Source organism: Malus domestica, chromosome 12, assembly GCF_042453785.1.
Source record: "Malus domestica chromosome 12, GDT2T_hap1".
Lineage (NCBI taxonomy): Eukaryota > Viridiplantae > Streptophyta > Magnoliopsida > Rosales > Rosaceae > Malus > Malus domestica.
The window spans coordinates 21,463,971-21,608,149 of NC_091672.1; the positions used below are offsets into that span (position 1 = coordinate 21,463,971).

Consider the following 144,179-nt stretch of genomic DNA (forward strand, 5'->3'; position numbering starts at 1 on the left):
CCTCCATTTAAGCTTGTACAGGGCCCACGACATGGAGTTGATCCTTGAATGGAAGGTGATACTTGACGTGATCCGGCAATGGTTTAAATTCTAGTGTAGATGCCTGAATCATCAAAATCAGCAAGTTAGTATATAATAAAATCGAAGTTGGAGAAGATGGCTTACTTGCTTGCTCCAACACAAACTCAATTACGAACACCACATCTTTGAAGGTTGCAGGGATATGGGACTTGGCCAGATTTGGTGTTTTGAGAGTTATGACTTGTCCCGTGTCATAAAATCCAACTTCTTTGGGAATTTTAGTCTTAAGTGTATCTTGTTTGATGAATTCTAGACATTCCCCATCCACTTTTTGCTCTTGATTCATTGGAAAGGTTTCAAAGATGCCTTTCTCACCCTCTTCTTTCTTGGATTGCATGATCCTGCAAAGAATAAGGACATTTGGTGAAACGGGGTCAGGACAAATTGAATTTAGGCTTACCTTGGTTGTAGTGAACGGCATAGATGGCATATGGGGCTACGGAAAATGTGGTTCTTCCCTTGCCGTGGCCTTGTTATTCTCCTCTTCTTCGAGCAGCAGCTGTTCATCCATGTTTTGGCTTGGTTTGGATGTCTTGGGTTCACCTCCAACCTCCATAGCACTTCCCAAAGTGATAGCATCATGGATTTCAAAATCTTCCTTCAAATTTTCAACAGTTGAGTTGGAGAATTCACTTTGCTCTTGAATTTGTAACGTGAACTCCATAATCTGCCCAAATTGCTTTTCCAATTTGCCTGTCTTCTTAGCTTGATTTTGCACCTCTTTGTTTCGGTTTTCTACATCCTGGTTTAAAGAGGTGAGTAACTTATTAAACGTATCATTATCCAAAGATGTACCTGAATTGAATTGGGCAGATTGTTGTAGTGGCTGTGATGGTTCATATGGCCAGTGACAGAACTCATCTTCTTGCTGCCAATATCCATCTTGTTGGAATTGTTGCGGTTCTCCACACATGTAATCTGAATAATCTCTCCAATCCGAATTGTAAGCGTTTGAAAACATGTTGTCCCATGATTGGCTATAGCTTTGATAACCCCAAGCATCTTCATTCGCAGTGAATTAACATTGATGAGTTGGATATCCTTGTCCATAGGACACACCACATGTATGGACACTTTGCATTGTGGTCCTTTCGGCATATTGTGACAATTGAGAAGTAAGTTTCGCCAATTGAGCTTGAATGGTAGCAAAATCCATGTCTTACTTCTCTAGTCCCTAAAATCAAGGAAACAAAACTAAATCAAATATCACAAGTAAAAATAAAAGACACAAATAGAAACAAAGTCAGTAACTAAAACAAAAAAACATGAAAAAGAAACAACGGGGGATTAGCAAAGTTGTTAATCCCCGGCAACGGCGCCAAAATTTGATGCGAATGAAAGTTAAGCACTCAAATTAAACCATCTTTTGACAATTGTAGTATATGTATAAGTAGGGATCGTTCTGGACCAAGGATTATGAGGGATTGCTGATCTAAACTAAACTGACTTACAAAAAGAAATTTAAAAACACTTAACTAGACTCTATAGACTCAAAACACTTAAAAACACAAACTAAAACAGATTTTAACTAATTAGACACACTAAAGTAAAGGGGGATTAGGTTTTGGACGAAAATAAAGTAAAACAAAACAGAAACTAGAACTAAACAGATTTGCACGAAATTGGTTGTTTTGGATGGATGATGGGCTAGCTAGAAGGTCTTTCTCCACACATGACACACTTGCATACAAATCAATCTCCAATTGCTTTTCAATAAACTATGATGCTCAACACCCCAGATTAACCGTGATGCACAAATTAACCCTCAGATTTTCCTTTACTCATTGAATTGGATGAATGCATGCGACAACCCAAATCATTCTCTAAAAGTCCCCTATATGAATGCATAATAGAGGTACAATCAGAGATCATTACGTTCAATGAAAATCATAAGTGTTGACGAGGCAATTATAACTATGAATGCATGATACAATTGCCAAGAATTCAATTAACGCGATTGTGATAAACAACCTTCACTACTCATGAATATAAACTTGTAACGATTAGGTGAAACTCATTTATATTCTAGCATCTAATTCATGCATGAAAACTAAGTATGCATCCTTCATAAACATACAAGAATCGGTTATGAATAAAATAGATAATTGAATTGCAATCACAACTTATCAAATCACAATTGGAAGAAATCAATTCAAATTTCAAGCATGTTCATGGCTTCAAACTTCCCCCTAACTAAATAGGGGTTTAGCCACTCATAATTGCAACAAAATTAGAAAATAACAAAGTAGACATTGAAAGCAAGAACGAAGTACACCTAAAATGCTCCAAAATTCCAAGCTTGAAACGCCAAGGACCTTTGTTTTCATCACCTTGTTGTAGCACAAGTGTCTAGGATGTGTATGGATATATGGATAGAATGGATTTGCACGGCTAGGAAATTGTGTTTGTGAATGAAGTTGTGAGATGTGAAATGTAGTGTCTTTGGATGATGGCCCCCAAATTATGGTGAAGGGTGGATGTATTTATAGGCTAAGGAGAGGAGTGTATGGAGTTGTAATGAGTGGATGTAATAGGTGTAGTGGGTGAGTGTTGTGGTAATGAGTGGATGTAACGGGTGTAATGGATGAGTGTTTGGTAATGAGTGGATGTAATGGGTGTAGTGGATGGATGTTTGGAGTTGTAGGTCAACACACTTGCACACACACATGTTGATTTCTAGCCTTCAAATCTTCAAAAACGTCCATCCTCATGTCTCCATGCTTGCACTATCCAATCTTGGCTAAAGAATGCTCTAAAATGCTCCAAAATGCACTTTCTTGCCAACTTTGTTATTATGACCTACAAACACACGAAAATAGCTTAAAATACATAATTAACTAAGAAATAACAACACAAATACAAAAGAACAAGCTAACTAAGTCGCATAAATATGTTCCTATCAAAGTAGTATTTTGCCTGGTTTTCCCCCATGCATGTGTGGCATATTCTCCTGTAGTATTTGCCCTCTGATGCAGGAGTGGAATGCAACCTTTACATTTGGATGGTTCATCACTTCTTGGTGACTGGAGACCCAGCTCCAACAATAGTTGAAGATGACTACTCGAGAGCAATGCTAGGTAAGCAATCAGGAAATGTTCCAAGCAGTCAGTTCCTTACCGGGAGTTTGAGTGGAGGTTCCGACATATTGCTTTCTTTATCCTTGTCTTTGCAAGTAAGAACAAGGACAAAGGAAATGACAGAGAGATTGCATGATATGAGTTACTTTTACTCTCATCCTTGATGATATGAGATATTCTTGTTCTGGTGTGACTTATTTGAAGATGTATTCTTAGAGAGGAAGAAAACTGAGTATTTCGAGATGCTTTGTTGAAGATGCATTCTTGGAGATGAGGAAGAGTTAGGTATTCTTGCAGGTCTGCCTTGTTATAGAGAACAAAGGTCGACATATATAGATATTTCCCTAATAGCAGGAAGTGGAATGGATGTGGCTTTGTCATCCACGCTTGTCGGCAACAATGTTGTAGTTGGAATAGTAAGATTTACGCGTTTTCAACTTTGTTAGAGATCTTTGACAAAGTTGCACGCGATATCAGAAAAAGCTGAGATTGCATCTGAAAAATGCCAACAAACTTTATTCAGGAAAATCTGGCTTTTGAAATTCGGAGAGTGGTGCCTCTTCGGTCTCTGAATAAGTGGCTTTGTTGTCTCTTCTTTTATATAGACATCAATTGTGTTCAAGAGTATGCTCAGAAAGTTGATGCCTATAGAATTTTTCCCCTTCTTGCACTTTTGAAATTTTATTTGACCTTATTTTTCCTTCATCATTTCTGAAAATGGCTTGCCCATCTAACATTTACTTAGATTTGAGTCTTAGGAGTGATACAGACGAGTATCGTCAGGATAATATATGGCGCCCGTCCTTTTTATCTTCTAATGGTCCTCTTACAGTTGGGGACTCTAGGATGAAGAATAACATAACCGCTACTATGGTAGCTAGGAATCTTCTCACTCCAAAGGATAACAGAATCATTTCAAAACGGTTTAATGAGTCGGCCGTTCAAGACTCATTGGCTCTCAGTGTTCAGTGTGCAGGCTCTGTATCCAATATGGGTCAACGCCTACTTACTCAAACTCGCCAAGTTGAATCATTGATGACTAAGGTAGCAAGTCTTAAACAAAAGATTAGAGGGCTTAAGTACGAAAATAGAGTGTTACACATGCTTGCAAATAATTACTTTACGTGCATGAAAAGAAAGCTTGACCAGCTACAGGAATCTGAAAGTCAGATTCAAAGTGATCACCAGAGGTTCGTTGCTAGATTCCAAAAGCAACTGATGCCTTCCCCTTTTGGTGTTTTACCATATGATCAATCTCCAGTACCTCTCCATTTTGGGGTACTGCCGAGTACTGAAGTTTCACATGAGCAATCTTTGTGAAGGTTTCATCCTATTTGTTTGTTTTAATTCATGTGTATGCACATATCTGTAATTTCTCGGAGATATTAATAGATAAACTTTATTTCATTCAATGTATTGTGCCAAATACAATAAAGCATATACTTCACTAAGATGTGGTACTTCTGGACCAAACATTAATTTATCTTTACCCTCACGAAGATAAATGATCATTCTTAGTGTCGACATTATTTGAGTATTTAACTCATAATCTTCAATCCATATGGTTCTTTAATATTATAAACATCATGGATAAGATTCGTGTTGGCATATTGTTCGATCTGCAGCTCGAGATAATATTTCTCTCAACACTTTATAATCTTTCTTGACTCTTCAGGAGTCTCAATTTATTATCATCAACTCTGCAGGACTTCTAATTTAATGTCATTGACTCTTGCAAGAGATTTTAGTATGTTGCAACAATATCATAATGATAGTACTCACTAAGGCAATTTATATCATTCATTGGTATTGAGTACATAATTTATGTTTTACCCTTCCGGGGCTTACTTCAAGCAATTTGAATCCTTTAGGGATTTTCTACACTTCATGACACATTTTTCTTTGGAATTTATACAGAGCAACTTACTCCCATGTATAATTGAGGGATTTACTTATGGAGATATGATGTGGACGACTCACAACCCTTTGTATATAATTCTCCATTCATATGAACTTGTTTACAAGAGTATAATTTCAGGTTTCAATTAGTAACCTTATGTCATATCATGTGAGTGTATTTCACTGTATTACAAATGTCCAATGTAACCTCCTTGGTTCAACATCTTTTAACTATTTGTATTGTATTCAAGTATATAGGTCCATTTTTCCACGTTCTTACAAAATTGTAATGGAATTGCATTTTTCCATTTTGGCCAATAATTCTTGTTGACGGAAAAAGAACGGGGCTCAATATCAACATAGCTCATTGACGAATTTAGTAGCTACTTGTAAAAACCAAAATTACTATTGGTTATCATCAATTTGAGATCCCATATTCTCATGTGCAAGCGCATGCATAAAAGCTTTTCATTTCTTTTGGATATCCATTGCCTCTTCAAGGGCATTACATTATCTCTTCCAAGATAGTCATAATTTAGAAAATGCAGATCATAACCTCCTCTTGAGCGTTATAGAGCTTGAATTTTAATCTCTACTTCTGGGAGTTGAGTCATTGGAACCTATAAGTCTATCATGCTCCATGCATGAGACATCAACATTCTCATGTCCGCGAATTATCCTTTCTGGGACGTATATCCATACAGCGATTGTCATGTAACAATTATGCTTTGGGAATGCAATAGTTCAGTAGTGCCATATTCTTTTCTTTTTTCCGAATGAATGAACCTTTTGAGTCTAAAGGTCTGCCACACTTCAGACGTGCAATAGATAAATCATTTACTGTATCATAATTTTGTCCAACAGGGACATCAATTCTTGTAGGTACATTTGCTTCAAGTGTATATGATTTCATCACTTTCGTTGCATCATTCGATTATTCTTACTACATTTTTTCATTGATTGCTTTGTAAATCAAAATACGACAAATTCTCTTTGTTCTTCTGGAATGGTCTTTTCTCATCATTCTTCTGGAATGATATTTTCTCATCGTTGTTCTGGAACAATGTTATTTTCTCCCTCTAACGGCGGGAAAATTGTCTTATCAAAATGACAATCTGCAAACCACGCGATAAGCATATCCCTAGTCAAGGGTTCTAAATATTGAATGATAGATGGTGGATCAAATTCAACATAAATTCCTAGTTTGTATTGATGCCTTATTTTAGTACGTTATGACAGTGCAATAGGCACATAGATAACATAACCAAAAACTCGTAAATGTGTAATGTTTAGCTGATGCCTAAACACGAGTTGTACTGAGAAATATCGATGGTTGGTAACTGGTCTCAACCAAACTTAATAGTGAATTATGTAAAATGGCATGTCCACATGTAGAAAACTTGCAATTTCGTTTTCATGATCAGAGAGCGAGTAATCAATTTCATCTGCTTAATAAATACTTTTGCTAAATCATTTTGAGTATGAACATGAGGAACATGGTGTTCAACATCAATGCCCAATGGCATGCAATAATCATCAAAACTTCTAGATGTAAACTCTCTATCGAATATGCATTATATCATCATTTACATACCTTAAGGAACTTCTGATCCTTATTTAATAGCATATGGATTGGGATTCTCATGGCCTTTATTACAATTAAACTGAGGCACTGCGGCACTTCAAACTTAAGGTGCTTATCAAGAAACTTCATGTCTGATCTTGAGGATCTAGGGATTTCATGCCTGATCTTTTTACATGATGGAACTTCGGGTCCAATCATTTTATGTGATGAAGATCAAGAAACTTCAGGTTTTGATTTGATCAAGGAATTTCAGGTCCAATATGTACTCATTGTAACAAAAAGAAATACAATAAATAAATTAAAGCAATAGGCGGTAATTTCGGCTATGATAAATAAATTGCTTTTAAGTAAATAAAGCTTATGACAAGGGCTTTGATTCAGCACCATTCACATAAATATCAAAGCTTTAAAGCAAAAGGTAATAATTCTACCCACTGTAAATAAATAGCTTTAAATAAATGGAACTTGTGACATAGGCTTTAAACCAACACCATGCACATAAATATGTCAAAACAGAAAATGCAATGATTAAGTCCTCATCTTTTGCTTTTTCATTTTCTTTTTCTTGGTCTGCCACTTCTTTTGTTTGATTCCTTTTATTTTTATTTTTATTTCACAGTTCTGAAGTAATTTTGGTTACTTAGTAAATAATAGTAACAATAAGCTCCAATTGGTGTTCTTCCTCTGATGAGTTTCGAAAAAGTCGAAACGGTTCCCATAAGCTTTGTAGTCAAGAGTGTCTACAACTTATGAGAAGATCAAACCGTTAGATTTAGTTCAAATTTTAGTATGATATGGATAAGCGGATACCAAACAACTTTTGTGAAGAAACAATTTCGATTTGAGCTACAAAAATGGAGTTGCGGTACTCATAAGGTGGATGTCCAGTTTTCTGCGGAAATTGGAAACTGGTTTGGTATTTCAGACATCTAGGACGATCGCACTGTTAAAGTTTTCTGAAATTTTGATATGTTGTAGATACTGAGCGAACAAACAACTTTCAAGAAGAAAGTATTTTAATCTGAGGTCCGCAAGTTAGAGTTCCGAGGTTGTTTACATGGTTGTCAAATTCTTTACGAATTTTGAGTATGTACTCTTTTGCTTTTGCAAAAGATGATATAGTCATACAACAATATATATAGTTGCTTCAAGAAAATCAATTGAACTGATATTTGAAGATGAAATGAAAAGATTTTCTTATCTGTGAGATTCCAGTTGAATGAGGTGCACAAGATTTGTGGTGTTGTGCTTTCCACTGACATGAGAGCTTCTCGTGCTGATAACGTGTTGAAAAATCGACAGTATGTGCAGTGGAATAAACAAATAAGACACAAAATCTATGAGGTTCCTCTACAGTCAGTGTGACTGGAGTACATCCTCGAGGCAACAGCAGTGGTTTTATTTATAATTTGAAGTAATAAGATTACAAAGATAACTCTCTTTTCTCTTTTCTCCCTCTCTGTCGTGAGCCTTGTGGCTTCTCACTTCTTCCTCTTTTCTTCCTTTTAGCATCACATTTTTAACACTTATAATGCTCTATTTATAGAGCAAACATTTTGAAAAGCAAACAAAACATTATTAAACTTATGAAAAGGTTTATTATATGCATGTGGGCATACATACCCACTATTTACAACAGAAGCTAATACTTTAATTTTTTTTTATTTATCAAAAGTGAATTCATTAACAACCCAACAACGATACAATAGGAGGCTCAATTACAAGTCAAGCACAAAATAAAAATGAGGCCTCCAAGCAAAACAAAGCCCAAACAGATAATTGGGTCCAAATAGAAAAACAAAAAAGACAAGAAGCCGAAGCAGCCTTAGGGATAGCAACTCAAATCGTGGACAACCACCCGAATGTAGCGGATTTGGGTATGAAAATTTTGGGTATATAATAGATATGGGGAAAAACCATGAACTTTAATCGGTTATGGTTTTGGATATGGATATAGGGGTATACAATATATATATATATATATATATATATATATATATATATAACGTTTATGGGAGATATCAACATAATGCTTATGCATCAAACCCTATATTATATTCATTATGCACAAACATAATGTTAATGGGAGATATCAACAACTCACATTATTCAATACTCTACAAAATTCATTCATTGTTATGTTTTTTATTATTAGACGTGTCTGTTTAATGATGAAATTAGTATCTACTAAATTATTGTGCACCAATTAGATGAATATAATTTTTTTGTTTTTGACGAAGATGGATATAACCGTTAACAGATGAAAAATCCGTTACCCGGTGGGTATGGTTATGGATAATCCCTGATGGTTAATTTGCGGTTATGGATATGGTTAATTTTTGCAGTTATAGGGATGGATGTAACATTTTCGTCTCCAAACCGAACCGTTGTCATCCCTAAGCAACCTGCACCACAACCACCATCGACCGGAATCCACCATCGTGCACCTCCATCCCTGACAAATACCAGAGATCCAGCCAACCAATGTCCTATAAGTGGTGGAAAAGAGAGCTCTAACCTCCGACCTTCCTCCATCAAGCACTAAATAGATCTGAGCCACATATTTAATGAAACCAGAAGGAAAGAGATCCCACCAGTAACAATGCCAATAAAGGCATACATATGGAAAGTGGTGGTGTTTCCACCGAAGCTAGAGCTGTACGCACGTTCCGAGAGGTTTGCGACAAGTCGCGTGAAGAAAAATGGCTTGTAGATCCAAAATTGAGTGAGACAGAGGAAGGACAGAGCAAGGTGTGATGGATAGGATGGTGAATGAATAGAAATAAGGATGTGAATGGGAAACTGAGATTGGAAGAAGAAGGGATCAGAGTTAGGAGTGTAGGTAAATTGGGTCGAAACAACGGGGACAAAACGCAGGCCAATGAGCACGCAAAAAAGAAAAAGAGAAATGGGAGACAGCCACCGACCCTGGACACAACCAGGGCCAACGACGGAAAAGGGAGGAAGTAGTTAAAAGCAAACTCTCACAAGAGGAGAAGGAACTCTCACGAAGGGAGAGAAGAAACTGTCACGAAGAGGAGAGACAAGGATCAAAATTATGCATCCAAAATTCCAAATTCTTAAAAAATTTGAGTGCCGGGTTTGTAGAAGATGTTTTTAGTCGAATTAGAAGGAATCGAACTCATAACAAATTTTAATCTTAACTTATTATCACATTCTTTCAGTACTTGGGCTAATTTGAAGGGCAGCTTTCTTAAAACATAGCAATTATGAACATGTTAACAACTAGAAAAAAAAACAAAAGAAAAAGAAAAAAGAAAACAAATGGTCCTTTAACTTAGTAGTGGAATGATGTCCAATTCTTACATGACGGCTTTTTAACATATAATTTAACAAAATTTATTAAAAAAAACAAATTGATTTTTAATTTTTTGTCCAAAGGGTAAATGAAAGTATGTAATATCTTTCAAATATAATTAAATTGCAGGGACTAACTTCTAAAATTAAAAAAAAAAATATTATAAAGTTTCAATTTTTCCCAGTCAGGTCCCTTCGGATAATCCAATTGAGGAAGAGAGAAATCACATCTCCCAAAATGATTCGCACCGCAGTTAATCTATCACTATCTGCTGCCACCGTCAATCGAACCGCCAAGCTCGGGTTCTCCATCCTTCATCGATCACCGCCGTCCAGACTTGTCCACGACGGGATCAACGGCTTGAACGTCAACCCCGTTGCTCTTCAGATGATCAACTACGCTCTCTCTCACGCTAGGTCTCAGAAATCAGGTCCTTTTACAATCCGGTCATCTGAATTTTTGAATTTGTTCATAAAATTTTGAAATTAAATTGTTTTAATTTGAAATTTGGATTGTGGGAAATGTAGATGAATCGTATGCGCAAGGTGTGCTTGTACTGGAACAGTGCCTTTCGACTCAGCCGAGCGAAGGGCAAGACCCTGCTGGTGATAATTCAAGGGGAATGGTGTTGTTGGCCATGTCCACTTTATCATCTGAAAGGTTTCTTTTTTATCCCTTTGGTGTTTTTCTTTTAATCTTGGACTCGCGATATTCTACTTTAAACTAATCTAAATAGCGGAGAGGGGGATTAGAACTCGGGTGCGTAGGGGAACATCCGTTCTAGCCAAGTTTGTTTGTTTTGGGTGATTAGATAACCCAATTAAGTTCTGTGTTTGATGGATTAAGAAACTTATATTACTTGAATTTCAAATTTTTAGAGGAAATTTCGGTGAAGCAATGGAGAAGCTGCAAAAGGTCCCTTTGGTGTTTTTCTTTTAATCTCGTACTTGCGATATTCTACTTTAAACTAATCTAAATAGCGGAGAGGGGGATTAGAACTTGGGTGCTTATGGGAACATCCGTTCTAGTCAAGTTTGTTTGTTTTGGGTGATTAGATAACCCAATTAAGTTCTGTGTTTGATGGATTAAGAAACTTATATTACTTGAATTTCAAATTTTTAGAGGAAATTTCGGTGAAGCAATGGAGAAGCTGCAAAAGGTTCAAGATTTAACCAACTCTTCAGTTGGTGTTAGACGTAAGATTATTATTTTACATTTTTTTTTTCATATATTTGTGAAGTTTTGCCTTAGTACAATGATCTGTTGACTAATAAACCATTCTGGGTTTTGTTAAAGTTGCCGCTTTGGACGCTCTTGTCGGACTTCACTTAGAGTTAGAGCAGGTAAGTCGACACTAAAACGATTAAAAATATGTATTTGTATTCTTTTATAGTTAAATATGTAAATGGTTCTCCCTATATAGGATGATACTTCATCAGTGCTCGCAGATAAATGCTTAGAACTGTTGGAGAACAATGAGCCTGGATCTAATGGTGGAGATTTTATAAATGCTCGTGCTAAAGCAGTAAAAGGGCTTGTTGAACTTGTCCATGGTAATACTGCATCAGGTACAGTTGCAGGCTAGCCTTTGTCTATTTATATACATTTGCTTCAACTAGTACACTGCTGAGAGTCAGGAAAGAAGGAAAATTCTGAATTTGGTTTCTCTGCAGCTGAATCGTTCTTTCAAGGACTTAAGGACAATCCGGCAATCACTGGTGAGGTTCATTTTGTAGGTGATGATTGTCATTGCCTCTAATACAAGGCATCATTCAACATGAGATGATTAATTGAAAGCTATGTAGGTAGTACTGCTTTATCCTATGGAGAATTCTTGCATGCAACGCAGAACTTTTCATTGGCAAAGGATGTCTACCAGAATGTTATTCAAGGGGTGTCCAAGAATGAAGAGTATAGTAATCCGAATGCATTAGCAGCCAGTAATATGTCTGCTGAGGAAGTTTCCCTAGCCGCCACATGTGCTTTGGGACAACTTGAGGCTCACTTGGGGTAAGTTCTTGACTACTGTTGACCCTATCATTTTTCTGTTTAGAATGGTGGAGAGATTAATCTTTGATCTTTTAGGAACTTTGCCGATGCCGAGGAGATATTGACTAAGGCTTTAACTATAACCGAGGAACGTTTTGGTGTGTTTCTTTGGCATTACTTTCGTTATGACTGGTATGGAATTTTTCAGAATTTTTATGTAATGATAAGTTGGTATCGTTTTGGTTCCTTGATTTTTGTGTAGGCTCTCATCACCCCAAGGTTGGTGTTGTTTTAACCTGCATAGCTCTCATGTTTCGACGCAAAGCAATGCTAGAGCATTCTAGTGCTCTTTTGATTCAAGAGGTTAGAACTTATACTGTATACTTATAGTTCTCAACTTAGGAATCTTGCATGTTCTTGCTCCTATATTTCTATGGCCTTATTCTTAACTCTTCCACCCCAAAAAATAAAAATGACAGGGACTTTATAGAAGGGCAATAGAGTTGCTGAAACCCCCACCATTGGACTCAGAAGGTATGCGTTAACTGTGCCATAAATTTCTCCATATGAGAGCCGGTAATAATTGCTCATTGCTCTTTATTGGGTTGTGTAGGTACAGAAGCAAAGGTAGATAGAAGTGATATAGTGGCCCTTGCAAGAGGTAATGGCTGAACATCCGAATGTTTCCTCAACATGAGCATATTAGAAATTATACCCAAGCAATGACCATTTTTAGAAAATCAGCCTTGATTTCTTACAATTGGATTTTATTCCATAATGTTATTGTTTACCAGTTTCCGGTCGATCAAATCTAAGCATTGTTTCCTGCACCTGATTGGTGTGGCTTATACTGTAAAATGAGAATACATTCAAGTAGAATAGGTCTCTGTCTGGATATTTGGAAACCTGAATGGCCTTTATCGCCGCAGATGTTTGACGTGCTGACCTTTTAATCTAAAGATTATAACCAGGTTATCTGCATTGATATGGTTAATTGATTGTGTAGGTGGGTATGCTGAAGTGCTTTGTATCCAACAGAACCGAAAGGATCAAGGTGAAAAAGCAAAGAGTTGGGCGGAGGCTGTATGGAGGAACCGCCGGCTGTCATTGGCCGAAGCACTGGACGTATCTAATACTAGTTCAGCAGTTCCAATTATCGATGCTCGAATCAGCAGGGTCCTGTAATGTCGTCAGTCCCAATACTTGCAGTCGCAGTTGGAGGTTCTCTGGTGATATACATCACAAGGAATGAGAAGACGTGCACCCATTTCGTCATATGCCCTTTGCACTCGTTAACGGTGCAGCAAATATGTGAGGATTTGAACCAAGCATATCTTTACACCATGTGACATCTTGGCATGAATGTAAACGTTATGTACCTATTTTCGGATAATGTAAGAGGTAGCTACGGTGGCCACTATTTATAGGTGAGATGAGCAATCCCTCGGAAATAAATATGCTATCAAGTGTGAGTTTCGATTGACCTAAACCAGGAGCATTACAGATTCTATGACGTGCATTGGCCGGAGATCAGGAAGAAAGCGTCGTCGGGTTGGACATAAAAAGTTGGGAATATCGGAAGTGTCCTATATTAGAAGGGACAGATCTTCACGCATTAATTGAGGTACAAAACAGAGTTGTACCCACTTAAGATGAAGCACAAACTGCAGTTTAGGCACTGTTCTAAAAATTCTCGCGTAGTGCCATCTAGGTTCCGTTTAGGTGCTGCCTAGACGTTTGAAAATTAAGAAATGGCGCTGTTGAGGCGTCCACCTAGCCCGTCCAGACCAGTTTAGGCACCCGTCTAAGTTGCAACTCACTTAGATAGAAAATAGATAACTTTCATTTTACATTTTATTTTTCTCAATAAATTGTAAAAGACTTGTTGAATACTTAAATAAATACATATTATATGCTTGTTCCTCATATTTTTATTATGTTCCAATACTTCATAACATATATGTCATTCTATTTTGTAATTTATGATAAAATTATATATATTTAAAATATAAACAGACATTTATTTACACAAAATATATTAGATTCACTTAAATCCGCCTAGGCACCCGCTTAAGCCCCGCCTAAGCACCCGCCTAAGCCCCGCCTAGGCGTTAGGCTATAGCCCTCTGCCCGATTAGCGGCCTATCATTTTTTAGAACCTTGAGTTTAGGTCTTGTTGCAAAAAAGACCGCATCTTACTTTTTAAGTAAATACCCAAATTGAACGATCACAGAGGAATATCTAGTCCTTTTCCAATCTCCACTCCAATCAACTGCAGTATTCCCTTGTTCAATATCTGAAAATCATGAAAGCAATATTAACCATATCAGCAAAAACTAATCGTTCTACAGTGCGGTTCACTGCACTTTCTCGACAGCTGTAACGACGAAGTATCAATACTAAACCATAAAAACGCAAAAGAAGAATAATTTTACCAGTTCCACTATGAAGGTTCCAATAAGTCCGATCATACATGCTCTAGAATTCCATATTTCTGCAGTCCTGGTGAATCCAGCAAAAGGGGCCTTAAACTTTGGCTCTACTTTTGGCACCACCACCTGCAAATTTTGATTCACATTAATCTACCTTCTCACAATTATACTTGAGCAAGAAGTTCTAAAATTTCATTCGGATTACAACACCTTGAGAAAAAAAATGAACAAATGGATGGCCTGTTTGGAAATCGCTTTTAAACTTTCAGATCACCAAAAACGCTTTTCACAATAATTAAACAGAAAATAAACTTCTCAACGTGCTTGTAATGAACAGGAAGTGTTTTTTAAAGAAGCATTTGCAAACCGGCCCTAAGAACGTACCCCAGCAGGAAGCTTGGCAGCTTGAACTGTGAAGGAGCTGGCACGCCTCCTGGGAGCTGGGCAGAGTTGCTGGGTTTGACGATTTGCTGTTAGAACCCTAGTGTGGAGGAGAGAAGATGAGAGTATGGTAGATGAAGTTGCCATGGTTGTTTTTTATTTAATTTTTCTTTTGGTTGTTGTGATATATGGCATGCTCTCAAGCTATGGCTTCTTTGCCATCCTTATCTACCTCACCCCACACAGAACAATTGGCAAACAACTTTCCACGTCCACATGATTTATATTTTGCGGGCGTATGAATTGACATCGATTTTTGCCAGAAGTTATTTAACATATGTATTGGGCCCTGTACTTTAATTTTTGGATAAAAATGAAAACTAATTGTAAGGTTCACTTCACGGCGAATTTTACTGATTTAAATTGTTGTTGTTTTATTTCTCCAAAATCATTGTTTTTTTTTCAGTTGTATTTCATAGGTCATTTTTGTAAAATATTAGGTAAATCGAAATATTTGATACATCTAAATGAGTTTAAAGAAATTGACGAATACTTCATTATCTAAGAAACAAGGAAATTTCAACGTGATAATTAAATAAGCAAATATTTGAGACATCTAATTGAGTTCAAAAAAATTGACGAACATCTTTTTACTGAGATGTATTATGTTGAATTAATATACCTAAATGTCTGTACTAAAACGGATATACTAAAATATACTAAATGAATTAATGCACCTAAATGAAGAACACAACATGCATCGAAATATTATATGAAACATTAGTTTACCTAAATGTCTACAAAAAAAATATATTGTGACTAATGAAATGAAAATTAGGATTAAATGTAATTAATACATTAAAATTGGGAAGAAAAAAAGAACTAAAATGACAGAGTAGTTCGCTAATGTGCTTGTATTGATGGTGGTTTTGATGGTCAGAATGGCGGCGATGACCATGAAAATGCAATGATCTTAGAGGCAAAACTGATGGTGAAGATGGTGGTGATGGCAAAACTGGTATTGGTGGGTTTGGTGACAACGATTAAAATGGTGAGCGTGGCGGCAATGCCTATAAAATGTGGTGGTCATTGAGGTTGCGGCAACGATGACTATGGTGAAGATCATAAGAATATGGTGATTGTGACGGCGGTGGTGATAGGAATGGTTAGTTGGTGGTGGAAGTGTAATAATGGTGATGGTGGTGGAAGTGTAAGAGTGGTGGAAGTGTAAGAGTGGTGGTGGTGAATCTGGCGATGTTGGCAACTTGGCACATATGGTTGAGTTTTTTACTTTTTTTTTTTTAGTTTCAAATTTATTTTCCTCATTCATACAAAAGTTAAGTTTCAAACATTTCTTCAAAATAAAAAATATATTTCGAGCTTCCCAAAGTAGCATGTGCAAATTGAGGCGATAATGTGCAAAGCAAAGAGTCGAAATTTTAAAACTCTATTAGGAAGACAAAATTTCAACTTGATGCTTAGGTTTAGAAGTTAAATAATTTAATTTCAACTTGTCACTTGATGCTCAGGTTTAGAAGTTAGCTAATTTAAGTACAATATAGTAGTATTCATCTTCATTTGTAAGTTAAAAATCTTAGGTTTTACTCTTGTCGATTATAAGTTTGATGCCAAATTATATGGCATACTCATTGTGTAACTTAGCTCAAAGAGAACTGCTAAGCGGATTCTCCCAAAAGTGAGATAAGTCTCACACTCAGCCAGCTATAATAATGCGATTCAACTTTGTCTTTGTTGAGAATCAAATATAAGACCTTTCACTTACAAATAAATAAAAATACTACTAAATCATATTACTAAGCTGTTAGTTTTTCATTCCTTTGATTGTTATTTAATAAAAAAAAACAAACGGTATTATTTAAATTAGGAAGAGGAAGTGGGCTTATCCTCACAATGAGTTAGTAATAATGTGATTTAAATTCTTCTTTTACGAGAATCAAACTTAAAACTTCTCACTTACCCTTTGGTTGTTATTAAAAATGAACAAGAATGATTTGTATGTAAGCACGCCTTTTAAGAATTCGTCTATATTTTATGCTAGCTATGTGGGACTTCATTGCCAGAAAACAAAATTGCACGGCTGAAATCGTCAAAAATAAAAATAACGAGGGACAATAGTGAAAATAGGTCAGAGTATTCAGCCTTACTTGTTTCTCCGCCTAGGTTCATCCTCCCCGAACCAATTAATTGAATTACACAACGATTCGCAACTTTTTTTTCGCCACTTCATTTCCATATATACACAAAAGCTCCTCTCTCTCTCTCGGAACTTGCTTGCCATTCTCTCACAAGGTTTTAGGGTTTGTGCATGGAAACCTCTGCTTCTTCATCAGCGACGACTGCCCAATCATCGACGATTCGTATCTGTCGCTGTAGCTTCTTCAGACGCTGCTGTCGATGCTACTGTTGCTGCTTCTGCACCTAATTTCGATAGTATCAATACCATCTCGACACTCCTTAGCAATTTTTTGTTCCAATTTTGATCCGGAAATTTGAGAATTTTGGGGATTTTTCGGTGGTCATGGGGTTAGCGGAGGCTCAGCCGGGCCTATCTCTAGGGTTTAGCTCGCATCAGAGTACGAGCTCGTCGAATTCAATCCAATCCATTCCGCTGCAATTGCTAGACCAGAAAGAAGATAAAATTAGGGTTGAGAATGGGGATGATCGTGACGAGGACGAGAAATTCAACCTCTTAGGGCACTCAATCTGTCTGAAAAGGCAGCGGGATGGGTTCACTATGAACCCGAACCCGTCAAAGTGCTTGGCGGTGGAATCGGCGGGGCTGGAGGCGAGGCGGGCCGTGGTTCGGTCTTGGGGGAATCAGCCCCTTTCGGTTGCGGACCCGGAGGTCCATGAAATTATGGAGAAGGAGAAGCATCGGCAGTTCAAAGGTATTGAATTGGTTGCTTCTGAGAATTTCGTGTGCAGAGCTGTGATGGAAGCTCTGGGCAGTCACTTGACGAATAAGTACTCGGAGGGTATGCCCGGGGCGAGATACTACACGGGCAATCAGCATATTGATCAGATTGAATTGCTTTGTCATGAACGCGCATTGGCAGCTTTTGGTCTTGATCCAGAGAAATGGGGCGTCAATGTCCAGCCTTATTCTTGTACCTCTGCGAATTTCGCAGTCTACACCGGTCTTTTGCTCCCAAATGATAGGATTATGGGATTGGATTCGCCTTCGGGAGGGCATATGAGTCATGGGTATTATATTCCTGGTGGGAAGAATGTATCGGCTGCCTCAATATTCTTTGATAGTTTCCCTTATAAGGTGAACCCACAAACAGGGTACATTGATTATGATAAGCTTGAGGAGAGGGCGGTTGATTATCGACCCAAGATACTTATTTGCGGTGGGAGTTCATACCCCCGGGAGTGGGATTATGCCAGGTTTAGGCATGTTGCGGATAAATGCGGAGCTGTGTTGATGTGTGACATGGCTCATATCAGTGGTCTTGTGGCAGCTAAGGTTTGAAATTTGACATCTGAACTCTAGCTCCGTTATTTAGTTTGTGAAGTTTCTGAATTCGTTAGCTATTACTGTTATTATTGCTTCATAGCATACTTCTCACGAACTTGTGGGCAGAAGGAGAAAGCAAATATTTTGACTGATCTACTAAGATATCATACCATGCTTTCTTATTTGGTGTTCAGTGTGGACAAATTAGCGAGTTTCTGAATTGGTTTCCTGTTTCTGTACACGTGTTCTGCTATTATTATTGTGTGGTATCAATTTCTTCACAAAGTTATAGACTGGCTGAATGGCTGTTGTAGGAGACAGCAGTTTCAGAGTCCTATCTCTTACTTGGCAATATTATGGACCATCATTTTAATGCTTATAAATTGGGCTGCAAAATAACAACGCTAGTCACTGTGGCTGAACCATTTTACATTCTTTTTGACAAAAAGAAAGAGAGATTGAATTGATTTATCAAGATAGCATATCACGATCTCTTGGTTAGAAACTGGTATAAATGGTATTTTATCATTAAGTATAACGGTTGAGCTGTTTATTCATAAACAGTAGTATAATAAGTTAATAACATGCCAGTAGTTCTTTTGGTGGCTATAGGACGGTCTAGTGGACTTTATGTTGACTTTCTAATATATTAGATAACTGCTGGTTTTCTTTATGGGTGTCAAATTTCCGTTTCAAAGGACATAAATTTCTTGAAGGTGCCTGCTCCACAGTATTTCGTGCCTTAGGTTAGAAACTGGTTTCTTGTTTTTCCTAATGCCGTGTGTTCCATGCTTCTTCTGTCTCATTTTGTGTACTCTTGTGCATTCTTCAATGTGATGTTTTTTATGCATGGCTACTGTTCTTCATTTGAGAAAATGTCCGAATTATATCATGTTATGAAATGCCATGAATGCTCTAGTGCTGTGATCTGATTTATTGAGAAAGTATAATACAACAACAACAACAACAAAGCCTTTTCCCACTAAGTGGGGTCGGCTATATGAATCCTAGAACGCCATTGCGCTCGGTTTTGTGTCATGTCCTCCGTTAGATCCAAGTACTCTAAGTCTTTTCTTAGGGTCTCTTCCAAAGTTTTCCTAGGTCTTCCTCTACCCCTTCGGCCCCGAACCTCTGTTCCGTAGTCACATCTTCGAACCGGAGCGTCAGTAGGCCTTCTTTGCACATGTCCAAACCACCGTAACCGATTTTCTCTCATCTTTCCTTCAACTTCGGCTACTCCTACTTTACCTCGGATATCCTCATTCACAATCTTTTCCTTTCTCGTGTGCCCACACATCCCACGAAGCATCCCACGAAGCATCCTTATCTCCGCTACACCCATTTTGTGTACGTGTTGATGCTTCACCGCCCAACATTCTGTGCCATACAACATCGCTGGCCTTATTGCCGTCCTATAAAATTTTCCCTTGAGCTTCAGTGACATACGACGATCACACAACACGCCGGATGCACTCTTACACTTCAGCCATCCAGCTTGTATTCTATTGTTGAGATCTCCATCTACTTCTCCGTTCTCTTGCAAGATAGATCCTAGGTAGCGAAAACTGTCGCTTTTTGTGATCGTCGCTAGATTGCTCCGGTCATTAGTGTGGATAAGTATATAAATGGATAGAGATAGTAAAGCAAACACCAGATGTACGTGGTTCACCCATATTGGCTACGTCCACGAAATAGAGGAGTTCTCATTAATTGTGAAGGGTTTACACAAGTACATAGGTTCAAGCGACGATCTCGTAATCACGCTTGACCAAGCCTGATACCACCCCTGAATGATTTAGTACAAATGACATTAGGAAATATTGTGGGAGAATGATCTCGTAATCACGAAACTTCTAAGTTCCGGAGTGTGGTATCGTCTTGACTTGCCTTATCTGTCTCGTAGGTAGATGTGGCATCTTCTCTGGAAGTACTCTTCCTCCATCCAGGGGTGGTATCTTTAACTGGTGGAGATGCACAAGGTAATGTATCAATTTCACTTGAAGCTTACTTGTAGTTTCAGGCTTGGTCAAGCGCGATACAAACCATGTAGTAGGAGTCATCCAAGTCGCCGAGCTAGGGGATCTGCTGAAAGAGGTGACAGACAAGGTAAGCAATCAGAGCTACAAGCAATCAGTCCCAGATCAGAACTTTGATTTCGAGTTCCGGCTGATTGTTCACATTCTCCCTATCTTGCAGGCAGCATGAAGGATAAAGAGAAGAAAAATGAGAAGAGATGATATGGGATACTTTTGCTTTTGAAGAAGTAAATTTCCACAGGCTTATTCTTGAACTGGGCTGGAGGGTTTTCTGGTTTCCTCCAGAGTATAAGGCCGACTGAAGAATTTGAGGGTCAAAACAAGTCCATCAAATCTATAGTACGTTCGACCCTGCTGATATGGGATACTTTTGCTTTTGACAGAGTAGTGGATGTATCGGCACGTGTGCTGTTACGCTTGTCTCCACATGCTTCCTTGTATCCTTCTCACTTGCCCTATATGTTCCTCAGGCAGATGCGGTATCTTCCCTGGAAGCATAAGATGTTGAAGATGAGTACTCGAGAGCAATGCAAGGTAAGTAATCAAGTAAGGGATTTCAGGCAGTCAGTTCCTGACTGGAAGCTTGATTCCAAGTGCTGACTGATTGCTCTCTTTCTCCTTGTCTTGTAGGTAAGAACAAGGCCAAAGGAAAAGACAGGGAAAAAACATGATATGGGATACTCTTGCTTTTAACCCTGATGATATGAGATATTCTTGCTCTAGTATAGCTTGTTTGCAGAGGTATTATCGGGGGGAAAGAAAGCTGAATATTTCGAAAGGCTTCTTTGGGAGTGCCCTCTCAGATATGAGGAAGGGTTGAGCATTTTTGCAGGTCTGCCTGTCTGTTGGGGATGGAGGTCAACATATATAGGAGTCTCCCTAACAACAAGTAGTAATGCTATTCCTTTACCCTGCTTGGTCATAACACGGTAGTGGGAGCTGCCAGCTTCACATGTTTTAACTTTGTCAGAGCACTTTGAAAAAGTGGTCTATGGTATCTGGAAAGCTGATGTTGCGTGTAAAGATTACAGACAAGCTTTATCCAAGGAGATCCGGCTCTTGAAGTTGGGAAAGTGGTGCCTCTTCGGTTTTCGAACAAGCAATCCTGTCGGAGATCTGGCTCTCGAGGTTCGAAGAACGATGCCTTTTCGATTTTTGAGAAAGCCATCCTGCTAGGGGTCTGGCTCTCGAGATTCGGAGAGCGGTGTCTCTTCGATTTTTGAGAAAGTAATCATGTTGGGAGTCTGGCTCTCGAGATTCGGAGGGCGGTGCCTCTTCGATTTTGGAGCAAGCAATCTTGTTGGGAGTGTTTTCTCGAATGTGAGAAAAGGTTGGGCATGTTTGCTAGTCTATCTTGCCACGAAGCACAGAGGTTGACACACAGGGACTTTCCAATTATCCAGCAGTGGTACTGTTCCTTTACCCTTGTGGGTAATAATATGGTAGCTAGACCTTCAAAATTTATGTGTCTAAACTTTGTTAGTGCTGTTTCTTTGCTATTCTTTTACCCTTCTTGGTTAGAGCGGTGTAGTGGGAGTTGCAAGCTTCACGTGTCTCAACTTTGTCAGAGAACTTTGGCAAAGTTATCTGTGGTACCCATGAGCTAATGTTGCGTGTGGGAAGTGGGTGATTGAACAGTAAGATTCATGTGCTTTCTACTTCACCAGAAATCTTCGACATAATGCCCATAATTTCCGCAAAGCTGACAGGTGCTGACAAGGCTGGAAAAGTAGGTGCCTCTTCAATTTCTGAGATCGGCCCTCGTGGTCTCTGAGCAGCCCAGCTTTTGAGAAAGCAAGCGCCTCTTCGATTTCTGAGATCGGCCTTCGTGGTCTTTGAGCAGCCCAACTTTTGAGAAAGCGAACGTCTCGTGGTCTCTGAGCAGCCCAGCTTTTGAGAAAGCAAACGCCTCTTCGATTTCTGAAGCTCCGTCGAGTGCAGATTTTTATAGAGGCTGGCATTAAGTTCCAAAGCACACTTGAATCTCCACCAGTAGAAGCTCCATTCTTGCACTTCTAAGATCTTGATTTGTCCGACCTCTTCTCTCTTCAACACCTTTGAAAATGTCTGGCCCCTCCGACCGTCGTTTTGACTTGAACCTTGTTGAAGAGGCAGCCACGCCTTCTCCAGACAACATATGGCGCCCATCCTTCGTCTCCCCTACTGGTCCTCTTACTGTTGGGGATTCCGTGATGAAGAATGATATGACCGCTGCGGTAGTGGCTAGGAACCTTCTCACTCCCAAAGATAACATACTACTTTCCAAACGGTCTGATGAGTTGGCTGTTAAGGATTCTCTGGCTCTCAGTGTTCAGTGTGCAGGTTCTGTGTCTAACATGGCCCAACGTCTATTTGCTCGAACCCGCCAAGTTGAATCATTGGCGGCTGAAGTGATGAGTCTCAAACAGGAGATTAGAGGGCTTAAGCATGAGAATAAACAGTTGCACCGGCTCGCACATGACTATGCTACAAACATGAAGAGGAAGCTTGACCAGATGAAGGAATCTGATGGTCAGGTTTTACTTGATCATCAGAGATTTGTGGGTTTGTTCCAAAGGCATTTATTGCATTCGTCTTCTGGGGCTGTACCGCGTAATGAAGCTCCAAATGATCAACCTCTGCTGCCTCCTCCTTCTAGGGTGCTGTCTAGTACTGAGGCTCCAAATGATCCCCCTCCCGTGCCTGCTCTTTCTGGGGCTCTACCGACTGCTGAGACTTCTCCTAAGCAACCTTTGTGAAGGCTCCCTCTTGTTTGTTTATTTTGACTCATGTATATGTACATATTTGTGACTTATCGGGGATATCAATAAATAGCTTTCCTTCATTTCAACGTATTGTGTTGAATACACCAAAGCCTTCTTCGCTAAGTTCTCTGAATTTTCTTTTGTTGAAGCTTGTATGCTGAAGCTTTGTGAGTGGAGCATGTAGGTTGAGGTAGTATTCCCTTAATTTCCCGAGTGAGGAAAACTTCTCGGTTGGAGACTTGGAAAATCCAAGTCACTGAGTGGGATCGGCTATATGAATCTTTGAACGCCATTGTGCTTGGTCCTGTGTCATGTCCTCCGTTAGATCCAAGTACTCTAAGTCTTTTCTTAGAGTCTCTTCCAAAGTTTTCCTAGGTCTTCCTCTACCCCTTCGGCCCTGAACCTCTATCCCATAGTCGCATCTTCTAATCGGAGCGTCAGTAGGCCTTCTTTGCACATGTCCAAACCACCGTAACCGATTTTCTCTCATCTTTCCTTCAATTTCGGCTACTCCTACTTTACCCCGGATATCCTCATTCCTAATCTTATCCTTTCTTGTGTGCCCACACATCCAACGAAGCATCCTCATCTCCGCTACACCTATTTTGTGTACGTGTTGATGCTTCACCGCCCAACATTCTGTGCCATACAGCATCGCCGGCCTTATTGCCGTCCTATAAAATTTTCCCTTGAGCTTCAGTGGCATACGGCGGTCACACAACACGCCGGATGCACTCTTCCACTTCATCCATCCAGCTTGTATTCTATGGTTGAGATCTCCATCTAATTCTCCGTTCTTTTGCAAGATAGATCCTAGGTAACGAAAACGATCGCTCTTTGGTATTTCTTGATCTCCGATCCTCACCCCTAACTCGTTTTGGCCTCCATTTGCACTGAACTTGCACTCCATATATTCTGTCTTTGATTGGCTTAGGCGAAGACCTTTAGATTCCAACACTTCTCTCCAAAGGTTAAGCTTTGCATTTACCCCTTCCTGAGTTTCATCTATCAACACTATATCGTCTGCGAAAAGCATACACCAAGGAATATCATCTTGAATATGTCCTGTTAACTCATCCATTACCAACGCAAAAAGGTAAGGACTTAAGGATGAGCCTTGATGTAATCCTACAGTTATGGGAAAGCTTTCGGTTTGTCCTTCATGAGTTCTTACGGCAATCTTTGCTCCTTCATACATATCCTTTATAGCTTGGATATATGTTACTCGTACTCCTTTCTTCTCTAAAATCCTCCAAAGAATGTCTCTTGGGACCCTATCATACGCTTTTTCCAAATCTATAAAGACCATGTGTAAATCCTTTTTCCCATCTCTATATCTTTCCATCAATCTTCGTAAGAGATAGATTGCCTCCATGGTTGAGCGCCCTGGCATGAACCCGAATTGGTTGTCCGAAACCCGTGTCTCTTGCCTCAATCTATGCTCAATGACTCTCTCCCAGAGCTTCATTGTATGACTCATTAGCTTAATACCCCTATAGTTCATGCAATTTTGTACGTCGCCCTTATTCTTGTAGATAGGCACCAAAGTGCTCGTTCGCCACTCATTTGGCATCTTCTTCGTTTTCAAAATCCTATTGAAAAGGTCAGTGAGCCATGTTATACCTGTCCCTCCCAAAACTTTCCACACTTCGATTGGTATATCGTCTGGGCCTACTGCTTTTCTATGCTTCATCTTCTTCAAAGCTACAACCACTTCTTCCTTCCGGATTCGACGATAAAAAGAGTAGTTTCTACACTCTTCTGAGTTACTCAACTCCCCTAAAGAAGCACTCCTTTCATGTCCTTCATTGAAAAGATTATGAAAATAACCTCTCCATCTATCTTTAACCGCATTCTCTGTAGCAAAAACCTTTCCATCCTCATCCTTGATGCACCTCACTTGGTTTAGGTCCCTCGTCTTCTTTTCCCTTGCTCTAGCTAGTTTATAGATATCCAACTCTCCTTCTTTGGTATCTAGTCGCTTATACATATCGTCATAAGCCGCTAACTTAGCTTCTCTCACAGCTTTCTTCGCCTCTTGCTTCGCTTTTCTATACCTTTCACCATTTTCATCGGTCATATCCTTGTATAAGGCTTTACAACATTCCTTCTTAGCCTTCACCTTTGTTTGTACCTCCTCATTCCACCACCAAGATTCCTTTTGGTGTAGGGCAAAGCCCTTGGACTCTCCTAACACCTCTTTTGCTACTTTTCGGATACAATTAGCCATGGAATCCCACATTTGGCTAGCTTCCCCCTCTCTATCCCACACACACTGGGTGATTACTTTATCTTTGAAAATGACTTGTTTTTCTTCTTTTAGATTCCACCATCTAGTCCTTGGGCACTTCCAAGTCTTGTTCTTTTTTCTCACTCTTTTGATATGTACATCCATCACCAACAAGCGATGTTGATTAGCCACGCTCTCTCCTGGTATAACTTTGCAATCCTTACAAGTTATACGATCCCCTTTCCTCATTAGAAGAAAATCTATTTGTGTTTTTGACGACCCACTCTTGTAGGTGATCACATGTTCTTCTCTCTTCTAGAAGATGTTGGCTAAGAAGAGATCATATGCCATTGCAAAATCCAAGATAGCTTCCCCATCCTCGTTTCTCTCCCCAAAACCATGGCCACCATGAAAACCTCCATAGTTGCCTGTCTCCCTGCCCACGTGTCCATTTAAATCTCCTCCTATAAATAACTTCTCCGTCTGAGCAATTCCTTGCACCAAGTCTCCAAGGTCTTCCCAAAATTTCTCCTTCGAACTCATATCCAACCCTACTTGAGGTGCGTACGCACTAATCACATTGATAAGTTCTTGTCCTATTACAATCTTGATTGCCATGATTCTATCTCCTACCCTCTTGACATCTACAACATATTGTGTCAAGGTCTTGTCCACGATGATGCCAACACCGTTTCTCGTTCTATTTGTGCCCGAGTACCAAAGTTTAAACCCTGAGTTTTCTAGATCCTTTGCCTTAAGACCAACCCACTTAGTTTCTTGTAGGCACATAATATTTATCCTTCTCCTCACCATAACTTCCACTACTTCCATAGATTTTCCCGTTAAGGTTCCTATATTCCACGTTCCTAAACGCATTCTACTCTCCTGAACTCTACCCTTCTGTCCTAGCTTCTTCACCCTCCCTCGTCTAATGGAATCAAAGTACTTCTTTTGTGTGTCCCGTGTAAAGTTGATAGGTGCATATGCTCCCAAACAACTTTGAGTGGAGTCGTTCGAAAAGAAGTTTCTATGGCCCCCTTGCTCATTTAACACTGCATCCGGGTGCCTATGGAGATACAGCGACCCTTGCTCACTTATCACTGTGCTCGGGCCACACAGCGCGCCACTTACGGGTGACGCCCTAGCTTTAGCGCGATTTCGTTCTGAATTCATTTTCATAAGGATTCGACGTAACTGTGGAGTGCCGGCTGTCGACTACCTGACGCCCTCCCCCTCCTCCTTTACCCGGACTTGGGACCGGCCATGTAAGATAAACTTACATAGGCGGAGTTATTGAGAAAGTATAATACTTAGTAAATTTTTTAATCTCTTAGGATAGATGAGGACGCCGTTAATGCTGTTTGTGAAACTCATTTCTTTGTTTTGTGTTAGCCTTCCAATATTGATTTGTAATACTTGTTTAGAATGACTTACCTTCCACTGTTCACCTCTTGTATGGATTATCTGTATGTAACTTAAGGTGGGATTTAGCTATTTAAAAGGCCATACTCATATTGGTTGAAAAAGGAGTATCTGCTATCTGTTTCTTACATACCCGCTACTGTTCATTACAGGAATGTGCAAGCCCATTTGATTATTGTGATATTGTTACGTCAACAACGCACAAAAGTCTCCGGGGTCCTAGGGGAGGTATTATTTTTTACAGGAAAGGCACAAAATTAAGGAAGCAAGGTGTACATCATACTAATGATGGTGATAACAATTATGATTTCGAGGAAAAGATAAACTTCGCTGTTTTCCCCTCCCTACAAGGAGGTCCTCACAACAATTATATTGCTGCTCTTGCCATTGCCTTAAAACAAGTAGCCACTCCAGAGTATAAAGCATACATGAACCAGGTGAAGAGAAATGCACAAGCCTTGGCTAATGCTTTGTTAAGAAGAAAATGCAGATTGGTTACTGGGGGTACTGATAATCACTTGCTGCTTTGGGATCTGACTAGTCTTGGTATAACAGGTATTATAGTGTATTATAGTGTTAGCCAAGGCCAATTTGCAACTAGGATTATGAATATTTCCATGTAGAGAACATCTACCGTTTACTTTCCAGTTTTGTTATCATTTTAATCCGATTGGTATTTTATAGTTAGGTCAAAATTCAAGTTTATATACCTGTTCTTGTTGGCATTACATGATTGCTTTTATAAGCAAAAACATGCCCGAGGCCGGGCGCTTCTCTCTTAAGGAAGAGGCAGCGTGGTATTCCACGGGAGAGGTTTATTCGTGGCGCACGTTAGTGCGTTGGGCTCACATTAACAACCCGACTTCTTTCCTTAGAAGGGGGTTGCGTTGGGGGCTCCAAGGCCGCTCTGCTGCTCAAGTTTTTTGCAGCATGTGTGGTCTGTATGCCCTACATCTTTTCCCTTTTTATTACATGATTGCTTTTGTAAGCCAAACAGAAGGTGAGTTGCCTTAAGAACATAAATATGTTTTCTGCGAACATTAATAGTGAACTTCTAGTCATTGATTATTTTAACATAGAGAGAGGAAATGTCGGCAGAGCTGCTAGTTAGGGGAAGCTACATTTGATCGATCACCATTTTGAATGTTTATGCTTTGGGATCCTCTAAATATTTTAAATTTTTGTGGGTACATGATACTCCGCCCACTTTCTGTACTAGTCTATTTATTAGCTAGTTTATTCCCCAATGTGGATGATAGTGGGAGGTCTTATCTTTTCAATAGTTTAAGAAACATCTTTCATATAATCTTCTTTCTAACTGTTCCAATTTTAAAGCATTTGCATACATTTTCGCATCCAATCTCCCCTCTTTTTCTTTCTCTCACTTTGCTTAAACTTGCAATGTTATGTAATTTTAAGGTCTAATTTTGTACTTTGCTATCTTACCCCATTCCTATTTACAATTTAAATGATATAGGTAAGAACTTCGAAAAGGTCTGCGAGTTGTGTGACATCACTCTCAATAAAACTGCTATATTTGGTGATAATGGTGCTCCTTCTCGTCGGGGAGTGAGAATTGGTAAGTAGCCTTAGTCATTTGAATTTGATCTATTTCTGAAAGCTGCAGACTATGCCATTTGGCCGCTTGAGTTTTTATCATGTGGACATCAGGATCAAACCATCTCCCCTTTTTTTTTTAAAGTCGGTGTATCCTTGTCTGTTTTTCCTCCTGTCTCTTTGTGATGTGATGAATTTAATTACTCAGCCTGCTTGCCTCGCAGCTTGTTTTTCTTTTTATTATTCTGTGGCGTAATTTCGTTTTGTCAGGTACTCCTGCTATGACTACAAGAGGTTGTGTGGAGGCCGATTTTGAAACAATTGCAGACTTTCTTCTAAGGGCTGCGAAGATCACTGCTTCTGTCCAGCTGGAACGTGGAACATATCATAAAGATTTTATCCAAGGTCTCCAGAACAACAAAGATATTGTTGAGCTCAGAAATCGGGTCGAAACATTTGCGTACCAGTTTGAAATGCCAGGATATGATTGATGTCCAAACGCGTGACAGCTTTCATGCATGTGCAGCTTGTTATCTTTGCTTCTGTGGCTTACACCTTGCTTTCGTGGTAACCTTACACGATCCTTACTTTTTGACCGCCTGTTCTGTTTTCCGATAATCTCGTGTAAATTACAGAGGAATACCAGAAAATATGTTGCCGATTTTCGTAAGTAGACCTTGTTCCCACATCCCTGCATGGCAATTTCTTTGTGATTTTTTGTATAAATTATAGCAAAGCAATTGTTAATAATCTGCATCTATGTGAAGGTGTAACTGAAAAGTATCGAGTTTGGTCTCTTTTGTTAGCTATTGTTCTTCGTCTAGTTGGCAATGCCGAACCTCTATGGGTCCGTTCAGTTTTTGTTCCCGAGCAGCGTATTACGCGAACCGGGGGCCTCTGGTTAGTGCAGCAGTTCATGTAACAAAAGTTTGTGTGCAACATTTTTCTCTTTTATGTACACTACATTTGTCCGATCAGAGTCGACATTCTGCTGATTTTTTTTATTTTCTTTTGGTCATGCCTTCTGTGAAAGAAGCTGAAACCTCAAGCTGCACTTTTCTTTCAAGTGACAACCTTTTTTCTCCTGCCAAATGATCATAATAATTGAATATGTGGGTTTAGGCTGATTGAGGAGGACAGTATGGCCGTTTCTTTGCAGTCGAAGTTATAATCTCTCTCACTTGTCATCTCAGAAAAGAAAAGGGTTCATTGTAATGGATGGTGTGTTTTTTTTGTTGATTTTAGTTGTTTGCTTTCACCAATATTTAATTGATTTTGCTTGCCATGGACTCCTTCAAGGGAGGCAAGACATGAATTTCTTTTCCGGCAAGGGACAAAAAGCATGGGATGCGGTTGAGAAACAAAGAAAGTGACCCATAATTTTCTGCCCTTTATTTCTAAGGAAAACTAATGAAAAGGGCTTGAAAACTTTGAGTTTTAATGATAAGGACAAAATAAAGAGTAAAGTGAATAGTACCAGGATTGATTTTTTAGTGTAAAAATGTGGTTTTTCGTTAAAGTGAACAGTACCGGGTGCTTTTCGTTAAAGTTCCCTTATTTCTAATGTTTCTCCAAATTCCCAAAGGTGGAACAAAGAAAATCATCTGTGTGAAAAAAAATCCTATATGCTGGTTGTATACAACTATGTCTTTATCTTCACTTATTACGAGATTAACTGGTGAAGTGTTTCTCGTGAGATAGTTGTGACATCAAAAATCTAAATCTAAAGACTCAAAGAATTGCATGAAAATACGTGATTGGTTTTACACAATTATATATTTGTTGACTAATTCATGAAATGTAAGTTTTTCTCGTCAGGTGATGGGGTAGAGAGGTTAAGAAGAGACGTGGAGGAAGAAGATGATGTGGTGAGAAGGTTGCATCATGAACACCATTGCTTTCGAAGTGAACCGAGTCAGACAAAAGCTTGTAAGGATCAAAACAAGGTGCTTTTTTTGACATTAAAGCAACCAAAGAATCAGACTACAGTCCCAAGCCGCCCCTTTTCATCAGTCTTTCACAACTAACCACCAACTCTTTCGCAGTTCATGAAAGCGATTTTTCTTGAGCATCTACAGGCACTGAGTGCTGATATTTTTTAACTATTAGATAAGTTCAACTGTCACCGATCATTAACTTTAAGTTGCTAGATTAACTCCAACAAATAATTGTGAAAGGACACTCAGTGTTTGTAGGTACCGAAAAAAGTGAATTGCCAAACAAGACCCCAACAAGGGAGATATTTTCAAAAGAATTTTTTTTTAAATTTTTTAATTTTATTTTCAGAACAGACCAAAAGAATCATATGCTCTGATAAATTAATGGGATATTATCAAATAAAAAGTTTGAATAAATGGGATTTTGATTGTGCCCTTAAGTCTAAAAGATAATATGACAGAAGCTTCCATTCCTTCTTTTTCCTCTATTGTTTTGTTCACCCAATCCGTTTTTACTTTCACTTTTTGTTCTTTAAAATTAATTCTTTGCAACTGCATGAAATATAGTCCAAAATTGGATTTAGCACTAGGTCTTCTCAACCCATAATTGCATTTCTTGTTTTCCTTTTAAAAAAAAAAAAGTATTAAATGATAGCTTTGTAATGACAGTTCCCTCTCAGGAGATCAGAAAAACTCATAGAGGCATTTCAGTCTCTCCTTAGCTACCATCGTGTAATTCACACACGTTAGTGATCGAATCCAGAACGTGCCCCTATTTTAATTCACATTATAGAAAAAAGGGAGGTAGGAGTTTGAAATTGAAATGCAGTAAGTTGAAGAAAAATTCTTACTAGGCAGTCCCAACACTTGCCAAAAATAAAATATAATAATAATTAATAATGAATTCTATTTTACAAGACGGAGTTGAAAGTTTCTCCAAATACTTTAAATCTAGTGAAAGAGGATGACGTTCAAGTACACATTGACCTAATGACTTGACGCACATCCGGAACTGGTAACTTTTTATCCTCTTTCGATATGAGAATATTCGATCATAATCTAGTTTAAATTACAGAACGAGCCATTCGAACTTGAGTTTTAAGAAAAAGCACACCATTACACAACAAACTTAGCAACCTCTATATCAACTGCTAAAAACATGAGGCGCCAAAAACAAGAGGACATATACTACGTAAATTTTTTTTTTTTTTTTTTTTTTCCAACTACTCTTTTTTTTGTGTTTTTACCTGTGACTGCAAAAGTCCAACAGCTTCTTCCTCCCCTCAACAATTTCATCAAACAAATCATCAAGTTGGCTCACAATATTCTCAGAACCAGAAGTCAACCCCCCAAAACACTCTCTCAGATGCTCCACTCTCTCTCTAATCCCACTCTCCCAATCCATCACTCCTCCCTGTGAGCCCCTCCTCTCCTCCAGTTCACCTCTCAGCTCCTCCATCGCTGCCTTCGACCTCCTGAACTCCCACACCAGAATCCCAGGCCTCTCGCTCATCTGCCCGATCTCCGCCGCCACCCTCTGCTGCAGTCTGGCCGTCGATATCATGAACGGTGATCCGAAGATCATGCAGCCCTCGTAGTCGTCGTCTCCTTCCCTGCAAAAGGTTGAGTCCTCCGGCGAGCAGAAGACCAGTCCGTACAGCAAGATCATCAGAAGCAGAGAGCTCACGTTTCTCATTGCGTACAGGACTCCCCTGAACCCGCTGAACCCATTAAGCTTCGATTCGACGGCGACCCTTTCGTCGAATTTCAGTGAGAGTGGTTGGATTCTCGTTCCCATCAGCGCTCTGTTCTCTTCCTCCAATCCAAACGCTTCCCGCCGCCACCGAGAAATCGCGCGCACCACCTGCTGACATGACAGAACGCATGAGTCTTTAAAAAATGAATATGAATTTTGAGAGAAGTTTGAAGATGGTGATCAGAATTGAAGACCCACCTGGCGGGAGAGCTGAGGAGTGAGATGGTGAGAGTCGAGGAGGGTGGAGGTGATGGCGTGGCCGGAGGTGTAGAAATTCTCCATGGCAGAGACGGCGGATTTGAGGACATGGCAGGCTTCCCAAAGCTTGGAGCTTTCGTCCATGTACTCGTCAAGCCACTTGTCCCCAACAGGCAGATGGAGCTTTTGGACAAGAAGGTTCAGCTGGGAGTGGAAAGATCGAAGAAGGGTAAGAACCCTTTGAAGGAATTGGATTGACATGAAGTTGCTGGAAAGATAGACCCTTTCGAGATCGTCCACCCCACGAGCCAGGAAGGAAAAGAAGCCATTGACAGAGTTGGTGGAGGAAGGATCATCCATGTTTCAGCTTGTTTTCCTTTTCTTTTGGTGCGTGGAGTAAAAAGAGAGGGTGGTATTTGAATTTAAATGATGGGAGGATTGGAAGGAGTTGAGGGATGGAAAGGAAAGGGAATGGAATGGGATTGTGGGAAGGGGGGAGAATCTTACAAGGAGAGGAAGCTCAGGTTTCCAAGGTTGAAAACGATTGTTGTTGGGAGCAATGATGGGTGTTTCCTATGGAGGGGAAAAGGATGCCGTTTTCATCGTTTTAATGGGATGATTGTTTCTAGGGCTGGAAAAAACATTCCAAAATTTCCCGATCCCGGCCGAAAAATTCCCAACCGACAAATCCCGAACAGATCGGTTACCCATATCGAACCAGAACCGAAAGTTTTGGTACGGATTTTGGTATTCAACCTGCCTTCGTTCGAAAATTCCGAACCGAACCGAACAATTTTTATATATAATTAAATATATAATTTTAATTATTATAAGCCGTTGAATTTGGTTGAGATTAATCTCAACCTTTCATTTATAATTAACCCTAACCTTTCTTGACCTCTCTCTCGACTGCTCTCTCTCTCTTCTCTCGACTCCTCCCTAATTCTTCGTCTGTCAGTCCTCGTTTCTAATTCTCCTTCGCTCGATCTCAAGCCCAGCCACCAGCACCACTCTGTCGGTGGATCTCGAACCTAGCCACCACCACTCCGTTAGTGGATCTCGAACCTAGCCACCACCACCTCCGCCGAGTCTCGACTCCGACCACCTCACCATACCCTCTCATCTCGCTCCAGCCACCATACAAACAACAAGCAAATCAGGTTCAGCGTATCCAGCAAGCAGGAAGGAGTAGGAAAGAGATGGCCCTAATCACAAACTCATTAGTATCAGAATCGAAAGCAGCACCGGATTGGTTCGAACTAATTTTCTCTGGTTGATGCAATTTTGTTTGAATTAAAATTAGATTTCTAGGGTGTGTGAAAATTGGGTTCTAGGATTTGAATTTGGATTTGTATTTTGGTTCAGTTTCGATTTTGAGATCCCGTCCAGAAATGAATTGGTTTGAGATTTGGGTTATCAGTTTCGGTACGGGATCCTAACCCGAACCAAGGGATGTGTGAAAAATTAAAACTTAGCCTCAAAATACCCAAAAAAAGAAAATATTGTGCATTTGTGAATTGAGAGAGACAGAGAGACGTACAACAAAAGGAGCAAAGAAATTTTCATGAGCTCAATTGCTCATTATCATCAATTTTTGACGCATGAGAGGAGGCAATATGAGAAATTTTTTGGTAGGACACTCTAATTACGTCATATCGTACCCTCTAATGACGTCATATGTATGTTAGCTACGACAAATAAGTAAGATCCATTTTAGGATTCTTTCTCCTTCTAATCTTTTTCTCATTTTATTCATTTTTGTTTGAACGGTTATGGTTTAGTTACGTCAACCTCTTATACTAATTTTTTTATAGGGACAATAAAACAAAAAACAATATGAGAGGAGGGAAGAGAAAATAATGAGAATAGGAGGAGCGAGAATCTTATTCCCCATTCTATTTGGATTCTACTCAGCCCCATCTTGGCCCCAAATGTTGTTGTACAAAGATTCCGGATCCTCTTTGTGAGGGTTTTAAGAATCTGTGAATCGTGTCATTTCATCGTACATTGTACAGTAAGAAAATATTTTAAATATTTTTATTTAAAAATAAATATAAACAGTACTTGACAAAAATTGACCGCATGATGTACGATGAACGGATATGATTCATGGAGCCCCAGAATTTTCATAAAAAAGATCCGAAGAGGATCGTGTTGGTTGTACAAAATAAAGTGTGTGAAGTGGAGTTGCAGCAGGTTCAGTGGTACCATGGTGCCGATTCTTATAATGAAATGCTGCGTGAAGAGAAAATTATGGGATACTTTAGATTCGGTCTCTAATTATTAACATTCTTTGAATAAAACCTTAATGATATTCAAGGTTTGATCAAAGTCCCTTGACTTTGTACACCTCATTATATTACTATTAATATGTATAGTTTTATAGTTTTGACATTAATTGTTTGATATTTTATGAGATTTATAATCCTATAAATTTAAAATCCCTCATTATAATACTATTAGAAACGGTTACAATAAAAGAATTCAAACATTTTGATTGAATAAATGGATAGAAACTATGTAAAAATAAGAAATAATAAATGGCAAAAGAATGTATCCATAGTGTTAAAAAAATTGGTACATTTTACAAAAAAATTGGTACATTTCACATATGTATATTAATAAAGAAGAATGGGTACATTATAAATAAATTAGGGTACATATAAAAGATTAAAAAATTATGAGTACAAATGAATTTTTAAAAAATATAGGCCCTAAAAGAAATAAATACATGGGTACAAAATAAAACTAAAAAGAAAATACTACAAATTTAAAAAAAAAAATGTTGCAAATTAAAAGTGGGTACAAACTAAAAATATAAATATATGATACAAAGTTTAGGCATAAAACATAAATATATCATATGTAATTTTTCTATCATTGATTAAATATACAATGTCACGTGACGGTATACACATGGGTACAAACACAAATAAAACTTTAAAAAATATGGGCACAAAAAGAAACTAATATATGGGTACAAATTAAAAATGAAAAGAAAATTGGTACAAATTAAAAAATATTTGCAAATTAAAAATAGGTACAAACTAAAAATAAAAATATATGATAAAAAATTTAGCTATAAATATAAATATACTAATTGTAACATTTTTAACACTAAAGGAATATATTTAAAAATAAAAATATTTTATTATTCAAATAATTAATGATGTTATTAATACTCAAGGACCTTGATAAAAAATTAAAAATAAATAAGATTTTAATTAATGGAGTAACAAAAAGAATGATGTGAACCTAATTTCTCCGAAAATTATACATGATAATGTATTATTAGTTCAGAACGTTACGTAACAATAAATTTGTTTCGTGTAAGTTCTTTAAATAATCTTTTGATTTTTTTGAACAATCTTTTGATTTGAGTGTTGTTTGGCTTCTTCCTTCCTCCTTTTCATCCTCGAGCTACTGACTTGGCTCCTTAATCCACCTCTAATCTATTGAAATTTGTGGGGTTTGTTTTTCCTAGATATTTCCTGTTTTGTTGATTTTTTTGAAAGAGGAGGGGGACTTGGAAATGGAATGATGAGATTCCTTGCATATGTAATGTGTCTTGTAATTTGTAAACCCTTCTGACCATGCATAAATAATTAGTCTTTTTAGGCCACATTTTCCTTTAGTGTATAGTTTTTGCTAATCATTCTTTTCCCTTGGGGACAAAAATTGATGATGCTTCTTCATAAATCATGCCCCTTTAATTTAATCCCAGCCGTTTATTTGGTACTCCTTAAGGACCCATCCAACGGCTAAGAAAGTAAATCTTAGTTTGAAATGATCAAACTGCATGGGTGTTGCAATCCACTCGAGAGATTGTTTAGTGTATTTGAAATATAAATCGGTACATTACGTGTTTGATCATCTTTATCATTTACATTTATAATAATATATAGTGTTTTTTTTGAGGTCCGAGTACACATAAAAATTTCTTCATCCAACCTACAGCTATAAATATGTTTAAAGTTGTGAGGTATATGTTTGTTTATTGCTTACAAAGCACTATACGAATAAGTTCCTTTAAATTTAATATTAATTTCATCTTTAATTATTTATTTATTTATTTATAATGGGGTTCTTCTTTCTTGATGTGGGGTTTTTTTTTGGGGGGGGGACCAGGAAATCTAATATTATGTTGGGGTATGTGACATTTTACTTTGTTTTTATATTTTTCGGGTGCTCGTATGTTTTTGGAAACAAAAATACGACATCTTAGGAGGATGTTTGGTCTTTTGAGATTTCATTGGAAAGTGAAGTAGAAGCTTAGGACCAGTGTTTTAGGGAATTGACATGGCTGTACGTACCTCGCTGGATTTTGGTCTAGGGTAAAAGTGATGACATATGATATACATTGCTTATCCATCCAATTTTTAGTAATTTTATGGTGTACTATGATATTCTATTGAAGTTAAAATATTCGTATATATCTTTTATTATATCACGTACAAATAAAATATATCAATCATGTAACGTTGTTGGCATATAATATAACACATGGAATAAATACAACATGTGGCGCTACTACCATACTTGAGAATTGCTAAGAAAACTCGCTCAGAGTGAGACTCTTCATGTACTCTCCGTCACATTACAATTTAGAGAGTTCATAGAGAGTTTCATTTTTAAGAGAGTTTTCTTACTACGGTCTAGTGGTATTCTTCTTTACTTGTAAGTGAGAGGTCTTATGTTCAATTCTCGCCAAAGCAAATTTAAACCACATTATTGCTAGTCCATTATAAGGCTAAACCCATCCCCTCCTCTTTAATGTATAAATAATATCGTTTGTTAAAAAAAATATATATATTTGAGAGTGTTCGGATTTTCTTTTCTTTTCTTATTATCCTTCAATTAGTGCTGCGATTGTTTGACTCGCTTTTATTTTATTCTACTTTATTCTTCATTTATTTTCAAAAATAATTCTCATGTAATCTCTAGTTGTGTTTAAAAAATTTAATTTCTTTTAGTACAGAGGCAAAATTTTATTGTTTGATGTTATTGTCGCCCCCCTTTAATATCTTATTTTCAACATATTTTGTTGAGGAATCACAGTATGAACTTTAAGTTTGGCATAAAAAATTCAACAAGCTTAATTAAACTAAACTTTATGGGTTACCAATTTGAATTGTGCTAGTACAAATTTTGATTTTAAATTCAAAATTATTTTTCTTGAGACACTTTCAGTTTGACAGTGAATACCATGAGATTGGAATGTATTTTTTTCCTGGTCAAGTCAATAGTAATTAATAATTGAACTGTTCACTTACTGAATCGCATCCCATGGATGTTGTACCCATACTCGCCGTTATAGCAACGCCTGCATTGCCAACTGAACGAGTTGTTATATAGTAGGAGGAAGAACATATATAGCTCTCTTTCTTTCGATCAAGTTTCGGGAGAGACTCTTTAACTAATTATGAAGAGTGATTTCTGCACATTATTTTTCACGCTATGCAAACTCATGCAACACTCATCATATCTCATAATTATAAGAAAAAAAATAAAAGGACAACAACAAAAACGCAGCTCCACCAGATGTATGTATAGGAAGTTCCTATTCTTGCCAACCAAACAAAAGGACTTCCAAGAATCCAGATATTGCCAAGTAAAATAAGGGCAGGTATTGGATTTAGGTTATGGTGTGTAGGTTGAGGGGTTTGCTTGATTATTAATGGTTAAACATGAACTTTTCCTTATAAAGTAGATGAAAAAGAATCACAAAAAATAAGTAGAAAATATATGATAGAGAAATACCTGCAGCTGGAAAAAAAAATTAGGGTTTTGGATTGAGGTGAAAGTAAACGCACTTGATGGCTAGCTAGATTGGTCAAGCAGCATCCCTTCCATCCCCATCATGCTAATACCAATAAAAGTCGATCTCTATAGAAGAATGTTTCATTTTCCCCTTAATGAGCTTAATTAGATGGATGCAACTGGATGGCCCATGACCCCCTCAACCATGAAAATGATACAAAGGAATGACTTTTAATTCAAATTCAAAGGATATGGTACAAGGCTTTTGGGTTGTCTTGGCATTAGGGTTTTGAGAGTTGGAGACGTTATCTGAGGAAAGTTGAGGTTCTACTATAAAGTCAACTAACAAAATAGGTAGTAACCTAACTCCTTTTAAAGTTTATTCTTTTTCTAAAGTTTCATACTCTCAACACTATCATCCTGGAGCCTTTACTCTAGAATTTTGGACCTCCATGCCTCATGTTTTAAATTTAGGTTTTTATTAAATGGAAAAGGAAGGATCCTTTTTCCTAGCTATCCGGGAGATCCCGTGATGATGATCGTTCATCATACATTGATGCGGTCAATTTTTCGTTAGGTACTATTTATATTTAATTTTAAAATTTAAATTTCAAATGATTTTTGACCGCGCGATATACAATGTATTAAATGGCGGCGAGGATCATTTTCCTTATTAAATGTCAACCCTAATCCACCATTCCCGCCATTTAATAATACGGTATAGTTGTATTCCTCTTCACTTGTAAGTGAGAGGTCTTAGGTTCGATTCTCGCTAAAGACGAATTTAAACCACATTATTGGTAGTCCATTATGAGGCTTAGCCCACTCCTAATATCATTTGTTAAAAAAAAAAAAATTCCACCATTCCCACATTTTTTGTATTTTACTCCTCTTTTCGGTCTCCTCTATCCCATCTTCTGTTTCGTTCTTGATCCCGAATTAGATATCTTATGAAGGATATTGGATGAGAGTGAAGAAAAAAATATATTTGGAATTGAGATTAAATTTTAAGTAAATCAGTTGAAAGAAAATAAAGTTGGGAAGACCATTATGGTCTTTCAGCAGAAAAGATGCTCCACTTATCCAGACATGGGCAAGTCACTTCCAATTTGGTAAAAAGGTAAACCAAATATAGGTTAAAGTATCTCTCTAAGCATACTAGGACATGTGGCAGCGCTAAATCAAAACAACTGGATGATAATCATATTCTTAAGCTTCTACTTTCTTTTGTTATGGGCCAACCTGATGAACTTTACCATCAAATGGTCAAAGACGTAATTAGATTCGGAGATTTTTTTTTTAGTACATTGATATTTTTATATTAAGAAAAGAGAGGGTTTGGTCAAACTACATAATTGGTAGCCTAATTTAGTATCAAATTTGTCATCCATGAGATTCGAATCTAAGACATATCACTTCCAAATGAAGATGAATACTATTAGATTCAGAATTTTTTTAATAAATTAGAAGAAAGAACAATATAAATTTATCCACTCAACATGCAGAATCATGGGGCCTTCTATTCAATGGAACCGGATCCCCTCCAGATCCCTTTTGGACCCAATAAAACTGAGTCTGCTATGCAAGGGATCCGGGCTGTTGAAATTTGATCTAACAGGTACAAACATGAGACACTCTAAAAGTTATAATAATTGTAACTGTTGTATCAAATTTTAACGGTCCGGATCCATTGCTCAGCATGCTTAGACCTAGTTTGGGAGTGAGGTGCTTAAAAAAAAAGCACCTATGAAAAAAAGCTGTGAGGGTTTTAGGTGTTTGGTAAACTGAAAAAAAAGGGCTTATTTTGGAAGCTGCTGTGAGAATAAGCTGAAATCAAAGGAAAAAGCTGAAGCTGCTATTTGCAGCTTTGGAAAACTGGTTTTTTTTTCAAAGCACATGGAGCTACAGTGCTCCTTTAATGAAAAGACCCACTATCAGACTGCTTTTTTTTCCAAAAGCACTTTTACAAAAAAGTTTACCAAACGCTCTGCTGCTTTATTTCACAGCCGCTTATTCTCACAGCACAGCCGCTTATTCTCACAGCAGCTTTTTTTCAAAGCACAGCAATACCAAACCAGCCCTTAGTCTATTTGGGTCCAAAGAGGATCTGGTTCCCTATTCAATGCCACATAGACAAAATATATAAATCTTATTCTATTATTTTCATCATTAACATCCTAAATTTTTTTTATATCGAACATTAATATATCTTAAGCCATAGTTTATATGCTAGAATTTGCACAAGGTCACCCAATTTGGGATTCCACGAGGACCTGCATATGTGACGCCACACGAAGCTAAAAAGGATTATAAGCGTAAATCCTTGAAGAACGATAATCTGGAATCTAGCTATCAGGTTTGGAGAGTAATCCCAAAGGATGATTGATTAATTGATAATTGATTGATGGATCCAACGACTTAAATAAAGGATTACAACTGCTTTGAACAACTCAAATGACTTTAGTAATTAAAACAACATTAATTGGCATTTACGGAAATTAAAACGCTTTTTTTGGAAGCCTAAACAGTCATTTTTGGCCCTAAACACAACGAGGTCATGGTTTAACCTGATCGACAATTAAAATGCTTATTCTACTCACGATTCTATTCAAAATCGACATATTATATGCTCAATTCTGACACAAGAATATTGTTTGCTGCAGTTTCTGATATATATTTGTATCCAATAGAATGTATTATTGTTAGTGTGGTTGGACTATACAAAGATTATTGGTTACTCTGTTAATTAGTTAGGTTGTTATTACTATCTGGAGTGCTAAGCTGTCACTCAATATAAATGCGCTCTCTATTGGTCTTCACATATGACTTCTCTCCTCTGTATTTGTTAAGATTTCTTTGTGCTCGAGTGCACACCTCAGAGAGAGAGAGAGAGAGAGAGAGAGAGAGAGAGAGAGAGGGTTGATACCCTTTTTATAGAAACAAAGCAGTAGGAATCAGCTCGGTTAAGGACAGATAAACCATTGCACCGAAATTACTTGTATAAAAAAAGTAGTAGGGGTTCTTTAAAATGATGAAGGATACTGAAGAACGGGGCCAAGTAAAAAAAAAAGTTAAAATCCTGCCCTTCATCTCACTTTAGATTTATAGACATTTTTCTTTACCAACATTGCTGGTGAGGGTGTCACATCCTTGCTCGGGCCCCCACTATATCTTTGGGCTCGACTCCACCGTAGCGCAATATTGTCCGCTTTAGGTCCCCATCACGCCCTCACGGGTTTGTTTTTGGGAACTCACACGAGAACTTCTCAATGGGTCATCCATCCTGGAATTGCTTTCGTGCGAACTCGCTTAACTTCGGAGTTCCTACGAAACCTGAAGCCAGTGAGCTCCCAAAAGGCCTCGTGCTATGTAGAGATGATAACATACATATAAGGCTTACATGATCCTCACCCCCAGGCGATGTGGGATCCTACAATCCACCCCTCCTTAGGCGTAGCACAATATTGTCCGCTTTGGGCCCCCACCATGCCCTCATGGTTTTGTTTCTGAGAATTTACACGAGAACTTTCCAATAGGTCGCCCATCCTGGGATTGCTCTCGCATGAACTCGCTTAACTTCGGAGTTCCTATGAAATCCGAAGCCAGTGAGCTCCCAAAATGCTTCGTGCTAGGTAGAGATAAGAATATACATATAAGACTTACATGATCCTCACTCCTAGGCAATGTGGGATCTTATAGGGGGTGTTGCAACAGGCTAATCTTTCTTTTCCTTTTGGTTCAAGTAGGGCAAAACCCACTTCAAGAGATTATGCCTTTTAATTCGTCCCTTTACCCTCAAAGGAGGAATCTTCCAAAAAATCAACATAATTCTGCAACCAAGGTGAATATGTGTTAAGGATCAACTAGCTTAGCTAGAACATTTAAAAATAGTGCTTATTTTATAGGCTTTATATCCCAAGGATCTAAAAGAGGAGAAATTCTCCTTTGCAAATGATGATACCACGTAACAACTATCTAACGAATGATTAATGTATTATTTAATTACTTGACTATCATCTATGTCATAAGTCATCGGTAATGACACTAAAACAAGATTAATTTTAAAATAGTTTCTCTCCTAAAAGAGAGCTCCTAGGTGACTCTTTTTCCATGAAGGCTTCTATCACTATAAGGTCCTACACCATGATGCATGCCACATGGAGCCAATTTAATGGTTTGCAACCTCAATGGTTCTTAGCATTACGCTTGTAGAGATATCAAGCATATATGTTTTGATAGCCGACGTGCTTGTTATTCTGACCATGAGTGCCTTACCCAACTCATTATAGTCTTGCAATAATTAAGTCAAAGACGTTCGTTTCGTCATTAGATGATAAAAAAATACATGACTTTTAGATTTGATATTAAAGGTGGCAAATAAATTGATGCACTTTTAATGTTTTAATCTCAATTCATAATATTAAATTTAATAATAGATAACCGCAAATTTTTTATCACTAGATGACTAAGAGAACAAAACTAATATTTAGCAATTTTACATTGTTGAATAATTTAATTGATCATGATGGTAGTGAATGTAAGTAACATCAAAGGCCATAGAAGGAAATAACACCAAAAGTTCTTAGCCAACTGTATGTGGAACATTTAGTAACTACCCTTTCAATCATAATCATATTTCTTCTACATATGAGACTCACTTGCATAATAGTGAATTCACATTCATGCATAAGAGACGTGATCAACAATGTTATCAATAATACAAGATATATATATATATATATATATATATATATATATATATCTTTGATTATAGCTAGTTTTAGGTCATTGGTTTAAAACCTCCAGTCCCAATCCAATGCATTTCAATAATTTCCAGCAGGGTGGGGTTGAATTTGTTTGTCTCTTTCGTACGTGCAGGTTTAAACCACATAATGCAAATTTAGATTAACCTTTCAGATCATGAACCTTATATGGTAACCTTATTAATCTTTGATGCTATTGTTCACTTTTAAAGGAAAGTCTTGCATGTCATCAGAAATGAACATCATGTTTCTTTGTAACATTATTATATGACGAGACATGATGAGTGATAAAAGAATATAGAGATATATCTACGAAAACTGTATGCAAATTCTTAATCATCTTAAAGCCACGTGTCATTTGTGCAATAGAGTCACCTATACATGTTTCTTTAATCAAAGTATATTTGAAATTTACTTTACAAAATATCTCTTTAAATATAATTATTGGCAAAGACTAGGTGGCAATTGATTACACAAGGAGAGACTAGTATAGTATTCTTGTAGTTTCTTTGTGTGCTAAGGCTGCCACAGGCAAATTATAGTGCATGCTTGTCAATTGCCAATGCATATTCCTTTACTTACCACTTTACTCCTCCGAAAGAACTTTTAGTACACGAGTACATAAACATTATAACATTTTGTATAAATCATACAATATCGTATAGACAAAAAACTTATACATGACGTTGTTTTATTAGTACGAGACACTACAATGAGTCAATAATGATGTACGGATGCTTCGAAGTTGCTCTCCTACTTGAGAATCCAATCGAATAATCAGATGCAATAATTGTTCAAAGCCGATAATTATTTTGAACAAGGACATTGGTTTAGACATTGCTTATACTTCTATGCTTGATAGAGCAATTGAGTAAATTTCTATGGTTACCTAAAAGTCATTGAGTAAATTTACCTTTAAATCATTGTTGGCAGCCTGGAACTATAAAAGGCTGTAAATTACTGTAATTAAGGTCGGCCAATGTGGAAAGGGATCCTCTCCTCATAATCTACCAAGTCTGAAGATCCAGACTATTGAAAAATGATCAAACGGCTAAAGTTATTATAACTTTTAAAGTGGAACCTTGTTTGTAGCCGTTGAATCATTTTTCAATGGTTCGGATCTTCAAACTTGATGAATTAGGAGGAAAGCTCCGGATCCCTTTCAGGCCAATGTGTTTGCAGACCTAGAACTAGAGCCGTAAAAGGAGTCGCATCACATCTATGAAAAAAAAGAAAAAAAAAGATGGTTTTGATTTTGGATTTGGTCTGTCAGGATCTCAGGAGTAGAGCTGCCTTGCCTCTGGAGGAGGGAGAGGACTCATATTATTGGACTAATTTAATAGATGTCATGAGATTTTTTACTATGAAATTGTACACGTCTTCCTCAGAGATCAGCATCTTAATGTATTTTTTTTTCTAAAGTACAAAAATGAAATCAAATAGTTGTTTTCAGTTGATGTGAGTGATTCAATATTTGATCAGAGATGAAATGAAAAAATTGGTATACCATTTTTTCAACCAAAAACAATTTTGATAATTTGGTAGCTATGATAGTAATAAAGAAGGGTGTATAGGAGAAGAACAAATCGTGTGTGGTTATCGTTTTCAATAACAACTGGCATGTGTTTATTTTTAATTAATTTTTTAACAAACGTTAAGATATGTATAATACGAGATATTATCTCTTGTAATCGGTGACACCATATAAGACCTATTTATCGGATGACTGGTGTGCTATCTGAATACATGACATCATCTACGTTATTAATGGTGCTATTGGGACAACATATTAATTGCAAGAGAGTTTTTCTAGTACAGTGCGCCATAGCCAGTGGGGATCCATGACTCAAGGCTCGAGGGGTACTAGTGCAAAAATTGTACAACTTTTCGTTGAGTCATATGGACCTGGCTTCTCTGCCCTCCTACTTCTCATACACTTTCATCCTTTTTTATTTGTGCGGTCACGGTTAAGCTACGTTAACATTTTATATTACTATTGTTTTTTGTCTTATTATCTTTATAAAAAAAATCAATATAAAATGTTGATGTGATTTAAGCGTGATCGTACAAAATAAGAGAGAATGGGAGTGTATGGAAAGTGGAAGAGAGAAGCCGGGTCCGAGTCATATAGTCGATCGCGAGGGTGGGCTTGTTTGTTAATTGCCATGATCTGTTGACAACTTTCAAAGTCTATCTCAAGGTGTGTCGAGCATCACTTGTCAAGATCTACTAAATTATGCCCGAAAGATATTCTATCAAACAATCTGTGAGTATTCAAGTCCCATACCAGATGGGCATAAGGTCATCTGAGGATCTTTCTCCCCATATTTCCAAACTTCTGTAGGATCTAGGGACCCTTGGATCCGGTACCCACAATTAAGTGTCGAACTCATGACAGCTAGATATCATCCTCAACATTATGTAAGCTAAACCTGATATCTCATTCAACTAACTAAAAGACTGTCGACAACTTTCAAAGCCTATCTCAAAGCCCGTCGAGCATCACTTGTCAAGGTCACTTGAATTATGCCTAAAAGATATTTTTTCGAACAACTTGTGAGTATTTTCAAGTCTCATACGACATGACCATAAGGTCCTCAGATCCTTCCTCCCCATAATTCCAAATTTCTGTAGAATCTCGCAACCTTAGGATCTGCCGTTGTCTATAATAATGGGACCTACAATTAGGTGTCTAACTAATAAAAACTATATATCATCCTCTGTTAGAATATGAGTATGAAACATGACTTAGAATTGGCCGTAATATTGGATGAATCCTTGAATGGAAAAGTCTTGTTAATATGCTCAAAGGAATTCTATTCCTTATAGATTTATTGGTGCTTATAGTAGTCCTTGGTTGTGGGACTTGGTTTTGCGCAACCTTCTACACTCATAGTATGATAAGGTATACTTTGTTGACTTCTGAACTAATTCTACTAGGAGAATAAGTTGGAATAATTCTATATATAACCTCAATCACTAATCTTGCAAATATCGCTGTTTGTTTTGAATTTATCTGAATACCTATTATTTGGCGAGCACTTTTAGCTTTGCAAAAGAGGAGAAGGTTGTTTGGTTGAGAAGATGCTATGGCTTCTTCGAGTTTCAATTCTGCAGGTAAGCTTCTCCGCAACTCTTTGATTTCAGTTTATAGCCTTATTACTTAATATTGTTCTTGAAGTTTTGGTTATTCAATTGGTAAATCATTGATCTGTGGATATAGTTCTTACATCCTCATCATTATTGTAAGTTGAACTTGAGATCTCATTCATCTAAGTGAAGATTGAAAATAAAATACTAGTAAAAGACTAGTTTGTATTAAATGAATATAAGTGTTTGTACCACACCTGACCAATCCTAAAACTACTAAGCACCGGTCAACGTCATACCTTTAAGGACCCACTGAGGGGTTCATGTTGAGGCACCCATGCCGAAGCACAAGTGTTTCCCTCCAACCAGGAGGCCAATCACAGCATGATACATGTCAACGTTAGAATAAAGCTCATAGAGTCCTACAATTAGGAAAAGGATCCGGCAAGGATCCTTTTCCTAGGGATCCCGTGATCGTGACCATTCATCGTACATCGTGCGGTTAGAAATCATTTCAAAATTTAAAATTTAAAATTAAATATAAATAGTACCTAACGAAAACTGACCGCATGATGTATGATGAACGGTCACGATCACGGGATCCCTAGGATTCCCAGGAAAAGGATTCGGCGAAGATCATTTTCCATACAATTAATCCCTAATGTCATTATTGTACTTAACTAGTCATTAGAACCCACTAATGATAATTATGCTTAAACTTATGTATTTGTGCAAACCCTTCACTATTATTGAGAACTCTTGTAATTATTAATGAGTACTCCTCTACTTCGTGGACGTAGCGAGACTTAGGATGAACTATGTACATCTTGTGTTGGCTTCCCTATCTCTATCTCTTTACATATTAATCATCACTAGGTGACCAAAACAACCGAGCGAAGGTCACAAACTTGACACTTTACGTTGTTCCAAAGTCTCACAGATTTTGTGTATCAACAAAAGGTAACATGTATGTATTTCGAAAACACATAAAAATTAACTTCTTCATGCTCTTCATAATTAATCTCATTCATTTAACCTTTGAATCACGGGGGCTTTTCTTTCTTTCTTTCTTATACACAAACTTGAAGCCCTTTCTGTCTTTCAGTTAAAAGGTATGTTCTCAGATGCTGCGAAGAGAAGAAAGCACGCCCGGTGGGAGTCAGATGCCTTATACATTAGGCCACGGGCGCCAGATGATCGTATTTACCAAGTTAAAAGTTTTAAGCACGAAGCTAAAAGTAGTAATAAATTGAAGGAAAAATTTAAGTTCTTCTTTCTATCAGCTCAAGAAAACAGACGCAAATGCTAGTGCACAGAAAGGAAAAACCATAAGTTTTATGAGCTGTTTTAATTTCAGACTGCACACTATTTCATAGGTTCGGAATTATTTCACAGAGTCGGAAGAACTGAAAGTTTTTATAAAGATATATCGCACTGACTGCACAACTCATTCATCTGAACTCGAGATATCGATGTTTGTTGAATGGAATGAAATTTCTTGGAGAATACGACTCTATGTCTGAGGTTTCAGGCTCAAGCTACAGTTTGGTCTTGGCGGGATGTCTCTTTCAAGTTTGAACCGTTTTGGCTATGAGCTATATAGAGTGAAAGCATTGAGCAGCAACCAAACCGAAGTCGCTGTGAGAATAAAAAACAACTTATTCGATTGGATATATAATAATATGTAACATCGTTAACAACCGGATCCGTGGCGCAATGGTAGCGCGTCTGACTCCAGATCAGAAGGTTGCGTGTTCGATTCACGTCGGGTTCAATACCCTCTCCGGTTTTTTAATTTTTTGCTTTCCGCCAAACTTATTCTGATAAGAAAATTTCAGTATATTCTAAACATATATATATATATATATATATATATATATATATATTTATATATTTATATATATATATATTTATTTATATATTTATATTCTTATTGTGTGCAACTTTTAATCAATTGTTTACATTGTTATTGGTTGTGTTCATTGACAGTTTTGACAATGTTTTATTTATTATTTATTATATTTAATCATGCAATTATATACTAAAAATAAGTAGTACAATAATATTAGTTAACATTTTTTTGTTCTTATTTTCTCTTCGTTTGATTTGTTAACATGATATTAGAGCAGGTTCCATCTCTCTGACTTCAATCCCCTCTTGTTTGGTATATCAATTTTTATCATTTCTATTGTCTTTTCTTTTTTAACTTCACCTTCAGTTTGTTTTCTCTAGTTCAGATCTTGGGAGTTTGTCAATTTTCATCGTGGGTTTGTTTTGGTTTTTATTTCGATTTAGCTTCTCTTCTTGTTTTTTTGGGTATCCGCTTTTGTTCGCACCTTGTTCTTGTTTTCATGTGTCCAATCTCGGAAAAATGTGGTCCTTGAGCATATAATGCGGTATTGACAATTTATAATCTTCTCCTTTATTTTATAATCAATGGAATAAGAATCAAAGTTTGTAATAACATTTTTCTTCTTTTATTACCCTTTGGTTGTAGGTGGACTAGGGTTAGCTTTTAAATGTTATGTCCTTTATTGTCTTTTGAAACTGTGATAAAATTTAAACAAACAATAATTTAAGAATGTGCGTAAACTCAGATGAGTGCGGTGTTTAACCAGAAAAATTCTAACAAAATTTGATGAGGACGGGGTATTATATATTCAATCAGAAATATCTTTTCGTGACCCAACTGTCATTACATAAAAAAAAGGGCAAATCCAGAGGTGGGTAGCAGTCCAGCAGAAGTTCTAATAAGCATGCAGGAGGTAGAGAAAAACTGCTTTGCTTAATTATTTTAGAAAACTTCATTTTAATCCTTGGCAAAAATGATTTTTTGATTAAAACCATGAGTAAGATCAAAATCTAATTTTAATCCCTTAATACATTAATAGCCTCATTTATTAATTATATTTTGATTTTTAATTATTTATCTTTTTCTTTCTAATTTTTAATGTATTAATTTTATTTCATTATAATTTTTATTTTCATTTCATTCATCGTAATATATTTTGTTGTGAACATTTAGATAAACTAATTTTTGTTATACAATATATTTCGATGTACTTTATCTTCTTCATTTAGGTATATTAAATTCATTATAATACATTTCGGTGCATACATTTAGGTACACACATTTCGGTACCTACATTTCGATACAAACATTTAGGTACATTAATTCAATATAATACATTTTCGGTACTAACATTTCGGTGCATACATTTCGGTACACACATTTAGGTACATTAATTTAATATTAAAACATTTCGTTGCATATATTTATGTACATACATTTTGGTACTAACATTTAGGTACATTAATTGAGTCTTTTAAATTTGAAGAATGTTAAATAAAATTAATAAATTAAAAAACTCTTTTTTGGTCAAAAAATAAATTAAAATTTTTGTATTAATAAATTTAAATATTTAATGGGAGACATTAAATAAAATGCACATTAATTATTTTGAATTAAGAACACATTAGGGACTAAAATCAATATTTAATCTAACACCAGGTTTTTTTAAAATTTTAATCTTCTTGAAGGATTAAAGTTCAAAAACCCCTTAATTATTTCTTCTCTCAACGATATATATCACACGTTCTGTCAAACTCTATCTCAAGATTTAACTTTTCTTGACGTACAATCTATGGGGAATTTATAAATAAATAGAAGATATGTTCTTAATTAGGGTAGTGATCTTCTCGCTTTCTCTTGTTAATCCCGGTGATCATTGTTTGATCTCTCATCTTAAAGAGAGAGAAATCAACATGAAAATCATAAAAATTAATACGATTCTTCAACAGCACGGTCGTGGGACTTGAAGGGCAGTAATGAAAATCCCGGTGAGCTCTTAAGTTGTCCAAACAATCAACTGATGAATATTGCTCCTCCATCATCATATGGCACTTCACCAACTCACACTATAATATACAGGTAGTGGACAAACCAGTCAATAAAATGTTAGATATTAATTAGCAAAAGAAAAGGGCAAATTAAAAAGGGAGTTTGATACTGAAGATTGAAATTAATTAATTGACCTTTTGGTCATGATCCAATAGACTTGTAAGACACGTGAGGTAGGCGTTATCAGATATGGCTTCTGAAAGTTGTATCTTATCCAGACTGCACCTTAGAGCAGATATTGCAACCACACTTGGCCTAAAATCCAGAAGCTTGGAATCTGGAATTTTCATAATAATTTTTGTTTCATTAATTATGAGTACTATCAGCAAATAATAATACAAGTGTTTTATTATAATCGATATTAGTACTGTAAGCTTGATTAAAGAGAGTGGGGGGAGTTTGAACCCAAAACGCAGTGAGTTAAAAAGAAGAACTCTATTCAATAGGAGTATATGCTACAACTGTACAAGTTACAACATACATCGAATAATTACGAATAAAAAATGTGCATGCATATACATATATACCTGAAATAGCTCCAAGAAGCAATTTGTTAAGTCGGCCTATGAGCTTTTCATGAAGTTGGGGCTTCAAAGAGTCCAGAATCCATTCCAACAGTTCTAGGTAAGAGTAAGCTGTTGTAGACGCAAGGCGCCATCCTAATGCATTTAGCACCATCATTTCCATTCGTTGGATTGTGCTTGGCTCAAATGAATGGTCCAGATCTTCCATCTGCGATCAATATGAATTAGCACAGTAGTTAAACCAATGCAGAAACATATGATGGTTACATTCTTCATTAATAACAGCAGCTCATACACTTAATTAATGAATAGTTATCACCTGAAGTTCAAGCAGGGAAGGATTGCAGGTATCACTGAACTTGTTGGCAATAGATAAGCAGGCAACAGACACCAATTCAACCATCCAATATTTCCATCCCTGAAAATACATACACCTTTATACATATTAGTTTCATATATCCTTTCAATGTTGTCGAAACAAATAACTAGGAAATTGGAAAATTAGAAAATTTAAAAAAGAATATGAAAGGTAACCATAGAATTGAATTAAATAAATTCATTCAGTGATATACATACATACACACACATATATATATATATATATATATGTGGCCTTTCCCAAATTAGACCAATTGAATTCTGTCTCTCTCGCTCTATACATATATCACAGAATGATTTTAAATTATTACTATATAACATATAGTCCTTACAGTGCAATGGTTCATGGATATGAACCGATCAAGGTAATTTGCAGCATAGAAAACGGTTCCAAGGGAGAGGTTCAACCGACCTGCAGACTGAAAACACAAACAAAGAATTAAAATGTTATATTGTATTACCGTAGTAATCATCTTCTAATTAATACAAGGTATATGGTGGTTCTTACTCAACTAATTAAAAAGCGTAGTTTGATAAATATTAACATACACACACACACGCACATATGTTATTGAACTGACCTTGATGAACCACTGAATGCATTTTAACCTAGCAATGACCAAATTATTGGAAGATAGGTTCTCTAGATAATTAGGTTCAGGCATGTAGCTGATCTCCTTCTCCATGCATATGGTAAGAGCCTGCTCATAGTCTTCCTTAGTTGTATACATTGAGGATCCAAAGTTACTGTGACCGAAAGGCTCAGTAGTCACTGCAGGGGGGCTTGAAGGGCATACCTCATCACAAAGCAAACTTTCCATGCAAACCATGTTTTGAATAATATAAAAGATGCTATGGCCAGTCTAAAAAAAGTACATATGTTTCTTCTTCCCCAATAATAGGGTACTCGAGTTAGAGATGAACAGTTTGAGAAAACGAAAGGAAAATATGGAAGATGGTGAAATGATCAGGAAAGTTGAGGGGAAGTTATATAACAGTTGGTGGGTGGTTACAAACTTACAACTTACGGATAGAGAAATAAACAGAGGGACACGTCCCTCATGAAATGGGGTAAATGCAGTGTTTTTCTGGTAGTAGGCTAGTAGTAGTGGGTTAAGATTTTTATTTTAATTATTTATTGTGTTGTATTTTGTGTATTATTTAAATTACGGTTTTTTATATTTTGACCTGGGTTACCAATTGCGTGAGTCCATGCACGAGGATGTTTCTGTGGGCAACTTAGTGGAATAAATGTTCTCTCTCCCTCTCTCTCTCATCTTATCGTCGTCCCCCTTCAATGCAGGAAACGAGGGCAAATGCTAAGGTTTGTGAATGTGTTGGTGCTGTGGTGGTTTGGTTTGGTTGGCACTGAACTTGAGAATAATATTAGGGGCTCAAATGTGGGCCCCATTTTCAATGTTGATTTTACAAGTTGTGTGTATTTGGGGTGGGCCCCACTTCGTGATCGTCTTCAACGCTTGATCATGAGGGACTTGGTGGTGAATGGCCAATTCTCAGCTCATCTCATCTCATCAGTTCTCTATTGGGACAATCTGCTACTGCAAGATAGATGATCTGTAATTGAATTGAATTGAATTGAATCTCTCCACAGTCTCCACCAACAAAAGCTGCTAATTGATTGGGGACCACAAGGTCCACAACACATATTCTCTACCAGCAGCATTGAGGCTTGTAAACCAGCCGAACCTGGCTTGTTTAATTTTTTATAAAGCTCAAAATAGGTTTGGCTTACTTCTTATACGAACTCTCGAGTGAGCTTAAAAACTTCAACTCGATACCAAGCTTAAACTGTATCCAGTTATTTATTGCAATAAGTTGGTTTGCTCTAATAACAAAAATTCACAACTTAACAACACATTTTAATAAATAAAAAATATAGAACATAAACAACACAACAACAAAAATTCAAAAGTAATACTTTAAGAGATAGACGCCTCATACTTGTTAATGCTTGTTGTTTGTTTAGAAACAGAAGAGGATGGGAACATAAACAACACAACAACAAAAATTCGAAAGTAATACTTTTAAGAGATAGACGTCTCATACTTATTAATGCTTGTTATTTGTTTAGAAACAAAAGAAGATTGGAACATAATATCAAATTCATCTTAAAAGTAACCATATTATCCGAAAGAAAAATCTCAAACATAATATTTCATTCCAAACAAACTACTTGAATAGAGCCTAATTCAAGTTATCTCGTGAAAACTATTCATTGCTCCTGTTCTTGACAAGTCAAACATACTAATATTCAAACTTAACTTGTTTCTTAACGAGTCGAACCTAATGTAAGTTTGAACTGTTTCAAGCCAATTCACAACCCTAAGAAGCCGTAGCTAAGCTGAGCTTTTTTTTCATTCCACTTAGGCCTGTAAACTATCAATTTCATTTTAAGCCCCCTCCCCCCAAAAATTATTCATGCCAATGCACCCGAACAATACTCGGTTCTTTATATATAAGTGGTCATTTTTCCTTCAATGACAACGTGACATCATTTAACCATACAAACTTCATAATTATACTAGTCACTCTCTTTATCATCAACTGAAGACCATCACTAGAAAAATTCATTCACTTTAAGACTGTTTAATCATCCTTATGTGTCGAACTAATCCACAATTACAATGACATTAACATCCTCACAATAAACCTTCAATCTTTTTTTATTCCCATGACATTAACATCCTCACAATAAACCTTCAATTTTTTTATATTCCCATGGATGACTAAACGCTCTCTAAATCGAATGAATGTTTCTAGAAATAACCTTTAAGCAATAATAAAGAGAATGAAGATTTTCGATTTGTATGGTAAAATGATGTCATGCTGTCGTCATTAAAAAAGAAATGATTCCTTACATGTAAGTAGCGAGAAGTGCCCAATCCTCTCCCATTCCCATAAGTTCACTTATTCTGTCAACTCAATTCATTTGTCACTTATTTCGTGGAGGCCTTTGATTTAAGGGAACTTTAACGAAAAGCTCCCGGTACTGTTTATTTTAACGAAAAACCACATTTTAACACTAAAAAGTCAATCATGGTACTATTCACTTTACCCTTTATTTTGTCCTTATCGTTAAAATTCAAAATTTTGAAGCCTTTTTCATTAGTTTTCATTTGATTTAATGCAAAAAATTTTAAGTTTCAATTGTCCAATGTTCTCCCCTTCCTGTTAGTTTTGTCACTTATTCTGTCGTATTAAATGTATTTTCGTCCATTTTGTATCGTAGAAGCATTTGATTTAATGCATAAGCACTAAGTTTCATTTCTTTCACTCTCTTTTTTTTTCCTTTCTCATAGCTCAATTAAGAATTCCAAAATATTTACTATTTTTTCTTGTGAATGTTGCATTTTGATGACATATATGCTCCTAAAAGTTGGTTATATATTGCATGTTATGAAATTAACGGAAAATTGTGACACTATCGACTGTCTCCGAGATACCGGTAGGAATGAAAAGTTAGGGGGCTCAACCAAATTAAAAAAATTCATAGGGCAAAGTGGAACAAGGTACAAAGTTCAGGGCGTTGCTAAGCTTCCCTTAAATCATAATACCAAGAATCATAAAGAAGTAAACTTGACTGGACCTATTTTTGCTTGTATTCACAATCATAAATTCAGATTTGAGCTGAAGGTTTGGCCACATATGCAAGATCTCATATCACCCCAAAGTAACTCGCAATCGGCAATTACAATACACAAGAACACCAAACAGCTCCGCAACATACTTTAACAAACACAGACAAATGTACATCTTCACAACTTGTACGTTATCCTTGCATTACAAATGGAGACGCGTGTTCTTGAAAATTGACCAAAAGTTGTACAATTCCTAGCAGGCATATCCCTAGACATATATTTTCTCATCTATCGCAGTTCATATGATGAAAAGCTGAAACCTGATCGTTCCTCGTTAGTGGATTTCAGCTCAAGCTTCTGAAAAGGGCTGCACGTTGGTTCAAGTAATACTTATCAGTCACTTTGCTGCAATGTGATTAAAATGCTAAACCAGAAAGACTGCGCATAATAATGAAAGTGGCAATATACTTTGTAAGCATACGCACATCCCATGAAAAAAATGAGGGAAATACTCTGGCCAGTATACCTGCTGTTAGGATCATAATAGAAGCCATTGATGGAGCCATCGCTACAAGAAAAACACACATAGTAAAAGCCAGCTATAGTCAGCCCACAGTCTGTGCCAACATTCACAAAGTATTGCTCTTTCCATCTCTGCACCACCACAATGTCAAAGAATTCATCAACGTTTCATCTGATGGTTAAGTAGTAATTATATGGGGAATAATAAAGCAATTAGATCAGTTACCATGAATATGTATGGATAATTACTCAGATCTAATGATTTGCCACCATCAACTTCCACTTGGCTCTGTAAACAATAGAATTAATCAGACGATAAAAGAAGTTTTCCATATGATTGAGAAGATATAGACTCCATACCAGAAGAGAGGAAAAAGAAGGAAACTTGGTCCAGTGCCTTATATCATCCTCTGGCCTGTAAAGGGTTCACAAATAAGCACTAGATCGTTATTCCACAACCATTGCTAATTAGGGTCTACGATGGACTACAGGTTAAAAGAACAAAAGAAACATACGTTGCTTCCCATTTTCCAGTGAAGAAAGTATAATTCTTGGTGTCAACGATCTCTCCTTCCCAAAAGGTAACTACCTAACATACATTTAGGAAAACAAAATAGATACCCAATGAAGGTTATGAAAATATCAGAATACGGGAGTGTGGGGGATTACGGTAACTAGATTTCCATATCCACAAAAAAGTAGATACGGTGTCAAATCTAATGTACACGTCTTGCATGAAAGTGGCAGGCTAGAATCAGCCAAATTAATAGATTCTATGAGACACACGATAAGCAGTGAATATCGTACTGATATCTTATGAAAGGAAGATTGAAAATCAGGCAAATCAAGTTTCTCGCTGCCACCTAATGAACCCAAAGAATGCTTGATTTAAGATTTAACTATGAGGTTTGCCATCTAGATATAACCATATTACAAGACGTGGACTCTAGACAACCACAGCACTGACAGCAGTATGAAAATCAAAGGGACCTACAATGCTATAAGGGAATGAAACTCCTTAACTAAAGAACAGTCCGATAAAAACTCAGAAGTTCGTTCACTCTTTTGTTGTTCTTAAATCATTTCGCGGAAATACTTAATATCAATACCAATACACAAACAAACATTTCACGGTGACAGGTAATCAACAGGCAGAAAGAAACTTCTTACCGGTGTGTCTGCCATAGGAACGTTAAGAGCTTCCATGGTTCCACATAGATAACCATACTCAAGGTCACACCCCTGTATCCGAACATTCACTCTCCACGCTTCATCTTTCTGCGGACTAGAAACGTTCTGCGTACCGGAGAAGGCCTGCCACAGAACCATGAACTTACTTCTACAATGTGGCACACATTTATGCTTCCGAATTTCGGTGCTTGTGCTCAAAGCCAATATTGATCAGGCGATACTCCGCAATTCTAACCATTTTCAAGAAAAAGGAAAGAAATTTAAGAATTACAAAGGCACAGGGACAAAGAGAAACCTGTCCAACGCTTAAAAGTGTGCAAGCTGGAGGAGCTGTCTGTCCACAATTTGAACCTGCACAGAGATACATCCACAAACATATACATAAATATACATAAATATACATATGTGTGTGAAAAATTGGAAGAAGAATTACAGAAAAGTAGTGTCTTTGAGAATTCAATCCTACAAAATGTACCAAATAGTGCAGATTTCGGCAAGAAACCTAACTTTAGGAAATGGGCAAACCGCTGTTTGCGGTGGCCGTCGGTTTCGAGAGAGAAGAGGGGGGAGAGGAGTACCTGAAAGTTGAGAAGGCGCGGACGTCTCCGCCACTCTCACCGGCATTTCTTTGATTAATTCAATCGGAACGGAGTAAGGCGACTCAGATGCTACCTCCAATCCAATACGCCATCCAGAGTTAGGGATGGGCAAAATACCCGCGGTCATGGATAACCGTCGTTACCGCCTATTTAAATTTCACGGTTACGGTTATGGGTAACTGTTTAGATAATTAAACGGTTATGGGTATAACCGTTTACCCGTGAAATTTAAATGGGTGGTTATGGGTATTAACCGTGGTTATAAATGGGTAATCATTTACCCATTTATTTTATATATGTAATGTTGAATATTTAAAATAAATAAATAAATAAATATATATATATATATAGATATATATAGACACACACATACGGGGCTGTTTGACAGGGGATGAGAATATATATATATATATATATATATACACACACAAACACATACGGGGCTGTTTGACAGGGATGGAAAGTTGGGTTATTAACCCAACAATCATCTCTCTTCAATTTGAATACTGCAACTTTCTACTTTTTTTTTTTTTTTTTTTTTTTTGAAAACTAGAACAACAGAACCTGGGAAGAAGCCAACCAAACAGAAAGCCAACACAAGGCAAACAACAAGCAGAAGCTAGAAAATCCTTGGAGGGATTAATATTATGACAATTTTTTTTTTTAAATTTTTAAGTTGTTAAAAAGCATGTAGACGGATGAAAAATGGGTTATGGTAAAAAAAAAAAAGGATAAATGGGTTAAAAAGGGTAAATGGGTAAACGGATATTAAACGGTTACGGTTAAATGGGTATGCGGTTATGGGTATGGTTAACCGTTTATAAATGGTTATGGGTATGGATATAACCGTTTAGGCAATTACCCAACGGGTAAACGGTTATGCGGGTATGAGCATAAACGATTATGGGTAAATTAACTGCGGTTACCCGCCCGCATAACCATTGCCCATCCCTATCCAGAGTCCACGCCTGTCTAATGAACCCGACCCGTAACCGCCAACTATTTTAGTTTCTCTCCTTTTCTTGCTTCATTATTTTTCATCGAATATTGTGAATAGTGAGGTTGAAATCAATTTATTCTTCAACTTGGCGTAAACGTATTCTTGTATTTAAAAAAAAATGCCATGTCCAAATCAGGGTTATAGGCCACTTTCAATTCGAAATGGGCAAAATTCGTTTCTAACAAGAGAACAATATCATAGTCTACAGACAGGGTTGACTACACATAATTTTAAACGGACACATTCTAACATAACATCTTGTGGAACTTCCGTAGTCTCTCTCTCGCTCTCTCTCAATATAGTAAACTATAGTTATGCACGTGTACTCCATTATCACTTTTGCTACAAACATACTTTTATTGTTATTTTTGTAAAGAACATACTTTGATTTTGGTTCTTAAGGTTTCCGAATTTTAGTTTTATAGAAACTTAGTGTATAATTAATACACGTTTACTTACAATGCATGAATTTTCAAGAAATGCTTATCGTTCTTATTTGTGCTTACCGAGTTGGGATCAAAGGCATGCATGCCATTTGGGTGAAATTTGGGAGCCTCAAAGTATCATTGGATGTCACTCCTGCAATACCATCTAGGCATCTAGGCTAGGGAGAGATTTTTCATTGTGACCGTCACATGAGATGGTACATTACTTTTGTTGTTGTATAAATGGTGGGATATGTGTGTTAAAAGTTAATAACTTAAAAAATAAAATTTCTTACTACTTACATGAAAACACGTGATGTACTATCCGTATTCTCGTCACAACTAAAAATTTCTCATGAGAAAAAAAACGATGCGAGTCATCTTTCGCATATGCTAGGCTTACTAGTATGAGTACCACAAGCTAATACAAACATCCGATAAAAAGCGGAGATAGAGTTGGAACAATATGCAGTATGCACACAGAAGTTGCTAGAGATTCCGGTTTCGTTAAGTCCTTCACCTCACCTTCTTCTCTAGTCTAGCATCGAGATATTCGAGCAATGGACTAATCATCGTTTACGTACCACACAGATTGAAATTTGAAACACATCGGAGCACGTTAGAACAAATAGAGATAATCACATGTTTGACGAAGACACAGAGAACCTGTTACATTGACAAGCTAAAATAAGCACTTAGATACAAAACAACAGATTGTTCTGATTCCCGATTGTGGATTTTATGTTGTACTTTATAAAAATATTTACTAGAGAATGCTATGTGCTTGGTGTCAACGACCACCTGAGAGGCTGAGAGGAGTGATGACTCTGCAGCATATGAATGGGAAAACCCCGCGCCCATTGCAATTTCGTCAAAGCCTTCTTTGTGAGGAAACGCTAAGCCCAAGAGACATACTAAATTTTGATGACGAACACGAGTGAACAAGAACAATGACTGTATGACTATATTGCTCTGTGCAATGCACAAAATCCGTATTGCTCCGTGCAGACTGCAGATAGAATAGCAAAGAACAAAAGAACAAACTTGTGTATGATAGTATGATTGGCCTTGAATGGATTGAAATTTACAAAAATCGTAAGTATTAGGAGTGCCACTCATTTTTATATGCTATGAATACCAGATACACAGAAGATCTTGTTGCTTTTGGATTCATCGACCACTGTAGAGGAATGACGAATCTGCAGCATATGATGATGGTGAAGACCCCCAGGCCATTGTAGACTCATCAAAACCTTCATTCTGAGAAATGGCTAGGCCACTTGCAGAGGCACTGAGAAGTGACAACTCTGCAGGCAAAGGAATATCACCCTCCAAATGCTGCACAACTTGGCGCATCCTTGGCCTTGCTGTAGGCTCTGATTGGCAGCACAACAGCCCAAGCTTCAACACCAACTCCACCTCCTCCGCTACAAAATCATTACCTAACTTTGGGTCTTTCGCCTCAAGAATATTACTTCCTTTCCAACAAGAAAAGACCCAATCAACCAAAATCACATCCTCAGAGCCATGATACTCTATTGGCCTTCTTCCACTTGCAACTTCAAGCAAAAATACACCGAAAGCAAACACATCACTGCTTGTTGTGGCCCGACCTGATCTTGCATGCTCAGGAGCTAGATACCCAAATGTTCCAGCTATATGAGTAGTTTGAGGGTCTGAGCCGTGGTCATATAATCTTGCAAGCCCAAAATCTCCTAGTCTTCCATTCCATTCCCCATCTAGTAATACATTGCTGGCCTTGACATCTCTGTGAACCACAACCTGATCCCATTCTTCATGCAAATAAAGCAACCCTGATGCTACACCTCTTATGACTCTAACTCTTTGCCTCCAATCGAGAGTAACCGCCGGTTGGCCAAAGAGGTACTTGTCCAGGCTTCCATTAGGCATGTACTCATAAACCAACAATAGCTCTCCTTTTCTCCTGCAGTAGCCCAATAATGGGACTAAATTTCGGTGACGAAGACGTCCATTGCTGACAATTTCTGCCACAAACTCCTTCATCCCCTGTCTTGATTCGTGTGAGACCCTCTTCACAGCAATCTCAATCCCAGAGGTGGGCAATATACCTTTATAAACCTTACCGAATCCACCCTTTCCCAAAAGTTCCTCTTCTCGAAACCCTTTTGTGGCAATATATAACTCTTTGTATTTAAACCTTTGAGGCCCATATTCAAGCTCCCAATCCTCAAGCAGTTCTGCAAACTTCTTCTTTCTTCTTAAGGCATGGTTGACACAAAAAAGAAATGCTAGCAAAGCGACACTCACCAAGATCACAGGAAGACCAATGGTCAAAAGTTTAGATATTTTTTTAGGTCCTAGCCGAGGCATCTTGGGAAGTTGTGAGAGAACAAGTTCTTCAGCCTGACCATTCATCTTAAAGCTCCACCCCAACAAGTAAGCAGAAGCAGTAAGCTGGCCAGTGGACGAGGAGAAGCCCACGTACATGGTTCTGTGAAGAACTGGGGAAAGGTCGCGTGTCAAAGACAAAAGTGGAATATAGGGCTTACCATTACTAACTAGAGCCAAAGAGACATTGATTTGCTTCTTGCTACCATCATAGTCCACCCAAACTTGTACCGGTTGGCCACTGGTGATCAATCTTTCTCCGACATAATATCCGGCAGGAGAAGCCACCTCAGAGGCCAAACCATTAATATCAATCCCGACATGGTTATCATTGATGTCCTTGAACTCATCGTTCCGAAAAGTGTCAAGCTCAACAGCAAAAATATGATTTGTTGGATTGCCATCGTTTGTAAAGTTGAAAAGGCCTAGGTGTTGGGCTGGAGCAGCGTGGGGCAGCCCTCTTGTTGGAGCGATGACAAAGGCTATTCCGTGGCCATAGAGACCTGTATATCTCATAGCAAAGATGAAAGTGGTAGAGAAGGAGAGAACTGTACCGTTAGATGAGTTCTTGAAAATTACTGGGTTGGGATAGAAGGCATGACCAATCTTGAATCTAGTGTAATTTGTAAGCCTCAGAAGACCATTGGGTGTCACTCTTGCTATGCCGTCTAGGCTAAGATTTGCAGACCCGAAACCATGGTAGGCGAAATTGAGATCTTCAGCAGCTGCTATGCTGACTAGTACAAGTAGTATTATAAGCTTGAAACACATGAATGCTTCTGCATAAAGAAATGGAGAGGGGACAGGGAAATGGAGGAGGCGGATGAAAGAGGACTAATTACTCGTTCTTCTTTCCAGAATTTTCCTGGAAATGAATTGCGTAAAGAAATTTGTGTTGTCACACCTTAAAGATAAGTTTGATTAATATGAATTATTGATGGTGATTTGACCGAAGACTTTTTATTCAACGTAATAGTTAATGTGTATCCTTTGCTGGCTTGGTGAATGTTTCTGCCACGTAGCTGTTAGAATTGCAAGTGTACAGTATCCCTAAGGAGTATACATCCATAATTATCGGATTAACCTAAATTTATTATTGTGATAATTGCAAAATAAAAATAAGGAGGGTGTAGTTAATTTGGATTTCATAGGATTTTAATGAACTATTTTAAGTGGCAGATTTTAAAGGATTTTAATGGACTTTATAATTCTGTATGGATTTTGGAAGATTTGTCTGGATTTATAATATAGATTTCTATGGATTTGTGTGAACTTTTTTCATGGATTTCTTAGGATTTTTATTTGACTTCTACAACATAAAATGAATTTTTTCTCAGTACACAATCTAAAACATATATGATATCAAAATACAAACCAATACAATATATTTTTAATTTTCTCATTTGAATTATAATTTTTTTATGAAATTTTTAACAAACCAAAACATAGATCATTGATGGTTTCAGATGACATCTAGATCAAGCCAAATTCCAACTAATTGAACCCAACCCAAGCATACAAAATTAGATCTTTGCTCCAGTAGCTAATAACTCCAAGTACAAGGCAAAAATACTATTGAATCCTAAAGCTCATCTTTTTGTTGTTGTAGCTTCCAAAACTGAAAAACTCGCAACTCAATTCACCATTTTTCACTTCAGCACCCAAGTTACTCAAAACCCCAACATCCCATACTCCAATCCCTCCAACCCCTCCATTTTCCCATAGTTTCCAACATTTTCTAGGCTACCAAACAGAGTTAAAACACACAACTAAACAAATAGAGAAAAAAAAAGGTAGAGAAGTAATATACACATAGCAGAATAGGGAATGAAGACTTTGTGGTGACATTTCGGATTTGGTGGATACATTTTTAAGAAATAAAGGAATTTTGTATGTCGTCTTCTTTTCTTGAGAGATGCTTCATCCTCTTATTTTTCTGAGAGATATTTCGTCTTCCTCTCCAGAGAGAAGAAAAGAAATCCTAGGGGTGGAGGTTGGATTGTTTAAGGTGTTTGGTATTTATACAACCCACTCTCAAATCCATCAAAATCCTAGTTCATTAAAATCCTAGAAAATCTTTGATATTTTCACTACACTTAGATTCTTATGGACTTTTTAAAATCCCACTTAGATTCTTATGGACTTTTTAAAATCCTAATCGACTTCCCATGAATTTGGATGTATTCTTTAAAATCCTTTAAAATCCTAATTTGATTATGTTTATACCATATTTAGGGCCTCGTATTTAGACATCGTATAAATACTCGGAGGACTTAAGTGTAATTATGTGATAAAGGAAGGGGCGAATATGTAATAAGTGAAAAATCCTTATTCTATAAAAGGACCTCTCACCCTCACAATTAAAAAAGGCCAATTCCTAGGCCTGACATCCCCTCTCTCACCCTCAGAAGCTCTCAGAAGCTCTCACCCTCTCCCTCTCTATTCCCTCAAATAAATATAATCAGTGTGGACGTAGCCCAAACCTTAGGGTGAACCACGATACAGCTTGTGTTATTTACATTTCATGCAGATTTACGGCCGGATTTACGTTGTTCCAAGACCTCACTGATTTTGTGCATCAACATTTGGCGCCGTCTGTCGGAATGACACTTATTCCCACTCTTTTCAGCTTTGTCAAGCTGGTTTCCACCATTCGTACACTCTCTTTTGACCAGGCATCCCTCTCCAACATGAGGAGCAAAGGAAGCCACAACACACAGAATGACACAACACACAGAATGACACCCCTCACCTAGTGCGAAGCAACGAATTTCGGTGCTTGTGCTCAAAGCCAATATTGATCAGGCGATACTCCGCAATTCTAACCATTTTCAAGAAAAAGGAAAGAAATTTAAGAATTACAAAGGCACAGGGACAAAGAGAAACCTGTCCAACGCTTAAAAGTGTGCAAGCTGGAGGAGTTGTCTGTCCACAATTTGAACCTGCACAGAGATACATCCACAAACATATACATAAATATACATACATATACATATGTGTGTGAAAAATTGGAAGAAAAATGACAGAAAAGTAGTGTCCTTGAGAATTCAATCCTACAAAATGTACCAAATAGTGCAGATTTCGGCAAGAAACCTAACTTTAGGAAATGGGCAAACCGCTGTTTGCGGTGGCCTTCGGTTTCGAGAGAGAAGAGGGGGGAGAGGAGTACCTGAAAGTTGAGAAGGCGCGGAGGTCTCCACCACTCTCACCGGCATTTCTTTGATTAATTCAATCGTAACGGAGTAAGGCGACTCAGATGCTACCTCCAATCCAATACGCCATCCAGAGTCCGCGTCTGTCTAATGAACCCGACCCGTAACCGCCTACTATTTTAGTTCCTCTCCTTTTCTTACCTCATTATTCTTCAACTTGGCGTTAACGTATTCTTGTATTTAAAAAAAAAAATGCCATGTCCAAATCAGGATTATTGGCCACTTTCAATTCGAAATGGGCAAAATTCGCCTCTAACTAGAGGACAATAGCATAGTCTACATACAGGGTTGACTACACGTAGCCTTAAGCAGACACATTCTAACAAAGCATCTTGTGGAACCTCTGTAGTCTCTCTCTCGCTCTCTCTCAATACAGTAAACTATAGTGATGTACGTGTGCTCCATTATCACTTCTGCTACAAACGTACTTTTATTTTTATTTTGTAAAGAACATACTTTGATTTTGGTTCTTGAGGTTTCCGAATTTTAGTTTTATAGACTTAGTGTATAGTTAATACACGTTTACTTACAATGAATGAATTTTCAAGAAATGAGTATCTTTCTTATTTGTGCTTACCGAGTTGGGATCAAAGGCATGCTTGCCATTGGGGTGAAATTTGGAAGCCTCAAAGTATCATTGGATGACACTCCTGCAATACCATTTAGGTTAGGGAGAGGTTTTTCAATGTGACTGTCACATGAGGTGGTACACCACGTGTCGCTATATAAATGGTGGGATATGTGTGTTAAAAAGTTAATAACTTAAAAAATAAAATTTCCCATCACTTACATAAAAACACGAGATGTACCATCCATGTTACTGTCACAACTAAAAATTTCTCCTAGGCTAAGAGAAAAAACGATGCGAGTCATCTCATATGCTAGGCTTACCAGTATGAGTACTACAAGCTAATACAAACATCCGATAAAAAGCAGAGATGGAGTTGGAATTGTTTGGGTTAATATTTGAACATTGGGCTGCAAGTATAAGAAAGCCCAGAGATGCCAATTAAGAGAAGACTTGCTCGAAACCCAACATCAAGCCTTGAGACAAATTGCCGCCTTCCCATTAATGTATAGGCCATGTGCCTATGATTTAAATGTCAAGTGATGGAGACTAACTCACAATCAGCCAAAAAACACTTTTCAGTGGCAATACAAGTAAAAAATTGATGACTCACTACCCTCCAAATGCTTTCGGGCAAGAGCAAAGTCATTACAGTCGGGCTAATTTGCCTATAAAAGGAGGAAGAGGCCTCAAAGACAAGGACACTCAACCAACCAAACAAACAAACATACAAACTTTGCTCTCAAGCCAGATTTGCATCCAAAAGCTGTAATTAGTCTAGATCTCAGTTCTTTTTAAGATATCTCTCTCACAACGCTATCTTTTGTCTTGTTTAGAAGCTATGCTATCACCCCTAGTGGCGTAGTATCGATTCCCTTGTGTAAACTAGTTTACCATCCATTCCTTTCTAGCATACAAACCCCTGTAATCATAAAGAGAAGTGACTACAAGAAGTTCAACCTTGACAGACAAGGTGAAATCTTGCTCAAAGCTCTTTGTTTATTCTCTAAACTTGTTGGTCTATTACGTAATGCATTCTTCATAATGTATTCAAGTCATTTCCGCATGTTTTCCTACTTTAAGAGTCTTATTTGAGTTTGGATCTGGTCAGTTTAATGGATATGCTTTCATTTAAAACCAATCAAGAACTAAACAAATAACTTAAGGGATCTGGACTCCCCTCATTCGAATATACAAGACTATGAACTGAAAATCCTTGATCACAAGGCAAGAAAAAGAACTTAATATGGACTTAACCCATCCACGACAATCCTTTGATAACAAGAAGTCCAAGTAACTTGGGGCTCAAGTAATCGACTAAACACAAACTTGTTCTACATCTGTTATATTGATATAGCAGTGGCACGCCTAGCACTTGGTTAGTTTTAATTGCGAGCCTCAAGGCCTACACATAAGGCCTCACAAAGACACATTTCAAAACTAACTCTGTCCTCTTCTTGCAGCACATCAGAAGGCAAGAGCTCGACTATACATCCAAAGTGCCAATCCTTTAGGGAGCTATGTTGAGAGCCGAGGAGTCCTCTCCAAGAAATCTTCACCCGAACAAGAACAATATGCAGTATGCACACAGAAGTTGCTAGAGATTCCGGTTTCGTTAAGCCCTTCACCTCACCTTCTTCTTTAGTCTAGCATCGAGATATTCGAGCAATGGACTAATCATCTTTTACGTACCATACATATTGAAATTTGAAACACATCAGAACACGTTAGAACAAATAGAGATAATCACATGTTTGACAGAGAGAACCTGTTACATTGACAAGCTAATAAGCACTTGGATACAAGACAACAGATTGTTCTGATTCTCGATTGTGGATTTTATGTTGTACTTCATAAAAATATTTACTAGAGAATGCTATGTGCTAGGTGTCAGCGACCCTTTGAGAGGAGTGATGACTCTGCAGCATATGAATAGGAAAACCCACCCGCGCCCATTGCAATTTCGTCAAAACCTTCTTTGTGAGGAAACGCTAAGCCCAAGAGACATACTAAATTTTGATGACGAACACAAGTGAACAAGAACAATCACTGTATGACTATATTGCTCTGTGCAATGCACAAAATCCATATTGCTCCGTGCAGACTACAGATAGAATAGCAAAGAACAAAAGAACAAACTTGTGTATGATAATATGATTGGCCATGAATGGATTGAAATTTACATAAATCATAAGTACTAGAAGTGCCACTCAGTTTTATACGTTATGAATACCAGATACATAGAAGATCATATTGCTTTTGGATTCATCGACCGCTGTAGAGGAATGACGAATCTGCAGCATATGATGACGGTGAAGACCCCCAGGCCATTGTATACTCGTCAAAACCTTCATTCTGAGAAATGGATAAGCCACTTACAGAAACACTAAGAAGTGATAACTCTGCAGGCAAAGGAATATCACCCTCCAAATGCTGCACAACTTGGCGCATCCTTGGCTTTACTGTAGGCTCTGATTGGTAGCACAACAGCCCAAGCTTCAATACCAACTCCACCTCCTCCACTACAAAATCATTACCTAACTTTGGGTCTTTCGCCTCAAGAATATTATTTCCTTTCCAACAAGAAAAGACCAAATCAACCAAAAGCACATCCTCAGAGCCGTGATACTTTATTGGCCTTTTTCCACTTGCAACGTCAAGCAAAAATACACCGAAAGCAAACACATCACTTCTTGTTGTGGCCTGGCCTGATCTTGTATGCTTAGGAGCTAGATACCCAAAGGTACCAGCTATATGAGTAGTTTGAGGGTCTGAACCGTGGTCATATAATCTTGTAAGACCAAAATCTCCTAGTCTTCCGTTCCATTCCCCATCCAGTAATACATTGCTGGCCTTGACATCTCTGTGAACCACAACCTGATCCCATTCTTCGTGCAAATAAAGCAACCCTGATGCTACACCTCTTATGACTCTAAATCTTTGCCTCCAATTGAGAGTGACCGCCGGTTGGCCAAAAAGGTACTTGTCCTGGCTTCCATTAGGCATGTACTCATAGACCAACAATAGCTCACCTTTTCTCCTGCAGTAGCCCAATAATGGGACTAAATTTTGGTGACGAAGATGTCCATTGCTGACAATTTCTGCAACAAACTCCTTCATCCCCTGTCTTGATTCGTGTGAGACCCTCTTTACAGCAATCTCAATCCCAGAGGTGGGCAATATATAACTCTTTTGTGGCAATATATAACTCTTTGTATTTAAACCTTTGAGGCCCATATTCAAGCTCCTAATCCTCAAGCAGTTCTGCAAACTTCTTCTTTCTTCTTAAGGCATAAAAAGAAATGCTAACACAGCGACACTCACCAAGATCACAGGCAGACCAATGGTCTAAAGTTTAGATATTTTTTTAGGTCCTAGCCGAGACATCTTGGGAAGTTGTGAGAGAGCAAGTTCTTCAGCCTGACCATTTATCTTAAAGCTCCACCCCACGAGGTAAGCAGAAGTAGTAAGCTGGGCAGTGGACGAGGAGAAGCCCACGTACATGGTTCTGTGAAGAACTAGGGAAAAGTCTCGTGTCAAAGACAAAAGTGGACTATATAGCTTACCATTACTAACAGGAGCCAAAGAGGCATTGATTTGCTTCTTGCTACCATCATAGTCCACCCAAACTTGTACCAGTTGGCCACTGGTGATCAATCTTTCTCCGACATAATATCCGGCAGGAGAAGCCACCTCAGAGGCCATACCATTAATATCAATCCCAACATGGTTATCGTTGATGTCATTGAACTTTTGGTTTTGAAAAGTGTCAAGCTCTACAGCAAAAATATGATTTGTTGGGCTGCCATCATTTGTGCGGTTGAAAAGGCCTAGGTATTGGGCTGAAGCAGCATGGGGCAACCCTCCTGTTGGAGTGATGACAAAGGCTATTCCATGGCCATAGAGACCTGTATATCTCATAGCAAAGATGAAAGTGGTAGAGAATGAGAGAACTGAAGCGTTGGATGAGTTCTTGAAAATTACTGTGTTGGGATGGAAGGCATGACCAATCATGAATCTAGTGTCATTTATAAGCCTCAGAAGACCATTGGGTGTCACTCTTGCTATGCCGTCTAGGCTAAGATTTGCAGACCGGAAACCATGGTAGGCGAAAGTGAGATCTTCAGCAGCTGCTATGCTGACTAGTACAAGTAGTATTAGAAGCGTGAAACACATCAATACTTCTGCATAAAGAAATGGAGAGGGACAGGGAAATGGAGGAAGCAGATGAAAGAGGACTAATTACTCGTTCTGCTTTCCGGAATTTTCCTGGAAATGAATTGCGTAAAGAAATTTGTGTTGTCACACCTTAAAGATAAGTTTGATTAATATGAATTATTGAAGGTGATTTGACTGAAGAATTTTTATTCAACGTAATAGTTAATGTGTATCCTTTGCTGGCTTGGTGAATGTTTCTGCCACGTAGCTGATAGAATTGCAAGTGTACAGTATCCCTAAGGGAGTATATATAATGATAAGTTGAGTGTTGTTCCGATCATATAATCTAAATTTATTATTGTGATAATTGAAAAATAAAAATAAGTATAACAAGGTTTATGATGACAAAATTGGATATGCCAAGAAACTACGCAAGTAAATATGAAAGATGAACGAATATATAAAGTGCTAGGACACCAACTTCACCTAATCAATTCCATCCGAAATCTATAGCATATTAACCCTAATTACTACGCATGTTGACCATTGATTTTCCCTAAATTATTTGATGTTCCCTTCCAGACTCAACCAAAAAAATTTGTGACTAACAACCCATTATTTTCCAAGCAAAAAATTCAGAAAACCAATAACTCATTACTCACTATAGGAAATCCGTAAAATAAACTGCATAAACCATGTTATTCCATTTCTGGCACTTATTACTAGAAGCTATTTATTAGATATCTCTTTTCGGTCTCAACCTGGTCGCCAATTAAATCCAAGCATTAAGAATAGATTCGAACACTCAATGTTAAATAATAATAAAAAATTAATATAACTATAAACTTCGATGGCTATGCTACATCTTAGACCTAGCAAAGAAAATTTAGTTCATATTATTAAAGTACAAATAATTGAATTCAAAAGAATAGAAAGAAATAACCGAAATTCCATCTTGGCTCACTTCCATGGCAAAGCTTGAATCTCCAATCTTCCTCCTTGCTCTTGGCTTTTCTCTCCCTCTCTGTATGTGCGTGTAGGTAGTGGCGAAGCCAGGAATTCTCGGGGGGAGGGGCGAAATTTAAAAAATTTAGGGTCCTAAAAAATGTGAACATTCATTCGAGGTGTAAGTCCTGCATTTGCAAGAAGATTATTTGAACCACCCGTAATATTCATAGGAGAATTTGCACTAACCGAAATATTCAAAAGAGGATTTGGACTACTCAAAATAGTCGAAGGAGGGTTTGAAAAACAATATTATTTGAAGGATGATTTAGCACCGTTTCTCGTTGTATCGTCCTATTACTTAACTGTATAATTAGCAAAGTTTTAAAAGATGCTAAGCTCTAGTCAGACGATGGACATGACTTTACACTTCGGCAAGGACCTAGGCAAATTTGAATAAATTTATTATACACCGTATAAATAATTGTCTATTTATTATATAGTTTGTAATATCCAAAAAACATTGATTATAAAACATATAATATATAAAAATATTGACAAATTTTCTTCATTACTTTGTTGAATTTGATGGTAAGAGAAGAAAAAACAAATAATTACAAGTTTTTAATATTTTACAAATTATTTTTTGAAGCTCGTATAAATTATAGTGAATTTTAAGATAAATAACAATATCAAACAAGTGGTTTAATAAATATTGAAAGATTGGTCAAATTAATTGGACAATAATTAAAAAATAAAATAAATTCCAATATAAGTCAGCAAAAGCAGGTTAGGGGGCGCAAATTGATTGGCCAATATTTACAAAAAAAAAAAAAAACAAATTGTAAAGGTCACGTGGGGTGGGATGGGAGAGAGAGAGTCTCTCTCTTCTTCCTTTCTCCTCTTCTTCGTTAGAACCAAACCAGAACATTTCCAATATCCAGAAGCTGTTAAATGCAGATCTTCATTCCTCATTTCTTTGGCCTAGGTTTTTTTTTTTTGGAAAAAAAAGAGAGCCCGTGATCAGCCTGTGCTGTGATAGAACAGGGAAACCCAAAAGGCCAGAAAACCAGACGGAATTTCATCACTTCCGACGAGACCGGAAGGGCGGAATCGCCGCTCCTGTGCTTGATTTCCGGCGAGGGGAGGGGCGGCTACCACTCCTCGCCCTCACGTAGCTTCGCCACTGCGTGTAGGTGCTGAGAGAGTCTCTCAATCTTTATGCCGTGACTTGAGTCTTGATTTATACATGCTTCTTCTCTCTCTTTTCCTTATTCCTCACATAAATCTTATGAATACACCAACTTTTTCGAATTCTCGTTGAACTTCCTCTTTTACCCTTACTTAAATTTGAAAAAAAAAAGGAAAGAAATAAACCCAACCCCCAACGATGTACAAGTGACCATTGATCACAGTGGTGGAATGGTGTTGGCCCTTGCATAATAGCGTGAGTTCGAACCTCGTCGGTGGTTAATCTAACACTTAATTTAACTAAATATATTGTTTGACCAAAAAAAACAAAAAAAAAAAAAAAACACCCACCAAAGCACCACCATATTCCCCCCAGATAGCCAAACATGCACTACCATTAACGAAATTTCATTGATTTCAATAATCCAATTGTTACAAGACTAGCACTTTTCCATATGTTTTTCCTACCCATAGCTATCAAGTAGACAACCTTGATTCTAGCGTTTGAAATTGCAGTTTTTACAAGTTATAAAGGTGTCTTGGGGGAAGAGGTGGGTGGTGTAGGTTTTTTTTTTTGGAGGGGGGGTTGGTAGCGAAGTGGCGGAGGGTGAGTGGGGTGTCAGTTAGGTGAAATAGTATTTGAGGTTAAAATTGAAATTTAAAGTGGGGTGCCAATAAAACAACCATTATAAGAAACATAATCAATGTTGAAAATAGTGGGTATGTATGCCCACATGCATACAGTAAACTTTTCACAAGCGTATAATTTGTTTGCTTTCAAAGTATTTGCTCTATAAATGGAGCATTACGAGTATTAAAAAAGATAGAGTGAGAAAGAAAGAAAAGTTAGAATATTTTCAGTATCCTCTTATTTCTTTCTTATCTGCAATCATTTTGTGTTACTGTAATATATTGCAACAATCTTGCACCTGTCCCTAGCAAAGGTTATCTCTCTAACTTTTGCCTATTTATAACACGTTATTAGCATGACTCTCTAATCATTTCTCATTTCCCTTCACCGAAAAAAGAAAAAAATGTTTCCTTTAAGGTTTTTACTATTCTTCTTCTTCCTCTGCCTCAATTGCTAGATATACTCTCGCAAAGAACTATTTGCACCATGTTTACTTCTAGTTCTCAACCTAACAGTTACTTATATCTTTGATTTCTTGTTTGGTGTAACTCTTGACTACTAACCCATTGTTTATTTATGCAATCCAAGATGGTGCATTATCATCGCCTATCTTGGACTGCAAATCTAATTTTACTGCAAATTTTAAGTGGAGCGGTATAATCGCCCACCCGATCCTGCATATTTAAATTTGCCTGCTATTTAATTTTATTGCAATTTTAGGTGGTGTGGAATAATCACCCACCCTGCTTTGCATATTTAAATTTATTGCAATTTTAGATGGTGTGGAATAATCACCCACCCTGCTCTGTATATTTAAATTTTATCGCAATTTTAGGTGGTGCGGTATAATCGTCCACCTTACTCTGTATATATAAATTTTCCTACTGTTTAAAGTGGTGCGGAATAATCGCCCATCCTATACTTGTTTCGATGAGAATGGTGCGGTACAATCGCCCTTCTCATTAATCATGTAAATCTTGAGCTTGAAGTTTCGAGTACTTATCATTTTGGCCTGAAGATCAAAATTTGTAAGAACCAGAAGTTCTAACAATATATTCCTCCATAATACATATTATTGCAAGTTCTTACACACTTCATTTTTCCTTCAGAAAAGAAAATGGCGAACTTGGCAAAGCTTGATTTTGTTGCCCTGGATATTACTGGAAAAAACTACCTTACCTGTGTAATGGAAACCAAGATCCATATGGAGGCAGGAAATCTTGGGGAGACCATCAAGGAGGATAACAGTGCATCCTCTCAAGATTAGGTGAAGGCCATGATCTTTATCCGTCGCCACCTTGATGAGGGAATGAAGAGTGAGTACCTCACGGTTGAAGATCCATTAACCACCTGGAAGGCATTGAAAAATAGATATAATCACCAGAAGACGGTGATTCTTCCAAGGGCCCGTTATGAGTGGACTCACCTAAAGATCCAGGATTTCAAGATGGTGGCTGAATACAATTATGTGATGTTCAGAATTAGCTCCCAGTTGAAACTTTGTGGAGAAACAATCACTGAGGAAGATATGCAGGAAATTACTTTCAGCACCTTTCATGCCTCCAACGTGCTCCTGCAGCATCATTATAGAGAAAAAGGCTTTACTGAGTACAACCAGTTGGTATATGTACTCCTTGTAGCTGAGCAAAACAATGAGCTTCTGATGAAGAATCATCAATCCCGACCTACTGGATCAGCACTATTCCTAGAAGTGAATGCTGCTTCCCTTGAAGGAAATACCACATCCTCTCGTGGAAATAATTACAAATGAGGAAATGGCCATAAGCAAGGCCGGTGGAATGGGAAAGGCAAGAACCATGGTGTCCTGTTTCATAATCAGGTTCCAAGGCATAATCCAGGCCCGAGCTTTAAAATTGCAAATCGCCAGAAAGGCAAAGCTCATATGAACACTCCTAGAAATCCTGAAGGAGTTTGCTATAGGTGTGGTGGTAATGGACATTGGGCGCGTACTTGTCGCACCCCAAAGCATCTGGTGGATATGTATCAAGCCTCCCTCAAGGAGAAGGGTGTCGAGACCAATTTCCTTGACCAGGCTCAACCAATGGAAACACCTGATCTAGTGTCCAATTTATCAGGATAGCTGAACACAACCCTCCTGGATGTTTCAGACTTTATTATTGAAAGAATGAATGAAGTTTATAGGTCCGATTGAATCATTTATGTTTAATGTACTCTTGTTATTTGTACTTGTGGTTTAATGCTCGCATTTTCAATTCAATAAAAGTAGTATTCCAGTATGAATAAACTACTTTTTAACTGTAATTTCTTTACTCAGAGAACATGGATAAAAATTATGATTATTCTCAAAACAAGAGCAATGGCGGAGACTTTTGTCTTGCAGACAGCGCAACCACGCATTTAATACTTCGAGATCAAAAGTATTTCGTGAACTTGGTACTTGCAAAAGTAAAGGTAACAACAATATCAGGGCAATCAGATGTAATTGAAGGTTCAGGAAAAGCCCAAATTATGTTACCAAATGGAACAATATTGTCCATACAGAATGCATCATACGCTATTCGATCCATTCAAAATTTGTTGAGTTTTAAAGACATACGTCTAAATGGATACCACATTGAAATGAAAAGTGTAGAAAATGTGGAATATTTATGCATTACCTTCAATGATACCCCGAATCGTATATTGGAGAAGTTGCATGGTTTATCGAGTGGATTGTATTATACTTACATAAAGACAATTGAGGAACATGCTGTCATGAACAAGAAGTTCATGGATTCAAAAGTTTACATGCTTTGGCATGACCATCTAGGTCATCCAGGATCTACCATGATGCGTAGAATCATTACCAACTTTAATAAACATCCATTATTGAGCAGACACATTGTTGTCTCAAATGATAACCCTTGCAAGGCTTGTTCCCAAGGGAAGTTGGTAATTAGACCATCACAACTAAAGGTTGATGATGAATCCCCATCATTTTTGCAAAGAATTCAAGGGGATATTTGTTGACTTATTCAACCACCTTGTGGACTATTTTGATATTTTATGGTTTTGGTTGATGCATCTACCCGATGATCACATGTTTGCCTATTGTTTACACGAAATGTAGCTTTTGCTAGATTTCTTGTTCAGATAATTAAGTTGCGAGCACAGTTCCCAGATCATCCCATTAAGTCAATTCGACTTGATAATGTTGGTGAATTTACGTCTCAAACCTTTGATGATTACTACATGGCACTGGACATTGATGTTGAACATCCTGTTCCTTATGTCTTTACTCAAAATGGTTTAGCAAAGGCATTTATCAAGCGGCTTCAATTAATAGCCCGCACTCTACTCATGAAAACGAAATTGCTAGTCTATGCATAGGGACATGTTATCTTACATGCAGCATCATTGGTTCGACTGAGACCCATAGCCAACCACCAATACTCATCAATACAACTCGTGTTTAGACATCAACCAAACATTTCACATTTATAAGTTTTTGGTTATGCTGTTTATGTGCCTATTCCACTGCCACAACAAACTAAAATGGGACCTCAGCGCAGACTGGGAATTTATGTGGGTTTTGATTCACCATCTATCATTAGATATTTGGAACCTTTGACTGGTGATATGTTTACAGCTCGTTTTGTTGATTGTCATTTTGATGAGACAATCTTCCCGTCGTTAGGGGGAGAAAAGACCGTTCCAGAAGAACGACAAGAGCTGACACAGGTTGTTCCCACCTTATCTCATTTTGATCCACGAAGCACTCAATGTGAAAATGAAGTGAAAATGATCATTCATCTTCAATGTATTGTTAATCAAATGCCAGATGCATTTAATGATGTTTCGAAAGTGGCAAAATCACATATACCAGCTGCAAATGCACCTGCAAGAATTGATGTCCTTGTTGGACAAAATAAAGTGGCCATGAATGATTCATCCAGTGCATGCCTGAAGCGTGGTAGACCCCCAGGTTCAAAAGATTCAGCCCCTCGAAAGAAAAAGATGAGGGCACAGTTGAACCCAAATGAAATCATTCAGGAAAAGAAAATGAATAATAAATCCACAATTTATGATTCTGTACTTCCAGAAAAAGAAAATGTCCTTGATGAGACACATGTCCTTGAAGAGACAGAAGTACATGAAAGCAAAGAAATATCCATAAATTATGCATGTGCTAATGAATTGTCGAATCGAAATGAAATAATCATCGGTGACATGTTTGCATTTGCAATAGCCACTGAAATTATATTAAGCGATGACATTGAGCCCCGCTCTGTTGATGAATGCAAGCAGAGACATGATTGGCCTAAGTGGAAAGATGCAATACAGGCAGAATTAAATTCCTTGGAAAGACGAAGTGTTTTTGAACCAGTAGTCCAAACCCCACCTGGTGTGAACCCCGTAGGTTACAAATGGGTATTCACAAGGAAACGCAACGAGAAAAACGGGATTGCAAGATATAAAGCATGACTCGTTGCACAAGGTTTTTCACAAAGACCTGAAATTGATTATGAAGAGACTTACTCTCCTGTAATGGACGCAATTACATTCCGTTACTTAATAAGTTTGGTGATTTCAGAAAAACTTGACATGCGACTTATGGATGTCATCATCACGTATCTATATGGAGAATTAGATACTGATATATATATGAAAGTCCCAGAAGGACTTAAGTTGCCTGAAGCAATTAACAAACCACGAGGTATGTTCTCAATCAAATTAAGGTGACCACTATATGGGCTAAAACAATCTGGACGAATATGGTATAATCGTCTTAATGAGTATTTGATCAAAGAATGATATATCAACAATGTCATCTACCCTTGTGTGTTCATTAAGAAATCAAATATTGGATTTGCTATAGTGGCAGTATATGTCGATGATATGAACCTAGTTGGAACCCCTGAAGAGCTCAATAAAACTGCTGAATATCTGAAAAGCGAATTTGAAATGAAAGACTTTAGGAAAAAAAAATATTGTCTCGGCCTGCAGATCGAGCATTGTGCTAATGAAATTTTGGTTCATCAATCAGCTTACATTGAAAAAATACTGAAGCGATTTGGCATGGACAAGGCTTATCCAGTTATCACCCCAATGGTCGTTCGTTCTTTGGATATTAAGAAAGATCCATTTCATTCAAAAGAAGATGATGAACTGGTCCTTGGTCCAGAAGTACCATATTTGAGCGCAATAGGATAGGTGCTTTATTGTATTTAGCACAATGTACTAGACCATATATAGCTTTTTCAGTTAACTTGTTAGCCAGTTATAGCTCTGCTCCAACAATTCGTCATTGAAAGGGAGTCAAAGATGTTCTACGATACCTTCGTGGGACAACAGATATAGGTCTCTTCTACTCAGACAAGCCCACAAATGACCAGATCCTTGTTGGATACGCAGATGTTGGTTTTCTCTCCGATCCAAATAAAGCCTGCTCACAAAATGGATATGTGTTCACTAATGGCGATACTGCAATTTCATGGCAATCAACGAAGCAAACGTTAGTTGCTACATCTTCCAATCACTCGGAAATAATTGTTTTACATGAAGCAAGTCGTGAATGTTCTTGGTTAAGATCAATGATCCATCACATCTGGAATTCATGTGGTCTACCTTCAAAGACAGACACTCCAACTGTCATCTATGAAGATAATGCAGCTTGTATCGCCCAGATGAATGAAGGATTCATCAAGGGTGATAAGACTAAACACATATCTCCAATATTTTTCAATGCACATGAGCTTCAGAAGACTAAAGTTATTGAAGTAAGACAAATCCGTTTCAATGAAAATTTAGCAGACTTGTTCACCAAATCTCTACCAAAGTGCACATTTCAAAAGTTAGTGCAGGGAATCGGATTACGTCGACTTACAAGTTTGAAGAATGCGAAATCAGGGGGGATACAATTCAAGGGGAGCATCCATGATACATGCATGTTGTACTCTTTTTCATTCGATTAGGATTTTTCCCACTGGGTTTTTCCTATCAAGGTTTTAACAAGGTAGCATAAGCATGCTTAACACCATATCAACAATCCGGGTAAAGTTGTACTCTTTTTCCTTCGCTATGGTTTTTTCCTACTGGGTTTTTCCAAGCAAGGTTTTAACGAGGCAACTGATGTTGATATGTGGGCATTCAAGGGGGAGTTTTGTAAATAGTGGGTATGTATGCCCACATGCATACAGTAAACTTTTCACAAGCTTATTAGTATAATTTGTTTGCTTTCAAAGTATTTGCTCTATAAATAGAGCATTACGAGTGTTCAAAGAGATAGAGTGAGAAAGAAAGAAAAGTTAGAGTATTTTCAGTATACTCCTATTTCTCTCTTATCTTCAATCACTTTGTGTTAGTGTAATATATTGCAACAACCTCGCACATGTCCCTAGTAAAGGTTATCTCTCTAACTTTTGCCTATTTATAACAATAAAGGTCTTTTGGGGGAAGAGGTGGGTGGTGTGGATGTTTTTTTGGGGGGGGGGGGTGGTAGCGAAGAGGCAGAGGGTGAGCGAGATGTCAGTTAGGTGAAAATAGTATTTGAGGTTAAAATTGGAATTTAAAGGGGGTGCCAATAAAACAACCATTCTAAGAAACATAATAAACATACTTTCTAATAATCTCCACCGTACATTCTAATTACATTAGGAAACATAAGGCTTTTTAGTTAAATTGGTTCTAGAGATTGGCTCCTCATCGATAGAAGTAGTCATTAGTGTTTGTTCTATTAGACAACAAGATTGCATTTTTTTTCACTTCGTTCAAATAAGAGTTCTACCCGCACTGAATTTGTCCTTTCTCTCCTTGAGTTTGTCCTCCGTAATTCATTTTGCTCTTTTCGTGAAATATCTGTCAATATCTTCGTTAAGTGGATGAGTTGGTTTTACAAAACTACCCTTAAAAAGGTAGTCACGTGGTCCTTCATCTCGTGACTATTTAATGAGGATATTGACAGATTTTTTACGGAATGATCAAAATAATTTATAATGGACAAACTCAAAATCACTTGTATCAATTTTTATTGTCAAAAACTAAAGTGATGAATTATGCGAAAAAGGAAAACATAATCATCACCAACTAGGCTTAATTGACTGGTCCACTTTATTAGGCCAATTATCTAAATCTTGTACTAGTCCAACAAAAGCTCATGCGGGTCCAACTCGGTAATTCTTCAAGCTTCCTCGTAATTTAACCACATAAATTTCATGTTTTGTTTTTAAATATTTTTTATGAAACTCACACAAAACAAATTAAACTCAACAATTTATGTAAAATAATAACTAAATAATAGATAAAAGAGGTATAAATATGCGTAAAATATCAACCTAACAGTAGGGTGTTGGCTCTTCTGGTTGGTTATTGATCTTTCTTTTTTAAGACGGTAGCACTAGCAGCGCATCTATTTAAATATGGGAACTTTCATGAAAATGATTTGGATTAAATTTATTTTAATATAAAAATCATGTTATAACTTTATTTAATTAAAAAGACTTAAATTTTAAGGAAAATTAATGAAAAGGGCTTCAAATCTTTACATTTTAATAAAAAATTATCCACTAACTTTATTTAATGACAAGGACAAAAGAATTAAAAAAAATCATAAAGAACCCAACTTGCGTTGGGCGCATCCCTCCATATAAACTGATATAACAAATCATTCATGTTTTGCTTATTGTAGGCACCTTGGAAACTCAAATTCCAATTACTTTGGAGTTTGTCAAAACGAAAGCACAATCTTTCGAGAAACCTCACTGCCCAAAACAAAAGCAAGTAGGGAAGTGCGAGAATACTCCATTATAATCCAATACACAACTCCATCAAAGAAGGTACATCTAGATTGCCAAGAAATCACAGTATTTGAAAAAGAAGGAATCACAGTTATTCTTCTCCAAGCATCTGACCTAAGGCAGTAAACCTCAACTTCAAGGACGACATTCTCGCGTGGAAGCAAAACCCTAACAAGCCTCACAACCTTATAGTCGTTTTTTTCCCATTGAAGGACTTGAAGCGGAGATATGATTTGGACTCATATCCATGGGTGAATTCGATTTTAGTGATTTCATTTGTGTTATTTTTTTATTTTGCAGGGAGAGAAGGTGAGATTGTAGGTGGAGGAGAAGAGGAAGCCGTAGATGGGTGGACAATAGAAGAAAATTAAGTAATTGGTGTAGAAAGTTCAGAAATTGAAGACATATAGAGAAAATTTGATGAGTATTGAAGAAAATTAGAAGAAGAAAATGTGTTTGGAAGGTGAGAATGTGCTAAGAAAATTCAAGAAGAGGACAGAAGAATGTAGTACTGTCAAGTTTCATAAATAGTGTAGTACGTTTCATAAACAGTGTTGTAAGTTTCATAAACAGTGTAGAGATTTCATAAACAGTGTGAGGATGCGAGGGTCCGCGCGTCAAATTTTTTTTTATATCAAAATTATGTCTTTTTCATTAAAATTTAAGTTATTTTGTCATTTTTATTAAAATTTAATGGTTTTTCATTAAAATTTAAGTCTTTTTAATTAAATAAAGTTATAGCATGGTTTTTTATTAAAATAAACTTAGTTCAAGCCCTTTTCATGAAAGTTCCTTAAATTTTAATAAAAAAATCCTTAAATTTTAATAAAATGGACAAAAAAACTTAAAATTTAATGAAAATGACATAATTTTAATATTAAAAAAAAAATCTGACGTGCGGACCCATGCGTCCTCACACTGTTTATGAAATTTACGACACTATTTACGAAAACTTATTGTACTATTTATGAAAACTTACGACATTGTTTATGAAACTTAATACATTTTTTTTATGAAACTTAACGGTACTACATTATTCTCTCCTCTCTCGAACTTAATCTCTCTAGCACCGAGAGAAGAAAGCTCTCTATCCCACTTACCTTCACAAATCAACCCCAAACTTAGCATATTCGAAGTCTCTGGGATGCAAAGATCACAATGGTGGTCTTACATGTGGGATCGGTGCAGTGTGGACTTTGGCACCATTAATGCCCGAGAGCTTGAAGGTATCAAACTCAAACCCAGGTGAGGTCTCTACTTACTTTTAAATTCTTGGGTTTTAATCTCACTATGTTGCACTATGTGATGCGAATTTTACGTTGCAACTCAAGGGTTTCAACCTTTGCAACTTCTGCGTATACGAACCCCAGCCCCGACGACAAATTCCAACAAATGTTGTCGAGTTTGAAGTCGGCTGGTGTTGGTAATGCATCCATTCTCTCTCTCTCTCTCTCTCTCTCTCTCTCTCTCTCTCTCTCTTGTTTCTGGGATGTTTGGATGAAGGATTTGTTGTATCAATTTATATGGGGGATGCGCGCAGCTCATTATATTACGAACTTTGAATGCTTACGGAGACTTCAAGCCTTAACTTTTGAGTGGAGCAAAACCTACCAATCCCACAAAGTATGAATCATGACTGACGTAGAATATACAGATCAACATATGAATCTTAAAGAGCCTAGTGCAAGTTGGGTTCTTTATGGAATTTTTTTTTATTCTTTTGTCCTTATCATTAAATAAGGTTAGTGGATGGTTTTTTTTTATTAAAATGTAAAGATTTGAAGTCATTTTCATTAGTTTTCCTTTTAAATATAGGACCAAGACTAAATTCTATATAACGTCACAGTCGATAGTTGGAAATACTAAGTCAATCATCTTTACTAATTAATAAAACACTCATTGTTAACTAAAATCCTATGAAATTTCCAGTTTAACCATCTAATTAAAACATAACGTAAATAAGAAACATGGGGTAGAAATGTAATTTCACATAACCAAATATTGTTTTTTTTTTCAAAACCTCACCTACATGTAATCCTAACATATCTCTAATTGAAAAAAAAAAAACTTCCCACTCCCACATTCTCTCTCACTTTCTTCCTCTCTCCTTCTATTTAAAAAACAAGAATAAAAAATCTTCTCACACACTTTGTGTGTGCCCATATGCTAGTATATAAAAAAAATGTATCTTTTCACATATTATGAATATTAAAAATTAATATATACATTTTTCTTGTATTTACCTAATTAATTTAAAAGAAACTAACTAAAAGTACTTAAAAACTTTAGTTTTAATGAAAAAGAACAAATAAATGTGTAAGTGAATAGTATCAGAAAAGGTAAAAATGTGATTTTTCGTTAAAAGTGAACAGTACCAGTAGTGTTTAATTAATACTCTTTTTATTTAGTGTAACTGGATTCAAAAAGCTCATAATACACAACCATTTGTACTTCCTTCTTCCTATGTATGGAAAGGATTATTTTAACTGTCTGCTTGAATTTGCCTCTAGAACAAGGTCAATAATGAGAAGCTCGAAGATAAAATTATTGAGGAACCAACAATCATGATGGAATAGCTTTATTGTCCTTGTTTCAGAGGCAACTTCAAGAAGAAAATACACTAATCTTGTATGATCGGCTGGGTGCTAGATATCTAAATGTTCCAAGATCTCATACTAATTAGCAATTAAAAGAGCATTTTAAACGGAAACATAGTGATCAAACTATCCAGTGACTTCAAAATAATCTGACATATATTAATTTTGAGCAGGATCATTTTCGATCATTTCTGCTAAAGCGTACAATGCACTAATTTTTTAATTGTGTGTATAAAACATTAAAGAAGATTGACAAGCTAACAAGCAAATAGCTAGGTATATATTGCAAATCAGTAGATGAACATATATTACATTGACATGCTAACAAGAAAAAGCATTACATACATATTGTTTGCACCCCTTATTTTATGTGAATACCAGTTTGCAACAGAATCCTAATTGCTCAGAGTAGTCAGCGACCGCTTGAGAGAACTGTCGACTCAACAGAAGAAAACCTCGTCCTCGAAGAAGACGGATATGACTTTGCAGAATCATCAAAACCTTCATGGGGCGCAAATAGTAAGCCACTCGAAGAATGCGCAAGAACTGACAACTCCGGCAATGGAATGTCACGATCTAAATACTGCACAACTTGGCGCATGCTTGGCCTATCTGAAGAATTTGAATGAGAGCATAACAACCCAAGCTTCAACACCAGTTCCACTTCTTCAGCTACGAATTCCGTGCTTAACTTTCGATCTCTTGCCTCAAGAATATTGTTTTTCTTCCAACAAGAAAACACCCAGTCGACCAAAATCACTTCATGAGCTGGACCTTTTAGCTCTATTGGCCTTCTTCCACAGGCAACTTCAAGCAAGAATGCCCCGAAAGCAAACACATCGGTGTGTGTTGTGGCCCGACCTAATCTTGTATGCTCTGGAGCTAGATACCCAAGTGTTCCTACAATATGAGTAGTTTGAGGGTCTGTTCCGTGGTCATATAATCTTGCAAGGCCAAAATCTCCTAGCCTAGCATTCAGTTCCCCATCTAGTAATACATTACTCGCCTTGATGTCTCTATGAACCACAACTTGCTCCCATTCTTCATGAAGATATAATAACCCTGAAGCCACACCTCTGATGACTTTAAACCTTTGGCTCCAATTAAGAGTGGCCGTTGGTTGGCCGTAGAGGTACTTGTCTAGGCTTCCGTTAGGCATGTAGTCATAGACTAAAAGAAGCTCTCCTTTTCTTCTACAATATCCTAAAAGTTGTACTAAATTTCTGTGACGGAGGCGGCCAATGCTCACAACTTCTGCCACAAACTCCTTCATCCCTTGCCTTGATTCACGTGAGACCTTCTTCACTGCGACCTCAGTTTTAGAGGCAGGTAATATGCCTCTATAAACCTTACCAAATCCCCCTCTCCCAAAAGTTCCTTTTCCTTGAACCCTTTTGTAGCAACATATAATTCTTTATATTTAAACCTTTGAGGTCCATACTCAAGCTCCCAATCTTCAAGCAGCTCTGCAAACTTCCTCTTCCGTCTTATGGCATAAATGATGCCAACAATTGCAAGCAAAACCAAACTCACAGACATCACAGGCACACCGATGATTAAAAGTTTAGATTTTTTCTTACATTCTATCCGAGGCAGGTGGGGAAGATGTGAGTGAACAAGTTCTTGAGCTTGCCCATTCATTTTAAAGCTCCAGCCCAAAACATAATGAGACGTAGGAAAAGAACTGGTGGAGGATGAGAAGCCAACGTACATGGTTTTGTGTAGGATTGGGGAAAGGTCATGCTTCAGAGATAAAAGTGGAGCATGGGGCTTACCAGCACTGACTGGAGCCAACGTGACATTGATTTGCTTATTGATACCATCATATTCCACCCAAACTTGCATTGCTTGACCACAGGAGAGAGACAATTTCCGAAACCCACGATTGTTTTCAGCATAGTATCCTGCGGTAGAAGATTTCACAGAGTTCAAACTATTAATGTCAATTCCTACATGGTTGTTATCGATGTCATTGAACTTGATCTCCTGGGTAGTGTCTAGCTCTACAGAAAAAATATGATTGGTGACATTGCCATTGTTGGTTGAATTGAAAAGGCCTAGGAAATGGCCGTGTCCAGCTTGGGGAATCCCTCTTTTTGGAGCAATGACGAAGGCCATTCCATGACCAGTTGCAAGCACCGATCTGATAGCGAACACAAATGTTGTGGAAAATGAGAAAGCATTGCTATCAGAATATGAATTCTTGAAGGTGACTGGGTTAGGGTAGAAGGCATGGCCATTCATCCCTTGAGAGTCATTTGTAATCATCAAAAGACCGTTGGGTGTGAACTGGGCTACACCGTCTAAGGTAAGATTTTCTGACCTGAAACCTTTGTAGATGAAGCTAACATTTTGAGTTGCTGCTAGGGTTGCTTGTATGAGTATTACAAGCTTGAAAAACATGGCTGCCATTCTTAGTTCTCTCCAAAACCTCTGGGAACTTTGTTATAAGCAATGCAGCTTAGCTGAGCTGGCCTTTCATTGTCTCACTAATTAAATGTTTTGTCTTTGTGTAGCAGAATAAACAGTAATCCAGACTAGTCAGTGACTGCCACGTTGGCAACTTCTTGTTGAAATATCTCACATTGATATCTCTGAGAAATTAGGAGTTTAAATATTCCAACCTCACATTAACTAATACCGAGATCTTTTGTGATAAAATCTCATACCTGACAAATTGTGCATGTGGTAATTATTAAGTTAGAGACAATATCGGTGTTGTTGGAAGTGGGCATGTTGAAATATCCCACATCGACCGTATCTCTGGGAAAAGAAGAGTTTAAATATCCTTACCCAATTCCAACTAATATTGAAGCATTTTGTGATAAAACCCCACACTTGACGATTTGTGCATGTGGTAATTATTAAATTGCGGACAATATCGGTGCTGTTAGAAGTGGGTCTTTGGCCCCTCTTTTTGATAATTCTACACTTCTCAGCTCAAATTCATTTTAGACTTTATATGTGATTGTGATGGTGCAACAACCAACAATGACAGAGTTAGTTCTTCACCATACAACGTAGGAACAAGACCCCCATTATGTGATAAAACCTCACACCTGACAATTTGTACATGTGATAATTATTATGTTGGGAACAATATCGATGTTGTTGGAAATGGACCATTGACTCGTCTCTTTGATAATTCTACACTTCTCAACTCAAATTAATTTTAGACTTTATATGTGATTGTGATGGTGCAACCTCCAACGATGACAAAGTTAGTTCTTCACCATACAATGTAGGAACAAGACCCCATTTATCATAAAAAGAAAGGGAAATGACGCAGAAAGAGCCAAGGGGTCTAGGGAAGACGATGGAGATAGATACTTGGGAATCACTCAACCAGGAGCAATGGATTCGCTCAATGTCTGTAATCGAGGATTCACTCAACACAACTAAGTCTAACACTTAATTTAAGAGTAAAAACTCACTCTCTTCTTAGATTGATTATAATTCACTAAATTGACTTCCTTTTGAGTACATAAGGATAGGGAGATCAAAATAATTGATAGGATAAATATTGATACTAAAAATTATGGTTTCTAGACATCCAGTTAAAACATGGCTTTGAAAGATAAAAAGCCACCAACAACATGTATAAGACATAGACCATATTAGTTGTTGTGGGCTGCATCATACTCCTTTTCTCAGAAAGATTTTCGGCCAATTGTCATCAAGAGATTTTCGGCCAATTGTCAAAGATCATCCAATTCTGTTGAAGTTTGCCTTCAAATAGTTTTTCCCCATCCCCCTACACAACATTAGTAACAGTCAATAATTTGATGATAAGAGAGCAATGTAAAACAAGATAATCTTAATACATACGAAAAGATACCTCCAACATGCAGTTGAAATAAAAGTTTTTCTACTATAAGGATATCACCGTACATTAAAATTGTGGACATTCTATAGTCAAGTGAAGTACTTTGAAATACGATAAAGAGAGGTAAGATTTACAAATCTGAGAATACATAAAAAATGGCAGGACAAAATTGCACTATCCCCATTGAAACCTACATGACATTCAAGGGTAACGTTTGGATTAAAGACAAAATTCAACACCTTCTGGAGTTTAACTAATTTAAAGGGACAAATATATGTAATTCCTTACAAATTTCAAGACTACATTCAAAGTTCAATCAAACATAATAATACTATTGCTTTGGCATTTTATTCCAACTAATTTAAGGGAATGAAAGCATATCACCTTGCAAATGCCGAGAAATTATTAGGTCTGTATTATTTTTATACAGTTGAAAATTAATATTATTTTTAATTTTTACATAAATTTAAAAAAGAAAAAAAATGAAAAAAACGTAGGAGATCGATCTCCTTCCCCTTCCTGCGTTTGGATGGAGGGATGGTGCTGGTGATAATCATAAGTGGGTGAACATGATTTCGATCTCTTTCTCTCCTCTGGGTCGAATCTCAGTTTCTCCCGCGCCTCCTTCCACGGCAAAACCCCGCAAAACCTAAATCTTAATTGTCGAATGTTCAAATCAAACCCAGTTCCTTCTTTACCAACTCGCCAAAAAACTTTTCGACCAGAAACGCGTTGAAATTATAATTTGGGGGGCTGTTTTGGATTTTCCTTTTTACCATTTTTAGATTTTGTTTTTACCGTAACCTTAAACATCGAAATACACCGCGTGATCTACGCTCTGTTCTTGAATTTCAGTGAGGAGGTGAAAAAATCCTGGTTTTTTTTTTTTTTTTCAACCGAATATGGGCAAGTACAGAGGTCAGGGGAAGCCCAGAGGAGGATGATTGTTTCGCAGAAAAACACAACCTTTGAGAGACCCAGAGGGGGAAAAGAGAGAGATCGAAATCATGGGTTGCTTTGTTGCATGTTTTGGTTCTTCCAAAGACAAAAAAAAAACAGGTGTAATCAGGAAAGCAGGGTGGTGTGCGGAAAGGATTACCGGATGGAGATCGTCCGATCTCTTCTGTTCTCTCTTTTTTTGTTTTTTTTTTAAATTTATTTAAGAGGTTAAAATGACATTAAATTCCAGCTGTTTAAAAATAATGACAGATAGATAGCCAAATTTGAATGGAAGAATCACGGCTGACGTGGTACTACAATACCACCTAATAATTTATCCAGAGAAGTTGTGAGAGAACAATTTCTTGTGCCTGGCCGCCATTCTAGAACACAATGACTAGTGAGGAGTGAGCATGTGGATGAGGAGATGCCAACATACATAATCTTGTTATGGACCATGGAAAGGTCGCGCTTCAAAGATAAGAGTGGAATGTGGGGTTTATAAACAACGATCGGAGCCAAAGTGACATCGATGTTCTTCTTGGCGCCATCATATCCCACCCAAACTTGCATTGATTGATTGCTAATGAGGGTCAAGAGAAGAGAATGCTTTGAATCCTTATATTATTCTTCCCAATTTGAGGTATAATATACAATTCTAGAGCTGTCATGATAAGGAAAGGATAATTACGATAATTACAATCCCAAATTACAATGGATTAATCGTAACTAGGAAATCTTAAATTGTACGAAACTATATACAAGTCAACATTCTAGCCCAAGTTGGTGTATTTGATAGGATTTTTAGTATCTGCATAAAGAGGGTTAAACTCACACAAAATACTTGTAAGAGAACAAAGTAATTGTAGTAAAAATGCTTATGCAAGGTCGTTCCCACATGAGTTATCTAAAACAATTTATGCAAAACCAAAATCTTAGTTAATTATTTGAAAACAAGGATTAGAAAGGGTTGATTTTGAATTTACATATAATAAAAACAAATTTAATAAAAGCAATTTAGGAAAAACAACTAGTAACCAATTAAGAAGAAATCAGATAAAAAAGAAAAGGTTTTGAGAAATAAGTTTGGAAAAGCATTAGGATTCTGCTGTCATCTTAACAATCCTATGTAGATTTACTAATTATTTATGAATTACCCATGCAACTTTGAATGTCACATCCTGGCCCGGGCCCCTACCACATCCCGGGCTCGACTCTACCGTAGCACGATATTGTCCGCTTTGGGCCCCGACCACGCCCTCACGGTTTTGTTTCTAGGAACTCATACGAGAACTTCCCAGTGGGTCACCTATCCTGGGATTGCTCTCACGCGAACTCGCTTAACTTCGGAGTTCTGATGGAACCCGAAGCCAGTAAGCTCCCAAAAGGCCTCGTGCTAAATAGAGATATGAATATACATATAAGGCTTACAAGATTTACTCCTCTGGACGATGTGGGATGTTACAAGCCTTAAATAATGGAAGAAGTACTTTTCATCGGGGGGATGGACCAGTTACTAGTGGTGAGAGCATTGGACACAAAAACGACATGTGTAATTAGAGCGACAACGAAGGTCTATCTGTCTACTGTCATCTCAGATGCTTCGATTTTTCTTTTATATACCTGTGGTAAGTCTTAAAACTAAAGTATATATGTACTGAAAGTTTAGAGGACTTGACAAAGAATTAAGAATGGTAGCCGTGTTTTTCAGGCTTGTAATATTTAGATGAGGATCCCAATGGTAGGGATCCTAGGAATGCTCACATTTTAGCCGTTCATCGTATATCATGCGGTAAAAAATCATTTGAATTTTATTATTTAAAAGTAAACACAAATAGTACCTGACGAAAATTGACCGCACGATATACGATGAACGGCTAGGATATAAGGATCCCTAGAATCCCCACCATTTGGATCCGAATGGGATCCTTATCCATAATATTTCTACTAGTAAACCTAGCAGTAGCTGAAAATGTTAGTTTCACCTACAATGGCTTCCGGTCCGCTAATCTAAGGCTAGATTGTGGATGCAAACTTTGCCGTCTCTTTCTTTGACAAAAATGCACATGCAAAATAATAACATTTTCGATTGAGGCCAAAAACCTCACGCTCCCACGATGAATAGGGGGCTTTGGCGGAAGAATCTCTAATGCAAAAGTTAGAATTTTGAAAATAATGTATTTAGGAGTTTACGGGTAGCCAATGACTTAGCATTTTAGTGGGATAATAGATGTATTTATAGGAGAGTGGGCCCTTTGGATGGAGAGTGACTGACCATATTTGGGGGTAATGGGTGAATAATTGCAAGATATTATGTGAAATAATATCTTGCAATTAACATGACAATTATTCCTGGTTTAAATAGGAAGTTTTGGGAGTTACCTTTTGAATAAAATCATTAAGGGATAGATGATGAGTGTGAGAGGAATATGAAATAAATTTCATATTGGTCAAATTTGACTCTTCCTTGATTGAGCAGTTATTGTCTGTTGTATGTGCGTGGGAATTCCCGTATGCTTCAAGGGTAATCTCGTCTTTTCACCAAAAAATCCATGTGTCACCTCCATGATTTTTCGGATTATTTTTTGCTCCATAAATGCTCCCACACCTGTTGGGCTGCTCGCAGGAAAGGGAAGTGGTTGTAGAGAGCTCCAATTGCTTAAGGAAACATAAGATTGTTTTCTATTTTGATGTAGATTCCCGCTTTGATTGGAAATTAGATTCTTCTAGGAAAGGGAATAAATTACCTCCAAAGTCTATTTAAGTCTACTTTAAGTATAACATTAAATCTTTGAAGAGCAATTATTTAACCCTACAAGAAAGAGAGAAAGCTAGAGGATATTTGTTCCTCGTCTCCTAGCAATCTTCTTTGCTTGCCTGTGCAAAGAACCGTCTTTTGTTGTTTTCTTTGTCTTCACGCCATACTAAGGTAAGAAAAAATTAATTTCCTTGTCTTCTTATTTTTTGGAGCCTCATGGCTTGAAATTTGGCTCAATGGGGATTAAGGATGTGACCAAAGTGGCTAGGAAAGCCATGGAGTTGCTGTAGCGTTATGGTTGCTGCTGTCGACTCGACATGGCTAGAGGGTTGGCTGCAGTGGCGTGGGTCGCGAAGGTGAGTTGGGGCTCGGCTTAGATCACCAATGAGATGCGCTAGGCTTGGCTAGCGTAGGCCAAGGTTGTGAAGTGCTAGGCTTCAGCTTGTGCGGGATAGATGAAGGAGGTGCCGGGGCAATTGTCCCCTCATGTTGGCTTTGGGTTGTGGGCCATTGGGTCGAGAAGAGAGAGATAGGGAGGCAGCATAGGCTGGGCTCCCTTGGCTATTCTTTCTTGCATCTTTGTAGAATTTCTTCGAGCATGTCTTCTTTAAGCCATAAGAGCATGATGATGTGTCGTCGTTGTATCGTCAAGGCAGGTCTTTGAGTAAAGTGGTCTACTTTAAGGCTGCTCACGTCAAAATCAATTCTGATGACTCGTTTAGAGACTTCCTCAAAGCATATAGGCATTCCACTCCGTTTGGGGTGCATGTGAAACATGTCAAGGAGGGGAGCAGCCGTGGGCCATGTACTGGGGCGGAACGCTATCAAGTTTCACCCTTACTACTTTGTGTTGGGATTACTTTTCCTATCCCAAGTTTCTTCCAAGAAGTACTTTTCTTCATGAAGTGTGCCCCCGCTCAGTGTTCTCCAAATGCGGTCCACGTGATGGTAAGATTCATCAATCTGAGCCAATTCTTTGACTTAGATCTAATAATCAATGAATTCTGGTTCTTCTTTGACATAGGTCGTATTGGTTGAGTTAGGTAGTTGCGATTTTGCCATAGGCTCTTTAATCATTTGAGCAAATAAGATCATGATTGGGCCAAGGAAACTTTGCAGATAAGTGGAAAGTGGGAGTCTGATTCTTTTCCTGAGTTGGGCGTTCCGACAATTTTCATCACCGGTAAGTAAACTGCTTAGTTTTTAGGTTGCTTTGTGATTCTAGTGAGCTGTTCTCTGGTTTACTAATTATCCTCTTTTGTCTATGTAGATTCGGAATTTCGCTAGCTCCCAAAAGTTCTAAAGATATGAAGAAGGTGCACATTGCTTTAGGTATCCCTGCTGAGTACATTGAATGGCGTTGGCTGCTTAGTCCTTTTCATTGGAAGACATGTGGGCTGCCCCTAAGAGAGGAGATAAATCGAAGTTATTTGCTCGTCCGATCACTGTCGTCGACCCTTTTGCAAATGAAAGTGGAAAAAAGAGACATTCCACGCATGCTCAAAAGATATTGGTTGAGAAAAAACTGAAGACTTCCTCCACTGCTCATAAGGGTCTGCCTACTGCCGAGAAATTTGTAATTGACTTGACTTTTTCTAAGGGAAAGAAAGAAAATGCTGCTAGATATGAGCATGTGACGTCTGCCATGCTGAAAATGGCTAGTACGATTGCTGATAGGATTGCTCAGCGTAGAGATTCCATTGTGCCCCCAATGCCAAAGTCTATACCAAGACGTCCATTAAGAGTTAAGTTCGATTCACATTTGGAGATTCTTGCTATTATAAAGAGCAATAAGGTAAACTCTGTTACTAAAGTGGTGCATGGGCCTATTCCTCTTGCTACTGAGATTGGTTCGCATGATGAGAAAGATGAGTCTACTAGCATGGGCAGTTGTGAGAAATCTACCAAGCCTATTTCTGAAGAGTATACAGACATCTGTGAGCTTTTAAAGCTTGATTTTCTTGAAGACATGAAAGTGTGTGCCAAACTTGTTGCTGGCGTCATTTAGGTTGTTTGCTCAATTTCTTTTGCGAAGCATATGACCCAATATAAAAAGACAGCTTTGTTTGCTATGATGCAGAAAATGGTGATTCTGGCAGCCGAGTTTATGCTCCTTCACTAAGAAAATACCAAGGGTACCAAGGAGATGACAACAACTATGGAAACTTAGGCTTATACTTCTACTGAGAATATAAAAAAGTTGGAACATGAGCTCGTTACTTTGAAGGGGTTCAATATATCTACCCCCACTTCTTTGCAACTTGAGACAACTCGCCAGAAGATCGATGACTTGATGGCTAGGTTTGATGCGATACAAGTTAAGTATGAAAGTTCAGATAAGGAGATTAGTCATTATATACCTCAGATTCAAGATCTTGCATACCATTTCAGAGCTTCATTTTGCTACCTATGCAAAGGATGAAGAGTTGATTGCTGCTTGTAATCAAGTAATCCACTTCCGGAAGATCATGATAAGCTTGAACTTCAAGTGTTGGAACTCCAATGTGTGCTAAAGATCAACAAAAGTCTGAAGAAGGAAGTGGATGATTTGTAGTGCATCTGTGTTTGTCTACTCGAGGAGAACGACCAGTTGAAGAGTGAAAAGGTTGGATCACCTTTTCGGTAGGCTGTCTAACTTTGAGTTTGCTGGAAAAGACTTCGAGACCTTCTCTATTTGTTTGAAAAATTTTCTTGCCTTTACTTTCGAGGCTTTCATTGGTGAGGTAGTCGGAAAGGTCGGTGCTTAGGCTGGGGCAGCCGAGGGTGAAGTTCTAGATAATTCTGAAAATGTGGCGTGCTGAAGGTGTAGCAGCCGAGTAGTAGTGGGATGTCCAAGATGCTGAAGAGTAGTTTCCTAGGTAGCCTTTAGGATTTTCTTTATTTTCCTTGTTGTTTTTTCTTTTGCTCGAACTTTATAGGCCTTTGTTCTTGGTTTATCAATTTTGCTAGAAAATTTAATAAACTTGTTTCCTTTGCTTTTCTTCATCTTTGCCTCTTTTGTTTACGCCTAACCTTTAACCTTTAGATTAGCGACAGACGTGCTACTTTTCCATAAACAGACAAGCCTGCGTAGCCTATATAGTCATAGGTTTCGGTGTAGATCTTTTACAAAGCTGTTAACCATACGGTCGGTAGCCAGACGCCTTACTTACAGAAGCAAATGAGTTTGCATGACCACTTGGCTATTAGCTTCGGTTTTCTTCGATCCTTTGAGCTATATGGCCTGCATCACAACATAAGAAAGATTTCTAGGGCATGAAATTCGCTAACCTTTTGTGGCAAAAGTACATGGTTGTATGGAATTTCGTGGGCAAAGGTCCGAAAGAACACTTTGCATTTTATGTAACCAATTATGTAGGCTGCAAAGCAAGTATCACAACACTTTAGGAATCAGTGTAGATCTGAATGATCATTTCACGTTTGGCAGAGATGAAGCTTATCAACTGCATAAAGCTTATCAACTACGTACCATGTTAGCACTACATAAAGTTTTGTATGTGCACACTAACTGTTAACCTTTCAAAAAAATGTGTAGTTGTATAAGTTTAGCTTGGCTAACTACTCGAAGGGCAAGCCGTAGGCTGTATTTTGTAAACCGTAAGCTACCTTGGCGTACTCAGTAGCAACTTTGGGGTTCCAGGGCTGCCGTCCATAAGGTGTACTGTGTAATGTGCCTCATCTGTCTTTGAGGCTTGGTTTCCCGCTGATTAGGCCAAAGACCAAAAATCTTTCAGTTATCTAAGCCTTGAAAAGTACCATTGTGGCTAATTCTAGGGATCTTAGCGCATGTCATCGTGCACCTAGTTACACCAGGGCAGCCCGACCCATCTATGTCTGGATATTTGAAGTGTATAGTTTACCATATCACATTGGAGAGCATGGTTGGTCTTTAGGGGGTACAATTCCTACGATAAATCCCCAAAAAGGCGCGATCTTCATTGAAGTGCAGGAGTGATAAGTTGTTGTAAGCATGCAGCCGAGCCAAGTTGCGAATAACTTCTGAATTCCTTATTGAAAAATGAGTGAAATGAATGAAAACTTAGCCGTAAGGTAAGAATTGCATAACAATTGGATAATCCTCAGTTTACGAGGTGGTGCCCGTCGAACTGCTTAAGTCTTTAAGCTTTAATGTAGCAGGAGGTCATGCGTGGTACATCCTCAGATTATAGGCGTTCCATTACTTTTTGATCTCTTTGTTGCTCATGGTGGCAAGGGTGTAGCTACCCGTACCGCCTACTCTACTAATCTTGTACAGACCTTTCTAGATGAGATCCATCTCTTTGAAGCCTTCATTACGGGCAGTGATGAAGACTTTTCTCAGGACTAGATCTCCAAGCTAGAACTGTCGAATCTTTACCTTTTAGTTATAACTGGAGATAAACTGCTGCTGGCAGGATGCGATGTGGGTAATGACCTGCTCGCGTTCCTCCTCTGCTAGATCTAAGTTTGTGGCAATCTCTTTTTTGTTATGATCGATGTTTGGCAGTAAAGTGCTAATACTTGGCATAATGACATTAGGAGGATGATTGCTTCTTAACCAAATGCCAAAGAGAAATGAGTCACACCGGTTGCATATCATTTGATGGTGCACTAAGTCCAAAGACATCCTGGAAGTTTGTCTGGCCACTTTCCCTTTTTGTCTGAAAGGGATTTTTTAAGGCAATCGAGGATTGTCTTGTTGGATGCCTCGACTTGCCCATTGCCTTAGGGATACCTTGGCTTGGACATGTACTGCTTAATGCCATATTTCTAGAAGAACTTCACCAAATCTTTGCCTACGAATTACGGGCCATTTTCTGTGATGATGGATAGAGGGATGCTGAACTGACAAATGATGTTCCTTTTTATAAAGTGCTCTATGTCCATTTGAGTTGTGGTTGTCATGGCCTTTGCTTTCACCCATTTAGTGAAGTAGTCAGTTGCCACAATCATCATGCATCTGCCCCCAGTAGCGGGCGACATTGGCTCTACCAGGTCGATTGCACACTGTATGAATGGCCAATGACTTGTCTTCGAGTGTAGTTTGCTAGCATACAGTGTTAGTATTGTCTTGTAGCGTTGGTAGTTGTCGTACTTTTGTACTAACTGCTTAGCATCATAATGCATAGTAGGCCAGTAGTTGCTTATGTTAAAATAACTATGTGCTAAATATCAGCCTCCAAAATGATTTCCACAAATGCCTTCGTAGATTGAACTTAGAATCTTCAGGTCATCAAGAGGCGGTAAGTAGTGAAGATATGGTTCGGTGTAGGATCTTCGAACAAGAATATCATTCCACATGTAATAACGTGCTTCATTCGTTTGGAGCTTTCTTGACTCCAATCTTTTTATGTGGAATGTGTCATTGACTAGGTAGTCTTTGATGAGACTTTGCCAGTTCAGAGTTGTACTAACCTATGACACCTCGGCTGTTATGCTTGGTTTTTCCAGATACTCCACCGGAATAGAGCGTTTGAGTTGATGGTCGAGGACGGAGACTAGACCAGCTGGCGCATCCATCTGAGCGTTGTCTACCCTTGAAACTTAAGTGAATGTGTAAGTATGAAATGCCTCAAGCTGCTTTTGTACCTTCTCTAGGTATTGCACCATTCTTGGATGCTTTGTTGTGTACTCTCCGGTAGTCTGGTTGGTGATTAGCTGGGAATCAGAATGAATTGCGAGCTTTTTCACCGCCAAGTCTTTTGTCATTCCGAGGCTTGCTAGTAAGGCTTCATACTCTGTTTCGGTGTTGGATGCTTTAAAGCCTAGAGTGACCGTTTTCTCGAGCATCAAACCATCTGGGTGATAAGGACCATGCTTGCTCATGAGCCCTTGTAGTTGGATGCACCGTTAACATGCAAATGCCAGAAGTCTCCATTGGGTAAGGCATGTATAGCTATAGCATATTCGGTTGCCTCAAGGGTGTCGTTGGGCTACGCTAATGCGTCACCTAGGCTAGGTGGGAATTCTGCTATGAAATCTACCAAGGCTTGGGCCTTTATTGCATTACAAGGTCGGTAAACTAAGCCGTACTAGCCAAGTTCCAATGTCCATTTTAGTAATCCTTAAGAAGTGTTTGGACCATGTAAGATTGATCGTAGAGGATACAGGGTCATAACGATGACTGTATAATTTTGAAAATATGGTCTGAGCTTCCCAGCCTCAACAACTAATGAGAAAATTAATTTCTAGATCTCAGATATTTGATTTCCAAATCGAAAAGAGCTTTGAAAGTGTAGAATACCGATAGCTGGGCCCCCAGCTCTTCTTGTATAAGAGCAAAGCTCACTGCTACTTTTGAAACTGCCAAGTAGATGTATAAGTCTTTCTCTGCTTTTGGCTTAAATACTAAGGAAGGTGATGTAAGATACTTCTTTAAATCTTGGAAAGTTATTTCGCACTCATCATCCCATTTATCTCCTTATGCCTTCTTGATTGCTTTAAAAAAGGCTTGCATCAATCAATGAGCTGTGAGAGGAAGCGGTTGAGAAAGGCTGCTCATCCAGTCAAGCTTTGGGTCTCCTTCAGGGTAGTTAGAGACTTCATCTCTAGGATTGTTTGGATGTACTTCGATTGCTCGTTGGGTTACTAGGTACCATAAGAATCTGCCTGATACTCCAAACATGCATTTGGTGGGATTGAGCTTCATTTTGTACTTTTTAAGAATGTTGAAAGTTTTCGCCAAGTTACCAATGTGGTCTGACCGCTACTTGCCTTTCACCATGATGTCGTCGACGTAGACTTCCATAGTTACTCCAATTTGCTTATTGAACATCATATTTACCAGCCATTGATAAGTAGCTCCCGCGTTCTTAAGGCCAAAAGGCATGACTTTATAGCAGTAGGTACCTCGCTCGATCACGAACGCAGTTTTCTCCTTGTTGGGCTTGTGCATGGCTATTTGGTTGTAGCCGGAGTATGTGTCCAAGAAACTAAGTAGCTAGTTTCCTAAAGTTGAATCAACTAGTAAGTCGATTCGGAGGGCCAAATAAGGATTATTCGGGCATGCTTTGTTGAGGTGGGTGTAGTCTACGAAAACTCTCCATTTGCCATTCTCTTTCTTCTTTACTAGCATGACATTGGCAAGCCATGCTGAGTGTGCTACCTTTTTTATGAACTCGGCCTCCAGTAGTTTATTGATTTATGCTTTAATGATCGTCACTTGTTCGGGTGCAAAGTGTCTTTTCTTTTGGATCACCAGTTTGGCAGTAAGGTCAACATGCAGCTTGTGGCAAGCTGTATTGGGGTCGATACCAAGCATGTCGGAAGGTGACCAAGCGAAGATATCACGATTCTCACTAAAGAAAGTCGTGAGTTCCTTATTTTCCTTGGGGTTCAGATGTGAGCCAATTCTAGCCGTCTTCTCCGTCTGCTAAGGAACAAGAAAAATGTGTTTGGTGTTTTTTTTCAGTTTTCATCCATTCTCGCCTGCTGATGCATTGATTTGGACACCATTTTCTTGACTTGTCTGCTGAAACCTTGATTTGGAAACCATCTTCTTTGACTCATTCAGTACTCGCATAGTGCATCATCGAGATGTGGCCTGGTCAGACTTGATTTCTCCGACTACTCATCCCAGGATGTGGAATAAGATCTTTTGATACTTGACGGAGGTTACGGCATCCAGCTTTATCAGCCAAGGTCGTCCTAAAATCCCATTGTAGGGAAACATGTTGCTTACTATTGTGAACGTTTGTTTTGAGATAACTGGAGGTGTTATCATGTCAAGTGTTATGTTGCCAATAGTAGTCGAGGTGTGTCTGTTGAATCTAGTGAATACCTCCGTTTGGCATATGGTTGTGCTTTCTAGGCCTATCTTTTGAATTACTAAGAACTGAAGTAGGTTGATCATATTTCCGTTATCAACCACCATTCTGTTGACTATAGCGTGGGCTATTTAGACAGATATAAAAAATGTGTCGTCATGTGGGAAGTCGACGCCTTCGACATCCAGCTCAGTGAAGCCAACAATAGGTAAGTTAAGTATTGACTACCTGGATCTAAGAGACTAATAGAGCCTGTTGGATCTTATTCTGCTTGGAGTTGTTGGTGGCCCTCGAGTGCTAGGATTCAACGAAGATCCCCTCGATCCGAATTGTCTTGGTCAGCAACTTTTTATTAGCGTCTATGTTTCTTCTAGGCTACTCAGCTGGCTTGTTCAAGTATCTGTTGACCTCACCTTCTTTCACCAGCTTCTCTAGGTAATACCTTCAAGTGTAGCAGTCGTTGGTCGTGTGACCAAGATCTCAATGGAATATGCAGTACTAAATGTGGTCCAACTTGGAGGTGTCTCCCCTTGATTGCTTCGGCAGCTTGAACCATGGCTCACTCTTGATGTGGCGGAGGATTTGGTGGATCAGGATCGTTAACTTAGTATAGTTCTTGGACATCAAGCCTCCTTTAGTCGAGGATCAGTCCTTGCACTTGACCTTCGGCCTGCTTTTGTTGTAGTACTGCTTTATGTTTTCCTTCTTTTGAGCTACTGTCGATTCTTTGCGAGGCTGCTGGGGTGTCATGTCTGCTTGTTGAGCCTCGTCCCAAAGTGTATGCTTTTCTGACATAGTGAATGAGACTGCCAGAGTCAGATATTCTCTCATGGTCAATTTTTTTAAATAGGGGGTGGTTTGTTCAAAGTCTTTTTTGGAAGGCTACATTAGTTATCGAGTCGTTGCAGAGCGACTCCTTTGGGTTTTTCTTAATGTTGAACAGACGGTTAGACTTATTTTTGATCGACCGATAAGATGAATATTCCTTGGTGAAAACCAAAGAAAGCTCATCGAAACTCCGGATGGATTATGGCAGTAGGCTGTGGAACCAGTCTTGTGCCTCGCCTTGCAAAGTAGTGGCGAATATCTTGCACATGAGGGCATCATTGTTCCGATAAAGGATCATTGCATCGCGGTAGTGTTTTACATGCCTCTTTGGGTGTCCATCTTTCTTGGAAGATGTGAAACATGGCATGATGAACTTGCGTGAAGGCTCTGTCTGCTCGATCTCGTATGTGAAAGGTGACCTACTTATGTTAGTCATGTCCCGTCAAAGCGCCTCATCCGTAACTTCATTACACTAAAAGTCGTGCAATCATTCGATCAGGAACCTCTTTACTTCTTCCTGAATTTCCTTTGCTAGGGTAGTGGAGCTTTCGACTGCCCCCAGTTGTGACCTATTGGTCTAGGCCGCAATGCATGTGGTACGTTCCTAGCAGGGGATCGGGTTACTCGCAGGTTGTCGGTTGAACTTGAGCCATATTAAGTGACTGTTTATCTTTGTCCGTCGTGCTGCCTACTCCGATATGACTTGGATGGTGCTCCTTGCGGGCCTAGCCATGAATAAACACTTCGCTTAGAAGGTTGTCCATGTTTATTATCAGAGGGTGGCCCTAATCGTGAATGTATGCTCTTCAGTGGCTTAATCGGGAGCTTTTCTGACCCAATACCTAGGCCTTTTTAATAACACCAACGACGACAATGAAACCAATTGTGCTTTTGTTGTAGAGCTTGACACCATACAGAATATCGAATTAGGTGACATCAATAACAACAATGTTGGGATTGATATTAATGGTTTGCACTCTAGGAAATCAGCTCAAGTAAGATATTATGCTTAGAACAATGGGGGGTCCCGGAACTTGATGTTGACTTGTATATAGTTTCCTACAATTTAGGTTTTCCGAGTTAGGGTTAATCCGTTGTAATCTGGGATTGTAATTATTGTAATTATCCTTTTCTTATCATGGCAGATCTAGGACTGTATATTATACCTCAAAGTGAGAAGAATAATATAACGATTCAAATCATTCTCTTCTTGGTACCAGAGCCAGGTCGAAAAAGAAAGAAAGAAAAAAAAAAACCTCACCGTGTTGAATGGTTCAGCGCGCAATTTAAAACCCAACTTGTCGTGCATAACAGTAGCATGGTCTATGATCAACGAGCAATGTTTTTGTACCATTGTTGTAGAAAACTGCACTAAGTGACTAAGTGTCGTTGTTATCCTTAAATGACAGCGAGTGATTCCTTCATCATTGTTGTACAGGAACATGTGCAAAAAGTCTTGCAACCCAGACAAATCTGCAGTGTGCAACCCTGTGTTTCCTCTTCGCTTGTCCTTACATTCCCTTGATTATCACCATCGCCTCTCAGCCGTGCCAGGGCTTCGGTGCGTTGTCCTGATTCGTGATCAGTGAACAACTTTGTGTTGTTGCAGCTTCGTCCTGATTCTCAAGCAGGGAGCAGCTTTCTACATTGTTGCTGCCCAGACTCGATCAACACAACACAAGATCGTCCAGTCAATTATCTGCGTTGTTGCTCCAATAATTGTTGTCTAGTTAACTTGCTACCCAAAATTTTTGTCAACGAATTTTTTTTTTTTTTACCCATGAAGGGTGATACTGACAAGGCCAAGACCACTACTATGGCAGGCAAAACATGTGCTTCCGTTGCTAAATCTAAAAACACATTAGATTGTATAATTGACCAAGCATTAACCCTGAGTGCCGTGGTAGGTAAAGATGGTAAACCTCTATACATTTATACTACTATTATGAATACTACATGGATAATTAATTTAGGGGCTACTGAACATATGACTTATGATTCTAGACAGGTTCCAGTTCTAAAACTCTGCACTCAAACAATTGACAATGTCGTTGATGGTAATGCCGCCTTTATTCTCGGGGAAGGCACTGCAACTTTATCTAATGCCATGAAACTTGATACTATTCTTGTGGTTCCATCCTTAAATTATAAATTGTTATCCATTGCACACATAAACTTTGGCTTACATTGTTTGGTTATTTTTTAGCCTTATTTTTTTATTTTCAATGACATCTATACGAGGAAGACAATTGGTTATGGTATTAGACGAGGAAAACTATACTACTTGGAGTTGACATCACAAAGTACTGGATTGTTGGCTCAAGCTCTTTTAGTTGGCTCACCTCGGGGGGAGAATAATAAAGTGTCAGACGTCTGGATGTGGCATTGTCATCTTGGACACGCTTCATTTGGTTACTTACATAAGCTATTTCCTTGTTTGTTTGCTAAGACTAATGTTTCTCAGTTTAAGTTTGGGGTTTGTGAAATGGCCAAAAGCCATAGAGCTAATTTTCCTTCGAGTTTGAACAAAGTTGTGTTCCTTTTATGACTGTGCATTCTAATGTGTGGGGTCCATCTAAAATTACTACTCAACAGAATGAAGTTGATGAATGGAAAAATAGATACTTGTTAGAGGTAGTTCATGCTTCTCTTTTCGCGGCACAACTCCCCTTACATTATTGGGACGAAGCCCTAACTTCGGCAACATATCTTATCAACCATCTCTTATCTCACACCATTGACTTCCAAACACCATTGCAAGCCCTCATGTCTCAAACTAATTGTCCACCAGTTTTGAATCTTTCTCCATGTGTATTAGGATATGTAGCATTTGTCCACCTCCACCCACCGTAAAGACATAGTAAACTTGAACCTCGCGCTGCTTGTTGGGTATTTTTGGGATATGCCATAACTCAAAAGGATTATCGTTGTTATCATCCTCTAACCAAGAAAATGTTTGTCACAATTGATGTAGGTTTTCATGAAAATGAGATGTATTATGATTCGTTTGAGTCCTCACTTCAGAGGGAGATACGAGATGATGAAGTTGGGACCCTTGATTATGTTACCCCGATTGGAATTGACGTGTAGTAACCCACATTAGCTGAGGAGCCCACGACATTTAGGCTTCAGGACAACCAATAGAATCGGCCCACATCTTTTGGGCTTTAGAAGCAGCAGGATCTGGCTTCAAGATCAACAGGACCAATCCATGGCTTCTAGACGTCAGAAACAGTAAGACCAGCCTATGGTTGGCGGGCTTCAAGGCCAATAGGGCCAGCCTGTGACTTTTGGAAACATAGAGTATGACACGAATCAACAGATGATCCACCAGTTCGTCATCTTCCAAAGCGCATTAATCGAGGTATTCCTAAACCTAGTATGAGGCTGATCCTAAATGTAAACACAAATATCATGTGAGTGAACCAAACTTAGATTCAGGGTGAGATATCCATTGAACAATTATGTGTCTACTCGCCACCTATCGAAATCAAATAAGTTATTTAATTATCAATTATCTACTGTATCTATTCCTAACAGTATGCAGAAGGCCTTAGCAGACGTCCACTGGAAAAAAGCAATGAATGAGGAATTGAGATCATTGAAGAAAAATGCTACTTGCAAAGTAACAGACTTGCCAACTATCAAGAAACCTGTGGGATGTAAGTGGGTCTATACAATGAAATACAAAGTAGATGGAACAGTTGACTGTTTTAAAGCAAGGGTGGTGGCAAAAAGGTATACATAGAAGTATTGGATTGACTATAATGATACCTTCACATCAGTGGCTAAAATCAACACAATCCAGGTTTTACAATCCTTAGCAGCAAGCTTAAATTGGTTGCTACAACAGTTTGACGTAAAAAATGTCTTCTTACATGGATATTTGACCAAGGAGATATACATGGAACTCTTACCAGGAAGTAACGTTCCCACCATGCATAGACAAAAGGTGTGTAGACTTAGAAAATCATTGTATGAGTTGAAGCAATCTCCGAGAGCATGGTTTGGTAGGTTTACCAAGTCCATGAAAGCATTTGGATATAAGCAGAGTAATTGTGATCACACAATATTCTTGAAGCATCAGAATGGAAAGCTTACAACATTCATTGTATATATGGATGACATAGTAGTCACTGGTAACGATCCGAATAAGCGTGCAGCTTTACAGAAATATTTATTTACTAAATTTGAGATGAAGGATCTTTAGTCTCTAAAATATTTTATCAGGATTGAGGTGTCAAGGTGTAAGTCAGGAATTTTTGTATCCCAAAGAAAGTATATTATTAACCTATTGAAATAAACCGATATGTCTGTATGTAAACATGTGACTACTCCCTTGATAGAAAGAATGAAGCTCAGTATTGATCCAAACCAAGTACCAGTTGATGAAGGGAAATATCAAATATCAGTGGGACGATTAATGTATTTGGCACACACTAGGGCGGACCTTGAGTGTAGTTAGTCAATACATGCATGATCCAAGAGAACAACACATGAGTGCCGTTATGAGGATATTGAGTTATTTGAAAGGAAGTTCGGGAAAAGGTATTTTGTTCAAGAAGAATGGTCATTTCAGAATTAAAGGTTATACGGATGCTGACTGGCTGGTTCGACAGATGATAAGTGTTCTACATCTGGTTATTTTACCTTTGTTGGTGGAAACTTGGTCACATGGAGAAGCAAGAAGCAAAATGTAATAGCAAGGTCAAGCGCAGAAGCAGAATATAGAAATATGGCACTTGGTATCTGTGAGATTTTATGGCTTAAATTTATGTTACGAGATTTGGGTGTCAAACATAGTCAGCCGATGAAGTTGTTTTATGACAATAAGGCTACTTGTGATATTGCTCACAATAATGTACAGCATGATAGGACCAAGCATGTTGAGGTTGATATGTTCTTTACTAAAGAAAAAATATAAGGAAAAATAAGTGAAGTTCCTCCGATCAGAACGGAAGATCGAGTATCTGACATTCTCACCAAAGCAGTTTCAAGTGAAAAGTTCTCTAAGTTTATAGACAAATTGGGCATGTGTAATATATATGCGAGTAAATTATAGCTATGGTCCCTTAACTTTATGTCAATTGTAGCTTTGGTCCCTCAACTAAAAATCCATTAGATATGGCCTTTCAATTTGCCAAGCTATGGAGCATTGGTCATTCCGTTATGTTTACTGTTAATATGCTTGTGTGGTAGTACAATGGAACCCACAATTATATTAATATGGGTGTCGAATGGAATAAAGAATTAGGTATATAAGTTAGATTTTTAGTATAAATATTCGACAAAAGAAACAAAAATAAAAATAAAACATGATTGCCCTCTCCCATCTTTCATCCTCCCCATTCCAGGATCTCTATATCTCTCGTAGCTGCACACCAAAGCAATCACACACCACATACTTACCCATTCCAAGATTAAACTACCTTCAATCTTCATTATTCGGGCAGATGGGGACCTCAGAATTACAGGTAGTGTTACTCCATTCACTGTCGATTTGGGTTTGATCTGGGTTTTGAGAACCATATGCGGAGGGGAAAACTAATGGGGTTTATTTTTAGACCGTTTGGGAAGAGTTCGGCACATCAAAATTGAGGGAAATGGAGTCAATTGGTGGTAATTGTGACAGTCTTGCCATTGTACAGAGAACTATGTTTTTAGGGTATTCAAATATTTTTTTTTTGGTCAAGGGTTTTCAAATACTATTCCTTCTTACTGTACTTGTAGGTCCCATCTGCTAGCCATGTAAGCACCTTAACGGAATATTTGACGGTGTTAGAACAAAATCACTGATGCTCCACATTTTATGAAGTTCAAGGACTATATCTAATTGAATTTTAGTTGAGGGATCGATCAAACCTACAATTGGCTTAAAGTTTAGGGACCATAGCTACAATTTACTTTATATATGTGATGAGTTGATTTTATATAATATAGGACATTTATATAATATAGTATGTTTTGATAATTATTTTGGTAGAATTTTGATACTTTGCTTTATATTTTCAATATAGGACATTCGACTTCCTCTAAATCAAAACATGATCAAACGAATGAATTTTAAAGTGATTCAAATTGGAGGATGTTCATGAGTCCATTAGCTTGTACCTTTCAAAATATCAGATTTTTCTACCAAGTGGTTATTTTCTGGCAATGAAATAAAGAAGCAGTGTGCGGTGTTGGAAAGTGACGTTTTTGTGCTTAATTGCGATTTTTGGAGCTCAAGATGACCTCTGATGGATTCGTGACCTTCTGGAGAAGTGTTCAGAATAGTCGAAGCTTTAAATATAGCTATTTTGGGCCAGTTTTGGAGCAGATATGGGTCCAAAACGTGGTCGTGTAGATTTTGGGCTGATTATCCTAATCAATTTAGGATTATATTTCCTAATTTATTTGGTTTCCTAGTTTTGTTCTAAGTCCTTTTCTAGGAAGGATTGGATTTTCTATGTAGTATAAATAAGCCTTTTGGCCGGCCCTAGTTCTTCTTCTTGATGTGATATTGGAGTGAGGAATTTGGCAAAAACATAGAAATTTTCAGACTTTATTCTACAAGGTGTTTTCACTCTTTTTAATTATGAATATGCGTAACTAACTTTCGCCCTAGTAGCGAGGCCATGAGCCTTAACATGAATATGTAGTTTTTATTTAATTGCTTATGATATTATGCATGTAGACTTTGAATTATTAATCACTGTGTTTAAATTGTCTCTATATATTAATGCTTAGCTACCATTAGGATATTTAGATAAGTAATTGGACGCAATTCGGTCGGAATACCACCAGAGGATTGAATATTGATTCTTGTGATTGATAGTTGTAATTTCACTTAGGACGAATGTCATGTCTTAAGGGTTGCATGTTTTTCAAAGGGTTTTCACAAAGCGTAATGAGTCATGCATGTTTATATTTGATCTGAATGTCACAGGTGGATTGCATGTTTGATATACGTTCTATCTTGAATATCACAAGTAAAATATACATTAGGAAAACCTAACCTTGAATGTCACATCCTGACCCGGGGCCCCACCACATTCCGGGCTCGACTCCGCCGTAGTACGATATTATCCACTTTAGGCCCCGATCACGCCCTCACGGTTTTGTTTCTAGGAACTCACACGAGAACTTCCCAGTGGGTCACCCATCATGGAATTGCTCTCATGCGAACTCGCTTAACTTCCGAGTTCCAATGGAACCCAAAGCCAGTGAGCTCCCAAAAGGTCTCGTGCTAGGTAGAGATGAGAATATATATATAAGGCTTACATGATCCTCTCCCCTAGGCGATGTAGGATGTTACAATCCCCCCTTAGGGGCCCGACGTCCTCGTTGGCACACATCCGGCCAAGGATTGGCTTTGATACCAAATTGCCATATCCCGGCCTGGGCCCCTACCACATCCTAGGCTCAACTCTGCCGTAGCACGATATTTTTCGCTTTGGGCCTCGACCACGCCCTCATGGTTTTGTTTCTGGGAACTCACACGAGAACTTCTCAGTGGGTCACTCATCATGGGATTGCTCTCGCGCGAACTCACTTAATTTCCGAGTTCCGATAAAACCCGATGCCAGTGAGTTCCCAAAAGGCCTCGTGCTAGGTAGAGATGGGAATATACATATAAGGTTTACATGATCCACTCAATCACCCATATCGCCCAAGAGAGTGAATCCTATAAGCTGTATATGTATATTCTCATCTCTACCTAGCACGATGCCTTTTGGAAGCTCACTGGCTTCGGGTTCCATCAGAACTCCGAAGTTAAGCGAGTTCGCGCGAGAGCAATCCCAGGATGAGTGACCCACTGAGAAGTTCTCGTGTGAGTTCTTAGAAACAAAACCGTGAGGGCGTGGTTGGGGTCCAAAAAGGATAATATCGTGCTACGGTAGAATCAAGCCTGGGATGTGGTAGGGGCTTGGGCTGGGATGTGACATTCAAAGTTGCATAGGTAATTCATAAATAATTAGTAAATCTGCATAGGATTGTTAGTATGACAACAGAATCCTAATGCTTTTCCAAACTTATTTCTCAAAACCTTTTCTTTTTTGTCTGATTTCTTCTTAATTGGTTACTAGTTGTTTTTCCTAAATTGCTTTTATTAAATTTGTTTTTATTATATTTAAATTCAAAATCAACCCTTTATAATCCTTGTTTTCAAATAATTAACTAAGATTTTGGTTTTGCATAAATTGTTTTAGATAATTCATGTGGGAACAACCTTGCATAAGCATTTTTACTACAATTACTTTGTTCTCTTACTAGTATTTTGTGTGATTTTAACCCTCTTTGTGCAGGTACTAAAAATCCTATCAAATACACCAACTTAAGGTAGAATGTTGACTTGTATATAGTTTCATACAATTTAAGACTTTCTAGTTACGCTTAATCCCTTGTAATTTGGGATTGTAGTTATCATAATTATCCTGACCTCTGTACTTGCCCATATTCGGTTGGGAAAAAAAAAAAAACCAGGATTCTTTTCACCTCCTCACTGAAATTCAAGAACAGAGCGTAGATTGAATTTCGACGTTTAAGGTTACGGTAAAAACAAAATCTAAAACTGGTAAAAAGGAAAATCCAAAACAGCCCCCCAAATTATAATTTCAACGCGTTTCTGGTCGAATTTTGGTGAGTTGTTAAAGAAGGAAACTGGGTTTGATTTGAAGGTTCGACAATTAAGATTTTGGTTTTGCGGGGTTTTGCCGTGGAAGGAGGCGCGGAGGAAACTGAGATTCGACCTAAAGGAGACAAATAGATCGAAATCATGTTCACCCACTTATGATTATCACAAGAGGGAGGTAATCAGTACCATCCTTCTTGATTATCACCATCACTATCCCTCCATCCAAAGTTCCATACAACGTACGCACAAGACCGTCACTGGAAAGTCTTCATAGTGGTGGACTGATCGTCGATTCAATTTAATACATAAAAGACAAGAGTCACAAGACTCCAAGTCTGCAACACCATCTAAACTATGATCAAACTGAGCAAGTGGCCATGATCAATTCCAAGGCCCGGTTAAGGTCAGACTCCCAAAACTTGATTGAAATTAAGAATAATTGCCTTGTTAATTACAAGATATTATTTTACATAATATGTTGTTATTATTTGCACATTACCATCAAATATGGCCAGCCACTCTTCACCTAAGGGGCCGGCTACTCTTCTATAAATACTTCTCTTATCTCACTAAAATGCCAAGTTATTGGTTACCCATAAACTCCTAAATATATTCTTTTTAAAATTTTAACTTTGATATCGGAAATTCTTCGGACAAAACCCCATCTCTCAATTCATTAGGGATGCGTGAGGTTTCTGACCTTAATCGAAAGTGTTATTATTTTGCAGTTACATTTTCGTCAAAGAAAAAAATAAAAAGAAATTTACATCCACAATCTAGGCTCAGATTAGCAGACCGGAAGTCATTGTAGGTGAAACCAACATTTTCAGCTGCTACTAGGTTTACTAGTAGAAATAATACAAGATTAGCAGACCGGAAGTCATTGTAGGTGAAACCAACATTTTCAGCTGCTACTAGGTTTACTAGTAGAAATAATACAAGCCAGAAAAACACGGCTGCCATTCTTAATTCTCTGTCAAGTCCTCTGAACTTTCAGTACATATATACTTCAGTTTTAAGACTTACCACGTGTATATAAAAGCAATATCAATGCAGCTAAGATGACAGCAGACAGATTGACTTCGTTGTCGGTCTAATTAAATATTCCGTCTTTTGTGTCCAATGCCCTCCACCACTTGTAACTGGTCCATCCCCTAACGAAAAGTACTTCTTCCATGCAAACGTACGCGCAAGACCATCACTCGAAAGTCTTCAGAGTATATTTGCTTCTTGTTTAGTTATGTAAAATTCTCTTCACATCGAAATACTGAAATTTCAACAATTTTACTGCTCTTTCTATTTGATTATCTACAAGACTATAAAAACTTTTCATGCAGATTGAAAATTTCATAAACTTAGAGGCTGTTAGATAATTATTCGTTTTCAGTTTTCAGTTTTTAATTTTTTGAAAATTTAAAACTAGTTTGGTAACTACTATCGTTTTTCAATTTTCGTTTAAAAACTCAAGAATGTAGTTTTCGCTTTTGGTTTTTAGTTTTCAAATTGTGGGTGAAAGTAGTTACCAAACGAGTTTTTAGTTTTAGTTTTTGAAACAAATGGAAAAAAAACAAAAAATAAAAAACGAAATGGTAAGGAAACTGCTCCTTATTAGTTCTACCAGGGTTCTAGTCAATGTAGTCATATAGATTAAAATTTCACAAATATATTATTAGGAAAGTGTAAAAGGAAGCAAACGGGAGAAAAGAGAAACCTGCATGCCAATTGTAATCACAATTAATATGAATCTTCACACTTCACAGTTCACAGTGACGCACATATACATGTCGAAAGTATAGTTTTAAGAGGAATTTGTGGCGATGGAGCAAAGTAGTTGGAAGCAAAAACGCAGAAAAGCTAGGGTCTCGAGGATTTTTTTCCTACTTCTACATGTATCAAATAATGGAGTTTCAACCAAAACCCTAACACTAGGAAATGGCGGAACCTCTTTTACTGTGATATTTGGCGGTGGTGAAGTATCTGAAAGTCGAGAACTTGAGGAGTTGCTGAGCTCTCTGCCATGAACAATTCAACAGCCAGCACTGTGACTTTGGGCCAAGCAAAACTTCATTTGAAAGTCCAATTTAATTGTAATTGTTAGAGGTGGCAAAGCCCATTTCACAAAATTCTTTCCTATACTTTTTCTATTTTATTTTTATACAAGATCAACTAAACTACAGGAGGCAGGAGTTGCTATGACGACGTGAGTTTGAACCCCATCAGTAACTAATCTAACATCTAATTTAACAAAATTTATCGTTTTACAAAAAAAAAAAAAAGAAGGAAAAAAATAAACTATGGGATGCAATTTGAACTTGAATGTAGAAGGAAAAACACATTGTTCTAATCAACTTAACTAGCAAGTCTCTTTCTATGCTTTAATCTTCGCCATTGATTTGTTATTATGGACATTATTTTATTCAAGTGGTGGTGGAAACTAAATTATACTAAATGATTGGGACACAGATTCATACTCTTTTATCCAAGTGCCCAGAATAGACCAAATCGGACCCAGACTGGTTCATGCGAACCACCGGCCGACTGCCGGACCTAACTTGGTTCTGATCTGACAGACCGATCCATTCGCGGCCCAAAAAAAATTCCGACGAGGTCAGCAAACCATTTTTCGGGTTCCAAACCCATTTTTCAATGTTTCAAACTCGTTTTTGGTGTTTTTATGCAGATTTGACATATTCCAGCTTAAATCTCACACCCGAAGTCCATGACACTTCCACCTCTCAAGCAAACGCATACCGTCCAAGCTCTTCCACCCCAAATGACGAACAGACGAGGTGTCCTGACGAACATCTCTAGCAGCGTCCCGACAAGTAGTCATTCGAACAGCCACAAACCGAGTGTTCTGACAATGTACACTCTCGCCTGGGTCACCGAGATAGCGTATACTCTTGTCTTAGTGCACGTAGGAGCATGAACTTTCGGTTAGGCCCACGGACGAGCATATATTCAGGGTTGAGGTCACACTCCAATAATTAATGTGGACAACCTCCAAACGAAGTGTTCATTCGCGGCTAGGCCCACAAGGAGCATCCTCCACCTCACATCAAAGTAAGCAGCACGACGGATGGAAAGAATCAGTCACCAATCCAACTTAAGTTTAATTGGCAGTCTGCGAGTAACTGGCTTGCCTGCTAGGAACATACCACCTGCATCGCAGCCACGACATAGACGAGCTAGGCACAGGGAAAAACAGGTCATGACCAGGGGCAGTTGAAAGCTTTGTTACCACAACAAAGGAAAATTCAAGTAGACATAGATAGGCTAATGATCGACTGATTGTGCAACTTCCAGAGCAATGAAGTTATGGACGAGGCGCTCCAACAAGACACAAACAATATAAGTAGGTCACTTTTCATGGATAAGATCGAGCAGGCAAACTCATCATTCCACATTTCACATCTTTCAAAAGAGATGAATACCCGAAGAGGCTCTTAAAGCACTACCATAGCGCAATGATCCTTTATCGGAACAACGAAGCTTAAGAACTATACAAAGCTCTCGATCTCGATCCCCCAAATCCTCTGCAACATCAAGAGTGAACCATGGTTCAAGTTGCTGAAACAATCGAAGGGAGACACCTCTAAGTTGGATCACACTAAGTACTGCGAATTCCATCGAGGTCCCAATCACACAACTGATGAATGCCACACTGGGAGGAATTACCTAAAGAAGTTGATGACAGAAGGCAAGGTTGACGGATACTTAGACAAGCCAGCTGTACATCTCAGAAGAAACGCAAACACCGACGAAGATCCACTGACTAAGACAATCAATAACATCTTATCCGAATCTAAGCACTTGGGGGCTACCAACAACTCCAAGAAGAGGAAGATCTAACAGGCTCTATTAGTTTCATAGGTCCAGGTAGTTGACACCCAACTTGGACCTACTGAGCATAATGCTGAATGAGTTGACTTCCTAAACGACGATGCCTTAGTGATATCTGTCCAACTAGCCCACGCTATAGTTGACAGAATAATGGTTGACAACGAAAGTGCGATCAACCTACTTCAACTATCAATAATTCAGAAGATGGTGGCCTGGAAAACACAATCATAAGCCGAGTGGAGGTACTTACCAGATTCAACATACACACCTCGACCGATATTGACAACATTACACTTGACGTGAAAACACCGCCAGTTATCTCAAAACAGACGTTCACGATAGTAAGCGACCTGTCTTCTTACAATGGGATTCTAGGGCGACCTTAGATGATAAGGCTGGATGCCTTAACCTTCGACAAGTATCAAAAGATTCGATTCGAAATCCTGAGAGGAGGAGTTAGAGAAATCAAGTTTGACTAGGCCACATCTCGACGATGCACTATGCAAGTACTGAAGTAGTCAAAGAAGAAGTATTTTACCCCTAGAGGCTACCGAAGTTCAAAAGAATGACAAAGCTACCAAATAACAATTACAACAGACTGATCAAGAAGATGATGTCCAAGTCAACACAACAACATATGAGACTGGATGGAAACCTAAAGGCCGAACACATCATTTTTGATCCACGTCAGCCAGAAAAGACGGCTAGAGTTGAAGAGGAAATCGACAAGCTATTGGAGGCTGGGTTCATAGAAGAGGTAGTACATTGAACATGGTTTCCTAACATTGTGCTAGTAATGAAGAAATAAAAGGGCAAATGGAGAGTTTATGTAGACTACACCGACCGCCCGAAAGATCCTTATTCAGTTCCTTGAATTGATTTACTGGTAGATTCAACTTCCAAGAACCAGCTACTTAGTTTCTTGGATGGATACTCCAGCTACAACCAAATAGCCTTGCACAAGCTCGACAAGGAGAAAACAACAACTGTGATCAAACGAGGCACCTACTGCTACAAAGTCATGCCTTTTGGCCTCAAGAACGCATGAGCTACTTGCTAACAATTGGTAAACATGATGTTCAAGAAGAAACTTGGAGTAACCATGGAGGTTTACATCGACGACATCATGGTGAATGGCAAGCAATAGTGAGACCACATTGGCAACCTGACATAAACTTTCAACATTCTTAGATAATACAAGATGAAGCTCAATCCCGCTCTAAACTAATTGTAATTTCATTTAACATGAATTATGAAATTACCTTTTTGTCCCCAATCCACTACCCAATCCGGTTTCCTTTTTGGATTTACTCCAAATTCTCCCTCTTTCTTTACTCGCCACGTGGCAGCTCCTTCACCCCTACCTTTCACTTCTTATTCTTCCCACTTTTCCCCCGAGTACTCTCTCTCAGCTCTTACTCTTGGATCTCTCTCCCTCTCCTTGAGCTACACACCCAAAAATCGAGACAACGACATGACAATAACACCACACCCGATGTCGACTCTCTCTCTCTCCCTCATCCTTCATGAAGCATAGAGAGCCCAGGAAATCCTCCGGCGAGCCTCGTGGCTTGCGAGCTAAAATCCGGCCACCTTACGACGTAATATAGGTATGAAACTTTTCCTCTTGTCCTGCACTTCAATTTAGTACTTAGATCGTACCATAGGGTGGAGAATCGATGTTGAACGGAGCTCGAGAAGCTCTGATCTTCTTTTCCATCGAAACTGGATCGAAATGACCTAAACCCGGTAACCCTTGAGCCCAAACCCAACTTAGCCCAATACCTAAATGAAATCAGGCCTTTGGGTCGGGCTGCTGAGCCCAAACCCTTTTTGAAACCCAAGCCTAAACCCCATCTAACCCAAAAACCTAAACCCTTTAAAGCCCACAGAACCCAGGCTCTTGGGCCATGTAGAAGTGCCTTCGGCCCGTTGAACCTACGCCCAGATCTATTAGGCCTATGCCCAGAGCCAAGCTCAAGCCCAAAATCCATCCCAACCCAATTAAACCGACCTAAACCAAGAACCCAAGTCGCATGTGGGCCGCACGTGCACTTGCGTGTGAAAGATTACCGATGTCGGTGCGTGGAGCACACGCGCCGCCTTTAGCGGCACCAACGACTTTTCCTACCAACTTTCCGGTGACCCACAATGGCGCATGGATGCTGGAGCCGCCACCTTATGGCAGCGCGTGAGAGCACATAGGGGTACCCGAGGTCCCCCTTATGTTTTTCGACGTCCTGAATCCGTTTATGATGTTTGTTTTCCAAAATTCAATCGTTATGATAGAGTTTTATTAATTAGACCCTTTATGTGCTTAGGTGCGATTATTAGCGATGATTCCGTTCTTCCTAATTCATATGACTCTTTGATAACGGAGTGTCTATGAGTGGACTACTTCTAAAATGTATGTTTTAATAGTAGAAATGCATACATAAAAAGCATGATTTAATGGTTACGTTTTATGAGTAAATTAGATTTACACTTATTGATTATCATGCTTTACTGAGAATATTTTGGAATACCTTACTTTATCGAATTTATGTTCTTTGTACTATATATAATGGATGACTATATACTATTTATGAACATGTTTTTACACTCTTTGTAGTATATATGATGAATGACTTTATACTATGAAGATGTTTTGAGATATTTGTACTTATGTTGGAAAGATTATGTTCAATGTTTTTGTCCGTATCTAGTGGTCACTGTCCTGCCTACGGGTGTATGTCCTGCCTATGAGAGATTGTTCTGCCTACGGGCGAGTGGCGTATGTTCTGCCTACAGGCAATTGTCCTGCCTACGGGTGTATGTCTTGCCTATGGGCACGTGGTGTATGTTCTGCCTACGGGCGCTTGAGGAGAGCCTTCGGGCAATTATGATACCACTAGTTAGCACACTATATTTGATATATGTTTTATGAAAGGTTTTATGGCATGCTAGGGTTTTCGGAAAACCTATCACATATTATGCTATTAGTTTTCATAAACTTTGGGGGTTAGTACATTATTAAATAACTATGTTTGTGCTACTTATAAATCAACTTGGTCCACTCATGTTTGTTTTGCGCCCCATCAGGACATAAGAACTAGGCATACGATCCAAGCTATGAGGCATTCCCCTACCAGTGATATTGGGCCATCTTTTCTGCTTTTGACATCACATGTAATAGCGATTTCTATAGACCTTTTGCTTGTATTCTGAATTAGATGTATACTATGAACATGTCATGCATTATCATTATCAATTTTACTGACGACTGAATATTATTATATTATTTTAGAAAGGTTTGTATTTGAATATTACATTGAGTAGTTCGTGCAAAATTTAAATGCATGTTTCACATGTTCCCGGCATATGAATTCATTAAGTGGCTTTCGTCACCCTTGGGTGTCAACTAGCATGTGGCCATCCCCTATCCTCTGGACATCGAGATCGGGGCGTGTTAGATTGGTATCAGAGCATACATAGGACTTCATTCCTCCATTTGGTAATCATAAGCTTTTTTGTATCTATAATCTTTCGGCCTTCTAAATCTTGTTTGTTTCTTATCAAAATCATGGATCCTACTGGTGGGAATGTAGCTCGACGGCCTTGTTCTCGTCTAATGGGAGGAATTTAGCAGTTGACCTCGGTGTTACAAAATGTTTTTCCTGGTAGTAACAAGCCGAGTCGTACATTTATAGAGATTGCTCATAGCCACGATGTTACATAACTTGATGTAGTTAGAACCTTTGAGGAGGCTGTCGATTGGTTGGAAAAGATGGAGGACACCTTAGAGAGTATGAGATGCCCAGTGTTTGAATAGGCGAATACCACTAGTTACTTCCTTTAGGTTCACGCAAAATACTGGTGGAAGTTAGTGACGGGTTCTCACCCATGTAATTCTTTGATGACTTGGGCTATATTCAGGAAACCATTCAGCTCACACTTTTTGAGCTCCGGTTATCATCTGAGGAAGAGATAGGAGTCCCTAGAGTTTCACCAGGGCAATCTGAGTATTACAGAGTTAGATAGCACTTTTCGGTGTTTGGCAATGCACTATGATGGAACCTGTAGGAACCAGTGGGTGATGATGATACAACTGTAGATTCCTATGAACGATGATTATCGTGAACTTATGGCACCACAGAGGCATGCATCCTACGAGGAGATGATTGAGGAGCCCTTAAGGATCGAACAGTCGAGGTGGAACAGACTTAATCAGAATCAGCCTTGGAGCCAAAACCAACCTCGAAACCAGAACTAGAACCAGACATGGAACCAAAATCAGCGGGGTTGTGGATTCCGATCCCGGAGTATAAGGGAGACTTCTACTTCTTCTAATTTCTTCGGCCCTAGATGCTATCAGTCATTCAAACGATAGGGTCAGAGATCTGGATCATGAGGGCTCAAATAGTGAGTCGATGAGGCAATCTTTCAGCCACTTTAATCCAAGTGCAGCTGATCCGAGCATGTGTTACAGGTGTGGCGGCTTTGGACATATAGCCTAAAATTACAGTACTCCACGTTTACTTGATGATTTTGCTTCTGGTTCGGGTTATGGTAGAAGTAATAAATCGAGTTACAGTGGGGATAATTATTCAACTACTCAGAGTTATGATGGGAGTAACAATTAGAGTACTCATGTCCGCGCTCAGAGGCAACATTAATTTTCTAGAGAAGCTTCATGTAGTCGTGCTTAGGGGAACCGAGCAGGCCACAACAGCCAAGGTCCTAGGACACGAGGGGGCTGTAACAGTGGTTTGGTACGTCAGGTCTATAAGCGTTTGAATGCCATGACCTAGCTGGAGGCGAAGCAGGATCCCAAAGTTATCGCTGGTACGTTACTTGTTTGTGGTAACTGGGCACATGTTCTAATTGATTTGAGTGCCACTTATTCATTTATATCTCCACAATTTGCACGGGTTCTGAACCCGAAACCTTTATCGCTCGGTTTTGATATGTTAATACAATTGCCAATTGGAGATCTATTCTATGCGTAATGAGAGTTTAAGGATTACCTAGTTATTGTTAAAGGGGAACTTATGGAGGCCAATTTGATTCCCTTCAACCTAGGGGAGTTCGATGTTATTCTGAGAATGTATTGGTTATCTAGGTACAATGCTTATGTTGGATATAGAGAGAAACTGGTGACATTTGATCGACCTGGGCGACCAATGATCATGTTTCAGGGTGAGTGACGAATCATCCAAAATAGTATTATTTCTACCATCCAGACATCTAAGTTATTACAGAAGGGTTGTGTGGGATTCATAGCCTACGTAGTCATGCGGGATGAACCTTCTCTGTGTGCTGGAGATGTGGCAGTGGTGAATGAATTCATCGATCTATTTCTGGAAGATTTGTAAGGGTTACCACCTACGAGGGAAATCAAATTCACCATTGATCTACTTCCAGGTACCAACCCCATTTCTTTGGCACCATACCGAATGACACCAGTTGAGTTGAGGGAATTAAAGATTCAATTACAGGAGCTTATGGATAAAGGCCACATCCAGCCCGGCACGTCTCTTTGGGGTGTTCCTGTACTGTTTTTTATGAAGAATGATAGGTCAATGAGACTTTGCATTGACTATAGGCAACTGAGGGGTGCTTAAGTGTTCTTTAAGATCGATCTTTGTTCGGCTTACCATCAGTTGCTGATTCAGGATGAAGATGTACCAAAGATTGCCTTCTACACTAGGTATGGACACAATGAGTTTCGTGTCATGCCTTTTAGGTTAACGAATTCACCCGCAACTTTCATGGATTTGATGAACAAAGTTTTCATACAGTATCTTGATCAGTTTGTGATTATGTTCATTGATGACATCCTGATCTACTCTAAGAGTAATGTTGAGCACATGAAACATTTGAAGTTGGTCTTTGAGAGATTAAGGAAACATCAGTTGTATGCGAATTTCAGTAAGTGTTAGTTTTGGCTAGACCATATCAGTTTCCTCGGGCATGTGGTTTCCGCAGAGGGAATTAGTGTGGACCTTCAAAAGATTTCTGCAGTGTCTATGTGGGAACAACCGAGGAACGTTACTGAAATGAGGAGTTTTCCAGGACTGGCTGGCTATTATTGACGTTTTGCGCAGGATTTCTCGGCAATCGCCTTGCCTCTTACTAGGTTAACCCGGAAGGGGGTCAAATTTGAGTAGGATGAGAGTTGTGAATGAAGTTTTCAAGAGTTTAAACAGCATTTTACTCATGCCTCCGTCATTGCTCTTCCGAACGATGGTGGTGAGTTTGAGATCTACAGTGATGCATCTTTGTTAGGATTAGGTTGTGTTTTAATGCAACATGGGAAAGTTATCGCCTATACTTCCAGGCAGTTCAAGAATCACGAGAGAAACTACCTCACTCATGATGTGGAACTCAGAGAAGTGGTATTTGCTCTAAAAATCTGGCGACATTACTTGTACGGTGAAAAGTGCCGCATCTTCACCAATCACAAGAGTTTGAAATATGTCTTCACCTAGAAGGAGCTAAATTTGAGGCAGAGAAGGTGGATGGAACTCATTAGTGACTACGACCGCACTATTGGGTATCATCCTGGTCACGCAAATGTCATAGCGGACGCACTTAGCCAGAAATCCTATGGACAACTTGCATCCTTTCGAGCTATCCATGTTCCCTTTCTGTTTTCTCCTCAAGAGACCGGTATTGCTAGGATGCCAGATTCACAGGGAGCATTGTTAGCACACTTCCAAATTAGGCATGTTTTGGTGAATTTGGTTCGAGAACCTCAAGAGCTTGACCAACAGTGTGCAAACCTAAATGAACAGGTGCAGAACAATTCTAGGCGAGATTTGACAATTCAAAGAGATCAAGCCTTGGTGATGGGAAATATGTTGTTTGTGCCTAAGGACAATGATGTGGTGAAGAAGGAAATTCTTGATAAGGCTCACATCTCGGTGTATGCCATGCATCAGGAGAGTACCAAATTGTATCACACTATTCTACAATTCTACTACTGGTATGGGATGAAACGGGATGTGGCAGAGTATATGAAAAGATATATTGTTTGCTAGTAGGTGAAGGCGGACAAACAAAGACCTGAAGGGCTAATGCAGAATCTCCATATACCAGCGTGGAAGTGGAAATACATCACCGTGGATTTCGTGTATGGTTTTTCGAGAACGTGGTCGAGGTATGATGGCATTTAGATGATTATGGATCGACTCACCAAGACTGTTCATTTTTTACCTATTCAACAGACCTACACCCTAAAGAAGTTGGCACAGTTATTCATCGACAATATTGTTAAACTTCATGGTGTACCTGTCACCATTATTTTGGAAAGAGATCCAGGATTCACCTCCAAATTTTGGAGAGCTTTCAATGGAGCTATGAATAATTAACTGTTATACAACACTGCTTACCATCCATAGACTGATGGTCAATCTTAGAAGATGATTCAAACTTTGGAGGACATGTTGAGAGTGTCTATTCTTCAGTGGAAGGGTAGTTAGGATAACTACTTACTTTGATCGAGTTTGCCTACAACAACAATTACCATTCTAGAATCGGCACGACACCGTTCGAGGCATTGTATGGGAAGGTGTGTCAAACGCCGTTGTGTTGGAATGAGGTTGGTGAACGGGTGTTAGTGGGACCAGAAATTGTCGACATCACAAATACTAACATCCAGTTGATAAAGAAAAATCTAAAAGCGGCACAAGATCGACAGAAAAGCATTACAGACTGACATTCTAGGGATCGTGAGTATGAGATCGGTGACTTTGTCTTTTTAAAGTTGTCTCCCTGGAAGGGTGTGGTTCGATTTGGTAAGCGAGGGAAGTTAAGCCCTCGATATGTTGGTCCCTACCGAATTACGAAGATAATTGGTGCGGTTGCTTATAGATTGGAGCTGCCACTAGAGTGTTCACATATTCACGACGTATTTCATATTTCCATGCTTTGGAAGTATGTGCCGAGTCCCTTTCATGTTATTCAATTGCAACCATTAGAAATGAATCAGGACGCGAGTTATGTTGAAGAATCAGTAGCGATCATTGATTGACAGGATAAAACTTTGAGGAGCAAAGTCATATCATTAACAAAGGAGTTATGAAGGAACCATGCAGTCGAGGAAGCGACTTGAGAAATAGAGAAACTGATGAAGAGTCAATATTCGTATTTATTTATTTGAAATTGTAATTTCGGGGACGAAATTCTTTTAAGGGGGTAGATTGTGAAACCCCGCCTTAAACTAATTGTAATTTCATTTAACAGGAATTATGAAATTACCTTTTTGTCCCCTATCCACTACCCAATCCAGTTCCCCTTTTGGATTCCTTCCAAATTATCCCTCTCTCTTTGCTCGCCACGTGGCAGCTTCCTCACCCTCCATATTTCTCTTCTTCTTATTCTCTCTTCTCCCCCAAGTACTATATGTCAGCTCTTACTCTCCGATCTCTCTCCCTCTCCCCGAGTTACATACACCTACACACATAAAAATCGAGACAACAACACGTTGGCAACACCACCCTCGGCGTTAACTCTATCTCTTTCTCTTCCTCCGTGAAGCATAGAGAGCCCAAGAAACCCTTCGATGAGCCCCATGGCTTGCAAGCTAAAATTTGACCTATTCCAGCCACCTCACAATGTAATATAGGTACGAAACTCTTCCTCTCATCCTACACTTCAATTTGGTACTTAGATCGTACCCTAGGGTGGAGAATTGGGGTTGAATGGAGCTCGGGAAGCTCCGACCTTTCCTTCCGTTGAAATGAGCCAAACCCGATAACCCTTGAGCCCAAACCCAACTCAGCCCAAAACCCAAATGAAATCAAGCCTTTAGGCTGGGCTGCTGAGCCTAAACCCTTTTTGAAGCCCAAGCCCAAATCCCAAACCTTTTGGACCCAAGCCTTTGGGTCGTCCAACTCAGGCTTTTGGCCTAGTAACCTTAAACCCTAAACCCTTTAAAACCTTCATAAGCCAGGCCCTTGGGCTATGTAGAACTTGGGCCTTTGGCTCATTGAACCTAGGCCTAGATCCATTAAGCCCAAGCCTATAGCCAGGCCCAAGCCCAAAAATCGGCCCAAACCCAGAACCCAGGTCCCGCTTGCGCCACACTTGAAAGGCTGTCGATGCTGGCGTATGGAGCACACGCGCCACTGTTCACGGCGGCGCCGGCAACTTTTCTGGCCAACTTTCCGGCAACCCAAGGTTCCCCTTGCGGTGGGGTGTGAGAGCCCGTGCGGCAACGCGTAGGGGTACCCCAGGTTCCCCTCTATGTTTTTCGATGTCTTGAATCTGTTTATGATGTCCGCTTTCTGAAATCCAATCATTATGATAAAGTTTTATTAATTGGACCCTTTATGTGCTTAGGTGTGATTATTAGCGGCGATTCCATTCTTCCCAATTCACACGGCTATTCGAATATGGGGTATTTGATAATAGCATATTTATGCGACTTAGTTAGCTTGTTTTCTTGCACTTTTATAGTTAGTTTGTGGTTATTATAGTGTTTTAAGCTATTTTCGTGTGTTTGTAGGTCCAAATGACAAAGTATGCAAAAAAGTGCAATTTGGAGGCTTTTGGAGTAGTTTTGAGCATAAAATGGATATCACATGTTTGGAGCCAAAGGGATGGACGAAATTGAAGATCAAAGGAGGCAAGAAATGAAGAAATGAACATGAAGAACAAAGAGTTCAGAATTGGAAGCCAAAGTTTCTAAAGTTGGAGGTTTCCATTCTTGAAAGTTTCTATTCTTGGATTGGAAGTTTCCTAATCTTTTTTCACCTTGGTTCCAACCCTTGCCGCACCTCTCAAGCTTCTTCCCTCTTGGATTCTGATTTGTTAGGCCCTTTTCCTTGTGGATTTGGGTTCTACAAATCCTTTTTCAGAAACTAAGTGGGCCAAAAATCCTTTTCTTTGTTGATTTAAACCCTAAACCGAATCCTTAGGCCCTAAGCCTTAAAATCTGCTAAGTTTAAACCCTAATCTATCCCCCCTAAGGTTGTGCCGCACCTAACACTTCTAGAAGCCTAAAAATCTGCACAAACCCTAGTTCTTTTCTCCCTTGGATGGGCCAAGCCTTTTATCTTCAAAACCCTAACCCTTTTCCCATCAGATTTTGTGAAAACCCTACCTTTGCCGTGCCTATATATATGTGTTTTTAAAGCCTAAATTCGTCACCACCCTTCACACCATTCAGAAAACACCTTGCCGCAACCCTAATCACCATTCTACATCACAAAACACCATCCTACATCCATATACATCTCTGCCGCACCTTTTGGAGAAGAAGGAGAGCCTTGTCGTGCATTCCATTGATGAAGGAGGGCCTTGTGCGCAAGCCATCTACATCCTTGGGAGTTTTAAGAGTTCTTTCTTCCCTCGTTTCAGTTTCGATGTTTATTTTAATTTGCTTTTCAATTGCTATGAACATGTGGAACTAAACTCTTATTAGTTAGTGGTGAATTTGAAGCCATGGACATATGTTAATATGAATTGATTCCTTTCAGTTATTGTTTCGTAAAACATGAATGCGATTTACTTATCTATTTGATTGATAACTTATTCTTGTGTGTTGATTAAGGAGGCCTACTTAGTATGCATGCTTGAATCTGATGCTAAATTATAAGGGACTTTCACCTAATCGTTAGAAACTTATAATTACAAGTAGTGGAGATTGTTAGTCATAATCGTGTTAAGTAGATTCTTGGCAAAAGTATCATGCAGTTCATAGTTATAATTGCCTTGTCAATGCTTATGATTTCCATGGAATTTAATGATCTTTCAATGTATCTCTATCATGTTGTTCATATAGGGAACTTGAGAAGAATAATTTGGGTTGTTGCATGCATTCATCCAATTCAATGAATTTAGGGAAATCTGATAGTTAATTTGTGCATTCACGATTAATTTGGGGCATTGTCGTTCATGGTTTAAAGAAACAATACTGGAAATTGATTTATGTTGCATATGTTCATGTGTGGAGAAGGATCCTCTAACTAGCTTTTCACCTTTGAATTCATCTCAATTTCGTTTTAGTCTACTTTGATTTGCAATTTGTTTAGTTTTAATTCAATTTCGTCAGAAATCAAACACCCTTTTCTGTTTTGTGTTATTAGGTCAGAATCTGTCCTAATTAGGTTCTTTAGAGTGTTTTGAGTCAATATAGGTTAGAATTATTCCATAAACATTGTTTGGGTCTTAGTTTAGTCTTAAATTCGTCTAATTTAATCTCTATAATCTGTTTTGAGTCTAATTGTTAGTATTGTGCTGTTTTGAGTCTTTTAAGTGTTTTTTGAGTTTGTTAAGTTACAATCTGTTTTCTTTTAATCTTTTGAGTCAAAGTAAGTTTTGATTTCGTCCACATCACTTGTTAGGTTTAGAATTAAGTCAATTTCACTTAGTTTTGCAGATTTGAGTGTCTTAGGTCAGTTTAGAGTCTATAGAGTCTATTCTTGTGTTTTTAAGTCTAGTTTAGTGTTTTAGAGTTTAATTTGAGTAGATTAGCAGCCCTAGTTAATCCCCGGTTTAGAACGATCCCTACTTACATCTTTGCTACAATTGTCATCAATAGGGTTTAATTTGTGTGTCAAGTAATTTTCACATCAGTATTTGTGAGTGAACCCCTTCTAAAATACATGCTTTAATAGTAGAAATGTATACATAAAAAACATGATTTAATGGTTACATTTTATGAGTAAATTAGATTTACACTTTATGATTATCATGCTTTACTGAGAATATTTTGGAATACCATACTTTATTGAATTTATGTTCTTTGTAGTATATATGATGGATGACTATATACTATTTATGAACATGTTTTTACACTTTTTGTAGTATATATGACGAATAACTATATCATATGAAGATGTTTTGAGATATATGTCCTTATGTTGGAAAGATTATGCTCAATGGTTTTGTGCGTATCTAGTGGTCACTGTTCTGCTTACGGGCGTATGTTTTGCCTACAGGCAATTGTCTTGCCTACTAGCGTATGTCCTACCTACGGCCAATTGTCCTGCCTACAGGTGATTGTTCTACCTACGGGCGTGTGAGGAGAGCCTTCAGGTGATTATGATACCACTAGTTAGCACATTATTTATGATATATGTTTTATGAAAGGTTTTGTGGCATGCTAAGGTTTTTGGAAAACCTGTCACATATTATGCTATTAGTTTTCATAAACTTTTGGGATTAGTACGTTATTGAATAACTATGTTTGTACTACTTATATATCAACTTGGTTCACTCATGTTCATTTTATGGCCCCTCAGAACATAGAAGTGAGGCATAAGATCCGAGCTACGAGGCATTCCCTTACCAGTGATATCGGGCCATCTTCTTTGCTTTTAACATCAGTTGTAATAACATTTTATGTACACATTTCGCTTGTATTCTGAATTAGATGTATGCTCTGACCATGTCATGCATTATCATTATCATTGTTACGGACGGCTGAATATTATTATATTATTTTAGAAAGGTTTGTATTTGAATATTACATTGAGTAGTTCGCGTAAAATTTATATGCATGTTTCACATGTTCTCAGCATATGCATTCATTAAATGGCTTTCGTCACCCTCGGGTGTCGACCAACACATGGCCATCCCGCTGTCCTCTAGACATTGGGATCGGGGTGTGTCAAAGTGCACGTTGTGACAGAATGAGGAATCGAAGCACATCTTAAGAAGATTCGAGCAATCCTAGAAATGAAGTCTCCAACTACCTTGAAGAAGATCTAAAGCTTGATAGAACGAGCAACCGCGCTCAACTGATTCATCTCGCAGTTCATTGATTAATGTAAGCCTTTCTTTAAAGCAATTAAGAGGGCACTACAAGACAAATGAGACGAAGAGTGCAAAAAAAGAACCTTCTAAGACTTGAAGAAATATCTCACTTCACCTCCCTTACTATCCAAACCGGAAGCATCAGAGGACTTATACATCTACTTGGCTGTTTTAAAAGTAGCAATGAGCTATGCCCTTGTACAAGAAAAACTGGGGGCCCAACTGCTAGTATTCTACACTTCTACAGCTCTTGTCGATGTGGAAACAAAATATATGAAGATCGAGAAATTGATTTTGGCGCTAATTGTTGTGGCTCGAAAGCTCAAACCATATTTTCAAGCTCATACATGGTCCATACGTTTCTCAACGAGTAATGAAATGGGCATTGGAACTTGGCCAATACAGCTTAGTTTACTGACCCCACACAATGATAAAGGCTCAAGCCTTGGCATATTTCATAGCAAAATTCATGCCTAGCCATGGCTACGTAACAGTGCGGCTCAACGATTCCCTGAAGGCAACCAAGCATGCCATAGCCACAACCTACCTTGCTTAATAGAGGCTTCTGGCATTTGCACGTTGATGGTGCATCCAACTACAAGGGCTTGAGAGTAGGCTTGTTCATTACCCCAGATGGCAAAAGACAATGGTGAAAAAGCTAACAATTCATTTTGATTCCCAACTAATCACCAGCCAAACTACTGGGGAATACACAGTAAAGTATCCAAGAATGGCACAATACCTAGAGAAGGTACGAAAGCAGCTTGAGGCGTTTCAGACTTACACTTTCCTTCAAGTTGCATGGGTAGATAACACCCATGCGGACACACTAACTGGCCTAGGCTCCACCCCTGACCATCAACTTAAATGTTCTATTCCAATGAAGTATCTAGAAGAGCCAAGCGTAGAGTCGTAGCCAGCAGCTGAAGCGTCATAGTTTAGTACAACTCTAAGCTAGCAAAGTCTTATCAAGAAAGCTCGAAGGTAACATGCTACTACATGTGGAACGACATTCTCATTTAAATATCCTACACCGGACCATATCTTTGCTGCCTAGCGTCTCCCGATAACCTAACGGTTCGAAGATCAATCCATGAAGGAGTTAGTGAAAATCACTCTGGAGGTCGATCCTTAGCACATAAGGCTGTTAACGCAGGCTTTTACTAGCCTACTATGCATCAAGATGCAAAAAAATTAGTGCAAAAGTGTGATAGCTGCCAGCACTACAAGCTGGTACCAGCATTACCTGGTTGCAAACTAGACCTACAAACGAGTCATTTGTTATTCATGTAGTAGGCAATCGACCTAGTAAGGTTAATGCTGCCCATTATTGGGGGTAAAGGCATGATGATCGTGGCACCTGACTACTTCACCAAGTGGATGGAAGCAGAGCCCATGACAACCACAACTTAGACAGACATAGAGCACTTCATATGGAGGAACATCATCTATCGGTTTGGCATCCCTCAAGTTATTGTCATAGACAATGCCCCCAATTCATAGGAAAAAATTTGGCAAAGTTCTTCCAGAAATATGGCATTAAGCAGCACATGTCTACGTCGAGGTATCCTAAAGGCAACGGGTAGGCCAAGGCATCCAATAAGACACATCGACTGCGTCAAGAAATCTTTATCTTATAAGAAGATAAAATGACCAGATGAACTACTCGGTGTTCCATGGGTGTATCGCACAACCAAACGATGAGCAACCGGCGAAACTCATTACTCCTTGATATTCAGTCCAGAAGCAATCATTCATCCCGTCATCGTGTCTAGCATCAGCACTGTACTACTAACCATTGAGCAGAACAAAAATGAGATAGCCACAAACTTAGACCTGGCAGAGGAAAAATGCAAGAAGGTTATCACCAGCGTTGCATGCTACCAGTAGCAGCTCATCTCCAGCTACAATAAGACGATGAATCTGGCAGTTCCTGCCCAAAACTTGATCCTCAAAAAAGCCTTCATCACCGCTCGACGGGAAGGCTCTAAAATGACGAACCCCACATTCTGTTGTCAACACTTGGACCCCGTCAAGGCCTATCAAAGTTCAAAGACTCAATCAGCTCGACAAATAAGACCTCGCAGGCTGAGGATTATCTAGTTGTTATGTAGTTCCTACCTTTCAGCAAAGTTGATAAATTTCTTTAATGATCGAAGAAGTCATTCGTAAGCCTGGCTTAACTGTAAGCCTACAACAACTAATCACTCTTGCTTGTCATTGAAGATCCTGCCATTTCTTGGACTTATGAATTGCACCCCCTAGTGACCAATCATACTCTCTAGTGCAAGAGGGTACACTAATTCCCTGACACCCATCTGAGTCTATTCTCTAGTCCAAGAGGGTAAACTATACATTCCAAATATCTAGACGTGGATGGGTCGGGCTATCCTAGTGTAACTAGGTGCACGATGACCTATGTTAGAATCATTAGAATTAGCCACAATGGTCTTTTTCAAGGCTTTGAAGGATTTTTGGTCTTTGGCTTAATCAACATGGAACCGGGCCTCAAAGACGGAGGATGCACATTACACAGTCCGCCTTATAGACAACTACCCTGGAACCCTAAAGTTGCTACCGAGTGCACTAAGGTAGCCTACGGTTTCCTGAAGACTGCCTATGGCTTGCCTTTCGAGCAATTAGCCATGCTAAACTCATACAACCGCACAGTTTTGTGAAAAGTTAAACAATTAGTATGCACATGCGAAGCTCTATCCATTGTCGAGATGCTACTCAGCCGATAAGCTTCAGCTCTGCCAAGCAAGGAATGATCACTCAAATCTACATTGATTCATAAAGGGTTGTGATACTTGCTACGCAACCCACATAAATGGTTATATAAAGTGCAAGGAGTTTTCTAGGACCTTTATCCATAAAATTCCATACAGCCACGTACTTTTGATACGAAAGGTTAGCGAATTTCATGCCCCAAAAATCTTTAGTATGTTATGATGCAGGCCACATAACTTAAAGGATTGAAGAAAATCAAAGCTAACAGCCAAGTGGTTACAGGGATTAGTTTACTTTTGTAAGTAAGGTGTCCGGTTGCTGACCATATAGCTAACAGCTTGCAAAAGTTCTACACCAAAACCAACGGCTATATAAGCTACATGGGCTTATTTTCTTAGTAGAATAGATTGGGCATAAACAAAAAGAAGCAAAGATGAAGAAAAACAAAGGAAACAAGTTTATTAAATTTTCTAGCAAAATTGATAAACAAAGAGCAAATGCCGGTGAAGTTCAAACAAAAAGAAAAAGCAACAATGAAAATAAAGAAAACCCTAAAGGCTACCTAGAAGACTAATTTTCAACAGTTTGGACATTTCACGACTACTTGGTTGCCACACCTTCAGCAGCCGCCACACTTTCAGCAGCGGCATTATCCAGCACTACACCTTCGACTACCCTAGCCTAGGCACCAACTTTTCTATTACTTCACCAATCAAAGCCTCGAAAGTAAAGGCAAGCAAGTTTTCTAAAGAAATAGAGAAGGTCTCGAAGTCTTTCCAAGCAAGTCTTCTAGCGAATTTCAACAGCCTACCAAAGAGATGATCTACATAACCCAACTTGTAGAAATCAGCCTGACACTGAACAAGCAAAGCCTCAAGTCCAGCCTTCTCACTTTTCAATTGTTGGATCTCCTTGAGCAGACTAACATGAATGGTTTACCGAATAGATGATCTACATAACCCACCTTGTAGAAATTAGCCTAACATTGAATAAACGAAGCCTCGAGTCCAACCTTTTCACTCTTCAACTGCTCGGTCTCCTCGAACAGACTAACACGGACGCATTGCAGCTCATCCATTTCCTTATTCAGACTTTCGTTGATCTTCAATACACCTTGGAGTTCTAATACTTGGGGTTCAAGCTTATTGACGATCTTCTAGAAGTGGATTACTTGATTATAAGCAGCAATTAACTCTTCATCCTTTGCAAAAGCAGCAAAACGAATTCCCGAAATGGCACGTTCAAGATTTTGAATCTGAGGTATGTAATGACCAATCTCCATATCTACACTTTCATACTTAACTTGGATCACGTCAAGCCTAGCCTTCAAGTCATTGATCTTCTGGTGAGCGGGCTCAAGCTGCAAAGTGGGGGCAGAGATATTGGACCCCTTGAAAGCAACGAGCTCAGACTCCAACTTTTTTATCTTCTCGGCAAAAGAATAAGTTTCAGCTACCATAGTCGTTACCATTTCCTTTGCAGCCTTGGTATTTTCTTAATTAATGAGCATAGACTCGGCTACTTGAATTGTCGTTTTCTACATCATAACAAGCAAAACAGTCGTTGTATATTGGGTCGTATGCTTCACAAAGGAAATTGGGCAAACAACCCATCTGAGGCCGTCAACAAGTTTGGCACAAGCATCCATGTCTTCAAGCAGATTGGGTTTCAAAAGTGCATAGATCTGAGTAGACTCTCCAGAAATAGGCTTGGTGGATTTTTTTCACAACTACCTATACGAGCATACTCTTCTTTTTCAGTAGGCGAAACAGTCTCAGTTGTAGGAGGAATAGGCTCGGGTGTCACTTTAGCAGCATAGTCCACCTTATCGCACTTCATAGTAGCATGCATCTCCAAAAGTAAACCAAACTTAGCTCCTAATGAATGTCTTGGTATAGACTTCGGCACTAAGGGCATGACAGAACCTCTTACGTTGAGCAATCCTATCAGCAATTATACTAGCCATCTTGGGCATGGCAGGCGTCACAGGTTCAGACCTACCAGCCTTATCTTTCTTCCCCTTAAAAGAAGTCAAGTTAATCATAAGCTTCTCGACAGCAGGTAGACCCTCACAAGCAGCGGAAGAAGTTTTCAATTTTTTCTCAGCTGTCATCTCTTGAGCAGGTGGGGAACATCTTTTTCTTCCACCTTCATTCACAACGAGTCCACGACAGTGATCAGACTAGCCAATGCCTTAGCCTTGATTTGTTTTATCTTATCTCTCAGGGGTAGCCCACCTTTCTCCTGGTGAAGAAGACTAAGCAACCAATGTTATTCACGGTACTCAACAAACATGCCCATGGCGACTTACACCTTCTTCATATCCGATGAAGTCCTTGGAGTTAAGCCAAACTCTAAATCTACACAAGCAGAGGTAGACATTCAATGAATAAGTTAAAAGCAGCTCAGTAAAAGCACAAAGCAGCTTAAGAACTAAGCAATTCACTTGCTGGTGGTGAAAATCGTTGGAACGTACAGATGAGGGGAAGAGTTAAACTCTCACTTTATACTTATCTCTAAGGTGTCTTTGGCCTAATCATGGTTTTTTTTTTCTCAAGAGATTAAATAGTTTATGACGAAACCTTGACTGCCCACGAGCCAAGCCTCTTAACCTAGCTTTCTCGGCTCAACCAAGCAAGAGTAAGCTCAGCCCATGCTGGTTTTTCTCTAATTTTTCTCTCTCAGACTAGCAGGCAAGAAGCCTACATACCCAACATTCTAACAACCCAGGAAGCCCATGACCTCCTCAGTTTTCGCAATCAGTCCAAGAGCCTAAAGGGCTTGAGCCATACGACTCGCCCAGTAGTGCACCCGAATGCTTCAAGTTGCAGACTCAGCCGCATAGCTGCCATTAGTTTCAACAAAGTCGAACAGCCCAAGCTGTGGCTCCTGCCACACCTCTTCCTTGACCCACGTCGAGCCGACTCCTGGCCCTTGTGAGCTAAGTGTTGCACCATCTTGATGACTGCCCCGTGGTAGCACCACCCAAGAATAAGATAAAGAAAATTAAGTTTTTCTTACCTTGGTGCGGCACGAAGAAGACAAAGAAATCAACGGAAGACAATTCTTTGCACGGGCATGCAAAGAAGAATGCTAGGGGAGAGGGAACAAATATCCTCTAGCTTTCTCTCTTTCTTGAAAGGATAAATAAGTTGATTTAATCCCCTAGTTAAGATAGGCTTAAATAAGCTTGGTGGTGATTTATTTCCCTTTCCTAGAAGAATCTAATTCTAAGTCAAAGTGGGAATCTGCATCAAATTAGGAAACAATCTTATGTTTCCCTAAGCAGTTAGAGATCTCTACACCTACTGTCCTTTCCTGCGAGTAGCCCAGCAAGTGTGGGACATTTGAAGAGAAAAAATAATCAAAAAAATCATGGAGACAACACGTGGACTTTTCAATAAAAAAGACGAGACTACACTCGAGGCACACCGAGATTCCCATGCGCATGCATTGGATAATAACAGCTCAATCAATGGAGAGTCAAAGGTGATTAATATGTTATTTATTTCATATTCCTCTCATCACTCCTCAGCAATCCCTTATTTATTTTATTCAAAATGTAACTCCCAAAACTTCCTATTTACATTAGGAATAATTGCCATGTTAATTGCAAGATATTATTTCACATAATATCTTGCAATTATTCACCCAAATTCACCATAAAGGGCCGGTTACTCCTCATCCTAAGGGTCGGTCACTCTCCTATAAATACCACACTCAGCCCACTAAAATGCTAAGTCATTTGCTACCCACAAACTCCTAAACACATTCTCTTCAGAATTATAACTTTGGCATCGGAGATTCTTTGGCCAAAGCCCCCTACCCCCATTCATTGTGGGCGCGTGACACTTTTGACCTTAATTTTAGGTGTTATTATTTTGTAAGTGTATTTTCGTCAAAGGAAGAGACGGCGGAAATTCGCATCTACAAACATTATTTTATCCAAGCGGTGGTGGACACTAAATTAATCTAAATGATAGGGAGGGAGATTCAAACTCTTTTTTTTTTTTTTTTTTTAATATTATAAATGTTGTTGTTGTTGTTTTTATTATTATTATTATTATTATTATTCTGAAGAGGGAGATGATTCAAAAATATTAAAAGAATTTACAAGAGAATGGAGTTTCAAACCCGGAATGTTTGGGTAGAAAGAACACCGACACCCTACCCACTAGGGGACGAAAATTAAAACTTAATTGGAGAGGAGTTTACAGAGGTTTAGCTAACTTAGCTATGCCTAAGTATGTCATACATGAACATTGTTAATGGTCCATCTTTGAGTAATCGAGAATCTTTTCAAGTAGTATAAACTTGGTGACTCTACCCACAAAAACAAATTTACATACATTATTAGAAAATATGTACCAACAAAACCGTTTACAAATTTTTAATTAAAATTTGAATTCGAGGGTAACTAAGGGCGCTTTTGTTTGGCCTTGTTAAGTTTAATCAAACTGAACTGAATTAAATATTAGTGTAGGCATGTGTTTGTTATAGGAATGACTAAGTTTAATGGGATAAAGAAGGACTCGCATCTACTAAATCCCTCACTAGGAGGTCTTAGAGAGACCCCAAAAAAACTACTGATTGTTAATCTCGTCTCCCACGTTTGCAAGTAGCCAACCCAATCATTCGCCTTCGTACATGAGCAACATCTGCAACTCCCTTCTTTATTGACCAAATAAAAAATGGTTCTCATCGATCTCCAACATCCTATAAAACCCAGCGCCGATTTGGGGTCTCCTGCTGGGTTAACCTAAACGAAGATAAAGACGGGTCTTTTGCTATCTCAGATCACACACACACACATATCGCTCTCTTAACCTCATAAACACCCGCTTCCGCTGATTCTCCCACACCAGTTGCATTCTATCGCAAGAATTCAACGAATTGTGATTTGAATTTGGTGCGACAAATAAGGTAAGCAATTAGTAGGAACTGGGGGGGGTTTGAAAGGTGTTTGGTTGGTGAAAAAAATTAAGAGAGAAACCGAAAGAAAATAAAATGGCAATTAGGAGGAATTGAAGATTTTAAAGTGATTTTTCTGCAAATGGGAATTCCATGAAAGCATGGTTGATGAGGGAAAAAAAATTTGAGTGTCTGAAAAGGCTTTTGTGTGTCTGAATTGGAGAGCTTTCAAAAGCATGGTTGATGTAGGCCAAGGTTTAAAATATTGATGATATTGGAAATATCGGTAGTCCAAAAACCCGAAAATTTCTATGGAAATATCAGGATATTATCGATATCGATAAAAATTGAATAAAAACCACGGAAATTGTAAGAAAAACTTGGAAATTTTTATTGAAACTTTGCATGATGTTTATTTAATCAATTATCTATTAGTTTATCACAAAAAATTGGAAGAAAATGCATTGCATGATGGATTTAACTGATTTAAGTTGATTATATAGCGAGCTGGCAAACATTGTGAGTGTAGAAAATATGTAGTAATTAATGAAAGAAGTTTAAACACACCATAATCATTTATATATAATGAATTAGTACAATATTTTGAACTTCATAGGAACTCTGTACATTGCATAAATAATGAATTGTACTAATTCATTATATATTTTACACTTTATACATTGTATGGTAGATTGTTACACCCACCCCCAATTGAAATTGTATTTTCACTGAGTTTGAGTTTATTTTACTTTTAAAATTATTTTTGAGTCTTAATAGGCGTGCCACGGGGCCCACCTTTGTTTATTGTTCCCCGGGTCCAAGCCTATCTCTCTCTCTCTCTCTTCTCTTTCCCTCCCTCACACTCTCTTCCTTTTCCTTTTCTTCCCCGACTCTCTGTGTTCTCTCATCTTCCCGTTGAACACACACACACACCCAGTCACCGCACAACCTTCGTAGTACTCCGCCAACGGCATCATTATCACATCTAAACCTCGTCTTTCTCTCATTTTCTCTCGGTGCAGCTAGGATAGTGGAACCCAGGAACTCTCCGGCAAGTTCTCTTGATCCTTCTCTGGTTAGGTAAGCCCCGGGTTACCTCAATTCATCTTGGATGTTGTGTGGTTGAGATATACTAAGTTTTATCTCTTTTTTTTAACAAGGTTTTAGAATGAGATCGACCCGAGGAAGGCACACCCAGCTCTAGTGAGGCCGTGAGTGTCGAGGAACTTTTCGAACACCTCTGACCATTTCACAGCAAACGAAAGGAATAAAAACATTCCTCTCATCTTGTGTTTCATTTTGATACCTAGATCGGAGTCTAGGGTGCTCTTTTACAGTCGGCCGGAGCTGTAAAAGCTCTGGCGTTCTTCTCCGATTCGCACCAGTCCTAAAATATCGCGATATATTGACGATAATTAAGTGGATATGTGTAAAAATATCGCCATCTCACAAAAACGATATTATCGGCGAAATATCGCCGATAATATCGATATTTTAGACCATGATGTAGGCAGAGAGAATTGAGGTTTTGATAGAGAGAGAGAGGGGGTTCTAGAAACAAAGAAAAAAAACATAGAATTAATAATTAAATATTAGTAGATATGGATTAAATAATATAATTTCAGAGTTTGTTAGTAATCCTGCTTCTTAGTCGGAACACTTTACTAAATCAGTCCAACGTAGTTTATTTTAAGTCAGTCCAACTTAGTATATGAAATTAGTCTGGTCCGAGATAATTCGGTACAACAAATGCACCCTAATCGTATAATAAAGTGTCATCAAATTGTGGTTTATTACCGCTTGTTGTCGTTTTAGCATTCACTATTTTTTTTTTTGAATTTAAAATTTCTAATAAGTTCTAATTGTGCATATTGTCATTTTTTTTTTGTAAAAAATGTTAAAGAGTATAAGTTTCAAATCAGCACCTAAGTATATGAACGTAAATCACTTTTTATTAATTACAAACGTGGTTAATGGTTCTTTCATTTTTTTTCATTAGAGTAGTAATAGCTGACTCTAGGCTTGACAAACGGGTCGTGTTTGTCGTGTTCGTGTAACACATGTTATTTTAACGGGTCGTATCGTGTCACACGTGTTATCTTAACAGGTCGGGTCACTTTACCCATTGGGTAAAGTGACCTGACCCGTTATAACCCGTTATGACCGGTTAAGAAAAATATATATATTTCTTAAATTTGCACATACCACACTTTGCCACTTAAATATTACTTCAAAACATTAAAACACATAATTTAAAATATATATATATATATATATATATAATTATTTTAGTTTTTAGGGGTATAAAATTGTTAAATTTATGTATATAAGTATTATAGTTTATTCATACTCATGAAGTATAACATAAGATTTTGTGGTATCCACTAGTGTAATTTTTTAAATTGAAGATCGAATTCATTCATTGTATTCATATAGGGTCAAGGAGTGTAGCTTAAAAAATTATCAAAATCGGAGTTAAAATAACCGTTAAATCGTGATTTTTCGTTTTATAACCGTCGAAAAGTTTTGTTCGGTTACTTAATCTCTGAATGTTTGTTTTTTGCAATTTTTGGCGTATGCAATCTTGAAGTATATACAAACATGTTTGACGGTTGGATCGTTGAAACTAGTTTCGTAGAATGCGTATCCCATCAAAACAATAGATTCACTAACACTTAAGAGTTTATTCTTACTTTCATTAAGTATAACATAAGATTTTGTAGTATCCATTAGTGTAAATATTTTAAATTGAAGATCAAATTCATTCATTGTATTCATATAGGGTCAAGGAGTGTAGCTATAAAGAATCATCAAAATCAGAGTTAAAATAACCGTTAAATCGTGATTTTTCTTTTTATAAATCGTATAATTCGTATCCCATCAAGTTTAATGGTATATATATATATATATTAAGTAGATTTAAATCTATTTATTATGTACGTATAATTATTATAGTTTTTAAGTGTATAAAATTTAATTTAAAATTATATATATAATTATTATAGTTAATATTTTGGGGGTATAATTATTACAGTATATATAATTATTATAACTATTATAGTTAATATATATATATATAATTATAGTATTTTTTAGGGTTATAAAATTATTAAATTAATATTATGCTTATCGTGTATCGTGTTATCCACGTGTATACCCGTTATCTTAACAAGTACTTATCGGGTTACTCGATAAAGACCCGATTCGTTATCGTGTCGATCCGAACACCTGTTAATTTAGTGTCGTGTCGTGTCGAGTTATTGGGTCGTGTCAGAAATTCCCAGGCCTAGCTGACTCTTTCTTTGCTTTAATGTAAGTTGTTTATGTTTCTGGATTTTATTTCCATTTCCTCCACCATTGTCTCTTTATTTGATTTTTTACCTGAACAAAGACAAGACCAAGGATGCATTCCCTGCACTGAATACTTTTCTTCCCTGCCATGAATACTTTTCTTCCCTGTCGCATTCAAACATTTCTATTTGAGCTGATGGTTCTTACCAAATTGCCGCAGAAGTAAGCAAAACTTGTGCCATGCATTAAAACAATTTTCACTATAGCAAAACTTGGGCATTTTCTTCTCTACAGTAACATTCGGCAAGAGTTTGTATAGATTAAAATATTTTGCAATCCTAAGAAATCCATAAAATTCCATGGATATCTATAATGCAAATCCATCTAAAAAGTCTTTTAAAATCCTTTGAAATCCAAATTGATTACACCCCTAAATTCTCTATAACGTCACAGTCGGTAGCTAGAAAATACCCAATCAATTATAAATAAAAAGTATCTGTACTTACCTGCTCATAGTCCTCTGTCTTGAAAGGATTATTTTAACTGCCTGCTTGAATTGTCTCTCAAACAAGGTCAATAAAGAGAAGCTCGAAGATAAAATTAATTATTGAGGTACCAGGAATCAGGACGGATTAGTTTTATTGACCTTGTTTCAGAGACAACTTCAAGAAGAAAACACACTAAAGCAGTAAAAGCGTACAATAAAACACCAATGTTTGTTGTAGCCCGGCCTAATCTTGTATGATTGGGTGCTAGATATCTAAAAGTTCCAGCTATATGGGTAGTTTGAGGGTCTGCTCCATGGTCATATAGTAGCAAGCCCAAAATCTCATACTAATTAGTTATTAAAAGAGCATTTTAAACCGAAACATAGTGATCAAACTATCCAGTGACTTCAAAATAATCTGACTTTTATTAATTTTGAGCGGGCTCGTTATGCAATAATTTTTTAGTTAAGTGTATAAAACACGAAAGAAGAATGACAAATTAACAAGCAAATAGCTAGGTCTATATTGCAAATCAGTAGATGAACATATATTACATTGACAAGCTAACAAGAAAAAGCATTACATACATATTGTTTGTACCCTTTATGTGAATACCAGTTTGCAACAGAATCCTAATTGCTTAGAGCAGTCAGCGACTGCTTGAGAGAAGTGTCGACTCAACAGAAGAAAACCCCGTCCTCGAAGAAGACGGATATGACTTTGCAAAATCATCAAAACCTTCATGGGGCGCAAACACTAAGTGTTGAACAATAAAAATACATGACGTATAAAAAAATAAGGTCCATACAAATTGGGTCAAACTACAAGGCAAAACAAGATGTAATCCAGCCCAAAAAAAATGAGGATGGGCTTTACATACATCCATAAATAAAATAAAATAAAATATGCATTTCCCTGCAAAAGAGGGAAGATACATACAAAATCAGCGGCTCCCCCATTTTCTGCAACAAAAAGAAAAGTGGAGTCAGTTTAAGAGAAAGTGGCGAAAAGAAAGGCCTCTATCCTCCCCCACGTAAGAACTCTGGAAACCTCCTAAGATGCCTATAAATAGGCATCAACCATAGCAAAAAAAAAAAAGACAGACAGACAGAAAAAAAAGAGGGGAGACTCTGCAGAAATTGAGAGACGACGGTGAAGAACGAACGACAAAGAAGAACAAAGCAAGAGAGTAAGGGGAAAAGTACACAACAGCAGCAAAAAAAAAACAAGAAAGGAGGAAGGTGTACACACGGCAAAGAACATCAAAGTGTGCACACGACAAAGAACATCAAAATACCCAAAGGTATCAATCTTTATCTTTAATTTGTTCTTGGTTTTGTGTATTGGGTGCAGCTTTTTGCAGGATGAATGAAAGAGGAACTTGGCTTTTCCTCTTTCACCGAAGCCAGAAAGATGGATGGGCAAATTTCCCCATGGCAGCCAAAAGATAAGACAAGAAAAAAAAAATCTCTTCTCCTTCCCCCTCAATCTTGCCGACAACAGGTAAAGCAATCCACCCCTTTTAATAGGGGCGTTGTTTTGATAAAAACCCAGTCACCACCGCCCTTCAACCGTTGTCTCTAGCAGTCCTTCGGAAGAAGCCCAAGGGCCCCGAGGACGGTTGAACCAAGCAATCAACCAAACCACAACACCACCGCTCTTCAACCGTTGTTTCCGGCAGTCCTTCGGAAGAAGCCCAAGGGCAGTGCCATCCGCACTCCGAGGACGTTGAGCCAAGCGATGTAGTTAGGCACGCGGGTCCAGACCATCAACAAATTCGACAAAGGCTCGTATGAAAAGATGGCAGCGATGGTCAGTGTGAAGAAGTGAAAGAAAAAATGCAACACCAATCGCCATGAGCCATCCCCATCCCACTGACAGTGGCGAGAATAACCCAAGGCCTTCAGAAAATGTGGAAGACATCCGAAGGCAAGAAAGCCGAGAATTTGGGAAAAGAGACATGTCCCCAGGTCCAAGGATGCAGCGGAAATGGTTCTAAAGTTGCACTTTAAAACAGATTACAGAGGCTCAAAGGCTCTCTGTGAAGCTCCTGCAGCCTCTTGGGTGTCTAAAGAAGTTTTTCGACACCTCCCTTCCTCTTTTCAGAGATGCAACGGAGAAGAAGCCGTCACTCTGCACGTTTGAACAAGTGGAGAACAAGAACCCAACATGCCCAGCTATGGTCCCGAGCTTCTATCGGTCGACGAGCCATGGTCGTCTTCAAAATTTTGCGTTCTTCATTGAGACAGAAACCCGAAGAAAGCCCAACCAAAGAAGAATAGGCGCTAGTTGCCACTGACCAAGTTTCATTCGAATTCCTGTTTAAATCAGGAATTGAGGAAAAAAAATCTCCAACAAGCAAAGATGATTCGTGATTTTAGTCGAAGACTAGTTTTACCCCTGTGAAGACAAATCCATGCAGGCAACGGAAAACTCAAAAGAAAGTGCTTGTTTGTTTTTTTTTTTTTAAAAAGGCTAAGCACGTGGCACCTCAAAAATGAAGCAAGTTATTGTCAAATGTTGGGCAAAGCTAAATTCAAGGTTGAAGACAGAAAAAAATGTTTAAAACTCATAAGGAAGAGAAGAAGAGTTCCAGACCAAAAAGCTTTTGTCACATCAAAAGTAAAGTTAAAAAAATGTTGATGTGGTCTTCTTTTCCTTGATAGCAAGAAAACCACTCACGTGGAGGACAAAAAGAAGTCGTGGAGGACAAAAGAAAGTCATGGTTCCCCATTTAAATCATGGGACAAAGTCTTATTGGAATTTGGAGACCTTTAAAGTCAAACAAAGAAAAGAGTAAGGCTTGCTGTCAGATTGGTCAGAAGTTTAGGTCAGATAGGTTTAAAGTCCCATGTTTTGAAAAGTTCACAGAAAAATATAAAAAGGGAGAGGAGAAATGCTAACTGAAATTAGAATCTCACATGGAAAGTCGCTCACGTGGGGGTCAATAAAGTTATGGGAGTTCTTTATGGCAATTTAACTTGTGCCATTTCAAAATTGGATCCCATCCTCTTCGAACCATTAAGGAGACATACGGCAATGACAAAAGAAAAATAAAGAAAGAAGAAAAGCAAGGGACTCAAAGTTTACAAGACACAAATACCACAAAACCCCGTCAAACTTCAAATGGCACGAAGCCATATCAAGTATTAAATGGCACAAAGCCGCGATGAGTCTCAAAATTAACGAACTACGCCGGTTTGATTCTGTTAAAGATACGTAGGCAGTCTAATATTAAGTTTTAGACGCAACCGTGAAACCGAAACGAATCCCTGGTTTATATAAACTAAATTCACTCCTACCATCAAATACCAAAATGGCACGAAGCCAAAGAAAAGTTTCAAAGGGCACGAAGCAGTATCAAAATCTCAAATGGCATGAAGCCATATCAAATTTTCAAATGCTCATCGCCCGCATGAGCTAAAACTGCACAAGGCATCAAATCCAAACAAGTACCAAATCCATGAACTACGAGTGACTTGATCCCTCAAGAGGGTACGTAGGCAATCTAGGGTTCGACCTAGGTGCAGTCACAAAATCAAACAAACATCAAATTCCTCAAGTTACATTTTTATTCGAATTAGAATCAAAGGGTATTTCTTTCCCAAAAGAAAGATTGTAATTAATAGGCGTGTAGCCTAGAATGGGTCGAACTCGAATTAATAAAACCCTCTTCGGAAAACTGAACGAGGGTGAAATTGTGTCGAGTAAATTATTTGTTTACATATTATGTACAATTTTTGCTTAACATAATTTTTGGCACGCCCGGTGGGATCCATTTTCCCTTTCATCTCTAATTTTGAAGATAATTAATGTGCTATGTGTTTTCTTTTTTTTGCAGAAAAAAAGGAAGCATGGCACCACAAGTTACTGTTTACTTCCACGAACTCCCTGCTGCTGAATCCAAGCTTGGACATGGAAAACATGCTAGTCATCGAATATCATTCACCATTGATCAAGCACCAACTAATTGCAGCATGGTGAAAACCAAGGTAGCAACAAAAACAAGCAAGGTGGCTATCAAAATCATCAAAGTTGGACCAAAGAAATGCCCGTCCAAGAACGCCCTGAGGAATGCAAGGAAGAGAGCGGCACGAGCTCTTAGGAAGAAGATTGCTAAGGAGCGTGTACTTGATGATATCGAAATCATCTCGAGGGAGCTTTTTGGAGCTATTTCATATAAAGACACCAAGGTGCCTCGACACAAGATTGTCAAAGTGACATCATTACCACTTACCAAGGTTCCTGTCATTACTCAAATTATGATCGAAACAATCCCAATCACATTATCTACAACGGAGTCGGTCATGATGACCTCCGTCGAGGAAAATGAAGAAATCTTGCCAATAGAGTCTGGAAATGTTCAACAAAAGGCCAAGGCCTATGAAGTTGTTGAGGAAGGTGATAACAATCAATTCAAGGGGCCTATCACACGTGCAAGGGCCCGAGCATTGGCAATCCACTCTCCCGAGAGTTCATCTTCCTTTGGAGATACCTCTGGAGGAAACAAATCTTTTTCCCAAGAAGAAATTCCTAAAATAATGACTCAATTCCAAAGGTTGGAGATAAATGAAGATGTCGAATTTGAGAACATGCAAGTTCTGATGATTGGTGCATCAAATGTAGAAGAACAATTGCTAGAAATGCAACGGAAACGAGCAGAAAAAGAAGCTGAAATGGCAACTTTGGTAGCTAATAAGGAGGCTGAAATTGCAACTTTGGCAGCTCAGTTAGCCGCTCAAGCTAGCATAAATAATGCTGGAGAAAGAGCAAGGAAAGAAACAGAAGGAGAAAGTTCCAGTAGCCAGCTCACGCATCAAGATATCAATGCAATTTTCGCTGAAAAGATTCGTGAATTTCAAATGTCTTTAACGACACCAATTCTAGGATACCGGAAGCCTTATCCAGCTCAATATGACACAGTGCCATTTCCCCAAGGGTATCAAAAACCGAGCTTTGATAAATTTGATGGTTTAAGTGGTTCTCCTCAAGAACACTTAGCTCATTTTTACTCAGCTTGTGGGGAGACATCGCAATCAGATCCTTTATTAGTGCGGCAATTTGTTCAGTCACTAAAAGGGTCTGCTTTCACATGGTACACTCAATTAGAGCCAGGATCTATTCTAACATGGGATGATATGCAAAGAGCTTTTCTAGCTCAATTCGTCAGTTCAAAGAAAAAAGTCACATTAATGGATTTGGCTCAAACAACACAAAGGCTTGGAGAAAGCGCGAGCGAATTCATCACAAGATGGAGGAGTCTTAACCTACAATGCATGGAAAAGATTTCTGAATTTTCGGCAGTGCAAATATGTTACAATAACCTCATCCCTGAGATTGCAACATTTGTAGGAATTGCAGAGCCTCGAACTTTCGACGAGTTGGTATCCAAAGCAAGCAATGTGGAGAAGCAGATGTCCCGGAAAAATTTGATTGGAAAAATGATCCAAGACTTAGAAAATAAGTCAGACACCAAGAATGAAGATAACAAAAGAATGTCGAAGAAGGGAGATTCTATGGCGACATTTGTCAAATTAGACAAGAAAAGTGACAATATAAAAAGAAAAGAAGAAACCAAAGGGACGAGGAGGCTTTCACTCAAAGAAAGAAAAGAAGTTAAATATAGTTTCGATGATGAAGATGTTGGAACTATCTTCGACGAACTCCTTCCAGCAAAGATGATCACGCTTCCTGAACCAAAGCGTCCCGCTGAAGTAAATAAGACCGATGATCCAAAGTATTGTCGGTATCATCGACTCATCAGCCATACGATAGAGGACTGCTATATCCTTAAGGATATAATTCAAGAAAAAATCAACAAGCATGAGATCGAGGTGGATTCATCTTCAAAACATCAGACATCAATGTCCAATATGATCGAAGGAAAATCAACACCCTCCTCTCCATTACCAGAAGGGGCAATCCCTGTAGGATTTCATGTCGATAATGAAACCACAGTTGTCCATGCTTATCCTGGCATGCCTCGTTCTGGAAATCCAAAAATTCCAACTCTGTACGAGCTCATGACGACACCAAGTTTTGATGTTTGGGAGGATTCGTCATCACTTGAATCCGAAGACGAGTGGCAAACCGTCAGTGAAAAGAAGGTGAAAAAGATTGCTAAACGTTTTTCGTCTACAAAGCGATCAAAAGGAAAATTATGGAGTGGACCATCCTCAAAAGATGGAAAGAAAAAGAAGAAAAATACTCAAAGAAAGCCTAAAGTATTTCAAGATGATGAGTACAAGCAGCCTTTTAGAGCACCAATAACCCTTGGAGACTACCTCATTCCAAAACTTTTTAAGAGTAAGGGAGGCGAGGAAGAAATTGGAAATTGTCGCACGACCTCATGTGAAATCCACAATGATGATGAGGTAGATGAAATAACTCTACGCTCTGGCCAAAGGATCCCGTCTGCTGACAAGAAAAAAGGAAAAGAAGTAATTGATTCAGTCAAACATTCCGACAAACCAAGTGCAAGAGAGGTTCCAGTCACTACCACTGTAAAGCCTACGGTAGAAGTTTCAGTCTCAACCACAAAAGCAAGTACCTCTAAGAGACATGCAAAAGATGTATTACAGTTCCAAGATGGCAAATACGACATTGTCGACCATCTTAAGCGTATCCCATATCTCCTTAGTGTGTACGATGCTCTAAAAATGTCTAAGGAGCTTAGAGAAGCACTCATAATGGCTTTAACAAATCCTGAAGTATTTGAAACAAGCTTGAAATTTGCAGAGATGGATACAACGTCACCAAAATATTGCGCTTGCTGCCTTGCAAGTATCACATTTGACGAAAGTGACCTTATACTTGGAGACGAATACCACAATCGACCCTTGTACGTCAGTGGACTAGTGGGAGATACATCAATAAATCGAATCTTGCTTGATTGTGGATCAGCAGTAAACCTACTTCCTCTTCGAACACTTCGAGTTCTGGGGATGAATGTTCGTCAACTGACACCATCAATGTTAACTATTCAAGGCTTCAATCAAGTCGGACAAAAAGCAATGGGATCAATAGCATTACAAATGGAGATAGGGGAGTTGTACTCCGACGCCCTTTTCCATGTAATCGATGCTGACACATCTTATAATGTTTTATTGGGACGTCCGTGGCTTCATACATATGGTGTCGTTCCTTCTACACTCCATCAATGCTTCAAGTTTTTGGTGAATGGCGAAGTCAAAAAAGTCCTAGCGGACACCGACCCATTTAGGGGTGAAGAAGTGAATTACGCAGATGCAAAATTCTACAAACAATCAAAAGTCACTTTTTCGCAACCAACAAAAAATGAGGTGGTGCAGAAGGAATCACGATCACTAGTTATGGAGAGGGTAAAGCCATCAAGGCTAGTCAAAATCGCGAGTTCTAAAACTCCGAAATCTCAAAAAGTAGGTCTCAATTGTTCATTACAAGATCGAAGAGAACCTGAAAAGAAGGCAATGGAACAAATCCAAAATGCATTTGAAGCACTCATGACCAACTACACAAAGCCTCTACGCAAAATCAACCAATCGATTCCTGGGGGCAATTTGGTAGTCTCAACAAATTTGCAAAAGAATAATGGTCGACAGGGTCACATTGTTTCGTTCAAAAGAAATGAGTCTTCATCAAAGGTTCCATTAAAGATAAAAGCGAAGAGGTGCAAAGCTAAAAAGAGTGCCATCGACATCACAGTACACCAAGAAAATGATATGCTTAAAGCATTTGTCTCAAATACCAAGAATCATGAGTTTGAAGGCTTTACTGATCTCGAGAAAGCAATGTTGACTGAAGAAGAATCTAGCAGCAAGCCACCTTGAATTTCTGTCTTCCAACGACTTGGTAAAATCATCAACTCTCAACCTAAGAAGTCTCATAAAAGCAAAAAGTGGGGAGTCAAAACCCAAAAGGTGACAATAAATCGTGACAAAAATGACGATGCGCAAGAAGAGGTACAAGACATTGTTCAAGTCAACGCGATTGGTAGCAAAGAAAAAAGCAAGGAATCTGATAACGAGCCTATTAAGTCTGTCAGACAATTCCCAACCTGCTTTCTAATCAAGAAGAAAAATGGACAGGTTTGTACCTGCATCGACTTCAGGACTTTCAATAGTGCACCTCCACTTCCAGAAAATGAAACTTATGGAACAATTGAGAAAATAAGCATGGAAGAAGTTTGTGACTCAACTCAAGTAAACTGCGTTACCATTAAGAAGAAAAAGAAGAGAATGGTGACGAATCAACTGAGCTCAAGCAATACATCCCCAAATAAAGGATAGGGGGCAAGCTAATGCCTAACAAACTCCGAGAGGGAAACAAGTGCAGAGGAAACAAGTCAAGATAAATCCTTTCCTCTGAACTACGTATGACTTGATCCCTCAAAAAGGGGTACGTAGGCAGCCTATCATTAAAAATGGGTGCAGTCATAAAAAAATCAAAATCAAAATCAAATCCCGAAAATTAAGGGGTGAACTACGTTCGGCTTGATCCCTTCATAGGGTACGTAGGTAGTCTAGCTTTATTACTAGATACAGCCGTAAAAATCATTTTCCCAAAATCAAGGGGTGAACTACGTTCGGCTTGATCCCTTCATAGGCTACGTAGGTAGTCTAGCTTTATTACTAGATACAGCCGTAAAAATCACTTTCCCGAAATCAAGGGATGAACTACGTTTGGCTTGATCCCTTCACATGGTACGTAGGCAATCTGATCCCCAAAATTAGATGCAGCCATATTTCATCAAAAATTATATTTTTCAACGGAATTAGCATTTATTTGAACTGCCACATGCTAACATTTTCAGTAATTATCAAGGCCAAAAGCCACTAAAAACGATTTTAAATTGAGAATGACAAAAGCATTTGTTCAAATAGTCATATGCTAGAATTCGTTTAAACTTTTCCCAAGCAAAAGTTTAAGGACAAAACATAAAGTGATTTTCACTTATGTAGAGTGATAAAAAGAGATGAACTACGTTTGGCTTGATCCCTTCACGGGATACGTAGGCAATCTGATCCCCAAAAATTAGATGCAGCCATAACTTATAAAAAATTATTCCTCCAATGGAATTAGCATTTGTTTGAACTGCCATATGCTAAACGTTCTCAATATTTATCAAGACAAAAGTCACTCAGGGTGATTTTTTAATTGAGAACAGCAAAAGCATTCGTTTGAATCATCATGTGCTAGTATTTGTTTGAACTCTTTGCAAGCAAGAGTTTAAGGACAAGGCGTGGGTAAATTTTCACTTGTATAGTGATAAAAAAAAAGAAAAAAAAAAGGGTGAAAGCAAGAGTAAAACACGGCAAAAGAGAAGTAACAAACATAAAAAAAAAATCTTCTTGTCTGTCTTTTTCTCTTTGGACTTACAGAGAAAGAAGCAAAGTGTCAACCTTTCTCCTTTGCCCGCAGCAAAATGAAGGTGAGACCTTGAAATGTCCACTGGCTTACCATGACAGCAACATCAAAACTGTCAAAGAGGTTCTAAAAAATCGATGGCAGCGAGAGACAAGACCAAATGCTCTTTCTTCCCCTAAAAAAAATGGGATCTCTGTAAACATCAGAAACGGCCACCAACAACAACCCAAGCTGCACGATTTGGTCTCTGATAGCAAAACAAGCCCCTCCTGAAGTTGAACATGGAGGATGAATAGCCAAAAATGTTAACTGGGCAAAGGGAGAAACCAAGTGGGAGGATCACCAAAAGATAGATTGTAGTTAAGCGAAGTCAGTGGAGAAGAACGCCTGTACTCTAGACCCGTGACAAACTCTTTCCCGGCCTTGTCAACAGCCCGCTGGATACAAACTTGGCCATCTGCATTCATTCCCTGAAATGTAAAATGCAACATTGGTCAGGACCTCAGTACACGATGCGATCATATCAAGCCTTATACGCTCAAGATAATTTCACGCATAAGGCTTGAGGGGGCAATCTGTTGAACAATAAAAATACATGACGTATAAAAAAATAAGGTCCATACAAATTGGGTCAAACTACAAGGCAAAACAAGATGTAATCCAGCCCAACAAAAATGAGGATGGGCTTTACATACATCCATAAATAAAATAAAATAAAATATGCATTTCCCTGCAAAAGAGGGAAGATACATACAAAATCAGCGGCTCCCCCATTTTCTGCAACAAAAAGAAAAGTGGAGTCAGTGAGA

General features: G+C 38.3%; 8 protein-coding genes, 2 long non-coding RNA genes, 1 other non-coding gene and 2 pseudogenes across 12 annotated transcripts; 6 read left to right on the forward strand and 7 right to left on the reverse strand.

The window, feature by feature from the left end:
• Positions 1 to 10,108: 10,108 nt before the first annotated feature.
• Positions 10,109 to 13,439, forward strand: LOC103450256 (uncharacterized). Its single transcript, XM_029089598.2, has 12 exons — positions 10,109 to 10,391; positions 10,489 to 10,621; positions 11,084 to 11,157; positions 11,258 to 11,304; positions 11,385 to 11,529; positions 11,635 to 11,679; positions 11,767 to 11,971; positions 12,047 to 12,108; positions 12,213 to 12,313; positions 12,430 to 12,484; positions 12,564 to 12,611; positions 12,957 to 13,439. The coding sequence occupies exons 1-12, from the start codon at positions 10,199 to 10,201 to the stop codon at positions 13,133 to 13,135; spliced, it is 1,287 nt and encodes a 428-aa protein (XP_028945431.2). The 5' UTR covers positions 10,109 to 10,198; the 3' UTR covers positions 13,136 to 13,439.
• A 401-nt stretch (positions 13,440 to 13,840) lies between these two features.
• LOC103423432 (light-harvesting complex-like protein OHP1, chloroplastic) lies at positions 13,841 to 104,055 on the reverse strand. Its single transcript, XM_008361519.4, has 4 exons — positions 104,043 to 104,055; positions 14,767 to 14,924; positions 14,386 to 14,508; positions 13,841 to 14,246 (listed from the first exon to the last, which is right to left on the reverse strand). Exons 2-4 carry the CDS (start codon positions 14,908 to 14,910, stop codon positions 14,178 to 14,180), a joined length of 336 nt encoding a protein of 111 aa, XP_008359741.1. The 5' UTR covers positions 14,911 to 14,924; positions 104,043 to 104,055; the 3' UTR covers positions 13,841 to 14,177.
• On the forward strand, positions 16,840 to 29,210 carry LOC103450286 (serine hydroxymethyltransferase 7-like). The gene is made up of 4 exons (XM_029089597.2): positions 16,840 to 18,253; positions 26,829 to 27,231; positions 28,154 to 28,255; positions 28,504 to 29,210. The coding sequence occupies exons 1-4, from the start codon at positions 17,303 to 17,305 to the stop codon at positions 28,722 to 28,724; spliced, it is 1,677 nt and encodes a 558-aa protein (XP_028945430.1). The 5' UTR covers positions 16,840 to 17,302; the 3' UTR covers positions 28,725 to 29,210.
• On the forward strand, positions 20,156 to 20,819 carry LOC139190151 (uncharacterized). Its single transcript, XR_011574191.1, has 3 exons — positions 20,156 to 20,350; positions 20,441 to 20,619; positions 20,751 to 20,819. It is a non-coding gene; the product is annotated as an uncharacterized lncRNA (long non-coding RNA).
• Positions 31,038 to 33,679, reverse strand: LOC103450258 (uncharacterized). Its single transcript, XM_070809825.1, has 2 exons — positions 32,125 to 33,679; positions 31,038 to 32,034 (listed from the first exon to the last, which is right to left on the reverse strand). The coding sequence occupies exons 1-2, from the start codon at positions 32,482 to 32,484 to the stop codon at positions 31,414 to 31,416; spliced, it is 981 nt and encodes a 326-aa protein (XP_070665926.1). The 5' UTR covers positions 32,485 to 33,679; the 3' UTR covers positions 31,038 to 31,413.
• LOC139189752 (uncharacterized) lies at positions 45,667 to 47,183 on the forward strand. The gene is made up of 2 exons (XR_011573621.1): positions 45,667 to 45,764; positions 46,843 to 47,183. It is a non-coding gene; the product is annotated as an uncharacterized lncRNA (long non-coding RNA).
• On the forward strand, positions 47,440 to 47,511 carry TRNAW-CCA (transfer RNA tryptophan (anticodon CCA)). The gene has a single exon. It is a non-coding gene; the product is annotated as a tRNA-Trp (tRNA).
• Positions 49,307 to 51,471, reverse strand: LOC114820010 (putative cyclin-D7-1). The gene is made up of 6 exons (XM_029089852.2): positions 51,122 to 51,471; positions 50,873 to 50,959; positions 50,482 to 50,580; positions 50,166 to 50,370; positions 49,773 to 49,915; positions 49,307 to 49,655 (listed from the first exon to the last, which is right to left on the reverse strand). The coding sequence occupies exons 1-6, from the start codon at positions 51,368 to 51,370 to the stop codon at positions 49,416 to 49,418; spliced, it is 1,023 nt and encodes a 340-aa protein (XP_028945685.2). The 5' UTR covers positions 51,371 to 51,471; the 3' UTR covers positions 49,307 to 49,415.
• On the reverse strand, positions 54,143 to 63,774 carry LOC103450259 (uncharacterized). Of its 2 annotated transcripts, none has more exons than XM_029089599.2 (8): positions 63,416 to 63,774; positions 63,133 to 63,188; positions 55,832 to 55,975; positions 55,177 to 55,250; positions 55,022 to 55,076; positions 54,888 to 54,950; positions 54,666 to 54,793; positions 54,143 to 54,506 (listed from the first exon to the last, which is right to left on the reverse strand). In XM_029089599.2, the coding sequence occupies exons 1-8, from the start codon at positions 63,459 to 63,461 to the stop codon at positions 54,428 to 54,430; spliced, it is 645 nt and encodes a 214-aa protein (XP_028945432.1). In that variant the 5' UTR covers positions 63,462 to 63,774; the 3' UTR covers positions 54,143 to 54,427. The 2 variants fall into 2 exon arrangements, with proteins under 2 accessions (XP_028945432.1, XP_008387802.2); XM_008389580.4 differs by lacking the exons at positions 63,133 to 63,188; positions 63,416 to 63,774 and adding exons at positions 56,148 to 56,203; positions 56,431 to 56,593.
• On the reverse strand, positions 58,815 to 62,514 carry LOC103430376 (L-type lectin-domain containing receptor kinase IV.1-like). The gene has a single exon (XM_008368511.4). It carries the CDS (start codon positions 61,015 to 61,017, stop codon positions 59,047 to 59,049), a length of 1,971 nt encoding a protein of 656 aa, XP_008366733.2. The 5' UTR covers positions 61,018 to 62,514; the 3' UTR covers positions 58,815 to 59,046.
• LOC103430375 (L-type lectin-domain containing receptor kinase IV.2-like) lies at positions 66,060 to 68,323 on the reverse strand (annotated as a pseudogene).
• Positions 72,228 to 72,722, forward strand: LOC114820011 (uncharacterized). Its single transcript, XM_029089853.1, has one exon. It carries the CDS (start codon positions 72,228 to 72,230, stop codon positions 72,720 to 72,722), a length of 495 nt encoding a protein of 164 aa, XP_028945686.1.
• Positions 81,564 to 83,778, reverse strand: LOC103430377 (L-type lectin-domain containing receptor kinase IV.1-like; annotated as a pseudogene).
• Positions 104,056 to 144,179: the final 40,124 nt, after the last annotated feature.

Bases quoted from the DNA above. Each gene is read 5' to 3' on its own strand.
- LOC103450256 (XM_029089598.2), top strand. From the start codon at position 10,199: ATGATTCGCACCGCAGTTAATCTATCACTATCTGCTGCCACCGTCAAT. The intron at 11,680-11,766 runs GTGAGGTTCATT...AAAGCTATGTAG, and splicing joins GGACAATCCGGCAATCACTG to GTAGTACTGCTTTATCCTAT. The intron at 12,109-12,212 runs GTGTGTTTCTTT...ATTTTTGTGTAG, and splicing joins TATAACCGAGGAACGTTTTG to GCTCTCATCACCCCAAGGTT.
- LOC103423432 (XM_008361519.4), bottom strand. From the start codon at position 14,910: ATGGCAACTTCATCTACCATACTCTCATCTTCTCTCCTCCACACTAGG. The intron at 14,509-14,766 runs GTACGTTCTTAG...CAAAATTTGCAG, and splicing joins CTGCCAAGCTTCCTGCTGGG to GTGGTGGTGCCAAAAGTAGA. The intron at 14,247-14,385 runs GTAAAATTATTC...CATGATTTTCAG, and splicing joins GAACCTTCATAGTGGAACTG to ATATTGAACAAGGGAATACT.
- LOC103450286 (XM_029089597.2), top strand. From the start codon at position 17,303: ATGGGGTTAGCGGAGGCTCAGCCGGGCCTATCTCTAGGGTTTAGCTCG. The intron at 18,254-26,828 runs GTTTGAAATTTG...TGTTCATTACAG, and splicing joins GTGGTCTTGTGGCAGCTAAG to GAATGTGCAAGCCCATTTGA. The intron at 27,232-28,153 runs GTATTATAGTGT...TAAATGATATAG, and splicing joins GACTAGTCTTGGTATAACAG to GTAAGAACTTCGAAAAGGTC.
- LOC103450258 (XM_070809825.1), bottom strand. From the start codon at position 32,484: ATGGATGATCCTTCCTCCACCAACTCTGTCAATGGCTTCTTTTCCTTC. The intron at 32,035-32,124 runs GTGGGTCTTCAA...TCATGTCAGCAG, and splicing joins CTCCTCAGCTCTCCCGCCAG to GTGGTGCGCGCGATTTCTCG.
- LOC114820010 (XM_029089852.2), bottom strand. From the start codon at position 51,370: ATGGTTTGCATGGAAAGTTTGCTTTGTGATGAGGTATGCCCTTCAAGC. The intron at 50,960-51,121 runs GTCAGTTCAATA...TTGTGTTTTCAG, and splicing joins GCATTCAGTGGTTCATCAAG to TCTGCAGGTCGGTTGAACCT. The intron at 50,371-50,481 runs GTGATAACTATT...TATTGATCGCAG, and splicing joins CTTCCCTGCTTGAACTTCAG to ATGGAAGATCTGGACCATTC.
- LOC103450259 (XM_008389580.4), bottom strand. From the start codon at position 56,578: ATGACCGCGGGTATTTTGCCCATCCCTAACTCTGGATGGCGTATTGGA. The intron at 56,204-56,430 runs GTACTCCTCTCC...ATCTCTGTGCAG, and splicing joins CGCGCCTTCTCAACTTTCAG to GTTCAAATTGTGGACAGACA. The intron at 54,794-54,887 runs GTAACTGATCTA...GTGGTGGTGCAG, and splicing joins ATTATCCATACATATTCATG to AGATGGAAAGAGCAATACTT.
- LOC103430376 (XM_008368511.4), bottom strand. From the start codon at position 61,017: ATGTGTTTCAAGCTTATAATACTACTTGTACTAGTCAGCATAGCAGCT.
- LOC114820011 (XM_029089853.1), top strand. From the start codon at position 72,228: ATGATCTTTATCCGTCGCCACCTTGATGAGGGAATGAAGAGTGAGTAC.